Source organism: Mustela erminea, chromosome 7 (genome assembly GCF_009829155.1).
Source record: "Mustela erminea isolate mMusErm1 chromosome 7, mMusErm1.Pri, whole genome shotgun sequence".
Classification (NCBI taxonomy): Eukaryota; Metazoa; Chordata; class Mammalia; order Carnivora; family Mustelidae; genus Mustela; species Mustela erminea.
Window position 1 is genome coordinate 11,019,956 of NC_045620.1, and position 123,736 is coordinate 11,143,691.

Consider the following 123,736-nt stretch of genomic DNA (forward strand, 5'->3'; position numbering starts at 1 on the left):
CAGCCCTAAGGCAGGGACTGTTTACCAAACCCATTGTATGGAAGGAGAAATCGAGACCTTCATGATTGTCAGAGGAAGTCCGCTGGCTCCTGCCGCTCCCGGTGCCCCTTGGACCCCAGCCTCCCCCCGGGGCCCCGAGGTGCTGAGAGAGGCCAGCATGCTGGGTGACCTTGAGCAGTTTGCTCGTCCCTGAGCCTTGGTGCCCCAGCCTGGCCGCAGACTGTGACTGGGAGCTCTGAGTGGCCCCCGTCACCTCCCAGAGTTCAGCCCTAGGAGAGAAATGCCAAGCCCCTGGTCACCCCCAGCCCGGGACCAGATCCACTGGGCTGAGGCCCCTGACACTCCGGCTGACAAAAGAGAGAGTCCGACCCCAGCCTCCAGCCGGGGACAAATCTTGTGGGCTGTCGTGGGGGAAGGGGTCTCTGCACCCCCCGCCAAAGCTCTGCTCAGATAAATCACAGAGCGGGCACTGCCGACTGGGCACTTGGTTCCATGTGGCACCTGCTGGCCCAAGTTCCTGAAAACCCCACAGTGGGAGGTAGGGTCAGGGAGAAGAGCACCCCCCTGCCAGGTGTGGTCACAGTGGCCCCTGAGAGAGGTCCCAGTGAGAGGCTGCAAACGCTCCCCACAACCCCGCCCCCCACCATCCCTCCACCCCAGAATCCACTCGGCTCTTGGCCGCACCTCGCAGGGGATATAAGAGCATGTGGGTTGAAAGCCGTGATTTTGAACAGCAAGAGGCCCACGACCCAGGCCAGCAAATGGGCACACCCCCCCACCCTGCTCATGCTCCTGGGCACCAGAGTCACCCCAACCTTCACGCACCATCCCACTCTCCATCTTAATCCCCCCAACAAGAAGATGGATTTGCCAAAGCCAAACGCATGCATGATTGTCATCCAGCTGTATTTTTATGGGAAAATGTAGGACTTGGCTGAAAGCTCATCTACTTTGAGTGTGTCTGTGGGCGTGCGTGTGTGTGTGCGTGAAGACAGGGAGGAAACACTCCGACATTTAACACCCTTACTCCTGGCCTGCTGCCAGCCAGGGGCTGCCCCCTCCCTGGCACCCGTGGCCGCAGTCACAGCTCCTGGGAGCTGCCAGCCTCCGGTGGGCAGAACCCAGGGGCCGCTGCTGAAGACCCCTCGTGGGGCAGCCCCACAACAGGGGATGACCCAGCTCAGAATGTCCAGAGTGCAAGGTGGAGAGGCCCTGCCCCAGCCCGTGGGAACATGAGGGGTTTTTCTCTGCTTCCGTTAGCTCCCCAGATTTCCTGACGGGAAGTGACCTGCAGTGCCGCCAGAGGACAGAGCTGAGGTCACAGCCCGGAGCCCCACCTGCTGCGTGCCCCGGGCAAGAGTCCTTCCTCTCTGGTCCCCAGCAGCGGCCAGGGGGTGCACACGATGCCTCCGCCCACCCCTGCGACCCTGGGAGGGTTCGGTGGGATGATGCCTGCCGAAGGCCCAGCGTGTAGGAGGCCCTCGGTTCAGGAGAAGCAAGCTGATGTTTGTGTCACTAGGACAAATGACTGTGACAGTGTCCATGCCCAAGTGTCAACCATACCCAGGGCTGGGCCAGCAGGTCACACAGAATCAGTAAGGTTCCCCACCACCACCACCACCACAGCCTTTTGAGAGAGGCATGATGATCTCCCATTTGGCAGGTGAGGAAATTGAGGCACAGAAAGATTAGGCAAATTGCCTGATGTCACACAGCAAGTAAGTGGCAGGGGACGGATGAAGATCCTTGCTTCCCAGCCCAACCGCTGGCTCCCTCCCTGCCTCCAACACCAGAATAGGGTCAATTTCCAGCTGAGTTTTCCCCATTGTCTTCTCTAAAACTTGGTACGATAAGTCTTTGCCGGAATTCAGATGATTGCTAAAATGACAGATGCCCCCTTAGACTTGGCCACCATTTTCCTGCCAAGGGTCCCCCTTTAGCCCAGTTCCCAGAGAGGGCCCAAGACCGCTGGGGGCTCCTCAGCCCCTCCTGCCCTGAACCAACTTCAAAACCCTCCGTGTCTGCAGCCCTGCTTTGATTTCAGGCATTTTATGGGCATGAAATCCAAGCCTTGGTCCTCCTAAAGATATTGAGCTCCTTGGGAGTGGAGTGGCTTTGTGGGGCCACTGGACAGGCCACGGGCCAGGGACTGGGGCTCTGAAGGGGTCCAAGGCCGGGAAGGGCTAACTCCCTTTAGGATTTAGGGCTGGGTTCTGGGAGAGCAGGACGCCGGGCCCACTGTCTTAGTCAGCACCTACGGGCCGGGTGCCCCGCCAGCCCAGGACCAGCTTTGTCTCTGCACAAGTCATCTCACGTCCAGAGGCACAGCAGAAGGACCAAGGGTGGGCAGGTGGAGAAATTCCCTCCTGACAGCCTGGCTCTGGGCTCCACCTGCAGTTGAGGAGAGTGACTTGGGTGCACATTCTGAAGAGCGTCCGCATTTGAGAATAAGCACCTGCTGTAGCAAATCTGAAAGGCATCAGGAGGGGTGAGGCCCTCAGAAGTTGGGGGTCCACACGGGGTGTGTACGTGGGCTTCTGGGGACGGGGGGGAGAGGTGATGTCTACACGACCTGATTTCCTTGTCACCTCCGCAGCTCCCCATGCTCACGCCCTCTCTCGCTGGGCCGCCTCCAGCTCCCCAGCCCCACAGCCTGAGCGGGCACCCCAGGAAGTCACCAGGGACGAGGACAGTCACCTCACCACACACAGCTGGCCGGGAGCAACCACCCAAGCTGCTTTTGGAGAGTTCCTTCACCTGTTCGTCTGTGTGAGCAAACTTCGTGAGTGTCCGGAGGCAGCCGTAACCAGGTTCCCCAAACTTGGTGCCTTAAAACGAGAGAAACCCAGGTCAGCAGAGCCGTGCCTGCTCGGGGGCTCCAGGACAGAAGCCTTGCCTGTCCCAGCTCCTGGGGGTTCCCCGTGATCTCTTGGCTCATAGACACATCCCTCTGGTCTCTGCCCTCGTCTCTACATGACCTTCTGTGTGTCTGTGTGTCCTCCCCTGTCCTCGTTAGGACCTCGGTCACTGAGGTAGGGCCCATTCCCGATCCAGTAGGATCTTGTCTCAAGGTCCTTAAACTTACGACACCTGCAAAGACTGATTTCCAAAAAACCACATTCTGAGCTTCTGGAAGGACGTGTGTTTTGGTGCCTGCTGTGAGCTCTGGGCCCTAGGGACAAGCAGGTGGGAGAGACAGAGTGGGCTCTGCCCTCACAGAGTCCCAGTGCAGGAGTGCCCCGGAGGGACAGAAACCCAATCGCAGGAACGAGGCTGTGATGAGCTCCACCAAGAAACACTAGACTCAGGGACACACAGCAAGGGGCCGGACCATCAGCACCCCAGCTGCCTGGCTGCCTCCCCGAGTTCTGGGCAGCAGCCTCCCACAGGTTTCTTCTTGCCCACACCTCCTGGGGCCTCTGCTACAACTCATTTCCTCATGGAGGACTCTCTCTGGCTCCCCAGGCAGCCCCTGTGGGCTCCAAGGCCCCTTGAACTTCCTCCCAGCATCAGTAGGTGGTAGGGTTGTCTTTTTTTTACTTGAGATTTCTTTATTTATTTAGAAAAAGATTGCTTTCTGTTAAAAAAGAAAATTTAGCTAGAAGCAGCCATAGAAAAGTGCACTGGCTTTCTCCCTCCCTAAATCCGCGGTCCAGTATTTCTCTCTCCCGCAGGAAGGTACATTCGGTATAGTCACTGGTTCACAGTAGGTGCTCCATAAATGTCATAGTGCTAGGCCCTGAGGACAGGGAGATGGTTAAGTCACCACCCCTGGCCTCCAGGAAATCACTGAGATACAATCCCCATGCTGCCTGTCCAAGTGGGGCATACAGTTGGTGCTCTATTAATGTTGGAGTCCTCTCTGTCTTTCCTGCTGTCCCTGGTGAGAGAAGCTTTGGTGTAATGAGGGCAGGACCTGGGTGAGGTGGGCCTGGAGGACCAAGGGCACAGCTGCTGGAAGGGACTCAGGTGGGCTGCCAGGTGGAAGAAACACTAGCCTTGGCCTTGGGGGCCTGCACGTCCCTCTGGGCCTCCACCCCAGTGGCCAACTTTCAACATCCGTATCCTCTGTCCCGAGCTGCTGCCCAGACATCAAGACTTTGCAGGGTCCGCTGTCCTATCCATGAGCCTCTGCTGAGTCCCCCGGGGTGCCCGGGGGCCACTCTGCATCAGACCAGTCCTCCCACTCCTTCCCTCCTGGAGCTGGTCTTCTGGGTGGGGAGCCTGGCCGACAAGTCCATAAGACATCACAGCCTAGTGCCAGGGAGAAAGAAGGCGGAAAGGGTCAGGGAGGGGCAGATATTAAATAGGGAGGTCAGGGAGACCTCCCAGAGGAAGTGACACTTGACAGAGACGGGGGTGGGGGGCATGGAGGTTCCGCGGGAGGAGCTTGTCCCGGAGCCCAGAGATGGAGGGCAGGGATGCGATGGGGCACGAGCTGCAGGCCTCGTGGCCGCTGGGAGGACTCGGCTGTCCTCTGTATGAGGTGGGAGCCGTGGAAGATCTGCGCACGGGACAGACGGCACGGGACTCGGGATTCTTGGCCTGGCACTGTTGCCATTGGAGTTGGATGCTTGTCTGTCCCGGGGCCAGCCTGGACACTGGACGGGGTTTAGTGGTGACCTCCCCCACCAGATGCCGGTAGCATGCCCCTCTGCCTGGGTGACAACCCACAATGTCCCCAACCTTGCCATATGTCCCCCGGCGAAGGGATGCAAAACCTCCCTATTAGCCCGTAAGGGACAGAGGGGGAACCAGGCTGGAAGCGGGAGAAGGGGGTCGGGGAGGGGAGGGGACTGTGAGAGTCCCACCAGAGAGGCCGGTGGTGGGCGGCAGGGAGGGTTGGAGCCTTATTTTCTAGCTGTGATTTTTCTGTACTTCCTGAAGTTTCTGCAAAGGACATGCTTCTCTTGTGCAATCAGGAAGAAACAAAACCAAGAGAGGGGTGTTTTGGTGTGTTTTTTGGGAGAGACTCACAGGAAGCTATTTCTGCCTGCCCTTAAGAAGAGCTGACTCTCTGTGCCTCAGTTTCCTTGTGTGGGGCTGCACTGCTGGTGAGACCATAGAGGACCACGGCAGCGAGGACCAGTCAGCCATAGCTCTCAGAACACTGAATGCATTTACCCTCTAGCTCTCCTCCCAAGAGTTGAGCTTCCAGAACACACTCCCAAGCCCCCAAACACAGGTGCAAGGTTGGGGGGGATTCACCACGGCGTGGTCCCTGGGAATGACCGCAAGCCCAACCCCAGTGGAATACTACACGGCTGGGAAAAGGCCTGAGGCTGTGGGAAGCCTTGGACAGGCTGTTAAGTGCAAGCACCAGGCACCCGGCAGTGCCTATTGGAAAACTACTAGGAAAACGAAAATGAAATTAGAAAGGGAATGTGCATGGATCTGTTTGTGGGCTCTTGGGCAAGCACTAGAAGGTATCAGAAGACAGCTACAAGTAAAGGTCTTTGTTTGTCCGATGTGTTCTCCATTTATTGTTATTTGTTAATGCAAAGTAGTTCCGGCCACCAAAGAAAGCATGAAGAATGACAGCCCCACTCCCACCCCAAGAAAGGAAATACCACGGGGGAGAACAGAGCCATCCTCGTGACTCACCCCCCGCTAAGGGAACCACCATCCCACTCTGTAGTTTAGCCTTCCCACGAGTGCCTTCCCCTTGGCTGCTCCCTGAGCGCCCCTCAAGTTTTCCTGAGTTTTGCACTTTTTTACTCTGTGTGGGTTACCTCTCCCCTTAGGGATGCAGAAAAATGCATGGAAAAGAAGTGTTCTTGAACCGCCATCCCTCTGGATTCTTCCCGGAGCTTTGGTTTCCTGGGAAAGGGGGCTGCGCCCCTGGCCTGGGCTCCCCCCGGGTCCAAGGACAGCAGATTGGCCGGGCGGTGGCACGGACAGAGACCCTGGGCACAAAAGCCCGCATGCGGCTGGCCTGGCTTCTGCAGGCCTGGGGCTCTGAGCCAGCAGGCTGGAGACAGGCGGCCTCCCGGGCCTCCTCACAGCCGCTTTTGATAAAGCCCCTCTGTGCATGGGGTGGGGGGGCCCGGCCGGCTGGAGCCAGCCCACATCTGGAGGCCAGCACAGGCCCGGGGCAGCCGGCGCGGCTGACAGCGACGCCACCCTGAGCCGCACGCCCGGCCCTGGGTAAACACGCCTGCGCCCACCCAGCGGCTCACCTTTCGCCCACAAGGCTGCCTTTCTTCTCGGACCCGGGCCGAGGCCACCGCGAACATTCCTCCCTGTTCAGGGCAGAACAGGCTGCTGACCTCGAGGCTGGGCTGAAATCTGAATCCAGGCGCTAGGCGATGGGGCGGGAGGGGGAGGAGGGGCAAGGAAAAGCACCTACTACCTGCCAGGGGCCCAGCTCGCAGCAGGCCCCCTTCTGCCCCGGGAGTGGGGACTTGTGGTTAAGAGAGTGTGCTCTGGAGCTGGAAGGCCTAGGTTCGAAGGACAGCTCAGCTGTGTGATCCTGAGCAAGGCTCTCTACCTCTCTGAGCCTCATTTCCGCATCTGTAAAATGGGCGGAACAGGAGGCCCTCCTGCAGTGGCTTCTGTGAGTTCTAAAGTTACCGGAAGTTCATTGTTCCCAAGAGTGCCGGCCCGTAAAGTATGGCTGCTTGGTCACTCGCTCAACCAAGCCGCACAGAGAATGTCCTGGGCCGAGCATAGGTTAAGAGTGTGAGAGACGGGCGCTCAGTGGTTGGGATCTGGAGGTGTGATCACCAGGGGGTCATCCCCCCGAGCTTGTTCTGCAGCCTGCTCCCCTGGGACGAGGCTACTGCCCAGCCAGGGCTCCAGGCTGGTGTGGGGACACGGGGTCAGGCCAGGGCTCCTCCTCTTCTCTGGGGGATCTCAACCCAGAACCAACCAAGGCAACAGCCAGCCTGGGTCCTCGCCTCCTGTCCACGATGTGGGCTCTCGGGTCAGTGGGCAGGGCCGGGAGAAGCAGCCGGGTCTCCTGACTTGGGATGGGCGCCCTGTGACCCAGAGAAACAGCTCTAGCGTGCACCTACTTCTCCTCTTCCCGGCAGTGAGGCCCTTGCTGTGTCCCGCTGCCTCCGTGATGCCCTGTGTCCTCACTGACAGGGTCAGAAGGTGGAGACTGCATAGAGAGCTCCTGACCCTCCAGCCCCTCGTCTGCGGAGGGGTCAGAGCAGGGCTCCCTGCGGGGAGATTCCATGAGAGCGGCCGTGGGAAGGGCACAGTGCTTGGCACAAAGGGAGATGTCTGAGGGGAAGTCCAGGCAGCTTCCTGGAGGAGGCCACTGTGCTCTCAGAAGCAGGAATCAAAGGCCTATCAGGGAGAGGGGGAGGGGGACTGAGCAACATCTGCAGCCAGCACAAAGCCTGGCGGTTCACAGGAGCCACGTCCCTGACCCTTCCAACAATCTGCTGAAGTCTGAACTCCAGCCATCCCCATTCTACAGATGAAGAAACTAAGGCCCAGAGAACAAAAATAGTTTATTTGCTCAGGGAGTAATATTCAGAGCCAGAATTTGAACGTAGGAAGCAACATACCTCCCCATCTCCTTCCCACCCTCCTGCCCTCCCCTCCCCCCTTGGGTCTTTACCATGCCCCCACGGTATGCCGGTCTGCCGGATTCACAGAGACAAAGCAAACCCAGCGTCAACCTCAGGAGCCCCTCCCTCTGTCTACCGCCAACCTTGAACCATCCCTTGACCCTTCTGGACTTCAGTTTCTCTCCTCTGAGCAATGGGTTCAAGCTCTGCAGCCCCTTCCCGCCCTGCGTCCCTGACTCAGAGCAGCATGGATGGCGGCTGCCGAGGCCGGCTGCTTGGAGCCTCCCCGCCCCACCGAGACGGGGTGGGGGTCCTCCACCTGCTGCCACCCCCCCCAGCCCAGTCCCCCGTGAACCTGCTCGCCAGGCTGGAGCCAGCCACCATCTGGAGCAACGGGCTGTTTATGGAGCCAGGCGGCGGCGGCCCTGGCCCTGACCCGGCCAATCTGGAAGTGATTAGCAGCCCGGGCTGGGGAGCATTTGGAGTTCTCATCAGTCGGTCGGGACCCCCCCAGCCCCCACACCCCGCGCCACCCGGAGCCGAGGCTGCTCTGGGGGTCTCCAAGGAGCCCCTTTTCTTGCAGGGCACTCCAGCTCGGACCTGCTCCAAGGCCTAGAGCTCTGAAAACCAGCAGCGTCGAGACTGGGCCACACACAGGCCAGGATGCGGGGGCGGGCTGGGGAGGGTGGGGGTGGGGGGATCTGGGGCCTTCCCGAAGGAAACCTCTTGCAGGATTGCTTTCTGGTGTTTGGTTTTGAATATACATCCAAGCACACAGGGGAAACGTGCGCGCGCACACACACACACACACACACACACACACACACACCCCAGCACAGAGGGTAGAAAGGTGTGGAGTGAAAAGTCCGGGTCCCTAACCCCCTCCTCCCAGGTCTCTACTCCCTCTAACCAGAGAATTCAATGTGGCCAGTGTCTTGGGTCTCCTGCAATGGTGCAAATGTTTGCACACACACCATCTACTTACTCTTCTTGCCTTTTTGTACAAGTAGCAGCCCACTTTACGTTCTGTCCTGCCCCTTCCTTTTCTCTCCCTTGGATTTATCCATATTTCTAACATGACTGCTGCTAATCATCATGTTAATAATAATGGCACCAAAGGTTTCTGTACCTCTGACCTCCTATGACCCAGGCACAATTCCAAATGCTTCACGTGGATTAATTAATCAGCCATAAGGCTGAAATGATCTTATTAAGAGGCTCTGTTCTTCTCATCGTCCCTATTTTGTAAATGGGGAAACGGAGGCACAGAGCAGCAAGGCACCTGCCTAGTACCACAGCAGTGATGGAAGAGCTAGGATTTAGGCCCAGGCTGTCAGGCTCCCAGGTCTATGCTCCAAACCTCTGTACCATTTTGCCTCTCCCAGGGCTCCAGAATATTCTGTCTGGATGGATCCTGGTGCATTTGATGAGGCCTTGGGTGATGCATCCTTGGGTTGTTTCCATCTTGGGCTGGTGGGACGTCATGCTTATGGGGTTGGGGGTTGGGGGTTGGGGTCCTTTCCCCAAAAGGCCTGGCCAGTCACGGGGGTTAGCATCGGAGGCCCAAGGGCCATTATCCAACCGTCCTCGTGGTAGAGGTGTGCTGACGCCTGATCCAGTCCCCTGGGAGGACAGGGGAAGCCTCATCAGCCGCCTGTTTCCAGACCTGTTTCTAGGGAAACTCGGATCCGGGCCAGCACATCTGAGCCTGCCTGCCTCCTCTCCTCTGATGGGTGGACAGAACTCCGGCCTCCCTCATCTTCCCACCTCCAGCCTCCGCTCTCCAGGCCAGGCCCCATGCTGCAGCCAGAGCAAAACTTGCGAAGCCTACATCCAGCCAGCCCCCTCCCAGATCACCACCCACTTCTCAGGATAAGGTCCCACCCCCGCCCCCCTCCCCTCCATCCAGGCCAAGCCACAGACAGGTCCCCAAATCGCCAGGCCCCCCTCACCCTCTGCACAGTCCGTCCATCGGGAACAGCCTCTGTACCCTTCATCTGGCTAACTTCTCACCCTTCTGGTCTGAGCTCACCACCTTCCCCACACCTCCAGACCAGGTTAAGCAGGAGCCTCCCCCTGGTTCTCCCTGCCCAGCCCCAGCGAATCTTAGCTTGGGTCACGCTCTTGTCCAGTGGCTATGTCCCCTGACAGAATGTCACCTCCAGGAAGATGAAGATTTTTGCCTGTTTGATTCATTTCTGAATCCCCAAATCCTAAAGCATAGTCTGGAGCACAACAGGTGCACACACACACACACACACACACACACAATTGTTGTATGCATGCATGCCGAAATGAATGCATGAATGACCAAGTTAGGGGAAAGCCTGGATCAGCTGGCATCATGGCTGCCCCAAGGGCAGTGGGCTCCAGCACTAGCCCCAGGGGGAGGAGGAGGAGAGGGGGTACAGTAGGGAAAGGAGGAAATAAAGAGTTTACAAAGCACCTACTGTGCATCAGGCACTTTCTCGTGCCAATGAGAAGACCCATTCTACAGATGAGGAAACTGAGTCCCCTTCATTCACTCCACAAACCAATCCTGGGAGTCTCCAGACTTTGGGCTGGGAGCTGGGGTGACAGAGAGAACAAGGCAGGCTTGCACCCTGGATTTTCCAGGCGGATGGGGGAGGCGGACCCCACAGGGAGTGGAGCAGAATGAACCAGAATGAGAGCCTCCGCACCCCACACCACCAGCGCAGCCAGCGGCGGGCACCCCCACAAGAGAGCTTGTTTAAAGGGTACATTCTTGTCTGCATCCCCCCCGTCCTGGGTGTTCCGCCACAAGAATGAGTTCCGATGTGCCAGGCTCTCATCTGATCACTTGACACGGAGGAGCGGGTTGGATTCTCACGGGACCTCTGAGGGCGGCGTGTGGTTGCTCCCATCACAGGGAGGAGCAACCCCAGGCCCAGAGAGGATAAGTGCCTTGCCCAGGGACACGCCGAGCAAACCCAGGAAAGTAATATGATGAAATCACACACAAGGTCAGGCACGCCAAATTCAGGATGAAGTCAGCTCTGGAAGGGGGGCAGGGCACGCACAGGGTCTTCCGTGGTTTCTGCCACGTTTTCTTTCTCGGAGCGGGAACGCAACACTCAGGTATGTTGACAATGGTCCATGCAGCTGCATTACGCAGAGTGACTAAGAGTGGACATCCGGCGGGCTTTGCCCCGGCTCTGCGTGACTCGGGCCTGAAGCGGGCTCAGCGTGGGGGCTCCGCCCACCTAGTCCCCGCCCCCGCCTACCCCCCACCTAGTCCCCGCCTCCGCCTCCCCCCCCACCCCGCCCCCGACAACCAGCCCTCCCGGCTCTCAGTGACGCAGCTGTGGTGGCATTTGGCAACCCTGGCTGCCCACAGTTACGACAGCCCCGCATCTGCCAGCTGGGGGCGGGGAACCCGGGACCTGCCCCTGCCTCTGCCTCTTGCCGCCTCCTCCCAGGAGCCCCCTCCCAGGAGCCCAGACACCCTGTCTGCAGCCCTTCCCGCTCTCCCTTTCCCCGTAGCGCTTTCCACCACCAACATCACAATTGCTTGCAGCCACCAGAAAGTCAGGGTCCCCAGGGCAGGAATTGTGTCTGTGTTGGTCATGCTCTGTCCCCAAACCAGTCTGCAATCAGAGCCCGGTAAGCATTTGCTGAATAAACGAATGAAAAGCTGGATAAGTAAACTGCAACCCCTCCCTATCTTCTTTCTTCCTTCTCTTCCTTCTTTCCGCAGAGAGTGATTAACCCCTGCTGTGGGCCAGGTGCTGTGCTGGGTGCAGGCGCACACTGCGCGGGGCACGGGCAGAGCTCCCCCGTGCTTGGGAAGCTCGTGTTCTAGAGAAGACGATGCTCGTCAGCAATGCAGTCATCGCTCCAACGAAATGCAGAAGTGCAGCTGTGGACGAGGAGGAGACAGGTTCCCGGCAAGGTGCACCTGCAGCGGCGGGGGAGGGGCGTCTGGGGCGGGGGAGTGTCTCCCTGGCGCGGGGCCCCTGCAGGGGCTGGTTCACGTGTGGATGGCGCACCTACTCGTTGCCAGGTAAAGCCGGGAGAGCATGGGAGTGGGCAGGGAAGGGTTATAGGAGAGGAAAGCCTTGGGCCCCTGAGCAAGAGTGTAAGGGCCTGACCTCGACCTCCCAGCCTGGAAGGGTCCCTGAGGAAGTGGCGCCTGAGCAGCATGGGCCAGGCCAGCGGCTGAGGAAGAACATTCCTTCGGGGCACCAGCTGGTGCGGAGGCAGGAAGGCTGCCCCACCCCGGGGAGACTGGCTGGCTGGCGGTTCTGCCTGGGAAGGCCTCTCTCTGGCCTCACTTTCTCCTTTGTGCAAAGGGACTGGGGCCCCCCACCCCTTCAGGAATGCTGGAAGGTTCTCTGGGAGACTTTTAGGAGCAGGGCAAGACCATTGATTTAAATCCTGCAGGGTGGGTTGCTTTTTCTGTCCTCCGTCCTCCCCACTGGGCCCAGCACAGCCCGCGCACAGTAGGAGCACAGGCAGTGTCCGGGGATTTAATGAGCCGGCAGGTCTCAGTTTCTCCATCTGTGTGATGGGGATGACCCTGGTGTGACCATGGGTTGGGACCGAACTGCTCTCCACACATTAGTGTTGACTCCTCACCCCACCTTCCCTTGGTCGGACAGGCCTCTGGGGAAGACCCCGAGTCCTGGAGAACGACCCTCTCTGCGGCTGGGGCAGAAGGACGAGGACGGAGGACCAAACAGTCCTCTAGCTCCAGACTTTGAGGCGGGACCCTGAGGTGCCCACCAGGAAGTGACAAGCGGCCTCCTGTACAATGGAAGGAAACTGAGGTACGAGAACACAATGGTGCAGTCACCTCTGACGCTTACCCAGCACGCACTCGGAGCCAGGCGCCGTGCGAAGGCCTCAGCCCTGCATCGTGCCCTTTGGTCCTCTCAACGCCGTCACGGCAGGAAGTGAATACCATCGCCGCCACCTGACATGTGGGGGGCAAGTCGGACCCCACCACCGGGGAACAGGGCACCTGGGACGAGAAGGCAGGTCTGGCTCCAGAAGCCAGACTCATAAGCTTGGCACTTCCTGCAGGGAAGTGGGGGTGGCGGTGGGAGGGAAGGGGTGAGGGACGCTGGTTGAGACAAAGATAAGCCCTTATCTGGGGGACAGAGAGCTGTGGAATAAATACTTGTGAGAATGAGGGGTACCTGGGTCGCCTGGCTGGCTCGGTCGGTAGAGCACGCGACTCTTGACCCTGGAGTTGTAGGTTCCAGCCCCATGTTGGGCAAAAAGATTACTTAAATAAATAAATAAAATCTTTAAAAAAAAAAAAAAAAAAGGAATGTAGGGTCTCCCCGGTCAGTTCTCCCTACCTTAGACTGCCCAGGGCAGCTTGGAGAAGTCCCCGTCTCCAGCCTGTCCCAGCAATCACAGGATTCAGCTTCATTCATTCAGTCTGTCAGTCTGTCGGTCTGTCAGTCAGCCAGTCAACAGGAAACAGAAGAGAGGAAGAAAGGAGACCAAACATATCCACGTAAATAAAAAACGGGTTGAGGGACGCCTGGGTGGCTCAGTTGGTTAAGCAGCTGCCTTCGGCTCAGGTCATGATCCCAGCGTCCTGGGATCGAGTCCCACATCGGGCTCCTTGCTCTGCAGGGAGCCTGCTTCTCCCTCTGACTCTGCCTTCCACTCTGTCTGCCTGTGCTCGCTCTCGCTCACTCTCTCTGACAAATAAATAAAATCTTTAAAAAAAAAAAAAAAAAAAACGGGTTGAGTGGCTCTATTAGAAAACATAGACTGTTACATTGGATCAGAAATTAAAATTCATTCATTTATTTATGGGACAAATATCTGTTAAATGTCTAAAGTATTTTAGGTCCTATTTTAGATTCTAATGATAGAACTTAAAAATAAAATCTCTGTTAAAGAAGGGGAAATAGGGGCGCCTGGGTGGCTCAGAGAGTTAGGCCTCTGCCTTCGGCTCAGGTCGTGATCTCAGGGTCTTGGGATTGAGCCCTGCATTGGGCTCTCTGCTCGACAGGGAACCTGTTTCTCCCTCTCTCTCTCTCTCTGTGTCAAATGAATAAATAAAATCTTTAAAAAAAAAAAAAAGGGAAAATATGGGGGCGCCTGGGTGGCTCAGTGGGTTAAAGCCTCTGCCTTCGGCTCGGGTCATGATCTTGGGGTACTGGGATAGAGTTCCGTGTCATCAGGCTCTCTGCTCAGCAGGGAGCCTGCTTCCCTTCCTCTCTCTCTGCCTGCCTCTCTGCCTACTTGTGATCTCTGTCAGTAAGATGAATAAATTAAAAAATCTTAAAAATAAAAAAATTTAAAAAAAAGGGAAATATGGGGAAAAGAGAATTCAGGGAGAGAGACCTGTAGGTGCAAAGGCCCTGAGGCTGGAGTGAGCTGGGAGAACAGAGGAGCAAAAGGGGCCAGGTTGGAGAACAGCGCTAGTGAGCTAGCGTGGTTGGGGTGTGGCAGGAAAGGCCAGCAGGGCCAAGTACCCGAAAGCGTAAGAAAGGGCAGTGGCTGCGGTCAGCTCACCAGCACCAGGGAGGGGGAGAGGCAGAAGGGCTGGGATCCTGTTTACATAGAGCAGAAGGTCAGTGACCAGCCACACTAGCCGGACTCCTGACCCTCTCCAGCCATGGAGCCAAGAAGGCCCAGCACAGCCTCTCCTCTGGGAAGACCTAGCACGAACTGAAGGTCTACTGGGTGCCAGGCCCTGTCATTAGGAGTTTACATGCTGAATTAGCTCAAAAGTCCTGCCGCCAGGTTAGTTTTCTCCCATTTTGCAGAAGAGAAAACTGAGCCTCAGAGAGGAAGGGTAACCTGCCTGAGGCCACACAGTGAGTGGCGGGGCCAGGATTTGAACTCAGGGTGTCCGACACTATCACATGCCTTCCTGACATTGCACAGCCACTTCTTAGGAAATGGTAGGGGGGAGCCCTCCGCTGGCTGTGTCCTTGTATGGGTCCCCTGACCTCTACTGCCTCAGCTCCCCATCTGAGAAACCGAATCAGGTCAGTGTCAGGACCTTGATGACTCCCTCCCTTGGGGAAGTGTCGTTCCCAAAGCGCTGAGCTGGCATTCCCCATTCTACCCTTGCAATGACTCCACTTGACAGAAGAGGCAACTGAGGCTCAGAAGGGGGAAGTGATTCTCCAAGGTCATGATCTTGTGCTCTCTGAGAGCCCGGACTTTGGCCGAGTCTACTCATTGGATGGTAAGAAAGGGACACTCGGGGTGTCTGGGTGGCTCAGTTGGTTGAGTGTCTGCCTTCAGCTCAGGTCATGATCCCAGGGTCCTGGGATCAAGTCCCACATCAGCCTCCTTGCTCAGTGGGGAGTCTGCATAAAATCTTAAAAAAGAAGAAGGAGACTCCCAAGGATGCAGGTACTTTGGGGCGGGGTGGGGGGACAGGGGCAAGGACAGACAATGAGGGAGAAAGACCTGGAAGCCAGGACATTAGCCTCCAGCCTCTGCCCCCCAACTGCATGCTGGCGGAAGGTGGGGGCTTGGCCCCTCAGTCCGGGTTATTGCCTGAGAGCGAGGAGGGGCCATGGGAAGTCTCCCCACAGCTTCTCACTCAGGTCTTGCCCAAGTTCTGCCCAAACCAATACGAAATTCCAGGCGGTGCCCCCACCCCACTGGGGCCATGGGAAGGCTCTTCAGCACCAGACCAGCCTCGGTGGGAATCTAGGCCCTATAGGGGCCTGCATGGCCTTGGACAAGACCCTCCCCCTCTGTAGTCAGAGTCTCTGCCATCTCCTGACCATGTGACCTCAGGGAGGTAGCTGAAGCCCAGCTCCCTCTCCTGTAAAATGGGGGGACAGTGCACACTGTGCCTGCTCCCTCAACAGAAGCATTATTACCCTAGGCAGGGGCATGACGGGGAAGGCTGGCCTTCAGAGAGATCCCCGGGCGGCACTCTGGGAAGGATGTCCTGGCTTCCTTGGACTCAGGACCAGTCCAGGTACCTCTCTGCACCTCGCTTTCCCACTCTCTAAGAGCTGGGACACTGGGAGCTGGACATTGCAGGGATAGAATGACAGAAAGGATCACGGGGTAAGCAGCCGTCAAGGACGAGTAAGGAAGATTCAGGACAGGTGCGGCAAAGACTCGGGGTCTGCAGAATGTGGCCTCCTTCTGCTTCACTTTTCTTTCCTAGTGATGAAGGGCAGGCCAGAAGAGGTCAGCTGGGACCAGTGGACAGGACTGGGCCCCATCTCTTGAGGGCTTGCGGAGCACTAACAGGGAACAGGGAGAAACAGGCCTAGGGCAGGGGTGAAGGTGAGTGTCCTCTCTCCCTGGTCCTTCCAGGCAGAGAGCAGGTGCTTTCAGGTGCCAAGCCTACGAGTAATCCTCACTCCTCCCCAGAGCCTGGCTCCAGACCCCAGCCCAGAGCCTTCTCAGCAAGCTGAGACTCCATGGATTTACTAGAGACTGGTAGCTCCGAGAGGCACAGCAGCTTGCCTGAGGTCACACAGCACAGTTGCCACTACTTTTTCAGCCTCCCCCCACTTCCCTGCCGGGAGACCATGGGAGACCCAAGTATGAATTGGGAAAGAAGCCACCTGCCCATTCTATGCTGGGGTCGGGAGAGCCCCGGACCCTATAGAGACTTGGGGGAACTAAAGTACCAGGGAGGGTCCTCTGGCTTTGAGGCATCAAGTGTGCAATGGGCCTCTCTGTTTGGGCCTGCTCGCCTCCCAGTGCAGACAGGTCCTGGAACAGAGCCTGGAAATGAGCTCAAGCTCCCTCATGCCATCTTACCACAGACACTAAATTGCTTCTCAGAGTGCGGTTTCTTCGTTGGAAAGTATAATAGAAGACGTGGTAAAGTTGAGAGATGCTGAATGTAAAGCCAGGGTCCAGAACACAGCCCAGCAAACCAGGCTTGTTGTTTGGAATAGATTAGTTTTTTAATCCCTCTCAGCCTCAGTTTCCTCATCTGTGAAATGGGTGTACCGGTCCCCTCCTCTACGGACAATCCCACTCAGGATTCCAAGAAGAGCCCCTAGAAAGCACTTCCTATGTGCCTGGCTTTTTTCTTCCACTTCTATTCCAACACCCATTACAGTGCCTGGCACATAGTAGGTGCTCAATGCGCCTTAGCTGCCAATACTGCTGTTACCACGGCCCTGTCTTTCCCACTCCCCAGCTGTCTGAGATCTTGGGCAACTCATGCCTTGCTGGATTTCACTTTCCTCCTTCGTATATTGACATAACAATAGACCGTACTTCCCGGAGCTGGGTGAACACTCATTCAAGCATTCCACAAATACTTATTAAGCACCTACTGTTTTAGGAACCCCCGGGGGTGGGTGGGGTGCAGCTAGGAACAAAACAGAAAAAAACAAAAAACAAAAAAAAACAATAACAGCCCAGCCCTTAGGAAGCTGATAATTGTGGGGGAGACAGACAGGGTCCGTCTGTATTTTATACAGCGCATGTTAAGACCCGAAAAAAGCAGTCCTAGTCCTGTCCGCGGGAGGAGGAGTATAGAGCACTTTTATGCGGTGTGGCCCCTGCTGAGAGTGTGCTGGGGAGGGCTGCGCAGGGCAGAGGGAGGCCATGTTGGCCGTCTGGTCCTGGAGCCCCCCCACCCCAGGGCCCTGAGGCCTGGGAAGGGCTGCTTCCCCCCAGGGCCTTGGACTTTAGGCTTTGGGCCAGACCAACCTCCACCTGGCCTGGAAATCCTCACCTCCAGGGCATCTCCTTGCCCAGACCTGTGCAGAAAAGCCGCCGAGGTGCCTGGACTGGGACTTTCTGCTCGCCGGACCTCTGTCAGTCCCGCTGCCTGCGGATACCGAATTATCATTAGATAAGCAATCAACTCTAATTACAAATTATAAATTAGGTAATATAACTCCACAGCAGATACCGTCATGAGCCCCATTTGAGGGCCGAGGACAATCTGGTGGGATGGGGTGGGGGTCACTGTTTGCGGTCACCCAGTGGCGGCACTGGGATTGGAACTCCCAGACCTGCGGTTCCAGAAGCTAAACTCTTGTCAAAGCTGGAGGATGAAAGGACCTGTCCAGAGGTTCCACTAAGCCCCCTTGTGAGGTAGGTGGGGAAAAGGGGGCTTGGGCAGGCTCAGGGAGCTGCCACCAGCCCCACAGAGACCCCAGAGCGAGTCCGAGAGGCCCCTTCCCACGAGCTGGGGGCTCTGGGCCCTGCAGGAAGTGGCCAGGGCTCGGACAGGCAGCTTTGATCTGCTTTACGAGCCGTGGCTGTTTATGGAGGCCCAGGCCCCCGGCCCCTGCCACCCGGGACTGGGTCTCGTCACCGGCACTCGCGATATTAGCCGTCCCGGGAGAGTCTGCTGCCCCAGGGGCTTGGCCCCATTTCCTCCAGCCTGGCCCTTGCCCTGCCCCCTGGCCTCAGCCCCTGGGAACAGGGCAGGAGGGTCCCCCCAGGCCAGACGCCCTTATGGAGGGGCCTCCTTGCAGCTCCTCTGTAAATGCAGAGCCAGCTCGGCCCCAGGGGAAGGAGGAAGGAGGTCTGCCTGGCGGTGGCAGCTGCTGGGAGCCCACTCCCCAACTCTTCCCGGCTGCTGCGGCCCCGCCTCCAGGTCGCTCTGTGTCACCTCCGCAAAGATGTCTCCCTGACCTCCTGCCCTTGTCCCCCTCTAGCACCTTTGTTTAATTCTTCATCGCCTGTACCACTGTCTGGAATTTTCGGGCTCACTCTTTTTCCCATGGGTTGTCTGCCTTCTTCCTGCAACAGGAGCCTTGCTGGTCCCCAGGGCCTGGCATGATTCTGGCACATAGTAGGTGCCCAGCAAATGTTTCTTGAGAGAAACAATGAAATGGAAAATGATATAATCTTTGTCGGGGGGGATCTGTTAGTAGCTGAGCCCCCAAAACATTTCTCAGAGAACCCCCGCCAAGCCCCATGCCTCACATGTGCCTGGAAAATTCACAGAAGGGAGTTGCAGCCCCAATTTGTGGATAAGGAAACAGGTTCAGAGAAATGAAGTGATTGCCCAGTGTCCCCAGCCTGAAGGGGTAGGACTGGAATTCCACCCCAGGAGGGTCCCTCCACCCCCCTCACCCAGGGCCCGGCTCAGGCCTGTGATGGGTCCTGACAAGCAGCAGCCGGGGACAGGTGTCTGACCAGCCAGGCCGGTTCCAGGGCATGTTTGGGGGGTACTCCCTGCCCTACCCCTCCCTCCTGCCGGGTAATGCTGTGGGATGACAGTGGACACCTGCTCCCACACCTGCCCCTGCCTCCTCACCCTCATTCAGGCCCTGAGGGGCCCCCGCCACCCACAAGGCCACAATAGACAGTTTGTCCTCAGAGACCCCCAGGATGCCTACTCCCCACCCCCTCGGCTCCCTGCCTGTGCTCTATGACCTGGGGCAGGTGCACCCTGCTTGGGCTTGGCGGGGGAGGGGGGCAGCAGCAGGCCGGGGTCTTCATCCTTCTTCATAGACACCATTGGCTGTGGCCTCCCTACTCACCCCAGGCAGCTGGGGAACCTCCGGCCCGGGGGCTGGGGGAGGGGAGCATGGGGGCACCTGCTGAGGGTGGACTGGTTCCGGTTTTTACAGAATTTACTAGGCTTCCCAGCAACCCTGGAAGCTGTTGCTGTGGTCATCCCCTAATGTAGCTGAAGTGATAGAGACCTGGGGACAGAGAGGGCAAGGCACTTGCCTAGGTCACACAGCAGGCAGAACCAGTACCTGAGTGTTTTTTCCTATTCCTTCAACTTATCCCTCTTTGGGCCATCAATGTCACTATAGCCTTTGCAGAAAACCTACTGTGTGCCAGGCCTTTAATCAGGCCCGAATTCACTGAAAACACATATTTAGCAGGTAGGGATTTACTGAGCAGATCACTTCATTGTCAAAACGACTCACGAGGTCATTTCTCAGTGTGCCCCTTGCACAGATGAGGAAACCGGCTCAGAGAGAAGTGACTTGTCTGAGGACTCTGAGATAGGTCAGGACATTTGTAATTTACTCAGTGAAGATTTACTGAGCACCTACTATGTGCCAGGCAGAAGCAGATGAGCAGGAATCAAACAGACACACTCAGCTTTTATGACCTTCATAGCCCCGGGTAGAGACAGACACAGAAACATTCAAGAAGTGATATGCACCAAGCTTTGCAGACAGGTCTGAATCTGGGTTGTCACTTGCTAGCTGTGTGACCTCTGGCAAATCACTTAACCTCTCTGTGCCTATTTCCTCATGTATAAAATGGGAGGTAAAAACGACACTACCTCACAGGGTTCTTAGCATAGGGAAATTGTTCTCTAAAGGTATTCTTTTCTGTTCTTTCATTCTACAAAAACTTATCAAGTGCCTGCTATGTACCAGACTCTAACCTGGGAGCTATGGACACAGAGAGACCAAGATGATATAGTCATTGCTCTTGTGGGGGGTCTGGGTGGAGCTCAAACCTCCTGCCTCCCAGGCCAGCAGCCACAGAACTGCTTCTAGCCCCACCCTCTCCTCCAGGAAGCCTTCCGTAATGACCCTGCCCTTTGGGAACTCTGGGCCTCTGTAGGCTGACTGGACTGACACTGACTCCCTCCATCCGGGCGCCCAGAGCCACTCCCCTGAGCTGGCGCCCATCTCTGGATGGAGGCGGAAACTTAGGCATTGGCAGGATGTTTTATCCATTAAGATCCCGGCAGACGCCAGGAGATGGGCGGAATGGAGGTGGGGTGAGAAATGACTTTTGCAGGCAGGACAGAGCCTTCTCTCTCTCTGTCCAGGTCTAGCTCTTCCCCAGAGTCCGAGGTCTCTACTTCGTGGGTCCTCCCCCAGCCCAGGTCACAGGAAAATTGAATGCAAGGAGTCCTGGGACTTCTCTAGGGATAGAGCAAGCATCCAGCTTCTGGCCGCAGCCAGAAGGCTGAGGCCACAAACTGGGGACCCTTGGACCCAGCCACACCCACAGAAGAACAGAGGAGTCATTTTGGCCCCCACAGCGTTTAAAGCAACTGGAATTCCTTGCTGACAGTTTTCCATCAAAATCCAGACTTCCCATGTTCCCAGGGCAATGGGCCCCCTTTCCTATATGACAGTGAATCCCTGCCCACCACAGTCCCCACCAAACCCTATAGCCCGGTGTCTGCTCACTGAAGTACGTGCCTGGCATCTGTAGGCAAGTAGAGTCATCCATCTGCCCCACGAGGGAAAGAAGACCAAGTGTGACATTTCAGGCAGTGGTCAGGGGAGGAAGGGTTTGCGCTCCCCAAAGCAGTCCCTGGAGGCACCAGAATTTGCAACCCCTGCTGGGAAAGAACAGCCCTCTGATCTTTCCAGGCACTGCTGAGCTCAGGGCCTTTCTCTAGCCAGGGCCCCCACGTGTGAGTGTGTGCAGAGCCTGGGGCTTCTTCTAAGTGGGTTTGTGAGCTCAGTTTGCACATTTTAGAGAGGGGTGTGTGTCTGTGGGCACCGAAAACTTGGTGGCTTCAAATCTTGGCTCTTTCATTTCCTGGCTGGGTGGTCCTGGGCAAGGGCCTACCCTCTCTGGGCCCCATTTTCTTATCTGTCAAATGAACCTAGGGCTGGTGCCAGAGAGGAGGAAGAGGGCTTTACTCTTTGATGTAAAGCCAAGTGCGTGACATGTCCCAAAGGGCAAGGAGACCAAGGACCAGAGAGGTGGAGCCTATGGCCCGGAGCCCCTGGCCAGGAAGCACGGAAGGAAGATTTGAACCCTGGGCTCCCGGCTCCTGGGGCCATGTGCTGACTCCCCCAACACACAGAGAATGTGGCTCCTAGTACAATTCTCACTAGTCTCATTTCATCGTTGCTATCAAGTGTGAGGGGTACTCATCACTCACCTCTGCCCCCCAGATCTGTCTTCTGCAACGGAAGCCATCGCCACCGGTCTGGGTGTGTCTGCAGGAAGAGTCCTCCCCTGCCCTCACACCCAGGGGACCACATCACAATCAGAGGAACACAGACACTCCTACGACATTCACACGCGCATACACACCCCCAAGCACACAGCAGACACACACAACACTCTCAACACACACAATAACACTCAGCGCACGTCTCCAGGCCCCTGACACAAACACCAGACCTAGGACACACATTGATGTACACATATGCAATCACGTGAAATCTCAGACACACAACACACACACACACACACACACATACTCACGGCACACACCCACAGGCCCTGACAAACACGGAAGCACACACAGCTCCAAATCAGACACAGAGCACACACGCACAGACGGACACAGAGAGACACGAACACCGCACACAGACACACGTTCCACGCGGAGCTGCTGGTTGAAGCTGCTCCAGCTGGCTTGCGCCGCGACACCGTGACCTTGAACGATGACCAGCCTGCCCTTCTGAGATCACTCACATCCCTTCCTGCTCCCAGCTCTGCCAGCCGTGGCTATTCAGGCTGGGCTTGCGATTTATCAAAAAAAAAAAAAAAAAAAAAAAAATCGTTTCCTACCTAACAACAGCATAAACCTGTCCCCTAAGTCCCTTAGCTCCATGCACAGTGAGTGGCCCCAGGTACCTCCAGTGGGCGGGGCCTGAACAAACCACCCAGGAATAAAACCTGGCTCTGCCCATCCTGCCGCTTACTTCCCTGTGCCTCAGCTTTCCCATCTGTGAAATGGAGGCAGTCACAGATGTAAGAATCAGTGAGCTGCCCTAGTACAGCTCGGTCCTCATCATTCTAGGAGCAGGTGTTAATTCCCTCCCCAGAAGCAGCTGGCATTCCCAGTTTGCTAGCCAGGTTTCTGGGATCCTCCATCTGGGCTTCCCCTGTTGGACTTCCAGCTCCCCGGGGACAGCGACCGTGTCTGCCTCCTCGTTGTGGCAGCTGAGTAGATGCTGGTGGAATGAATGAATCCATGAATGAAAGAAGGAAGGAAAGAAGGAACCGGTCCTTGGCCTTGCTACAGCTGGCCTCGGTCCAGAGGGCAGAGGGAAGACTTGTACAAGATCAGGTCCTAAACGGGCAAGGCTTGGATCAAAATGCCTGCAGATTCATTTCAGGTGGTGAGGTTTGCTGCTCTACGCGGTGCAAAGGCAAAGACATTCTTGGAAATCCTTCAATTGCTCACAGTGCTCTGAAGACTTGTTCCCCACCCCGTGTCTTCTACTGTCCCCTTGGTATCTGCTCCAGCACTCCCTGGCCTCCTGGTTGTCCTTTGAACACATCAGGCACAGTCCTGCCTCAGGGCCTTTGCACTTGCTGTTCCCTCTGCCTGGAATGCCCTTCCTGACCCTCAGATAACTGCTTGACTCTGTTTCCCCATCTGTGCCATGGGCAACATAACATTTGTGTTGAGGAGGAACGAGCTAGTCCTGAAAAGACTCCGGAAAGGGGACAGGCTGTCAGTGTATATTGCTAGTGTTGGAACTGGGTGTTATTTCCTTTCCCAGAGGGAATAACTCCTGCTTCCTGTCTCTGCTCAAATGTCACGTTCTCCATGAGGCTACTCCTGATCCCACTCCACCCCATGGCTGAAAGTAGCCCACCCCACCCCACACAGTTCTAGTCTATGGTCTGTCTTCTGCCCACTGCTCTCCACAGCTCTCATGGCCTCCTGACATTCTTCTTTTATTTGTTGCTAGTCTCCCTGTGAACTCCTGAAAGCAGGAGTCTTGCTTTAGACAATGTTGTAACTTCAGCACCTAGAACGCTGCCTGGCACATAGTAGGTTCTCAATAAATATCTGCTGAATGCATCCATAAAGAAACACAAGAGCATAGAAAGGAGTGGAAAGCTCTAGAACAGACCAGAACACACGATAGAACAGGAACAAATCCATGGAATGGACATGATATGCCATGGCAACCCAACATGGCCCAGCGAAGCCGGGACAAGCCTCAAGGCCTCAGTGGAACCTGGTGGAAGCCCCAGGTTCCCTCCTGGCAGAACCCCCACCTAAAACTATGACCCAGGTCCCAATGGACCCCATTGGCAGGTGTCTAAGGGCTGCATCTGGACTGGGGGGAGGGGGTGTCTTTCTATGCCACCTCCCTCCAGCTACCCTCGTCCGTGGGCTTTTCCACCCACTTGGTCTCTGTTCCTGTCCAGCCGGACAGGTCAGGGGTGGTTTCTGGTCTGGGCGCTGGGGCACTGGCTCCTGTCTGGGGTGATTCCTGCTGAGTCACTGGCTGAGGCTCTGAACAGGATCCCATGGGCCTAACCGTGCTGGGGGTGGGGGACCATGGCCAGAGGGATGAGACACTAAGTCTATGTGAAGGGTGGGTGCTGGGCTGGTCACAGCCTGCTTCTCCCCCTCACAGCTGGCTTCTGCTTCACCGCTCCCCACTGCGTGGCCCCCTCCCAGGCCTGACCAAGGCCCTGGCTAGCCTGCTGGTTATGAAAGAGAAGAAAAGAAGTCTTCCCCTCCACCTAGAAGCCCTCCATGGGGGAAGGCTAGCTAGTGAGAAGTTGTTCCCTACCCGACACAGATTCAGGCCTGAACTTGGAAGCCTTCATTCACTTGATGGTGGGGTGCTGGCCCAAAGATTGGGCCTCTTGTCAGGGTAGAGGTGAGGTAAGGGGGTCCTGCCTATCTGCCTAGAGAATTGAGGTCCTGACTCCAATATGAGATTATTTTGGCACCTTTCTCCCTAACCCTCACCACAGTCCATAACTAAGATAGGGCAACCCCCCCCACCAAATCTATCTAGAATCTGACCATATCTCACCATCTCCATTGTCCCTCTACTCAGGACCCTCCTCAGGGGCTCCCACCTGTGGAACAAAAGCCAAATCTTTATTGTGGTCTGCTTGATCAGCCCACCCCCTCCCCTCAATGACCTTATCCTACCTCATCTACTCTGCTCCAGCTACACTGGTTTCTTTGCTCTTCCTTGATTATGCCAACCATATTCCTGCCTCAGGACCTTTGCACTTGCTATTCCCTTTACCTGAAACTCTTTCCCTAAATATTCACATGCCCCCACTCCCACCCTTACTGCCTTCAAATCTTTGCTTGGCATCACTTCCTGAGAGACATCTTCCTTCAACTCTTGCCCAACATGAAGACCACTCTCTCTGGCCTTCTGGTTCTCCCAGCTATGCTTAATTCTTCCCTCCTCACCCTTACCATCACACGTTGTATGAAGTATTCATTGGTGCTTGTCTATCTCCCTTGGTATAATGACAGCTCCACAAGGGCACGGAGATTGTCTGCTCTGTTCACTCTTTTATCCCATGTGCCCAGAGCAAGGTCTGGTCCACAACAGGTGCTCAATATACTTTGGGGAGATAAATGAATAAGTGGTTGAGCCGAGAACTTGGGAAGGGGAGTAGAAAGAGCACATTTTAAAGCCCAGGTGTTTAGGGAGAGCCTCTCTGAGGAGGTGATATTTAAGCTGAAGCCTGAGGTTGAAAAGCGTGAATCCCTCCAAGTGTGCATGTTCGAGGCAGAAAAGATGGCAAGTGCAAAGGCCCTGAGGCTGGAACCTAATCAACAAAGTCAAGAAATAGAGACAGTCATGAAGCTGAGTGTAGTATGTGTGTATACCGGGGGTGGAGTGCCATTCGGCAAGTTTGGGTGTTGATGTTGCTGCCTATAACCAGCGGGCGCAAGAGTCCCATTCTGACAACCCAAGACTCCTTTAGTATCTGTCTCGTTCCTGCCTGATTGGTTTTCTGTCTGATCCTCCCAACAGCGCCACAACTGGGATCTCAGCTCTCCACCCACTGCCCCGCCACAACTGGGATCTCAGCTCTCCACCCACTGCCCCCCCTTCCTCCACCCACCTCCCCCCTTTCCCGCCGGGTGCTGCTGGCAGAACGGGAAACTGTGACTCAGGAGTCTGGAAGACAAGGGGCCTCCCTCCCCCTTCCCTCCCTCCACATCCGGGCAGGCAGGCGTCTGGGCGGGTGGCCGGGCAGGAGCCAGGCTTGGCTGACACCAAGGACCCTCCCACCTGACGTTCAGCTGGGATCAGGCCAAAGGTGTCCTCCCCTGGGCAGGGCGCACACTCCACGTGGACTCCTGCTGGCAGCAGGGGTGGGACCACGCAACCCGGCCGACCGCTAGTAGTGATTATCCCCACTCTCTCGGGGAGGAAACTGAGGTCCAGAGAAGCTGTTACACCTGCCCGGGTCACACGGCAGACCTGGCACCGTGCGGATATGGTGACAGCCATGGCAGTGCCCGCTTGGCAAGTCCAAGGCTGCCGGCAGGCTGGGTGGAGCCGAGCCTTCAGCAGTGGAGACAGACCGCGGGCTTCCCCAGGCCCCTCCCGGCAGGGCTGCTGACCCGGCTTCGGATGGCAATGTCCCCCAACCTCAGAGCAGGGGTCTCCCTTCTCTTACTAACCCACCAACCCACCCACCCTCACCAAGAAACAACTGGACCAAGAGTCCAGGAAGGAAAACAAATGGGGTGCCTTGACCCCCTCCCCATTTCCTCCATCAGCAACCTCCTGCCCATCAGGCAGTGACCTCAGCCAGACAAGGTCACGTAATTTTGCAGAACACGAAACAACATTTTCCTGGCCTCCTCTGAGAAAGCCTCCTGGTGGTTCAGGGTATGGGCTCTGACTGGATCCTGACTGTCTGGGTTCCAACCCCAGCTCAGCCACTGCTCAGCTGTTCAATCTTGGCGCAAGTGTTTTTAACCTCTCTGGGCCTCAGTTTCTCCATCTGTAGAGTGGGGCTTATAATACTTTGCAGGGTTGTTTGGCATCTTGAACGAACCAGTGCACACAGCAAGTGGTCAGCAAGTGTTCCCACGGTTCTCCACATTTGCAAGCCTGAGTCCCTGCCGAGTGGAGCAAAGCGGCTTGGGCGCCCCACCCCATGCCCACACTGAAAGCTCATCTGCGAAACTCCTCAGTCACCCCGTCCCTCCCGCTGGAGTCACATGTCCAAGTTCGATTTCTATTCTCTGACGTCCACTTAACAAGCCATAGTTATTATTCTTTCTGGCCTAAAATACAGTGTGGTTTGGGGAAATTAATGGACCCAGGCTATTTTCCCTTCTGATGAGGTGGCATCCCTAGCATTTCTGGGAAACGAGGCACTGTGTTTCCATCCGAAACCTCCAGGGTCACTGTGGACATGAGACTTTGAGGTGGATGCCACTTCCAGCCTTGGCTGCCCCCGGCCTGTGCCAACCCCTGCCCCCAGCCCGACTGGAGAGGAAATTCTGGGAGTCCCCGACTCCCTGCTGTCCCCCTAGCACCCCCTAAACCAAGAGCATGAGATCTCACAGCTGGAAAACACCCTCCCCTCGTGTCAGAAAAAACCATAATGATAACAGCAGAAGCCGACTATTCATTTCACCCTTACAAACACCATTTGAGCGAGTTTCTCTCCTTAGCACCGTTTAAGGGGGAGACAAGCAGGAGAGGTGAATCAGTTTGCCTGAAGTCACACAAGCAGGAAAGAGCAAGGGAGATTGAAACCCAAGTGAGTCTGGCGGAGAAACGCTGCATTTTACCTTTTTCCTCAGCTTCCTCTGTACAGATATGGAAGACCCCCTTGTTCTCATGCTCCCTCCCTCTCCCATTTCAGCTTTGGTCTCAAGGGCATTTGGAATCCAACAAACCCAACTTCGTTAATTCTCACCAGTGTGACCTTGGCTCACGAATTCTACTTTCTGAGCCTCAGTTTCCTTATCTGCAGAATGGGTGGGGGGAGGGCGATGCAAAGCCTTCTTCATGAGTTGGTGGGGAGAATTTGCAAAGGTCGTGGACACTGGAAAATGTGCTTAGCTGGCATTTCCTCAATAAATTAAACATAGAATGATCACATGACCCAGCCACCCCACTCCCAGGTGTACACCCCAATGCACTAAAAACAGATGTTCAGACAAAAACTCACACAGAATCGTTCATAGTAGCACCATTCACAGTAGACACAGTGGAAACAAACGTCCATCAGCTGATGAATGAATTAAAAAATGTGGTATATCCATACAATAGACTATTATTCAGCAATAAAAAGGAACAGAGCTCAGACGCATGTTGCAACATGGTTGGGCTTGTGAAAGAAGCCAGACACAAAAAGCCACACACTTGTGATTCCATGAACGTGAAATTCCCAAAGGAGGCAAATCCGTAGAGATAGAAAGTAGGTTAGTGGTTTCCAGAGGCTACAGGGAGGGGGGAATGGGGAGTGACTGTTTAATGGGTACAGAGTTTCCTTTCGGAGTGATGGGAATGTTCTGGAACTGGATAGTTGTGGTTGCACAACACTGTGAGTGTACTCAATGCCACTGAATTGCACACTTCAAAACGGTCCGTTTTCTGTGTACTTTGCCATAATTTTGAAAAAGTGCTTAGCACAGTGCTTGGCGGACAGCAAGCATCCAGTGAAAGTCAGCCATGATTATTAACATTATTTCAGGAGAATCTCGTTGGACTCAGGGCTTGGGTTCCAGCGTTGGCGCGTGAGACCAAAACCGAGTCAAAGCCACAATCCGCAAAACACAGGACCTATTTTCCCTGCTGTCTGTCGAGGGCACCCATGCTTGGGTCCCTGTGGCCACATTTTCCATGCCACGTGGCGGTCAGTAGGTGACTCTGGGTCCCTCTGCCCAGCTGACATTGCAATTATGGGAAAAGAAAGACAATACATCCCATACGCCCAATACACAGAGACTGTGATACCACGTAGCAATGAGTGTTAGGAAGGCCGAAAAGGGACGAATTCAGCCAGGGTCGCCAGGGAAGCTTCCTTGGAGGAGGTGACTCACAGAACCGAGAGAATCTCCAGCTGTGGAGGCTTCACACGCAGCCCCCTCAGCCCCACCAGGCTCTCCCTGATTCACGGAATTCCAGCAACACCTTCTCTTATTGTCCAGCTTGCTTTGTGCCCAGGGCCTTTGCACTTGTTGACCACTTTACCTGGAGCACTTTCCCCATATCTGCCCCAGACAAGCTGCTTATCAGCTGACTTCTCATAGGTCGCTTCATCCGGGAAGCCTTCCTGGACTGCCCTGTCCTCAGGGGCCCCTGAAATCACAATTCATCACCACCCCCTGCTTTATTTCCATCTTAGTACTTTTCCCACTTGAAATGATCTTCTTTACATACCCATTGTCTATCTCCCCTATGAAACCAGCAGCTCCACGAGAGCAAGGCTTTTTGTCTGCCTTGTTTTCTGGTGTATCCCCCCCGTGCCCCCTGCCTGGCAACCAGCAGGTGCTCCAGAAATATCTGTGGGAGTAAAGCACAATAAATGAACGATGAGGGGCGCCTGAGTGGCTCAGTGGGTCAAAGCCTCTGCTTTCGGCTCAGGTCATGATCCCAAGGTCCTGGGATTGAGCCCCGCATCGGGCTCTCTGCTCGGGAGGGAGTCTGCTTCCCTTCCTCTCTCTCTGCCTGCCTCTCTGCCTACTTGTGATCTCAATCTCTCAAATAAATAAAATCTTAAAAAAAAAAAAAATGAACGATGAATGTGTGAGAGAATGAGTGAATGAATGCGTCTTTGCAGCGGGGTTGGGGCTCAGCCGAGAAAAGCCAAGAATTCCCCAAGGGCACACAGAGGGGAAGAGGGCTCAGTCCAGGGACCCCTCTCCGTCCAAGCCACACCCAAGTTATCTGTGAGGGGCTCGTCAATGAGGGGCTGCGGCCAAGCTCTTCCTGGTGACCCCAGGCCCGTCTGTTTCCCTCCCTGTGGACATCCCTTCTGCTCACACATCTTGGGGGTCCTGTGCCCCCAGCTCTGTGGCCCACATCCTGCTTATGACAGCCTCCGGCACTGGGCGACCCACGGGGACTTCCCCGACAGGTGACGGCTAGGGCAGGGAGAAGGCGTGAGGCAGCTGCCAGGCCAACCCAGTGTTCCCAAAACTGCCATCTGGAAATTGAGTAGAGGGTGAGCGTGTCCATGTCATCGCGGCTCTGCCAGAGGCTCTCTCCTAAGCATGGGAGGCCCCGCCCAGCCCTCTGTCAGAACACCCAGCCCGAGTGACCCTGGGCAGGTGGACACATCTCTCTGAGCCTCTGTTTCCTTGTAGGTGAATGTGGGTGATCATTCTCACCTCACAGGACTGCGCGAGAGAGAACCGGGGCAGTGCGAACAAGATGCCCCCCACGGGGCCCGCCATAGGATATATGACACTAACAGAGTTTTTTAAAGATTTACTTATTTATTTGACACAGAGGGAAAAATCACAAGTAGGCAGAGAGACAGACAGGGGGGGGGGGGCGGGAAGCAGGCTCCCTGCTGAGCCGGGAGCCTGATGTGGGGCTCGATCCCAGGACCCCGGGATCATGACCTGAGCCAAAGGCAGACACCTAACCAGCTGAGCCACCCAAGCACCCTACACTAACAGATACTACATAGGATACCCTTATACTAAAAAAATTGTTACTTGTCTCAAATTCAAATTTAAGTGGGCACTCTGGGTCTGTCATTGTTCTGGATCTTGCTTTTGTGCTTGCTAAATCTGTTCTTTATGGTTGAACGTACAGTTCAAAATTTCCTGCCTCTGAGAACATTCTTGCTCCTGTCTCAGGCTCAGGAGGGGGAAGCCAAGGCTTGCAGAGGGAAGTGACTCACCCAAGGTCTGCTGCAGGCCTGCTGCCTCTGAGGCCAGGCCTGCTGCCTCTGAGGCCAGGCCAGGCTCATCCTCACTCCCAGGAAGCTCCTGTTCTCCATACAATAAATCCCACCCCAGCTGGACCCGGGGGACCCCTCCGGGTCTCAGAACAGCCCGCCGCTCTAGGACAGCTGCTCGTGCGTGGTGCCAGTGAGGAAACAGGCTCCGAAAGGTGATGTGAGTAACCCAAGCTGACAGGGGCACTTCCTGGACGCTGCTTCTCATCCTGGGGCAGAGTCTGAGGCCCAAGGGCTACAGCTGGCAGAGCTCCAGGCTTGGCTCTAACTGGTGAGTCCCACGGCCTCAGGCCCGCTCCCCCGCCTCCCCCCAGCCATCGCTGGACAAGAACCTGATGAGGAATTACTCAGCCCCAGCCTAATTTCATGAAAGAAGTTCCTCCCCCTGGCAGCCTTCCCACGATCTCCAGCCCCACGGCCGGGAACTGCCTCCCCTGAGGCCTGCTCACCTCCTGGCAGCGCCAGCAGATGTGGAAACCCGGGCTGGGCTCTGAGCTGGCAGACAGTGGGTGGTGGGCGGGGCTTGTGCCAGACACGCCCCGCCCAGGCGCCGGCTCTGCACCTCGTTCTGTCATTCAACAGCCATCCACAGAGGTCTGTTCCCGGGCTGGGCCGCAGGCCCCTCTCTTGTGTTGGTTGCAGGGAAGAGCGGGTCAGATGGGGAGTTTTTAAAAAGCCCAACCCACAGCTAGGCACTTCTCCTTCTCCTCTGAGCACCTGCTGTGTGCTTAGCCCCAGGCAGAGCCCTTTCTGTCTTAAGAGAGAGACAGGATCACCCAGGAAACCAGAATGAAGAGACAAGGCAGTCGATCGAACTGGCTAACAACCATGGCATGTGTGCTGTAGTTCTAGAAGTCGCTCGTGTCGTGCTCATAATGACCCAGCGCGGCTTGGCTGTGATAATCTCTGTCACCCAGAGTGGGGAGAGAGGACCGAGGCTGGGTCATGAGGATTAGCACTGGCCTTCGTACTGCCCACATTTAGGGAGAATGAGCAATGACAGATACACACCAGAAGCATACACCGGGCACTGGGGACACGATAGTGAAGAAAATAGAGCTAAAATTCTATACGGTCCTGGGGAAAGCCAGATGCCTGGGGAGAGGTCCCAGCTCCGCCACCTACCAGCTGTGTGGCCTGGGGGCAAGTAACTTGACCACTCTGAGCCCCAGTTTTATTTTCTGAAAAGTAATAACAGTTTCCGCCTCATGGAAGCCTGAGAATTTAACACATTCCTCCACATCAAGTGCCCAGCACAGAGCCTGGTATACACTCACAGCTCAACACTACTGAGGATTCCTCTTCTCAGCTGAGTAAACCAAGGCTCGGAGAAGTTATGACACCCGCCGCTCATGAAAAACTAGTCAAGGTGGAACCTGACTCCAGCCAAAGGACAGAGAGGTCCGCTTCTTCAGGAAGCCCTCCTCGGTCCGCACCAGCTCAGAGGGGTCCAGCCCTGCAACCCCTGTCCTGCTCCTGGCACAGCCTTTAATGTCAGTCTTCAAGGCCCCACGAGGACACCCTCACACAGTGTCCCGCAGATCACCTGCATCCATTCTGCCCTCAGTGTTGCCTCCATGGGCCCCGCCCCCAGTGGGCAAACATGCTCGCTTCCATGCAGGGCCCAGGGGTCTGCATTTTGGTTAAGTGTTGCTGACGGCTGCGGCGCCTGGGGCCTCGTGCAGCTCCCTAGGCCTGGAGCAGGGCTGAGACGGAGGTCACCAAGGCACAGGTAAGAGCACGGCCAGGTGGGAGGTGGGCTGTAGAAAGCAGTGTTTTATCTCTGGGGAGGAAGAGGGAGGCTGAAGCGAAGGAAGGAAGGAAAGAAAGAAGGGAGGGAGGGAGAGAGGACAAAAGAAAGAGAGAAAAAAGGAAAAGAATTCTCATCTGGCCCACGCTTGCCCAAACCAAGTTCGGGGCCAGACCACAGGGCTCTCATTTCGCCCCTGGTTTTTCTGCCAGAGGCAGGAAGCACTCTCCCCAGGGATGGTTCAAACACTCGGCTGGGTGAGACTTCAGGCAGGGGGAGGGGCTGACACCAAAGGGCTCTGTGGAGTCTATGGGGTCAGGGCGCAGCCGCTGGCGCCAGTCCGCCTGGGTTCAAATCCCCACTCTGCCCCTTCCCGGCTGTGCGACCCTGGATTTGGTCTCAGTTTCTCACCCACAAAGCAGGAACCAGCACGGTGCCAGGCAGGGCTGCATCGGCATTTAGAGGTCACCGCCAGGACTCGCTTTCTGTCCATTTTTGCTGGTTCCTCTCAGTCAGTCTCCCCTCACTCACCGAGGCAAGATGAAAGGCACACTCCAGGCTGCTGCCCAACCAGCCACCCCAACAGAAAGCAGGGGCTTCCTTCCTTATGACTCCAGCTAAAATCCCAGGCCAACTTCTCATTGGCTGAGAAGATGCGGCGCTCTAATTGGTCAGTGCTGGGTCACATGCTCTCCCCCCAACCCCTAGAATGGAGTTAGCTCTACCCAGACCCCCTGGACTAAGGATCAGAGGAGAGGAGTGGGTGCTGGTGAGGAACCAACCCTTGAGGATGCTTGGAGGGGTGAACAGACTGGGGCAAGACTCCCTAGAGATGACCACACTCCCCTCCCCCACCCTACCCCTCTCCCATCTCAACCTCCAGGAGAGGAAAAGTACCAGGATGATTTATACGACATTGCAATAAGAACATTCAATTCCTCACCTGTCTCCCTGTCTCACCCCCGACCCCACCCCCACATCTCCTGGGGCCCTGAGAGGTCCAGGGACTTGCCCAGGGCCACACAGCAGGGAGAGGCAGCCAAGCTCTGGACCTCGCTGGCGCTACGTGAGTCCATTCAGGCTGGAGGCAGGGCTGGTTCCTCCTGCCAGTGGGGCCTGGGCAAGGGTGGAGGGAGCCAGGCGTCCAGAGAAGGTGGTCAGAGGAGGTGGCTCTACGGACAGGAGGCCTGGGTCTGGACCCAACTCTGCCCCTTAAATCCATGTGACCCCAGGAAGGAGTGAGTGTTTTTCGCTCACTAGGTCTCATCTGCAAAATGGCCCTAAGCCTGGGAGCTACGCATGGGGTTGTCAAGGAGCTCCCAGAAGCTTCCGTGAGCTCACAATGAGCACTTAAGGAGAAGCTGTGCCACACGGCTCAGGGCCCCACGCCTGGCCAGCGTGGCCAGGGGCTGACTGTGGCAGTGAACACTCTGCCCAGACTAACCCAGTCTCCTCAGAGACCATGGGGAGGGAGGTAAGGGCTGTTGTTACTCCCTTAGCTTTACAGAGGAGAAAGAGAAGCCCAGAGAGACCTGCCTTGCCAGAGGTCACACAGAGAGGGGGGTGGGGATCAGAACCCAGGCCAGTCGGGTTCCAGAACCCACCTCGTAGCCACTCTCCTGCATCTCGCACGTGGGCAAGGCTAGCCGTGGGGACTTACTGCTGTCCTCACGGTTGGGATCTGCCCAGCTTTCTGGAGTTAGGGTTCTGCCCTAAGTTGGGAAGTAGGGTAGGCCCGAACTTCCCAGAATGTCATCCCAAATGGCCACCCTGTTATGACCCTGCTGGAGAAACTGAGGCACAGAGGGTGTGTGCAGTGCTCTAGGGTGCCCAGCCCGGGGGTTAGCTATGGCTTCTCAGGGCAGCGTCCTCGCCCAGCTGGCATCTCCGGGACCAGCCCCCAACACACAACGTGCACACACACCCACACACACACACACGCATACACACGCTCCCCCGTGGGGCAGGGGCTGCTCTCCCTGCACGTCCCCCCCACCCCACGGCTCCGTGCTGGCTGCGGGACATTTGTTACTGTGTCAGCTCCAGCCCCCGCCCTGATGGGGGGCCAGCAGGCAGGGGGCTTCCTGGCGGCTGTGGGAGGGAGGAATGCGCCCCCACCCCCAGCCCCATATGGCCTCCATCCCGGCCCATCTGCTTCCCATTGCCTGACGCGGCCACTGCGGGGCCGACGGAGCCCGCCCGCAGGGGTGTGAAGTTTATGTGGCCAGGCCCGGAGCCGGCGGTGACAGGGCCACACACGCTCACACAGACACACATCGGACACACACCCCACCCCGCCGCGCCAGTCCTGATGTGTGTGCATACACGGCCACCCTTCCGTCTGCCCCCAAATCCACCCACGTTCTCACACCCACACCAGCACCAAAGACTCCCGACCTGAACACAGACTGCATCAGAATACACCCCCCACCAAACCTTGACACACACACACACACACACACTCAACAGTCCCTTCCCAGAATGGACCCCCCACACACAAATAAACTCACTCACAAATACACACACAGACTCACGCATCCAATCACACCAGACTCCTCCAGCGGCTTGCAAACAGCCACATCTTCCTGAAACGTGCCCCCCACAAACACACACACACACACACACACACACACACACACACACCCCTGCCACCCCACCCAGATGACACAAACTCAAAACGGTAACTTACACGCAGTCCCAGATCCAAGAGAGGCTGCCAGGTCCAGAATAGAGCTCCCCTGTCTCAGAGCCTCGTTCCCACCCCCGCAACCTACCCCGTCTCCCTCAGCCCCCAAGGACATCGGACACTTGCTGTCCTGCCCCCTTCCCTCCTAAAGGCCAACAGCAAAAGGCCAAGGAGCCCCAGGGACCGGCAGTCACTGCTGAATCTGGACTCAGACCCACAGGATTCTGCATCCAGAGCCGCCCTTAGAACACCTGAGGGGGTCCCTCCTGACTTGCCTGGGCTCTGGGACATCTAGACTATGCTGGAGAGACCTTGTCACTCACCACCGGGGCCCCACAGGGCAATCCAGAAACCCATGAACTTGGACTGGGGAAGAAAGGTACATCTTGATTTTCACTAACCTCCAGCTGAAATCTGGCATTTCCTTTCCCTGCGGGCAGACAAGGGAAATGAACCGCGCCAGCAGTAGTTGGACTGGGACTTCATCAGTCAGAAGTCACGGGCACTTCCATGAACGTTTATAGCCTCGCAGAAATAGAGTCCATTCTTTTCCCGACTTCAAAATTACTATAGTTATTAGTTAGGCCCGATGCCAGGTCTTGCCATTAAATGCATTAACGAAGAAACGCAGCCGTCCCTGTAGCAAGCATTTCGCTATTAAATATCTAAATAAACCTAGCTCGATAGAACTGGTTTTCTTTTCATTCTAAACACTTTATAAATTTAAATCTAGATTTATAAACATGAAAGGGGGTCCACAGCACAAAAGCAAATTAGACGCCTTGAACAAAACCCATACTATATTATTTCACATTTTTCCTATTATGATACCTTTTATAGGACACAATGAGGTTCGCTCACTTGCCCAGGATCACACAGCTCCAAGTGGCTGGGCTCCTATTTGAACCCTGGAAGGTTGGCTCACCCTTGAGCTCTACACTAGCCTGTCTGTGGAAACCTTAGACTCCTGCCCCACCCCTAGGAAGGGAATCCCAGGGCCTAGGAGGCCCCACCATACGCACCTCCCAGCAGGGCAACCCAAGGCAGATCCACCCGACTGCCCCAGCCAGGAGGGAGCCAAGCGAGCTGCGTTTACAACGTGTGAGGTGTGAGATTTCTCACCAGTGGCCATGACAGAGCAGGCTCCCAGCTCCCAGGCCCGACTGCCCTGCTGGGGCTGCTTCCCACTGGGGGGCCCCCGGAGGAAGGAACAGCCAGTGGGCCCTAGAGCTCTCTGTCCCCTGCCCCGCTATTGACCTGATCTTCTGTCTGCTTGTCTGTAGCTCAGGAAACTGTCCCCTACAAGCCAGAAACAGAACCAGCAGAAACAAAGAGGAGGCTTTCTTTGTCCTCCATTGCCTGGCTCTGCCCGGTCATTCACTCATCCCTCGGTCATTTATTGGGCACCTACTGTGTGCCAGGCTGGGTGCAGAGGCTACAGCTGTGAACAAAGTCCCCATCCTCATCAAGCTCAAGGGCAAGTGGAGAATGCAGATGAAAAACATGAACAAAAAAAAGTATATAAATATAATGAAAAGAAAGAAATCAGGGCCAGGGCAAAGAGAAAGGCCCAGGCTGGGAGTGTGTTTAGACAGCCGTCTGCGAGGGCCTCTCTGAGCAGCTGACCTTTGAGGAGAGGCCTGGAAGAAGTCAGGGAAAGAGGGGGTGGTGACACCAGGGGGAAGACCTGGGGCGGAGGGAGGAGCCAGCGTGGGCTGCTGTCTGGCTGCCTTCAGCCTTGCTTTCTGCCTTCTTTGAGTCAGTCTGAAGTTGGGCCTCCACGAACCCTCTCCCAAGTTCCCCACCCCTGGTCACCAGCCTCCCCTTGTTCTGTATATCTTCCTTTCCTCCCTCCCTCTCTCTCTTTCCAGCCCAAGAACGCAGGGGGTGAACTATATCCGCTCCTGCACACACTCGCTCTCCTCTTTCCAGGGGATCCCTCGGTCACCCCCACTGGGGCAAGCCCAGGAGTCCAGAGGCTGGCGGTCCTGCGCCCCGCTCTCCCCCAGCACACGGCTCGGTGCCTGGCCCAGGCCCACTTCACAGATGAGAAAACAGGTCCTGAGACACGCTGGCTGACTCGGGACTCCCACGGCAGCGCTGGGGCTGGCCACTCGGCTCGGTCCCTCTCCGGGTCTTGATCCATAACCTTGACCTCGTGGCCTTGTCTTCAGGGACTGTCAGGATTTCAAGTCTGACTCAGGCCTCACCACAGGCGGTGGGGACCGGCCCGGAAATCCGACCGGCCTGGCCGCCCTCTCCTGAGTATCTGGGCCTCGACCTTGCGGCTGATGAACTCGTCATGTGAACAGTCTCCATACGCGCCTAGCTTTGTCCCGGGCTTCCCACGTGCCGGCCAGCACCTCGCGCAGGTCAGCGCATTCGATCCTCCCCTCCCGCAGTCGGGGCGGGGTTGGGGGGCGGGGGTCGGGCCCATTTCACCAAGGGGTCAGCGAGGCTTCAGGAGAGAGCCTGGGGCGCGCAGGGATGGGCCCAGCCGCTGGCGCCCCCCTCCCTGCCGTCCCCCCCCCTCACCTCCCCACCTGCCAACCTCGGGGCGGCGCGAGGTCCCGCGGGCAGGGGGCCGGGGTGGGGGGGTGCCGAGAAGGCGCGGGGCGGGGTGGGGGCGTCCGCGGAGCCGGCTCACGTTTCCGGTCGGGCCGCAGGCCCCCGCCGCCCCCTGGTCGCTGCCGCCGCCGCCGGCGGCCCCCTCATTAAGGCGCCTTGCCTTCCACCTCCGAATTTTCCACGCAGGGTTAGCCTGGCGACGCGCTGTCTGCGGGCCCCATAAAGGCCGCCGTGTGCTGCATTCGTCTCGCTGGGGGCCGGCGGGGAGGGGGCCGCGGCCTGGAGGGGCGCCCGCCTGCGAGGCCGCGGGCGGGGCGGCCGGGCGCGCTGGGGCAGAAGGGGCCCCTCCCGGGACTGGACGCGCCCCAGAGGTCCACCTTCATAAACATGCATTTGAAATAACAGCCGCACCATCGGCCGGCGTCCAGCCCTCCTGGAAGGGTCCAGCCCTCCTGGAAGGTGCGGGGAGAGCCGCCGAGGCCAAGAGACCCTTCCAGCAAACTCCTGGGGGAAAGGCTCCTCCGAAACCCACACCCGCTTGGTGACGGCAAACCAGGCTGGGCAGTTAAAATAACTGTCCCGCGGTCGCACAGGGAGGGGGTGGCATCACTCTGAGGCATGTGGGCGGAGCTCCCGCTTCTCTGGCACCTACTAGGTGCAGGGCACTGGCCTAGACATGGTGATGGGGCGGCCCACAGACTTCCCTGCCCTCCTGTGGCTGGCGGTCCAGCGGGGGAGCCAGACACAGGCAAATAAACACCTAAGGGAAAGTGTCAGGTGGTGGTGAGTGCTGTGGAGGGAAAGAAAGCAGGAAAGGGGGGTGAGGAGTGAAAGTGGGGAGGGGGGCAATGATGTGGTCATAGGGTGGTCAGAAAAGGTCTCTTTGAAGGTTGGAGTCATGTGGGCATCTAAAGGAAGGGTGTTCCAGGGGCAGCATCTGACTCTTGGTTTCAGCTCAGGTCATGGTCTTGGGTTTAAGACCCCTGGAGATTCCCGCCCAGGGGTCTGCTTGAAATTCTCTCTCCCCACCCCCCGCCCCTCCCTCTTCTCTGTCTCTCTAAAATAAATAAATAAATCCTAAATAAGTAAATAAATAAATAAATAAAGGAAGGGTGTTCCAGGTGACAGAAACAGCCTGTGCAAAGGCCCTGAGGCAGGAGCCTGCTTAGTCAGCATTTGTTAATCACTTACTAGAGTTCTCTCTTGGATTATTTTTCCCCATTCATTTCCTCCACTCTGTCAGTCTAGAAATCTGTACAATTTCCCCCCCTCCAGCTGAGGACATTGAGGCTCAGAGAGGTTAAGAGACCTACTGAGGTCCCTCAGCAGGTGGTAGTCAAGCTGGGATTTGAACCAATCAATCCCTTGCACTCATAATGATGGGGTCCATTGATGGGACATGGGCAAGGCCAGGTCCAATTCCCTGTCTTTTAGCACAGGGACTGGCCAGGGCAGCAGGGGAGGGACAAAGGGAAGAAATTCAGGTCAGTGCCCACCCTGCACCAAGTAGTGGTGGGATTCCTCACGGTGGCCCATTTCTATGTGAAGATGCTCACAGCAAAAGTCATACCAAGTCCGCTCAGAGGACGGCCACGTGTGCACCGCCGGCAGGGGGTGCTTACAGCTTCTGTGACCTGGGAGGGAATACAGAGGACAAAAGGACAAAACACCCGGTAAGGGAACCTGTCTGTGTATCTCTGGGTTTGTTTCGAAGACACTCTCCCACATGTCGCTTACACACATGGCAGCCAGAGAGGAGTAGGGTGTCCTGGGAGCTGGGGGCTTCTTGGGCACGGCTCACCTGAGGACACTGGGGTCCCGTCTGGCTCCTCTATGCAGGGCCCCCCCAGCCCTGACTCCCCCCTGCCCCCACCCCCCCGCCAGCCTCGTGCAGCTTCTTGCTCTCTGCTCCAAGCATCTCAGAACCCAGAGGAGCTGCAGGGACCTCCGTCTATGTCACGTTGTCCTCCAAGGTGCCACCAGATTTGTCACACTGTCCCCTCTACCACGCAGCCTCACATTTCCCTGTCCACACCAGACCCAACAGAGGACAGCAGCTGAGTCCCTTTGCCCTGGACAGCTTCCCCCGGGCATTCTTCAGCGTCCCAGCGCCCCCAGCCCTGTACCTGTGGCTGTCCCCCTCCCACTGTGTCACCCAGCTGCTCTCCCACTGTGCCCACCTCTCTTGTGACAGTCAGCCTCTCACCCACAGGAAACCTCTCCTAACCCACAGACCTCCCCAGCTTCCTCCCCAGGGTCTCCCATGTCCTCACCGGTAGTGCTCCTCCAACCTCCCCGGCGCCCAGCGGCTCCCCGTGCTCCCAGTTTTCTCGGTGTCACACCACCTCTTGCCTGCCAATGTTGCTCAGGGTTTAAACCATCTTTCCCTCCTCTTCTGGTTTCCCGCTGTCTCCCACTGCCCCTCTTCTGCGCCGGCCCCTCGCCCTGCCTCGACCTCCCTCTGCCATCATCCACTGCTGCTTTGGTTCTCCCTCTGCTGAGGCCAGGCTTCCCTCTGCGCCTTCCCAGGAAGCACACGAAGGGCCTGGGCTCTCGCTGTGTGCCCCTCTCTCTGTCCCCCTTCCCCTGCCTCCCTCCGGTCTGCCTTGTCCGCATCTCCTCTCGCGTCCTCCCTGCTGGTATCCCCTCTCCCTGAGCACCTCTCTGTTATTCTTTGGGTCCCCCATCCCCAGTACTTTCCATTTTCTTATTCTCTTCCCCCTCCAGATCCTGATCCAGACCCAGACCCAAATACATCCTTATTGTCTGCATTTAATATTCTTCCTGGTCCCGCACGCACCTGTCTTTGACCTTTGTCCAGCCTTGCCCTGACAGCATCCCTGCACCTGGCTCCTTTCGCCAGGGTTGTGGCCCACCTGAGAGCCAGTCGTCCCCTCTGTTTCAGCGCTGCAGGGTCTTCCCCACTCTGTGCTGAGAGCCTTACGGATCCTACCCCTTCTGCTCTCTGTCCCTGGATTTGTCCACACAAACTATCAGCGCCGCCCCCGCATGTCCCCCCACGTGAGGTCAGACACAGACCTCAGCAGGTCTCTTAACCTCTCTGAGCCTCAGTGTCCTCAGCCATACCCACCTGCTCTGTGAGCTCTGCAGGACCCTGTCTACCCCCCGCATTGACCCTCCCCCTGCCCCCTACCTTTCCATCCCCTCTTCAGCCCTGTGTCTCACCAGCCACCCGTCCTACCCTGTGTATAAATTTTGCTAACATCCTCAGGGGTAAATCTGTTTTCTGGACATGGACCAGGAGATGAATATGGGAGAAAAGGGGAGGTAAGATTCCATCAGACAGTTTGAAATGATCAGTCCAGGGGTGCCTGGGTGGCTCAGTGGTTAAAGCCTCTGCCTTCGGCTCAAGTCATGATCCCAGGGTCCTGGGATCGAGCCCCACATTGGGCTCTCTGCTCTGCAGGGAGCCTGCTTCCTCCTCTCTCTCTCTCTGCCTGCCTCTCTGCCTACTTGTGATCTCTGTCTGTCAAATAAATAAATAAAATCTTAAAAACAAAACAAAACAAAAAAAGAAATGATCAGTCTGTTTTTTTTAAGATTGTATTTATCTGACAGAGCAAGAGAGGGAGACAGCACAAGCAGGGGGAGCAGCAGAGGGAGAGGGAGAAGCAGACTTCCTGCTGACAAGGAGCCCAAGGCCCGTCTTGAGCCCAGGACCCTGAGATCATGACCTGAGCAGAAGGCAGACACTTAACTGTCTGAGCCCCCCAGGCGCCCTAATAGCTAAAACCTTTTTTAGAAAAAAGTATGTACCTAAGACTCCCTCGTGATGTCCATTGTTCTGAAGTTTGATTCGTGTGGACAAAAAACATGTGGGTTCCTCATTTTCTCCAAATCTTCCTTCACTTTCTGAATAGACCTAAGTAAGACTTTTTTCCTAAAAGTCTCAGGGACCTAGAGGAAATTAAATAACTGAAAAATATTACATTCTTAAAGGTTATATTCTTAATATGAATTTTATTATTTGTTATGAAAGCTAGCAAACCACATAATGATACAAGTATTAGAATTAATTCTACTGCTCTGCTACTCATTATCATTTAATTATTTGGAAACATTTGCTCCAGAAAATAAACTCTTGAGTTTCATCCAGAGTTATTGCTTTTATATTAAACATCGATTTGTTTTCTTAGATTTTATTTATTTGAACCTTCTTGTTTTTATACACTTGGCCACGTTCACAATAATTAAAATAGGACCATATTTGACTCCTTTATAATAAATTTATGTTTATATTTTAAGTGGCTGTTGGGATTTCAACCAGGAGCCACAAGAAGATATTCGACTAGTCAGCTGTCAACCAGGATTTTGCCTGTATTTGATGATGACTTTAAAAAAACATTTTTTTTTAAGATTTTATTTGTTTTTTTTTGAGAGAGAGGAAGATCACATGCATAAAGGTAGGGGCAGAGGGAGAAGGGGAATCTCAGCACAGAGACCAATGTGGGGCTTGAGCTCACCACCCCGAGATCATGACCCAAACTGAAATCAAGAGCCAGATGCTTAACTGACTGAGCCCCCCCAGGCGCCCCTTGATACGGGCTTTTAGAAGCAACCAGTAATATGAAAACAGGCTTGGTTCATGTCCCTGTCCCTGACCTATCCCCAACGGTGACCTACCATGGTCACTATCACCAATGAGATGAAATATGTTCCCATATTCGCAGGTCCGGCCAAGAGCAGGAAGGACAAAAATAAATAAAATAATTCTTAAATTCTTAAAATATTTTTTGTCCTTACTTTACCAGATAGACACAGGTATAGCTCTCAGGGTTCTTGTTTCCATTTGGGTTATTTTAAGCAGGACTCGGTGGCACCTAACTTTGATCATCAGTCCCTCCTTTCATTAGTATTTTGGGTCCTGGGTGTCACCGCCCCCTGTGCCCCCAGACAGCTGTTGGGGAGACATGGTGTTTCCCTTGCGTGGTATCACAGGCCAGACTCGGGTGTGGGGGCCTGGAGGAGGCAGGTGAAGTCATGAAGGACCCCAGTTCCTCCTCTGCCGAATGTGGTCATTAGCTCTGGTCGCGGAGAGCCGCTAAGAGGAGGAAGTAAGCTGATCCATGGGAGGGGACGGTGACACTGGTGCAGGGGCTGTCATCCCCCATCTGTTCAGACACAGACCTGCTTTCCCAGGCCCTCCAGCCGCAACCTCCCAAAAATCTGATATCCCATTAAACTGGTTCGATTTTTAGCTGGAAAAAACAAAAAGACAATAATACTTGGTTTTGCAGCCTTTACTCTGTGCTGAGCACTTCATGTACATTGTGTATTCACCCCCCTCATCGGCCACTCTGCGGATGGGGAGACGTGGTGGAAGGTCCTGGCCCGGGGTCCTGCGGCCAGGGAGCAGCAGAGCTGAGCTTTGAACCTGACGCTTGCCCTGGAAACCACGGTGGTGAAAACGAGAGCAACGCTTCCTGCGCATGGTAAGTGATGACTCTCGCTCGGGCCCAGGAGGGGCTCCTTAGCAGTCCCCATTAGAGGGAAGAGAAAGTGAGGCCACGCCGTCAAGGCCAGGGGTGGAATTTCTCCATCGCTAGACTCTCTAATGACCCTCTCTCCACGCCCCCTGCTGCAGCCCCCTGAGTTGGGACAGGCAAGGTCTGTGGCCCAAAGTGAAGATTAGAAGAAACACGAAGCTCTCATAAACATCACTAAGACCATTGATTTTCCCAATGAAAAGTGGGCAAAGGATATGATCAGAAAAGAAATCCCCACAGACTAGGGAGAAAGTATCTGCAAAACGCATATCTGACTAAAAAAAAAAAAAATTGTATCCAGAATATACGAAGAACTCCTCCCCTCCAAAAAAAAAGACATCAATTAAGAAATGGACAAAAGATTTAAATATTTTGGGTATTCACTAAAATGCATGGATTGTAAATCAGCACGTGGAAAGGTGTTCGGTATTGTTAGTCATTAGGAAAATGCCAGTTAAAACCACAATGAGAGAGGCACCTGAGTGGCTCAGTGGGTTAAAGCCTCTGCTTTCGGCTCAGGTCATGATCCCAGAGTCCTGGGATCGAGCCCTATGTCGGGCTCTCCACTCAGCGGGGAACCTGCTTCCCTTCCTCTCTCTCTGCCTGCCTCTGCCTACTTGTGACCTCTGTCTGTCAAATAAATAAAATCTTAAAAAAAAAAAAACACACACACACAATGAGATACCACTAAACACCCAATAGGACCGGCCACACCAAGTGTGGGCAAGAGAGAAATGTGGAAGACCTAGAGCTCTCATGTGTGCATTGCTGGCCCGAGAGCGAAATGGTGCAGCCACTTTGGAAAATGGTTTGATGGTTTCTCAAAAAGTGAAGCATTTTCTTCTCACACAGTCCAGCAGCTGGATTCCTGCACACTGACCCGGAGGAACGGAGACCCATGTCCACACAAAGACTCGCCCATGGATGCTTATAGCGGTTCTATTTGTCATCTTCCCAAACACGGAACAATCCAAACGTCCATCCAAAGGGCAGTGGTCTATCCCCGCACTGGCACCATAGGACGCAGCAGGAACAGGAACGGCTGTTGATCCATTGCCGAACCTCCGTCATTACGCTGAGTGAAAGAAGCCAGACCGAAAAAAAGTGGACAGACCACACGATTCCATTTCTATAATTTCGGAAAAGGCAAACTAATCGGTAGTGACAGAAAGCAGATCCCTGGCTGCCTGGGGATGGGGGGAGTGGGAAGGAGGTAGGGAGGGAAGTCAAAGAGGAGGCGTAAGGAGACTTTTGGGGGTGACGGATATGTTCACGGTCATAACCGTGCTAATTCCACTCGTGGGATATGTGCCAAAACTTGTCAGATGTTGACCTTTATATATGGACTTTATTGTATTCTGCCTTGAGGAAGCAGTTAAACACAGACACACGCACAGTGTGATACCACTTCTCACCTACTAGAAAGCCTAGAATAAAAACAAAAACAAAACCTGGGAATACCAAGTGCTGACAGAGATGTGGAGCAACGGGAACTCTCTCATACACTTCCTGGGGGGGTGGGGGAGGGGCACAGCGTTGGGGGGGTGGGGCGTGGCACAGAGCTCCGGAAATCAGCTTGGCAGGATTTTCTTTTTATCAGGTCAGACGCATGCTTACACTACAACCCAACAATCCCATCTTAGGTATTTCTCCCAAAAGAAATGAGAATTTATGCTCACATAAAAATCTTCACGTGAATGCTGATAGCAGCTTTATTCATAATTGTAAAAAAAAAAAAGGAAACAATGTTCATCCACTGCTGAATAAATAAACATACCGTGAAATAGGTAAACAGTGAAGTACTTCATTAGCCCTAAAAAGGAACACATTCCCTTTTTTTTTTTTTTTTAAGATTTTTATTTATTTATTTGACAGAGAGAGATCACAAGGAGGCAGAGAGGCAGGCAGAGAAAGAGGGGGAAGCAGGCTCCCCACTGAGCAGAGAACCTGATGTTCTGGGGCTCGATCCCAGGACCCTGAGATCTGACTTGAGCCAAAGGCTGAGGCTTTAACCCACTGAGCCACCCAGGTGCCCCAAGAAACACTTTTCTGATATGCTCCGCCAGGCAGATGAACCCCGCAGATGAAAAAAGTTGGCTTCTGGGGGACTGGAATGTTCTGTTTCTTATTTCCTGATCTGGACGCTGGTCCTCCAGGTGAATTCATTTTGTAAAAAGACATTGAGCTGAACTCTTCAGGTACATGCATCTGTTGGATTGTTATACTTTCCTTAACACTTAAAATAATAACAATCGCAAGAGTTCGGAAAGAAAAGTGTGACAAGCCAGTCTTCCTCCTGCCCTCGGACCCCAGCCTCCAGGCTCTTCCGCAGAGGATGCCAGACCCAGATGCTGGCATGTGTCTGTATTCACTCCTGAGATGTTCTAGAAAGGCCTCTACAGAGAGGAATTCTTCCCTGCCCCTTGGGTCCTGACTTTTTATTTTTATTTTTTCTAAAAAGCCTTTTTGAGGACAAAAGATTGGATGAGGACTATGCAGCCAGGCAGGGGTAAACTCGAATCCCTGCTCTGCCCTTATCACCTGGGGGTCACCTTGGGGAAACCACCTCCCTCTGGGAGTTGAGTCTCCTCCTCTGCAAAATGGGGACGTGAGAGTAAGAGGGTACGCATTTCCTGGAGGACTGGCTGTGATGATGAGCTTCATTCCTGGGCCCTGGAACCGGTCACTCCACCTCAGTCAAGACCCCAGAGAGCCTCTGCCCTCCCACAGGCCTGGGAGAAGAGGGGGAGAGTGAGTGAGAGAACTCAGCCCTCCCTCCCTCCAGACTCCTCTGTGGCTCCCTAGTACTGTATTCTCCAGCAAGGCCATCCACAGCCTTCTTGAACTAATTCAGCAGCCACTCCCTGAGAGCCTGCTTTGTGCCAGGAGCAGCAGGCAGCAGGTCATGAGCATCTCAGAGCTCACAGGTGGGGAAGGTGGTGGGCCAGCGAGGGAGTGGGGGAGGGCTCGGCAGGGTCTGGGGTCTGTCGTTCAGTTACTGTGAGGCATCGGAGACCAGGACTCGGGCAACGTGGAGGCTGCGAAGGGACCGGTGGACATGGCTGGGAGAGGGTTGGGCGAGAAGAGAATTCTAGAGAAATCCATTTCACCATTTCCCTCCCTGTCTCCTCTCCAGAAGGCCCGATTTTGTCAACGGGCACCACTACCCACTGTCCTCCCCTTTCAGAGCTCAAGCCCACAGCTGGCTGTGCTAGAATCACCGCCCGCCCCCCGCCACCGCCCCCCACACCCCTGGCACAGGCACACGGACGTCTCCCGCCCCTTCTTCCTCCTGACTCTCCAGCGGAAGCCACCGCCTGCAGGTGCCTCCTCTCTTGTCTCCCACTTCCTTTCGGTCCCCTCAGTCTATTTCCCACACACAGAAGAGTCACTCCTCTGTGTAAAATCCCCTGGCAGCTTCCCATGCCTAAGAATAAGATCCGAACACCTGGCCCCTCAGTGCCGTGTAGGCAGGCCGCTGTCAGCCTCTCCCACCCCAACCCCTTCCTCTCTCCCCTCCAGCCACACTGACCTCTGCTTGAACACACCAAGTACATTCTCACCTCAGGGCCTTTGCACTTGCCATTCCCTCTGCCTGTAGTCTCCTCCTCCTGCTCAATTCTCTCTGCCAGGCTAACTCCTCCTCCTTCACCAGCTTTGGGAAGGCTCACCAAATACCCCCCCACATCCCAGACAGAGCTGGCACCCTGCAGTCTTGCCAGGCAACATCACCCCCTCCCTGGACTATCTGAGAACAGGGACTTGCTGTGTACTCGCTGCTGCCTTGCTGGTGCCTGGAACAGGGCCTGGCAGGCAGGAGGGGCTGGGTGCACGCGCGCTGAGTGCAGGAAGCACTGAGCTCCCATGGCAGGGTCTCCCGGCGGGGAGTCTCCTGACCTTCTGCAGACCTGCCCTTGGCCCAGAGCAGAGCCCCACGTGGGAGAGTGAGGACACCGCGGCTTCTCCTTCCCCGTGGGAAGTGGTCCTGCTCGCAGAAGTCACCCTGACCCTGGGGCAGGGAAGACCCCGTTCCAATCCTGGTGTCTAAGAGTTACCGCATGGGCCCCAAATCGCTCTCCTTTTATTTCTCAAGAGAAAGAAAAACATCCCAGTTGGTACATTCCATGTGGCAGTCTCCTGTGGGTCGGTCCCATCTTGAGAAGACTGTCACACACGCTCACCTGCTAAAACGGCTAAAATACACAATAACCCCCCCATGCCAACAAAGTGTGCAAGGGGGCAGGGCCGCGTCAACACTTGCCAACTGCTGGGGGTTGGGGCGGGCGCGCAGGCGCGTGTGCAGAAGTGTGCCCGGCAGCCCAACTCCCAAATCCATTGCCCGCCGTGTGGATGGATGAAACCCGGCGAGTCGGCCAGTGGCAAGTAATGGGCCACGGAAAGAACGGAGCGCGGCCACGCTACGTGGAGGGACCCCAAACACACGACGCCGAGAGAAAGCCGCCCCAGAGGGGCACACAGGCCATGTGGGCTCACTAATAGGATTCCATGTGTGTCTGAAGCATCCAGAAGGGGCCAGTCCTTACAAACAGAAAGCAGGAGAGTGGTCGCCAGGGGCCGTGGGGAGGAGAGGGGGAGTGGCTGCTCCTGGGCATGGGGGTTCTTGATGCGTGATGAAACGCTCTGGAAGACGCGGTGGGGTGGTTGCTCAATCCTGCGCACTTGCTAGAAACTGCTGAATTGTGCCCTTTAAGGGAAAGAAGCATATGGTACGTGAATTGTAGTTCAATCAAGGCATTAAAAAAATCCAAAGCCATCCCAAAGAAATCCCGTGGCCTCCCAGCTGTGTGTTCTTGGGCAGGTCCCATGAGCTGCCTGAATTCTGTCTGTCTCTCTCCTGCTCAGGACCGACCCACCCCTGCGCAGACAGCCCTGCACAGTAAATACTCGGGCTTTCAGGGAGTGATGGCCTCTGGGGGCTGGACAATGCTGCCCAGAGACACGGAGGCTGAGGACAAAGCTCACAGCGGTGCCCACAAGGGGCCTCGAACGGCTCCCAGATGTCACCCCACAGCCCTCGGGAAAAAAACACGGTGACTGTCTTCACCCTGGGATGTTGCCACCTCTTGAACGTCCTTCTTCAGTGTGTGTGTGTGTGTGTGTGTGTGTGTGTTGTTTCTGTTTAGAAAGAAAACCACATGCACGTTCTAGAAAACTCAGAGATCTCTCAAGAAGGGAATTAAAACCCCAGCATCCGTGCCGTCCAGACAGAAGTCCCGTGGACCCCACAGGGCACACATTTCCCTCTCCGAGAAGGCAACAGGGCATGAAATGGGAGGTAAAACTTGACAGAAATGCGATCGTACTATCTATTCAGGCTGCCCTACAAGTTGCTACCTGTACTTGTCAGCGCGTGTGGTACCTTTCAAGTCCCCATGGGAGTATCTGGTTTCTCCCTTAAAGGATTGATTGATTGATTGATTGATTGTAAGTCAAGAGAGGCGCTTTGGAAGAAGCAACAATAGTGGAAGTACAAGTGAAAATTCTATCGAATGAAATATCCTCCTCCTCACTAGCACCTGAACCTACACCCAAAGAAAATCCCTATGAGCAGTGGGTATATTTCTTCCAGATCCTTCTTTTTTCTTTTCTTCTCTTTCCTGCCCTTCTTTCCTTCCTGCCACAAGCCCAGGAATGTCAGGATCTCCGAGAGCGACCACTAGCTAGGAGGGGCAAGGAAGGACTAGAACAGCCACACCTGGGGGTGCCCAGAGTGTGTCCAAGGCCCACGGCGCACAGGGAAATCGGACCAGGTGGGTGGTCCCACCCTCATGGAGCTCCTAGTCTGGAAGCCTCTCTCCTGGTCTGCAGGGGGCACGCACCCCACCCCAGTACCGCTAGGGATGGAGCTCTCTTTTCCCTGTCCACCCCTCTCCCATATCGCAACACACTTTGGGCTGCCTACTGGCTGGAGAAGGGTGTGTGGGGTTTTTTTTTTAGAAGACTGGGAACAAAATGGGCCCCTCTGTGCCAGAGCTGCTGGGCAGGCCAAGATAAAGACTCAGACTCTGTTCTACTGCAATTTAAGAAGTTGTAATTACACCGACCCCAAAGGTAGAAGGAGCAAAATGACAACAATAAAAAAAGAAGTCAAAGTTCGACTCCTAGCTCTGCCACTTATTTGCTCTGTGACCCCGAGCCAGTTACTTAACCTCTCTGTGCCTTGGTTTTCTCTTTCTTGAGTCGGCTGTGTAAGTTTAATGAGTCAATCCATGTGAGGTGCTCGGCATGGTGCCCAGCACATAGAAAGCGCCCCATGAGTGTGGTGGCCATTCTGTATTTCTTAGGGGCACACATGTGTTCATTCACCATTCTGCGAAATTTTTACCAAGTGTGCACCTTCTGCACAAGAGACACGAGGCGACAGCGATTGGACAGTGAGCAGAACAGACAATGTTTCCACTTGCAGGGAGCAGACATTCTGGTGGGCAAGATGGTCAACACAGAAACTGTGAACAGTGAAAATATGGCTTGTCGGATGGTGACAAGTGCTTTGGAGAAAAACATCTCAACAGGGAAGACACTGGGTGCAAACCAGAGAGGGAGGGTTGGAGGAGCCAGTGTATGGCTCTCTGAGGGAGGAGAGGAGGAGAGTGCAAAGGCCCTGAGGTGACAGAGGGCCCAGCAGAGTGGAGGGAGTGAGGGCATGGGGGAGGGGCTGAGGCAGAGGTGCCAGGGCCAGACGGAGTCAGCACCTGTGGGCCATGGGGAGGACTCTGGCTTTTCCTGTCGCTGAGACTGGAGCATGTGCACATGTAAATATGTGTATTTTTTAATTTAGACAGATACAAACTGAACTTTTTGCACAGTAAAGGCACTGGGAAAAGGTGTGCTAATCACATGTCAAATGAGCCTCAGATCTAACCATTCCTCTTTCTTTTAAATTAAAGAATAAACTCCTGGGGCGCCTGGGGGGCTCAGTGGGTTAAAGCCTCTGCCTTCGGCTCGGGTCATGGTCTCGGGGTCCTGGGATCGAGCCCCACATGGGACTCTCTGCTCTGCGGGGAGCCTGCTTCCTCCTCTCTCTCTGCCTGCCTCTCTGCCTGCTTGTGATCTCTGTCTGTCAAATGAATAAATGAAATATTTAAAAAAAAAAAAAAAAGAATAAACTCCTATAACATGTGACATTAACAATCGGAAAAGCAAAGAGGAGCAGGAAGGACCCGGCTTCCCGCCTGCCAGAGTATCCCCATCCCAGCTCAAGGATCACCCATAAGTAACCGCTGGGTCCCTAATGGGGCCCAGATGTGCCCGAAGTGGCCTGGGCCCAGCCCTGCCTGCCTGGACACTGCATGGCCATTGGTTTATTTCCTGGACTTATTTTATAAAGAAGAGCCCAGGGGAGGATCGAATGGCCCCACCAGCCCCTGCTAGTTCCCACCCGATCTCTGGCAACCCAGCAGCTCGGAGCTGCGGCCCAGACACAGGGGGCAAGCTCTGCCCTACAGGAGAAAGCCAACCAGTAAAAACAGAAGAGCTAGAAAATCACCACTCGGCAGGCACCACAGTAGTAATTGATTTAGGTGAAAATCGCCAGTGAGGGCTAAGAGCCGTGGGTGGAAGTTTGAAGAGTAACAGGATATTCACATGGTCTCGGAATGTCTCTCCACAAGATACAGATTAAGTACAAAAGGGGAAAAAGAGGAACTTGATCCTGGCAGACAGCTCCTTAACCAAGTGGCCCAAGCTGATGTCACCATTAATGGGGCAGGCGGACCTCATGGGCCTCGGGATACCTTGCACTGAGAAAGCCACAACGCCAGGTCTGTGGTTCTGCCGAGAGCGCACTGCCCAAGTGAAACCACTAGGAAGCGTCAGGAAAGTCTAAGTTGGGGGACATTCTAGCAGAGTTGCACAGCGGAAGCGTGCTGGGCCCATAAATTGGGGGACATTCTACAGAACACCTGGCCTGAACACTTGAGGAGCTTCGAAATCATGGAAGACCAAGAAAAGACCATTTATCCCAGAATAAAGGAGAATAAGGAGACAGGACAGGGGGGGTGTGACCCTGGATCTCACTCCACCCCCAACGGGCTGTGGGGGGACGTCCCTGGGACGGTGGCAGAAACTTGATGATGTCTGTGCCTTAGACAATAGTGTAGCACCGAAGCTCGATTTCCTGATTTCCGCCATTGGAGTATGCTTGTAGGAGAGAATGTTCTTGTCCTTAAAAATCCATGCTTAAATGTGTACCAGTTCAGGGGACATCATGTCTGCAACTTACTCTCAAATGATTCCGAAGTAAATAGTGTGTCAGTACGTGTAACTGTGCACAGAGAGAAGACACAAGCAGGAGAAATGTTCGATATTTTCCAGAATCCTTATGAAAGATCCCTGTTTGTTGTGCTTTTTTCCCAACTTTTCTGTCAGGTTAAATTATTTTAAAGTAAACATGTTTTAAAAATCTAAAACACTGGGCCTCGCCATCGAGCACACGATGCTTGATCTCCAGGATGTGAGTTCGAGCACCACACTGGGTATAGTATGAGTAGTGTAGAGATTTCTTTTTTGAAAAAAGAAGTCGTTAAAATAATAATTTTTAAAAAATCTAAAAAAACCGTCTTCCTGCTTCTTCTCCTTTGTCTCGGCAGCCCCATGCCTCCTCCTGTGACTCCCTAGAGAAATGCTTTAATATTTTATTGTAAATCCTTCCAGGGCTTCCATATGTAAATACAGACAGGAATGAAGAACATGGTTATTTCCACCCCTTCTTCTTCCCGCAAAAAGGAGCATGTACTGCAGGTGATTTTTTTCGCTTAGCAGTGTGGCTAAGTGGGGACTGTTCCATATCAGGACATAGGGACCCTCTGATTCCTTTGATCCCTATCCCTACCTCAGCCCCTGGGAGCCAACATCCCTTTTTAATAGCCCTAAAGCCCATAAGCACTCAGGAGTGCACCCCGGGCACTGTGCCTCTTGAATGAGCCTTTGGTCCCATAGCCTCCATCACCCTGAATCAGCCCAACATCTTTTCTGCTGGAGCCTCAGGGCTCCCAGTGTTTCTCGCCTCCCCTAACTCCACTAAGTGGGCTCTCCTCCAGGAGCCAGGGGAGCCCGCATACCAGTTGATCAGGCTTCATCATTCCCCTGCTTTGGTGCCCCTGACTGCTAGAGGCTGGACTAAAATCCCGACTCCTCACGCCGCACACTCACTCTGCAGGATGTGGGAGCCTCACTGGTCCCACACTGTCCCCCTAGCTCCACCCGTCCTGGTCTTTCTCTGCAGAGAGCAAGCTCGTTCCAGCCTCAAGCCTTTTCATTCCGTGTTCCCTCCACGCTTGAACTTTCTCCTCCTTCAGGTTTCCACTGGGAAGTCAGTGCAGCACAGGCTCTGGCTTATCAAGAGAGTCTGCCCCGTGGATCCCTCTAATTCTATCTGAGCGTCTAGACTCAGTTTAGTTAGTCACTTGTTTGTTTGCTATCTCCCTCGCTAGAACCTAAGCTCCGTGTGCACGGAGGACTGCCTGCTCACGGCTGCGCCCGGGGGCCTAGAACAGGGCCTGGCACACATGATGCTCATCACGACTGAGTGAAGGCCCCTTTCCAGGCTCTGGGGAGGAAGGCAGGGCCCTCATGGCCCCCATTTTGTAGAGGCAGAAACTGAGGTCCCAGGGGGAAGAGCCTTGTTCTAGGCCCTGACAGGGGCACAACCCAGGCATCCCTAACTCCCAGGAGGATCAGAGCCTGGTACACCCCATTTTAGATGCTGGGGAGGGGTCTCCACGAAGCCTGCCCCTCCCCCCGCCCCAGGAGTGTGTGAAGTCATTTATCCCCTCACCAGTTGCTGTCAGCACTTAGTGTGGGTGCCTGTACGTGACAGCCCACGGATGGCGGACACAGTAGGCCTTCAGCAAATTGGTGCCCAACCCCCATCGCCCCCCCCCCCAACCGCAACTCCCTAACTTCCCTTCAGGGAGGCCAGCTACAATTTGGCGATTGTTAGAGAACTTTTTTTTTCTTTTGGGAGGAAAGCTGCAAGTCATTAAGGGCTGCTCCCGGCCTGCGGGTCACCATTTCCTGTTTAGAAGAAAGAATCATCTCTCCTTTGGAACATGAAGCTCCCCCCACCCCCGGCTTGACTGTGGGGCTCGGGAGCTCTGGGACGCCTGCAACGGCCTGCTCAGCTCCCCGCAGGAAACTGGCACCTTCAGCACCTTTTGTGCTCAAAAAGGACACTCATTTTCTCCTGGCCCCAGGAGGGCCCCAGAGGTGAGGTCACCGTGACAGCCAGCCAGGAGTGAATTATCCCAGCCCAGGACACAAGCCGACCGTCTTCCCGTCCTGTCCTCCAGCAGGAAGCTGAATGACCCCTACCCTTTGGCCTGGCTTCTCACCCTCTCGGCTCCGGCCAGCCAATTTCCTTGCATCAAAGGCCATTTGGTACCCAGCGGCCAGACAGAGGTGTGGGTCCGACAGGGAGGCCAGAGTGGGGCCCAGAGCGGGGCCCAGAGCTCTTGGAAACAGGAAGGACATCCTCTGTCCGCTTCTTGCTCACTGTAACCCACTCCCGCATCTCGGAGGAGCAGTCAGCCCATCCCCGCACGACCTGCAGTGCTGGGGCAAGGCCCAGCAGCCTGTCCAGTTGACAAGACCCAGGGAGCTGGCTTCTCACCCTGTAGGCCTGGTCAGCCTCAAAATGGAAGGATGAGAGAATAAATCCAGGTCACGACGTAAGGAGTGCAAGGAACCTACCCACAGCCCCCTGCTGCTCACTGGCCTGCAGGTGTTTCCCATGCTCCGCATCAGACAGGACACCCAGGCTCAGAGGAAACCCATTTGTACAAATAAGGTCCCTGACAGTTGAAGTCAGTGGTCCAAAGCCACGTCATGTTTAAGAGGACAGGATTTAAGCCCATCAGGAATGGTCTGAGCTCCATGAATCCCTGCCCCCTCCTCCCTTCCTGAAGGCCCGTAAAACACTCACCCTTCTATAAAATGAAGTAGACTTTAATACATAAATTAACCACTTTATTGAATATCAATAAACTGTACATATAACTATACAAAATGTTTCCTTAGTACAAAATGTTGCTTGCAATATAAATACCAGTGTACCTTTAAAAATGTAAACATCTTCCTCCCGGGGCCACCTGTCAGACCCCAAAAATAGTTCTGGGAGACACATCGGTCGGGCTGAAGCACCCCACTCAGGCCCCCAACAAGTGACAGCAATTACTCACAGTCCCTTTTGGGACTGTTGTTGAACTGCCCATGAGACAGGTGCCACGGTGACAAACAGGAGACTGAGATAGCTGCCCGGCCCGGGGCAACCTGGGGTCTAGACACGTCCTTGTGTGACTGCCCACAGGCCCCCAGGCTGAACCTGGGGGTGGATTACTGCACAGTTAGTCACACCTCCTGGAAGGGTGGCCTGAGGGTTCTAGGTCAGGGAGGAATGGGTTCCCCTGAGTGGGGGGTAATTTCCTATCAGTCTTTCTTTTTGTCCTGGAGCTCAAAGCAGCTGTATCCAAACACCTTTGGATACACAAACCCACACAGAGAGGCCGACTCCAGAACAGTCGGCTGTAAACCCCCCTCCCTATCAGCCGTCCATAGACATGTCCACGGCAAGGCCTCCCTCAGAGCCCACTGGCACCTGGGGCAGAGAGAACTGGAACATGGTCCTCAGAGCCCTGCGGGGCCAAGAGAGCCAAACAGGGGAGCTCAGAAGAGAATTCCGTGGCAGTGAGAAGTATGGGGGCACCTTCTTTCTGGAGTTGAGAGGCTGCGATGCAGGGGGTGGTCTAGAGGCGCAGGAGGCGCCCTGAGGGTCAGCGGGGGCCCCCCGAGCAGCCTGACTCCTGGTGCTTGTGCAGCAGGGACATGCGGGAGAAGGTTCGGGAGCATGTCTTGCACTGATACTTCTTGACATCTGAGTGGGTCTGCAGGTGGGCCCGAAGGTTGGAGCGGTCGGCGAAGGCACGGCTGCAGTGGGAGCAGGAAAAGGGCTTCTCGCCTGGGGACAGAAACAGGACTTGAGTGCTAAAACCACTTGGGCTAACAGCGGACATTTATTTACTGAAATCCCTGCCCGCCCACCCACCTACCTGGGCCTTTAGAGGCCGTATCACCCCACCCCTGAAGGAATCCCATGACCCAGAAACACCAGGCCATTATCTAGTGTCCAAAGGCTTGGATATGATTGGGAGCTCTGCCACTTCCCACCATGTGACCTAGAACAAGTCATCCGGCCTCTCTGAGCCTCCAGTTGCTCATCTGTAAAATGGAGCTGTTCATCCCCGCCCCTGTAAGGGCTGGTAATCCAGAGGTGGTAAGTAAAGCACTTACCCAGGCAAGCCAGCTGAGACCATGATGGCAACTGCGTTTACTGAACACTTACTTTGTGCCAGAGACAGCAAGGAGCACCGTATGCTCATCTCCCTTAATCCTACCCTTGTCCTCAGTTTAGAGTCCGTGAAACCGAGGCACGGAGAAGCCAAGTAGCATATGCAGGGCCACCCAGCAAGAACCAAGCAGCCTGACTCCACAGCCTCTGATTTTAATCACTATACAGATGGCCTCTCAGTTAAGGGGGCTACAGTGGGTATTCCTCATGATCACTCCTGGATTTACTTCAGCTGGGGACAAAGCTGGGGTCAGCCTTAAAGGCTCCATGGCACACCCCTGCCCCCAACAGGTTCAGCTCCTTCTCTGAGCTGCTTCCCCATCACAATGCTGACCACGTTTGGTATTGTCAAGTCTTGTCTGTCCCGCAATCAGACAGAGTCCCGAGAGCAGAGGCCTCCCCTGAATTCATTCCAAGGGCTTGGGGCCTGGGACCCCCAAGAGGCTACAGAAACCTTTTACCTTCTACCTTGTTTAAAACTCCTTCCCACCTGTGGCCCTTACACCACCTGCCTGGCCAAGGTTATGCTGAAAAAGAGTTATGCACGCAGAGCTAGGTACACAGTAAGCGCTCAGTAAGTGCTTATACAATAGCTAAGTCTTTTTTTAAAGGCTCCGAAGAGCCCGACCCTTCAATCACCACCAGAAAATGCTATTCACCAACTTTTCCTAATTCTTGCCACAACTAAGATGATAAGAGTTCACAGTACAAAAACACTGACAGTGCTGTATTTCGTTTTTTCTTCCTCGGGGGTGCATTTCCTAAATAAAAAATCTTAATAATAACTCATTAAACAACTACTTATCGAACTTCCATTCTGCGCCAGGCAATAATGCTGAGCATTCTTTACTAAAAAATAGCATTCTACCCTCCCACTCCCAGCATTATATGCCCCTAGGCCATGGCCCATTTGTTAAATCCCAGGGTTGGAATTCAAGAGAAGGGAATGAATGAATCCCATCAACCTTCTGGCTGCCTGGGGCACTGTGCTGGGCACTGGGAGGGGTCCAGAAGTCAGATGTCTGAGGCTCACTATGGAGCCATCCATTCAAGGGCTCTGTCTCCTAGGGCAGAAATACAAGGGAACAGGCCACACCACAGAAGGGGGGAATTTAGCAGGAGACCAGGGAAGGGATGTCTGAGTTAACTGACTTGTCATTATTGAGCACCCTCTGCATACTAGGCCTGAAGGGTCTGAGGACTGCACCATAAGGTCCAAGTGAAGCTCTTCATCCTTCACATGCTCCCTTGTGAACTAAGGGCTGACTGTACACAGATATGGGTAAGGGCAACCCCAGGGCACAGAAAGCCACTTCCCTCTCACCTCCCTGGCAGAGATGAAGAAGCCCTGGCTCAGTCTTATGAGCTGTGACTTGGAAAAAGTTTGATTTCCTTCTTTGCCTCAGTTTCCTATCTGTAAGGTGGGCGTTAGGACATCACTTCCCTCCTAAGGCTGTTGATTTACCACATTAACCCAGGTGAAGGAAGCCATGGGCGATGCCCCCCCCCCCCATAGAGCAAGTGCTCGGTGAAGTTACCTTTACGTCATGTATGATTAGACATGAACGTGAACAAAGGAGGAAGGAGGCCTTATAGGATATGATGGGGTGGAGGTCTGTGTGTGCAAGCAGCAGGCACAGACCTGCACCCCTTGCAGATCCCCCACCCCCGCAGACGTCTTTATGGCGATCCTGGCGAGTGTGAAATCGGCACCAAGCCGGCGGGGACAAAGGCCGCCGAGGGGGGCACTGTACATGTGATACTCCTCGGATTAAAGGGGCCTGACACGCTGTGGGCCAGCAGCTGCGGCCGGAACAGGTGCTGGGCACCACTGGCCCATGCACCTGCTCCACCCCCCCAGCCCCCACCCACTGGGCCCACCATTAAGGCACACAATGGGAGTCAATGATGGTGATGGTGCATTTCAACAGGCTTTTTGTGTCCCAGCCGTGCCTTTACATGAAAATGTCCTGATGGGTGGGGAGAGAAGCTGGGGGGCTCAGGGGAGTACCACCCCAAGGGTTCTGACTCCTCCAAATAGAGCCCTCTTCAGCTGGGCAATCGCCCAAGACAGGCCAGGCAGTTGGACCCTTCTATCGGGTCCCTTTAAAATCAGGGCTATGTGTGCACAAAGAGAAATGAGGAGCCATGGTCTGCCAGCTGGGGAGGATGCCAGGGACACTCTGTAGGAGTAGTAACGATACCAGTAACGCCTGCAAAACGCCGGGCCTAACAAACCGCCCCACTGACCCTCACAGAGCAGAGGTCAGCCACTGGGCCAGGAAATGCCAGAACTGAGGTCTTCCAACCCAGTCAGCTTGACCCCAAAGCTGACAGCTATGACCCTTGAACCTTCTACAAAGTCACTCCCCAAAGAGCAGCCCCAAATATGGTGGCCTCCACCTTTCAAGTTCTGAAAAGACACAGTGGCTACCTCTTCCACATTTCCAGAAAGTTAGAGGACAGAAGAGACTCCATCTCCCATTTATTATGGTTTTGAAACATTAAGACCTAACTGTTTCCTGCTGCCAAAGGTATTCCCAGGTCTGGGTAACAGGACTGAGTTTATCTACTCTGTGGTGGGGGTAGGGAGAGCAGATCTGAGAACTATGATAACAAATTATTATGAAGTGACTGAAGAGCCACTGAATCTTGATGGCTAAACCTACAAAATGCTGTCAGAATCCACCGTATAGGATTATGCTATCATAATCCTGAGGCTCAGACATTACATCGCTTGTCCAAGGTCACACAGCATGGAAGCAGAGCAAATATCAAAACCATTTCTGTACACTTATCATGTATCAGGTGGTGGCCCAGGTGCTTTCTTTCATTTAACTGGCGCAGACACCCCACAAGATGTTCTTATGCTCATTTTACAAACGTGTAAAGTGAGGCTCAGAGAGGTGAAACATTGACTCAAGGTTTGAAGTTCTGGAAGGACTCAGAGGCAGGTGGGGGGTCTCACAACATCCTGCCTGGCTGGGCTGGGGGAGGGTGGAGTGAGGTGGGCCCCTTCACACCTGGCCTGGCAGCAAGGTGTTGGTTGCACCTCTCCCATATCCAACTCCAACCCATTTGGTGGAGAAACGGCGACTGCAGAGACAAAGTTATCTACTTCTCCCATCTGCTTAGCTGAGGAACGAATGAATGTTCCTGCCAAACATTTCAGGGAGCCAAGCCCCTGAACGAACGAGCCAGAAGTCAGGAGACTGGAGCCCCAGTTTCCACATTCGCAAAAATCACAGTAAGCCCAGGAGCCCCCCTCCTCCCCCAGCGCTGGCAGAGAAGGCAGTGGGGACTTCGAGGAGAAAGGCGGCGGCCCACGGGGACACTCACCGGTGTGGGTCCGGACGTGGCCCTGCAGCAGCCAGGGCCTGGAGAAGGCCTTCCCGCAGGTGCCACAGACGCAGGGCAGCGTGTGGCTGCGGATGTGCATCTTGAGGGCACCCAGGCTGAGGTATTCCTTGTTGCAGTACTTGCAGTTGAAGGCCTTGCGAGTCTGGGAGTCCTTGGCCACGGAGAGCCCGGCCAGCTGCGTGGGCAACTGGCCCAAGCCTGGGAAGGCAACATAGCCCTCCGCCTCCAAGGAAGAGGCTGAGGTGGAAGAGAAGGACGAAGGAGCCGGTGAGGGGGGGCTGGGGGGCTGGGAGCCTTTCCCACTGTCCTCGTCCGACAGGGAGGTCAGCTCCACGGCCTTGGGGACCTCCTGGGGCAGAAGGGAGGCCCAGCCGATGGGCTGGGCTTGGGGTGCCAGGAGAGAGTCCCAGATGAGCGTGGGCAGAGAGGCCGTGGGGTTGAGGACCTCGGGAGGTGGGATGGCCGCCAGCAGGTGGGCCTGGTCGTAGGGCTGCTGGAAGGTAAACTCTGAAGGGAGACGGAGAAAAGGGCAGGGTCAGGCATTCGGTCGCGCAGTCAGTCAACAAACAGAGGTCTGCTGCGGGCGGGGGCCGCGGGGCGGCACTCAGTACTTACTGGAGGGACGAAGGGATCTCGACCAGGGCGGCCCGTCCTGCCCGCCCGGAGCCCCTCCTCACCCGGGGCCGCCCGGCTCGCCCGCCTCGGCCTCCGAATCTTACACGAAGGGCGCCGCCGTTCACCCCGACTCGGGGGCGCTCCCCCTGTGCCCCCCATCTCCCGGCCCGCGGGCCAGCGCCGGCGCCTCCCCTCCCCAGGCGCGTGCCCCCGCCCCACCTCCGGCCGCGCTCCCCCTCGCTTCCCCGCCGTCGGGGCCGGGCCGCCGCGCAGTCTCCTCACCCCAGACCCCCGCCCTCGGAAAGCCCTCCCCAAACCGCCCGCATCCACCTGCCCCGGGCTCCTCACGCTCCTGCGCCCACTGCCCCGCGCCAGCTCCTTGGGCTCTGTTCCGGGCCCCGGACTTGGCCCCCGAGGCCCCCTCCCCCAAGGGGACCCCCACGCGGCCTTTGCGGGTCTCCCCGAAGCCCCCGGAGTCCCTCACCTCGTCCACTCACCTGGAGAAGAGTCGTGCAGCTCGCTGTAGTTGGGCCTCCGGCGGGAGCAGGCGGACTTCCTGACGAGAAAAGAGCGCGGCATGGTGACCGAAGCAGCCGGGGTTGCCGGGTCGCGCAGGGGTCGCGAAGCACTCCACCCGCGAGGCCGTGCCGCTGCGCTGTGAGTGGAGACGCGCCGCCAACTCCTTTAAGTACGCCAGCCTCGGGATGGGGCGGGGCACGATGAGGCCACGCCCCTTTGTCACCTCCGCGCCAATCGAGGCGCGCCTTCTCCAGAGGCCACGCCCCGAGCAGGTGCGCCGGGGGCTGGCGGGGCTAGCGCCGCGTGGCGCTGGGGGCCGGGCGGGGGCCGCTAAGGAATCCCGGTGCGGGCGCTGCGCTGATCGCCCCGCAGCGGAGTGCGGGCGGGCGGGCGCCGGGAGCTCCAGGCTAGGCGGGGCCCCTTTCGGGACCCCGCGCCCCCGCCAGCTCAGCGCGGCACGGTCGTCCGCCTCTGGCGCCCCCTGGCGCCGCGCACTGCGGGTCTGGGCACCTGACGTTCCGAAACCGCCTCCGCCTCGGGCTGGGGAGGGGGGCGGAAATTTCCTCGGTCAGGCTGGCGCCTCACAAAGAGCGTGGGATTGACGAGGGACGATACACATTTCGGGGGAGGATGCGAGGAAATGAACACCTTCACGTGGCTGCTGGCAGTGTGAAATGCCACAGCCTTTTTGCAAAGCAATCTGGCATCATCTAGCAAAAGGCATCCATTCCTTCACTTAGCCAATGTTTACTGAGCACCCGCTACGTGCCAGTCACTATTCCCGGAGCTGGGGACACATCCCTGAACAAAATACTCGGGGTCTCTACCGAAGGGCAGCTCGCCGTTTGGTGGGGGAGAGAGACGGAGTAAACAGGGGATAATTAAGCAAAGGGAAGTGTGCTTTGATGCGCGGGGAGGCCACAGGGCGCTGTGACAGTCAAGAAGATCACCTGACAGGGGGTCCGGGGCAACTTCCCAGAGGAAGTGAAGAAATACCGAGGGGAAAGGCCCGAGGTTAGAATCAGTAACTACTTCAGAGTCATTGAGAGCAGCTCCCAGGGATGGGGGTGGGGTGGGCAGGCTGGAGAGGTCAGGTCTGCTGGGCCTCCAGGGCCTAGAGTTTGAACTTTGCCCCAAGGACAGTGGGAGCCAAGACAGGATTTTCAGCTGAGGAGGGACCTGTTAGAGTTTGGTTGAGAAAGATCACTCTGGGCAGGTGGGAGAAGGAAGCAGGGAAGGGAGGGGCCAAGGTGGGTCTTCTCACCTGTCCGGGGGTCATAAATCCTGTGTCTAAGGTACCTAATGCCAGGATGGGAGGGAGGGGGACAGACTGATCAAATGTGGGGTGGGCCCAGGGAGGAACACCTGGAGCCTCACTCTCAGCTCTGCTGGGAGCCCACCCACTCACTCCAGACAGGGCCATGCCAGGCCTGGGGTAAGAGGGCCCGGAAATAAATCCACAGGTCCCCACCCCTCACCCCCACCCCAGCTTGAGTCCATCTGTGAAGCAAGAACTATGAAAACCCGTAAGTCCCCCTACTCACCACGTAGAATGAGGGAAGGGACAACTGTCCGTTTGGTCCACGAACTTATGTTCTAATTGGTGAGTCGAAGGTAAGGTGGGGGAGGCGGGCCATATGCAGTCACTAGGAAGAACACACCTCCCTTCTGTGTCTATTTCATTTCAAAATGTCCTAATTCTCCGCGGAGCCAGAGGGAGGAGTAAGGCCACGTCTCTCTGCTCAAACCCTCCCCTGTTCTTGTCTCACCCAGAGTAAAAGCCAAAGTCCTCACCACAGCCCTCCGCCCAGCCAATCTGACCTATGCTGACCTTGTCTTGAGCCACTCTCCCTACTCCCCAGGCACAATGATCTCCCTCCACACTTCTTTGTGCTCCTCCACATCCCCAGCGCTTTCCTATCACAGGCCCTTGGCACCTGCTGGCCACCACTGCCCCCCCATTTTTCTCCCCCAGATCTTCACCTGGCTGGCTTCTTTTCAGTGTTTCATCATTTTCACCAAATGCCTCATTAGTAATGAGAGAAATGCAAATTAGACCACAGCGAGATACCATTTCACACCCATCGAAAGAAAAAAAAGTTAAAATTTGGTCAAAGTCAAGTGTTGATTAGGGTGTGAGGGCACCAGGACTTTTGTCCCATCCTGAGAGTGTCAATGGGCACAACCACTTTGAAAAAGTTTGGCATCCGCTAGTAACAGGTGACTCTCCTCCCAGCATTCTAGTCCTAGGCCAATTGAGTCACAGGGGTTCTCAGACCCAGCGGCAGATTAGATTCTCCTAGGGAACACCCAAACCCGGGCCCCACCTCCACAGACATCCTGATTTAATTAGTCTGGGTAGGGGTGGGGGCGGCCTCCGGTATTAGCATTTTTTTTAAAACTCTCCAGGTGATTCTAGTGAGCCACCAAAGCTGAGAAGTGCTGCCCAGCCCTAAACTCAGAAGAAACAAGAGAATATTCGCCAAACCCTTGTTCCTAATAGCGAAAATCTAGAAACGACCCAAATGTTTATCAACAGTATCATGGATTTACAATGTATGGTACAATCCCATAAAGTCAGAGTAAATCCTATCTCCTATCTCCTGGAGATGCCGAGAGGCAGCGTCCAGGAGCCCCTAGCTCCCAGACATCAGGGCCTGGGCCTCCGGCTTTCCATTTTCCTCGGCCTCGGTTGGTCAGGCACCTGCGCCGGGTGGGAGTACAAAGCTGGGGGAGGACCCTGCGCCCTTCCCTCCTTTCTGACCGAATTGCCCCCGCCCTCGTTCCCCTCCCTCCTGGAAGCGGCGCAGACCAGGTGGGCGGGGTGGGGGCTTCACAGGAGGCCCCCGGCCGGACAGACCCGCTCTCCGACCAGGCTGCGTAAGCGGGGAGGGGAAAGGTGACACTCTAGATGCAGTGGTGTCAGGTCCTCCCGGAAGTGGCCTCTGCGGCGGAGCCACCGCGGACCCCGCCGCGCCGGGAGACTGCTCCCCGCTCTCCGCCCCACGCCCGGGGGCGCGGTCCTCCCGCGCCCTCTGCTGGCGGAGGCTGTCCCTGAGCCCGCTCCTGGGCCGCCTGGCGCGGGGCTGGCACGCACGCCCCTAAGGGAGTGAAAACTGGGACACCTGCCCCGGAGAACAGTTTGGGACTATCTCATGTGACCCGGAATGGCCTCTGAGAGGAAGATAAAGGTGAACAGAAGCCTGCATTTTCCACAGGTGTCCATCCCCCACTAAAAGTAAAAACAATAGGGGCGCCTGGGTGGGCTCAGTGGGTTAGGTGGGTCAGTGGGTTAAATGTCTGCCTTTGGCTCAGGCCATGATCGGGGGGTCCTAGGACAGAGCCCCACGATGACGATGAGGGGAAGCCAGGCTCAGCAGGGAGCTGGCTTCTCCCTCTGCCTCTGCCCTCCACCTCCCCCATCGCCGCCCCATTCATGCTTGCTCTCTCTTGCACGCTCTCAAATAAATAAAACCTCAAGAAAAGTTAAAAAAATAAAAACAATAACTAAAAACGTGACAACCATCCAAAGCAGAAAATCTCTTCATCCCAGATATCCTCCCCAACGGCAACTATTTTTACCAGTCTTTTAGGACCTTCCAGAGATGGTCTTTATAGAAACAAGGTATGTACATATTAATATATATTATTTATATGTATGTTATATATATATGTACGTGTCTTATGTACCACCAATGGGAACCCACATGCTAGCCTACACTCTGCTTTTTCCTCCCAAGTAACAATATTCAGTGTCTTGAAGATTATTCTGTATCATTACACGCAGCTTCCTTAATCTTTTGCAGGACTATATACTCTTCCACTGTATGAATTATACCACAACTACATTATTTATCTAACAGGAAGACTCCTGCTGATCCTTTCCGTTAGATTACAGTTTTTTGGTACTATAAACAAAGTGGCAATTTCAGTGAATAAATGTCTTGTACACACACACATCTTTGCACTCTGGGTCAAAGTTATGTTATATAAAATGTTGATACATTTGTCCAGATGTCCAAATGTCCAAAAGGTTAAAATATTATACTTCCACCAGCAGGGTGGTGAGGATCCCTTCTTAAAACCTGGCTCAGGGAGGGTATTGTCTGACTTTTCTATCATTGCCCATCTGATAAGGGGACGTGAGACCTCCTAGTCACAATGCACATTTCACATGGATGGGGTGGAGGGTTTTTTTCATCGTCCAAAGCCATTTCTGTTTCTTCATGTTCTGAACTTTCCCTTCACGTCCTTTGGTCACAGAGCTGATGAATTTCTTAGTTGCTGAGAGCTCTTTGTATGTTAGGCCAACTGGCTCCTGTTGATTAGATCATTAATCAGTGAGCAAATCAATCAAAGAGTTAATCTCAACCAGGAAGAAGACATTGTCTACAGAAAGTTCAAGGAATGAGTCAAGGCTCAGCCTCCACCCTTATCCTTCTTTGATTTAAAAAACAAAACCTCTTGAGTGTCTCGCACTTGCCTGAAAGCAATGATTCAGCCTTGGGCCTGACCCCATAGGCCCTTCGAAGGAGTCAAAATCACCATCCCCAGATATAAATGGCTTTCAAGGGAGTTTGGGGGTCCAAGTCTATGGGGTGTAGCCCAGAGTTGGGGACTCCCAAGAAAAGATGGGCAAACCCTTTTCATTCCAATCTGCTGAGCGCTTGCTGTGTTCCCGGTCTGTTCAGGAGACTCACTCTACATGGGCACCTCTCTAGCATCCCAAGGTGGAATTCGATGCTCCCACACTCAGGCCAAGGCCCACCTAGAGACCAGTTAGTACATTACAGTGCAGTCATATTACACACCTGTCAAAAAGGAGAAAGCTCTACATGTAATGGATTCAAGGTACAGGTACAGAACACGTGGACAATTTGCATATACAGGGAGAAATACATCGGTATTTCTTAAGACACAGAAACCACCTCTGGAGGGAGACACTAAAAACTGGTGATAACGGTTGTCTCTGAGGAGGGGATCTGGGTGGCTGCCAGGCAGCGGTGGGAGGGAGAAGCTTTACAACGTGCCCCATACCGTGTCTGAATTTTTTTTTATCATCTTCATATATTAGCTTTATTAAATTTAAGGGTCAGCGGAAGTTACCCATCATAGAAGACTTGTTAAGTACCTAACAGTCCAATCAATAAAATATTTTATAGCTGTTAAAATGTCAAAGCCTATCTGTGTACCTAAACCCTCCATGGCTGCCATCTCTCTAATAGAGAAAGCCACAATTTTCACTACACCAGGAGGCTCTGCAGGGTCTGGCTTTTGTGGCCCCTCGGAGCCAATGAGGCACCCGCCACAATACACCAGGTTTGCTCCCGCTTCAGCGACTTTGCATGTGATGCTCCCTTTTCCCTGGAATGTTCTCCTCCCAAGATGGCGTCCAGGCTCACCCCCTCATCTCCTCAGCGAAGCCTTCTCTGGCACCATGTCATCCCCCACCGCTCTTCCCTCCAGTCTCAGACTCCTCATCCCCCATCCTGGTGTGACTTTCCTGCCCTGCACTCACCACTACCGGACAGAGTGGATGTTTGACTTTTTCTGCTGATTGCCCTTTAGACCAAAGGTTGGCAAATACAGACCGTGGGCCAAATCCGAACTGAGGCTTGTCTTGGTATGGTGAGAGGAAGGCACACAAACACTGGCGGCGGGGGGCGGGGGCAGGCAGAGAGGGAGGAGACTCCCCGCTGAGCAGGGAGCCCAACCCAGGGCTTGATCCCAGGACCCTAAGACCATGACCTGAGCCAAAGGCAGATGCTTAACCCACTGAGGCACCCAGGCGCCCCTAAATATTACTTTAAAAAAAAAAACTTTATTTAGGTAATCTCTACCCCCAACATGGGGCTCAAACTCACGACCCTGAGAGATCAAAAGTTGCATGCTCTACTGAGTGGCCAGATGCCCCTAAATATTACATTTTGTCAATAGAAAAATGTGTAGAAATGTGTTTTCTGTTCTTACAGAGAGAATGTCCTCACTATTGAGGCCCCCAAAACCTAAATATTCACTCTCCGCCCTCCATGGCTCCACCTGGGCAGGAAGGGGTCACTCACTATTGTGACCTCCAACCCGCACCTGCTTTACAGTAGGTGCCTAATAAATATTCGCTGAATGGATGAATGAACCCCAAGACCGTAAGTGAAAAGAATTCAGGGGAACAGTGTCTTTTGTGCAGTACATAAGATAATACCCACCATGTAGGCCCCGACCATCTGTGAAAGTTGACCCCAAATCTGGTCATGTCTTAGGGGGGACATGGACAGCGGTGGGTGGGCTGCTTTGCCTCCCAGCCTTTTCTGAAGGGTATGAATGTTTTATTTCAGATACACGAGTCACAATTTCAAATACACTACTTTTTCATGGCAGGCGGGGGGGGGGGGGGGGGGAGCCCAACCACCAGACTGCCTGAGACAGGGTTTCATCCGTCCAGCGGGGATAAAAAGAAGGGGAAGTTCTGGAACAGTCCTGGGTAACCAGGAAGAGGTGAGCACCCTGGTGAAAAGGCAGTTGTCGGAGGCCCTGAGGGTGGCAGGTGTCTGAGTGTGGGCTGAGGGAGACACTCCAGAGCCAGGCCTCTCCACACCGGCCGCGGGCCACACTGCACCCTTTCCCACTCATCTCCCCGCAGTCTCACCAGCAGGGGCACGCGCACACGCAGGGGCACTCGCACACGCACGCGCGCCCACACTGAGCACACAGGCAATCTTTCAAACTACTATCTCTCCAACTATCGCGCACACTAATTTGGCCTTGGCAGCCTCGCCCCTCGGACTGCACTGCTATCACCCTCTTATCTCCACCTTCCTGGCAGAAGGCTGAACCCGTCTCCAGGAAAAGCCCCGGGAGCCTCCGCTCTGCCCCACCCGCACCCACCTTTCACACCTGTAGAGCCCTGGGCCTCTGTGGACCTCTCGGGTGGGAGATACTGCCAAGCAGGGGAAAGTGAGTGCAAAGGATTTCGTCAGGTCAGAGTCCACTCTTAGGTTCAGACTCAAAACCCAAACCCTGCTCCTGGCCCCCCACCTCCACTCTGCCCCTTGCTCACCCAGCCCTGCTGGTTGTCTTTCTGATCCTCTCTCTTCACACAGGTTCTTTCCCATAGCAGGACCTTTGCTCTTACTGCTCGTCCGCCCCAAACGCCCTCCCCAGTTCTTCCCAGAGCTGGCCTCAGTTCAAGCATCACCTCAGAGACGCTAATGTCATCTCACTCTCCCTCCTCTGTCACACGGGGCCCATCTGGTTCCCACAGCAAGCCCTGAGCGGTAGGCAAGATCATTAGCCCCATTTTAGAGAGAAGGAAACTGAGGCCCGGAGGTGAGATACCCCCAAGTCAAAGCGAGTGAGCCGCAGAAGGTACCTGGCCTAGGAGGCGAGGCTATTGTGATAACCCAGCTGGACACAAACAAGGTCTCTGTGCCGGTGGAGCTCCCAGGTGAGGGAGGAAGACAGGAAGAGGCAACTCACCAGCCCCAAGGGACGCAGGGTGAGTCAGAGGAGTGAGATCCAAACCGACTCCAGGCTGAGGTCACAAGGATGGGCAGGTGAGAGGGGAAGGGAAGTGAGAGGGATGTTCACGCAGCAGTGACCAGCGACCACCCTGATTAAGCAGCCCAGGGGCAGATGAATGTTCCAGGATGTGAGAACAGTTCAGGAAGGCAGAGTCCCAGGACCCTGCCAGTACTTTTTAAAACCAAAAATATTTAAGTGGAGTTTAGGGTATTGTGATTTTTAAAAATATTTGTTTAGTATATGAATACTTTTTAAGACATAGACACAAATCATTGCAGGGCACAAAGCTGGGGGGCCTGCCTAGCTCTGCCACCCAGGGTTGTGAGACCCTAGACAAGTCCCTTCCCCTCAACCACAACAGCCACCCAGGTCAGGAGCTAAACCTCCAAACCCACCTCAGAAACCCTCTGTGCACACGTGTATACACACACACACACACAACATCTATCCTGACTTCACCTAGCTGCTCTCACTGATCTTGGAGACAGGGTCTCCAGATAAAATACAGATGCCCAATTCAATTAGCATTTCAGATAAGCAACAAATACACTTTTAGTATAAGACTGAATGGGACAGACTTATTCTTTTTTTGGGATTGTTTTATTTTTTCAGTGTTCCAAGATTCATTGTTTATGCACCAACAGAATTTTTTTTTTTTTTAAGATTTTATTTATTTGAGAGAGAGAGAGATCACAAGTAGGCAGAGAGGCAGGCAGAGAGAGAGAGAGGGAAGCAGGCTCCCCGCTAAGCAGAGATCCCGACGCGGGGCTCGATCTCAGGACTCTGAGATCATGACCCAAGCCAAAGGCAGAGGCTTTAACCCACTGAGCCACCCAGGCGCCCCCCAATAGAATTATCTGAAATTCAGAATTAACTGGGCTTCCTGTATTTTCATTTGCTAAATCTGGCAGCCCTACTTGGAGACCGGCTTTGAGGAACACAGCACAATCTCGAACCAGCCCCGTCATGTGCAATTAGGCTGCTTCTCAGGAACAATGGACCCACGAAAATCCCTGCATCGAGGACTCTGACCTTACCTACAGCTGTATCTGTAGGGTGTGTTCGGAAAAGTGACTCAGTCACTTCTCTGGCTGGATTCCTGTGGCCAGGCCACTGGGGCCTCTACGCCTCACACAGGCTCCCTGTCTCCTCAGGAATGCGCTTTTCCCCCAGACTCTGCCTGCCTGTGTCTCCCTATTTTATGTCTATCTCAACCTCGCTCTATTTGACCCAGCCGCTCTGCATTATAAAACACTCAGAGAAGGTTGGAACATCTGGGTGGCTCAGTGGGTTAAAGATCCTGCCTTCAGCTCAGGTCCTAGGATCGAGCCCCACATTGGGCTCTCTGCTTGGCAGGGAGCCTGGTTCTTCCTCTCTGCCTACTTGTGATCTCTGTCAAATAAATAAATAAATAACCTTAAAAAAAAATAAAACACTCAGAGAAGGAGGCAAAAATGTATTTGCAAGGATGCTCACTCTGGCACAGTCTAGAAAAGGCAAGGTGAAAACCACCTAAATGGACAAGGAGTAAGAAAGCATGGCCCACCGTCACCAGGAGCACCTTGCAGCTGTTAAAGTAACAAGACACTGCCATGGGAAGATGTGGGTGCATACACCTTGGAGTGAAAACACATTACAGACAGCAAGTAGAACATTCGCCCATTTTAAGTTTCAGACAGAAACACGATGACTCAAAGACATGTAAGTATTCCACTACTGACTGGATGGGTTGTCTGGCTGTCTGTGAGGCCAGGTTTTGAATGGTTTGAATGGTTCTGACTTTCTTCTTTATATTTTTCTGCCCTATGTGTCTTCTGTTATTTTAACAGTAAGCATTGATTTTTAATACTGCATATTTGCTTTACGATTTTCAACACGGTGCCTATTTCCTGTCCTATCTACATATTTATACACAGGCACCAGTTTTTGAGTGATGAGCTACCCGTGTCGTCTAAGAATAGAGACATCATGTCCTTTACTTGTAAATTCCTCTATGCATACCTTTTAAGAACAAGGATATCCCCCTTATTTAACTACTTAATTATCAAAATTGGGAAATCTAACATCAATAAAATACCATTCCTTTTATTCCACAGTCCATATTCCAATGTCAAGAGTTGGCCCATAATGTTCTTTACGGTAACCCCCACCTATCAAAGCTCCAATCAAAATCACGCAGCATGGGGCGCCTGGGTGGCTCAGTGGGTCAGGCCGCTGCCTTCGGCTCGGGTCATGATCTCAGGATCCTGGGATCGAGCCCCGCATCGGGCTCTCTGCTCTGCGGGGAGCCTAGCCTGCTTCCCTCTCTCTCTCTCTGCCTGCCTCTCCATCTACTTGTGATTTCTCTCTGTCAAATAGATAAATAAAATCTTAAAAAAAAAAAAAATCACGCAGCATGGCAACTAGCTGTCAGACCTCTGTAGGCTCCTGGAATCTGACCTTGACAAGAGAAGTCCTGCCTGTTTTGTAGAAGGTCCCTCAATTTGGATGAGTTGCCTGATGATTTCTTTTTTTTTTTTTTAAAGATTTTATTTATTTGACAGATAGAGATCACAAGTAGGCAGAGAGGCAGGCAGAGAGAGAGAGAGGAGGAAGCAGGCTCCCCGCTGAGCAGAGAGCCCAATGTGGGGCTCGATCCCAGGACCCTGGGATCATGACTGGAGTCGAAGGCAGAGGCTTTAACCTGCTGAGCCACCCAGCCACCCCATGCCTGATGATTTCTTACAATTAACCTCAGGTTAAAAGTTTTTCTGCAGGGAACCTCAGAAGTGGTTCTGTGTCCTCAGTGCCTTCCACAAGGGACCCACAGTTTGTCCCATTACCAATGAGACTACCTTTAATCACTCGGTCAAGCTGTCTGCTAGGTTTCTCCACTACAAAGTCACTAACTTCTCCTTTGTAGATAATTTGTGGTAAGATCGTTTGAGACCAAACAGTTTAGATGATTTTATTTTTTTTCATAAAGATTTTATTTATTTGACAGAGACAGCAAGAGAGGGAACACAAGCAGGGGGAGTGGGAGACGGAGAAGCAGGCTTCCTGCTGAGCAGGGAACCCGATGGGGGGGTCAATCTGAGGACCCCGGGATCATGACCTGAGCTGAAGGCAGATGGTTAACAACTGAGAGACCCAGGTGCCCCTAGATGATTTTTAGATATCGATAAAGTAGGTATAGGTATCACTGAAGTCTTATGACCTCTAGGGACTAAGCTCCTCCACCTGATTCTAAACATCACCTGAGTCACTGCCCCACCCAAGCAAGAAGTTTGTGGTAACACAAGCCTGCCTTACATTATGTAGGGATTTCCTAAATTAGCCTAAGGATGCGTTTTACCTGAGGTTCTTTCTAAAAGATACAGACTCCCAGGCCCCACCCACCGCCTACCAATCAGAATCTCCAAGGGAAAGGCCTGAGAATCTGTTTTATACCAAGTGACTCCCAGGTAATTCATGTCTTCAGGCCAAGTTTGGGAAACACCCCACTTCATAAGAGCATTTAGTCATCAAACAGTTGCAGCTGCTGCTCAGGAAACACCAGGCACTGGGTGGTCTCAGGAATGGATTAAAAACAGCAGTGACAGGGGTAGCTCATTTATTAGGCATTAAGCACTTACTTTGTTCCGGGCCTGTACTATAGCTTTATGTGATTAAACTAGGTTCCCAGAACTCTATGAGGAAGACATAACCCCATTTTACTGATGATAAGGAAACCAGAGGTTAGAATAATCTGTCCAAGGTCGCAGAGCTAGCAGCACGGGTGCTGTGCATTGTGCCTGAGACCACACGTCTGATCGTACCTCCGTGCTACAACCTGCACCGCTGGATCCCTGCTTGAGCAAATTACTCATCCTCTGGGGCCTCCACTCCCTCCTGTGGGTAATGAGAATGCTATCAGGGTCTCTCCAGAAGGGATGGTCAGGATTCAATGAGATGGACTTTTCCGGAGTAACTTGAGTGCCTGGCTTTGATTCAAACCTTTCAGGTAGTTGAGAATTAAATCAAAATTATTTGAGGGTAAGCACCGTGTCAGAAACCAGAGATGAGAAGGGTTATCACCATCGTTATTCCTGTAGTCACAGCGCCCCAGTGAGCCCCGGATGGGACGTCCGCACACACTAAGGAAGGTCAGGTGATAAGGAGATTAATACAGGCAAGAAAGCATCCAGGGACAGGAGGGCCCGGGCAGATCAGGTTTCCACCAGGCAGCAGCCATCATATCTCGCCAGCCTGCCTGAGTCTCGCCCACTCTGCCCAGCAAGGCTCTGCTCCTGCGCTTCCAGTTTGAGGGCCAGCCTCCCTGTGGACCACGGACCCGGTCCCTGGCACTAGGAGACACGGCCCCCTTCAGGCTCTCCCCTACTGCCGCATAGGGCCCTACTTCTGGGCGACAGAAAGGAAGTACTCCTCTAAAAGAGCTCCCTTTTAGCTCCATTTCAATGCTAGGAATATTTATTGAAGGTACTTGGGGCCAAGTATGCAGGACAGAAGCACACAAAAATGGGCACAGTCCTTGCCCTCAAGAGCTTAAATTCTTAATATGAGAGCACAAATAACTGCTCAAATAATAATTTAATGAGAAGGTATGCGTTGCCTAGCACATAGTAGATGTTCAGAACATTTACTGTGCTAATATACATTGAATAGGTTTTACAGACTTAACCAATAAAAATACACACCATCCAGGAAACCTGGGTGGTTCCCTTGGTTGAACATCTGCTCTTGGCTAAGGTCATGATCTCAGGATCCTGGGATGGAGCCCCACGTCTAGCTCTTTGCTCAGTAGAAAGTCTGCTTCTCACTCTCCCTCTGCGCCCTCCCTCCCTCTCTCAAATAAATAAGATCTTAAAAATTGAAAACACGGGCGCCTGGGTGGCTCAGAGGGTTAAGCCTCTGCCTTCGGCTCAGGTCATGATCTCAGGGTCCTGGGATCGAGTCCCGCATCGGGCTCTCTGCTCAGCAGGGAGCCTGCTTCCTCCTCTCTCTCTGCCTGCCTCTCTGCCTGCTTGTGATCTCTGTCAAATAAATAAATAAAATCTTTAAAAAAAAAAAAAAATTGAAAACACAACGCCCAGTTAAATGTGAATTCCAAACAAACAACAAATAACTTCCCAGAATGAATATTCCTGGCTTTCATCTCCTGACTTGATCAGATTGTACTTCGTGAATATGCAATATATATACTAAAAAGTTATTTGTTGTTCCCTTGAAATTAACATGTACCTGGGAGTCCTGTATTTTACCCACATATTGAGCAACAGGGTCACAGAGGTAAATAAGACAAGAATCTTAACCTCAGGAACTTATGACATAGTAGGGGTATTTATACAAGAGCTTAATACATATCCTCATTAGCACCAGTAGTTTCTGTAGGAACATGAGACATGAAATTCTGATCGACACATCAAAACTGCAACTGGGAGCAAAGGCAGTAGGGGAAGTGATGGGAGGAGAGGGTGCAGCAGCACTGAGTATTCCAGAGGGATGGTGGGAGACACGACAGACACACCTGAGGTGCAGAAAAGCTTATAAATGATCAGAGCCCAGTGAGTGAGCCTGTCGGGAGCTGAAGCTGGAGAGGCAGACGGGGGTGCAGAGCACGGGGGGCCTGGAGGTCATGTTCAGGTGTTGGGACTGGATGTGAGGGTAGCTGAAGCCTTTGAAGGGTTTTAAAGCTATGATCCTTCTGGCCATTTGAGGCAAGATGCACTGAATGTTGGCTAGAGAACACTGGAGAGGCCAGAAGGAAAGCTGTGGCAATAATTCAGGTGAGATCATGGTGGGTGTTTAGATGCTAGTGGCAGTGGGCTCATGAGAAAACACAAGTGCATTCATTCTCTGGGAGTAAACTCAGCACAATTTTGTGGGGGGACTAAGGAGTTAAAGATGATACTCAGGCTAACTCTGGAGCCACTGGAGGGATGGTGTCCTCACCTCCTGTAAGGTGGTGGGAGGAGGAGGACCTAGAGCAGGGCGTGATAGTAAGAGGGCAGAGGAGCAGTCAGTCTGGGCCATGCAGAACTGAAGATGCCCTTCAGTCACGCGGTGGAGAGCCCCACGCGGAAGCTGGCTCTGTGGGCCTGGAGCTCGAGAGAGCTGCCTGCCCTAGAGCTATGTATGGGTCTGCGTCCATCAGCACGCAGACAGCAAGGAAAGCCAAGGGAAGAGTGGTTAATGGGGGAGGGAGTTTGCCCGGGGACAGGGTGTGAGGTGAGATGGAGTCTGGGGCAGAGTCTGAAAAATTCCAATAGCTAAGAGGTGGGAACCTAGAGGTGCCAACTGCCAAGGAAAAGGAACACAGCAAAGAAACAGGAAGAGAAACCGGATGGTGTCCCAACAGAAAAGCCAGCAGACGCAAATGCTTCTAAAAGGAGGGAGGGGTCAAGGGCACTAAACAGGCTGAAGATGTTCACGGAAGACTAACGTGTCTGCTGGAGTTAGTGACAGGCCCTCTCTTTGGTGAGGGGCAGGGTGCGAAGCATACGTGGGAGCAGTTCAGAGATAAAATTGGGAAGTAAGAGAAACTGAAGCAGTGGGTGAGGACAACCAGTTCAAGATGTCTGGGTATGAAGGGGGAGAGATATGGGCCCCTAGTTAGATGGTAGAGGAAACCCAGTCATGTTCAAATGCTGTTTGGGAGAAAAGCCCGTAGTAGGAGATACTCAAGTCACAGAAGAGTGAAGGAGAACGCCCAGGTGGAGAATGGAGAAAGGTCTAGATGATGCTGGAAGCCCATGCATTCTGCCTTCTAGTTCCTTTATAAAGAAAGAATATTTACTATTTACTAAATCGCTACCATCTATTAATCCCTTACCTCGAACACTTAATCCGTTTATAATTCTACATTGGATTAATGCGTGAATCCCCAGTGCCTAGCACAGTGCTACGTGCACATTCCACATATGTGTGAGTATGAGGAAATCCTCCCTGTCCAATAGGAAATTTAAGAAAAATATTTTTGGCCAAATTGAACATGAGAGCTTTCACCACTGCAAATGAAACACTCAAATGCCTGATTCTTCCTTACTTATGTATCTACACCACATGCAGAGACAGTTTGTCTAGTCATACATTTTAAGGACTCCGCTGATCCACACCCATCTCTGCACCGAAACAGGGAATGTCCTGACTAGTATTTTATTCAACAACACGCTGGGCACATTGTGGCATTGCTTGACAGCTGGCACGTTCTCGGAGAGAACCTGGAAGTCTTAGCCCCAGGCCAAAGCACCCACGCCCCAAATATCCCTGATTCCCCCACAACTGCCACTGGGGGAGTTTCCCCTCCAATTCATAAAGATACCTCTGCCCACCAAATCGTCTAGGCCCCAAACCGTGGAGTTGGTCTTGACCCCTCACTTGCTTTCACACCTCCCTTCTACAAACACCTTCAGACAACCTCACCACTGCTCTGTCAGCCACCTTCCTCATCTCCCTGCACTCCTGTGGCCACCACCTCCCCAGTCTTTGCTTCTACATTCCCTGGTATGGTCCCTTCTCCACATGCAGCCAGCAGATTCCTCTTTAAACCCAAGCTGGGTCTTGTCACTCATTACCAGCAACACTCCCATCTCAGCTACAGAAAAGCCCCAGACCTGCCCTCCACAGCCCCTTGCTGACACGCTGCCTCACAACGGCTCCCTTGCTGCAGTGGCCCAGTGTCACACACCGACCAGCTCCCACCTTAGAGCCTCTGAACTGACTCCCTCAGGAACGCTCTTCCCCCACCTGGTCAACAGGCTTGTCCCTTATCTCATTCAGATCTCAGTTCAAACGTCACTTTCCTGACCTGTCTTGGATGACAAGGGATTTCAAAGGACAGCCACGGTGTGTAATGTCAACCTGGAGGAAAGACAGGCACAAATGGTGACTTCCTGATGTGCAACCAGAGCGCAGGACTTTACTGGAACTTAACCAAAGGTGGTGGAAGTATGAAGGCGGGGTAAGAGGACGCATGGATCACTGGCTTGAGTACTTACCGGTACCCTCCGCAGCGAGAGGGAATGACGCGGGAGAGGCATGGAGGGAGGAAACTGGAGATGCTGAGCTCAGTTTCGGCCACAGTAAATCTAAGATTCCTACGGGACTGCGATTGGAAGGGCTACGCCCAAGGAGGCAGTTCTGGTAGCCAAGGGTCACAGAAGTACAGACTAGGCCGCAGGCGCCGCGCCAGGCTTGTGCTGCTTCTTGAATCCCTGTATCCTCAAGAGGCAGCTATTCCTGGAAATGACAACTAGATAAAAGCAATACTTCTACGTCTGTTTTAAATACACGTAATGAAAAGTAAGTAGAGGGGCGCCTGGGTGGCTCAGTGGTTTGGGCTGCTGCCTTCGGCTCGGGTCATGATCTCCTGGTCATGATCTCAGGGTCCTGGGATCGAGCCCCGCATCGGGCTCTCTGCTCCGCAGGGAGCCTGCTTCTCTCTTTCTCTCTCTCTCTGCCTGCCTCTCTGCCTACTTGTGATCTCTGTCTGTCAAATAAATAAATAAAATCTTTAAAAATAAATAAATAAATAAATAGAATTTAAAAAAAAAAGAAAAGTAAGTAGAGGGGCGCCTGGGTGGCTCAGTGGGTTAAGCCACTGCCTTTGGCTCAGGTCATGATCCCAGAGTCCTGGGATCGAGTCCCGCATCGGGCTCTCTGCTCAGCGGGGAGCCTGCTTCCTCCTCTCTCTCTCTGCCTGCCTCTCTGCTTACTTGTGATCTCTCTCTGTCAAAAAAAAAAAATAAATTCTTAAAAAAAAAAGAAAAGTAAGTAGACACCTGAATTGATCATTTGTAATAATAAAAGTTCTAACGTCCAATTTGGCCAAAAAAACCTTTATAATTTCCTTCCTGACAAAAATGATTGACTTTCTATATTCAGGCATATAAGCCACTGACTAAGCACCTTTATGTGCCAGCACAGTGCTGGGCACACATTCATTAGTTGTGTAATTATAAACTGTAGGGATGAAGAAATGGTAGCAATTTAATATAAAGTAAATACAAAGACACTAGAAGCCAGAAACTTATTCCCATTTCATGGTAGGGAAACAGGTTCAGAAAGAGAAAGTATTTACCCGAAGTCCCACAGCCAGAGGCAGAACGGAAAACTTGAGCATGCCATGACCTCAGATATTAATGCACGAGACCCTTTACTACACCTCAGGGCTGCTGCCAAGTCATCAGAATGGAGCCAAAGCCACATGTCTAAATAAAGCCTTGCTTCAAGGAGCACGGTCATTTCTCACCTCATCGGCGCTCCCAGCCATGAGACGGGAGGGTTGTGTTTAATTTCCAAAGACGACAAACTTGGTGAGGCCCAGCCGGTGAAGTGCTGGAGCTAAAATCGGAGCCAGATGGGACTTGCGACGGACAAGCACTTCCCCTCAGAGCAACAATCTTCCAGAGCCTCCTCGGGCCCAGACTTCAGCAAAAGGTGGTTAATGAAAGCAGGAATTATAGCTTGCCAATTGGATAAATTAGGAAATTTATTTATATTTCACCATTTAAAAGCCAGAACATTAACAAATTTCACTTTCTGGAAAGTCATCTTATTAGAAATACATGAAGTGCACTTAATACAAGGAAATCAGTTTCTTGGTACCACCAGTGAAATGGACACACTCTCATCCATTCCCTCAAATGACAGCTTTGTCAAATTTCCCTCCAAACTTAGACCTCTCACTTCAGGGAGGTCAGAGTGAACTTTTTCCAGAAATGACAGTGAAGACACAGACCTTAACATTTGAGCCCTCCCAAACAATATCACTTTAGAAAACATTTCTTTGCTCCCAAAGGGCCCTGTCTTTGCTGGGAACAAGGCATTTGCAGCCCCTACTGGCAGAGGGAGAGGCCCACCACAGCAGTACACACAGGCCCAAAGCACATGGTCACTTGCAACCTCAGCTACTGATCAGAATAACTTTCCGTGCTCAGCGTAGAGAGGTCTGACACAAAAAAGTGAACCTAAAGCCACAGGCCTTTTGGTCAATCAAAGGTTCTGTTCCTACAGATTAGACAGCTCGTAGCCTGTATTTATTAATATTCGTGAAACATGGTGAACTTCACGTTTCTTGAGCTATTAACAAAGCAAGCTTCCATTAGACAGTTTCCATCAACAAGTGCTCAGAGGAGACGTGTTTGGCTTCTGAACAGTGTGTCTTGTCAAAAAGAGACAGCAGACTGGGATACTAGATTTCCTATAACCTCTGCTTTAGAAGGCAGGTTTTCACACACTGATTTACACGCAGAAACCAGTTTCATAAGGAAGCCAGTTGTGATAGAAAAGCAATACTCAGTTTAATCTAAGTTACCAAATAAAAGATAAAATAACTATAATATCCACTGGAGCCCCTAAACGTCTTCCTTCTTATTCATCTGAGGACTCCTTCTCATGCTTCGAGGACAAAAATGTAAGCAGGCTCCCAAAGAGAGAGGTAAACATGACTCAGTCATTTGAAAACACAGCATTAGTCTGAAAATAAGAACCAAAAAGCTACGGCCCTCACACTGCTCTTAGTTGACCCTCCTCCCCGCTTATGGATAACTGGAGTTTAACTTTCCTAACCTAGAAATACTTATTGTCACTAAAAATGTATGGTTACACCTTATCCTAAAAAGGCACCATGCAGGCATTTAAGACTGAACCAGTTAATTCTAAGGGTGTGCAGGAGTGGTGGGAAAATATCACTAATCAAAACTTCCAGCATCAGATCATGCTAAACCCAGAACATTCACCCTAATAGGCCTTCTGAAACGCTTCCCAAGAGGTAAAACTCCAGCTTTTGGCAACGAACAAGAATTCCCAGAGGACAGAAGGAGCTCTGTCGGCCACTGGACATACACACACCTCGGGGACAAGGAGAGGAGATGCTGGTCTCATTTGTGCTATTCATGACCCAGGGAAGGTCCTGGCTGGCTCAGAGGACCTGGGAGACGAACTCTAGATGGGAGGAACACGTGTGAAACAAGGACAGGTGGAGAAGCTGGATTCTCCTCCGGAAGAGGAAGCAGAAGCTCCAGGAAGAAGCTGAGGAGCAGTCAGAGACCGGACATGTGACAGAATGAACAGGAGGGGAGACCCCAAAGGAAAGGACGGCTCTGACCTGGAGACCTCTTTTCCTGTCAGAAGGGACCCTATGCTAACACCAGAGCTCACAGGTCCGTTGTACATTTAAGGTGTATGAGTCACATGTTCCACGCCTCACACACAATGGAAGCTCTGGAACAGGAGACGGCCAGCGGAGACTGCTCACTGATCGATGATGGAACGCTGCAACACCTGATTCATCATGTCCTCTTCGTCAACATCGTAATCCTGTGGGCCAAACACAGACACGCGGCTTCAGCACTGGTTACAGCTGCAAAGACTCACGTTCAGTAGGAGAAGCGATGCAGCCCGGGGACGTTGGGCTCTAGACGTGACCGACCCAGGACCGAGCCCGGCTACAGGGTGCAATGGTGGCCACAAAACTGCGGGCAAACTGCTCTCTTGATCTCTCTGTGCCTCTGCTGCCCCAGCCTGATGAAAATCCTGATGGCTTCCTCAGACAGGGACTATGAGGACCAGAGGGCACACATATGGAGTGGGGCACAGGCCAAGTACTCAAAGGGGAGTACTGGAGTCAAACTTGCTTTTTTGATTCAATGAGGCCAAATTATCTACTTGGGTAGAACTTAGGAACCTTATTCCTCTTCACAGCACTCACAAAAAGGACAGTTATTTTGAAGTCTGAACCTCAGACACTCTCTTAGACTGAGAATAAATATTTTGTGACAACTTAAGAAAGAGACACGCTTTCATTCTCAGGTTCTGAAATACAGCCGTTAAGACTGAATACTACTCTAAGACCTCACGACATTTATCTGTAAACAAACTGGCCATTTACTTTGAAAAACAGGTGGCCAAATTCACCCATTACTATTATGCCAAGACAACAGTGGGTCCCTTCAAAGCCGCTTAGCTCTTGGGAAAGGATACAAGCTGGATGAACACCTTTGGTGAGTGGATGTGTTTTGTTTGACCTCAAACCCTTTAAAAAAAATATGTGATACTTCCTACGACATTCTGCCTTCCCAGCTTGCTGGGGCAGGTGGAGGAGACAGGCAGTACTAACCCTCTACCTCTATACGCTAACGATCAGCTAGACCAGACGGGCTGGATACCGAACAGCGTGTGAATCCTCACGAGGACCACTGCCATTATGGGCCTGGTCCCCCTGAGCATCTGACCTTTGGGATCCTAAGCCAGGTTCCCTAACAGGTGAAAAACTACACATATCAAAAAGAAGCAGGAAACATTTTTGGGGAAAAACCCAGGGAGCAAGCTTTCACTATGTGTCACCGCAGATGACTGGCCAGTTCACCTTCTTCAACACCACACAACAAAGGCCCTGGCCACTCACCGGGTTCACGGGTACAGACCACACGGCTGCTGTCCCAGGGAGCCCATCACACCCGTGACAAAACCCAACAATGGGACCCACAGTTCTCCAGGTAAGAGAAGGGAGATCCTTGCGCTGGTCCCCCAGGGGAAGGATCAGGGCCTGGGCTCCAAACTCACCACGAAAGTGTCGTAAGAAAACTGGTGCCGGCGCTGGATGTGCTCTATGAAGTTGGCGCTGCGGTAGTTGGGGTCCCCCCAGGGCATTGAGGCACATATCGGGCAAACCTTTCAACAAAGAAGCACAGTCAGGAACCTGACATTTGAGCTCAGCCCTCTGTGGCCTGTATCTGGCCTCCTTTCCTCCAGGACAGCTTTCCTGACACATGGGGTTAGGGCCTGGCCACTCCTTCGTATGCATGTTTGTATCCCAGAGAACAGTCAGCCTCCTCCTCGGGTCATATGACAGCTGAGAGTGCATAAAGGCTTTAGGCACGACACCACCCTTTTCTGAACCCCTACTGTGACCAGGCCATGTGTCAGCCCAGCCACGGCCTAGACTCTGGCCCTCTGACCCAGCAGACAAAATGATCCAAAAGCACAAAGAAAACCCAGGAAACGACAAACCGTATCTTGAGAAGTAAAATACAGCCTTCTGTGCTATTTTTACGAAGTCAAAGCTTAGAAGAGAGGGTTGAGGCTGAAAAGCCCTCATGTAAGAAGTCAATGTGGGCTTTGAAAACAGGGAGGTATCTGTTAGGACAAAGAGAACATGAAAGGGTGCTCTGGCAGACAGGCAGCGGCACAGAGAGGCCAGGGGGCAGCAGGATAGGACAACAGCCAGGTGATCAGTCTGCTTAGAACACAAAATTCAGATACGCACGGAGAGGAGCTGGGCCTGGGGAAGCAGCAGGTCTAAGTGGTCGGCTTAGAAATGGAACCCCACTGTTTACAAGGAAGACGGGGTGACAAAAGGGGCTGGCAAGAGATCAGTCCGAAATAGTGGAAGACTCCTTTGTGGAAGGAGTTGGGCTGGAAGCTGCAGCTATGGGGCTAGAAGGTGGGTCAGGTCCAGAAACTAAGCAAGAGATGGCTTCCAATGGGAAGGGCTGAAACATTAACAGGTAAGGAGTCTATAGATGGAAAGGAGACAGAACAGAGGGCCAACAGCTGGTGGAAAGAGAGGCTTCAACAGAGATAAAAGAACCAGAGGGATTTCAGAAAGCCGAAAGAGGGGGAAGAGAAAAGTAAGTTGCAATACCAGAAACCACAAAGTACTCTAGCACTATCAAGTTTATGAGTGCACTTAACCCTTAACCAAATTAACCCAGATCTAAGGCAATATTTTATAAACACAGGCAAAGATGTGTTAAAAATTTATGTCTGGGGGCACCTGGGTGGCTCAGTGTAGTTAAGCCTTTGCCTTTGGCTCAGGTCATGATCCCAGGGTCCTGGGACTGAGTCCCGCATCGGGCTCTCTGCTCAGCTGGGAGCCTGCTTCCACCTCTCTCTCTGCCTGCCTCTGCCCACTTGTGATCTATGCCAGTCAAATAAATAAATAAAATCTTAAAAAAAAAAAAAATGTATGCCTGCACTGTAAAACAGTGTGCAACAGAACTTCCAACCTACAGAAAAGCAGGTAATACTTTGATGACCCATCCCTTATCCCCAACACCTAGATTTTAGTTTGGCACACTTATTTGACAAAAAATGAGGTATTTGAAAGAAAGACGCGCTATCGCACCCGGGTTCCAGTACTGGCTCTGCAGCTAACCAGCTCTACAACACAGTCAAGCCACTTGGCTTGGACAGCACACAAACTTCTTCGTTTATTCCCTTCTAAAAACTACGGGGCAGGATGGTGGTAGGAAATGAATTCCAGTCTCTACACTTTACTTCACATCCGTTATCATTCTTATAATTACCAAAATAGTTAAGATTGTCTGGCAAACTTTAACAGAAAATGTGCAAAGGGGACAGGTGGGTAGTGTTTGTGTGTCTCTTCACACTTGCTTTTGAGTGATCAGTCATTAAGAATCACAACTAAAGGGGCGCCTGGGTGGCTCAGTGGGTTAAAGCCTCTGCCTTCGGCTCAGCTCATGATCTCAGGGTCCTGGGATCAAGCCCACATTGGGCTCTGTGTTCAGCAGGGAGCCTGCTTCCTCCTCTCTCTTTGCCTGCCTCTCTGCCTACTTGTGACCTGTCAAATAAATACAATCTTTAAAAAAAAAAAAAAAAGAATCACAACTAAAACATTTTTTTTTTTAAAGTATTGTTTCACCTTTTTTTTTTTTAAAGATTTTATTTATTCATTTGACAAATGAAGATCACAAATAGGCAGAGAGGCAGGCAGAGAGAGAGAGGAGGAAGTAGGCTCCCCGCCGAGCAGAAAGCCTGACTCGGGGCTCGATCCCAGGACCTGGGATCATGACCTGAGCTGAAGGTAGAGGCTTTAACCCCCTGAGCCACCCAGGCACTCCACAACTAAAACATCTTTTTTTTTTTTTTTTTAAAGATTTTATTTATTTATTTGACAGAGAGAGATCACAAGTAGGCAGAGAGGCAGGCAGAGAGAGAGAGAGAGGAGGAAGCAGACTCCCCGCCGAGCAGAGAGCCCGATGCGGGACTCGATCCCAGGACCCTGAGATCATGACCTGAGCCGAAGGCAGCGGCTTAACCCACTGAGCCACCCAGGCACCCCACAACTAAAACATCTTGAAGGAAGAGCTGAAACCCTGGCTTCAGGTATTTTTCACAGAACATAACTCTTATCTTGCCTACTGTGGGCAAAGAATGCGCACTGCGAAGCTACTCTGGCATCACAGAGAAACAGCAGGTTCGACGCCCATTTCAGGTTGCCATCTGCCTACAGAAATTTCCAAAGTCATCTATGTAATAAAGATATAAATGTCAGAAAGACAAATATTAGCATCAAGTGGTGAGGCTGTTTATTTTTGAGAACAATCAATTCTCTGTGCGTGATCTCTCATGAGAGGCTGGCAGGTCACCATAGTGTGGAGTTTCAGTTTTAGATCAGGTTTACCTCTATTAAATAAAAATGGCAAATGGCAACATAATGCATTTACTATATCCAAACAGAATAAAATGCAAGAATGTAAAGAAATACTGGGAACTAATGCTATCGAAGGGAGCCGGAAAACTAGGGGGAACGGGCTAGAGAGACACTTTTTACCATGAATGGACTACACACAAAGAAAATGTATTTTAAAAATTGTGAAGATGAGGTGGTGATGTCTGGTGGCTCAGCCAGTCAAGTGTCTGTCTGCATTTGGCTCAGGTCATGATCCCAGGGTCCTGGGATCAAGCCCTCTCCCTCTCCCTCTGCAGCTCCCCCTGCTTGTGCATCCACTCTGTGTCAAATAAATAAATAAAATCTTAAGAAGAAAAAAAAATGCAAAGAGGTGACAGAAAGCAAGGACTCAATTAAGTCAGCTGGGACCACAGAGAACATGACTCAGCAGGGGTGGAGGCTGAATCTGGAGGGGAGAAAAAAACGGGTTCAAAGAGCAGCAGCTGGAAAACAACAAGCTTGAGGGAAAAGATCAACTGAACATTATCTAGAGAGAGAACAGATCTAGTATTCCTCTCACCAAGGAGCCAAGGAAGATGGGCATGTCTGCAGGAAAACAAGTCAGGCGTGGGTAGATAGCGAAGCTGAGGTAAGACAAGACACAGGGCAGGGTAAGCTGCAGGAGCAGGGTACTCTTACTTTGGGCTGGGCCCTCTGCTCAGTCCTCTGTGTGAGCCTGAGGACCCCGGCAGAGCCAGGCTTAGAAAGGAGCCTTTTCCTCAACACAAAAAGGAATGTTGAGGACAAAGAATAAGGGTTGCAAATTCAAGTGCTCACAGGGACCAGACTAGTAAGGCACATGAGCAAGGAGGACAGATGTAAGCCCAGCCCATCTAGAGGGGCAGCAAATACTCTAGGCCAGTTGGCTCTTGCCAGAACCTCCAGTTTCTCAAGTGCAGAGTATCAAGACAGAGAATCTTCTGGTTTTTAAAGGTTAAAAGGGAAGGTAAAATGTGTATAGTCCAGACATATCCCACAGACTGCCAGTCTGTGACCTCAGGGGTAGATCAGAGAGTTCCTGAGACAGAAGGAGGAAGAGAGAAGAAAGGAATTCGCACCTGATACTCTGAACTCAGTTAAAAGCAGGATTCAGTGTTACCTGGAAAAGATGAGGACGGTTCATGCCAGGAACTTAATGCAAACAGAGTCCCCAGAACAGTTACCAGAGAGCATGTGTGCCTAGCAGCAACAGGGCCTGGCTGAAAATGACTTACAATGACCGAGCCTGCCAGGTTCCCTAGTGAGAAGTGTTGGGAAAAGCAGACAAGAGGGAATTTATCTGTCAAATCTGTCACAGCACAACAGTAAGAACTCAGGGAGCCCCATGTAAAAAGTGGCTGTACTAACTGGAATGTGACCTGGTAAGACTAGAGAAGACCTAATGTATTCTCAAAAAGGTCAGGTGTATCTTAAAATTTGCAAAAAAAACAAAAAAACAAAAAGAATGCCACCAGGCCTAATCCTATTCACAAAAGCTCATGCACATTCTAAAGTCCATGCATCACCTTTTAAGGCAAGGGAGCTGAAGTGTGACCAAAGAACTAAGTATACAGTTCAGGAGAACAGTCTGAGATAAATGGAAAACTGAAAAAAACTATGGAGGAGGCTGTATCAAAACCTAGCTTGAACCACCTCAGTGGTTCAGTGGGTTGAACCTCTACCTTCGACTCAGGTCATGATCTTAGGGTCCTGGGATCGAACCCTGCCTGGGGCTCTATGCTCAGAAGGGATCCTGCTTTCCCCACCCCTGCCCACCCCTCTGCCTACTTGTGATTTCTCTGTCAAATAAATAAATAAAATCTTAAAAAAAAAAAAAAGACCTAGTCTGTCAATGACATTAAGAGGCAAGGGGGCACCTGGCTGGCTCAGTCAGTGGAGTGCGTGACTCAATCTCGGGATTGTGAGTTCAAGATCCACATTGGGCACAGAGCTTACTTGGGGGGAAAAAAGAGGAAGGGGTAATCCTGCTGACATGGACCACATCCAAACATTAAAACAAAACAGAACTACATGCCAGTCTGCGATCAGTCACAAGACTGATAAGCACTTTCCTAACAATTTCATACACATTCTGTTTCTCCACAACTACAAACTACTCTCAAACGGAAAATGGTAGCTTTCCAGAGGACAAACCTCACAGACACCAAGGGATCCAAGGTAACATTACCAACCACAGGGCCAACAGACACCATGTGACCCCTGATGTGGCACCCGGAGGACACATGGCTTATGGAATGATGAGAAATCAAACACAAATTGAAGGACATCTTACAAAACAACTGGCTTGTCCTCTTTAAAAATGTCAAGGTAATGCAAGGCAAAGAAAAGCTGAGCACTAGAGTCATGACAGCTACACGAAGCACAAAGATCCAGGATTTGGGGGCAGAATAATACTGCTATGAAGGATATTACAATTATTAAAATTTCAGGGTATTCCTTTTTTTTTTTTTTAAAGTAATCTCTATGGCCAACATGGGGCTTGAACTCACAACCCTGAGAACAGGGGTCACCGAGACTGAGCCAGCCAGGGGCCTCTACAACTATTAATATTTAAACATGAATTCGCTATTAAATTGTGTCAATGTTACATTTCCTGAGTGTGACAAACACAAAAATGTGATTTTGTAAGAAAATGTTATTGTTCTTAGGAGATAACACGCTGAAGTGAGTAGGACCAAAAAGTCATGGTTATCTTTAACTTATTACTTAATGGTTAGCAAAATATATGTACGTACAGAGTATCATTAAGCAAACAGGGTAAAATGTTATTAATCCGTGAATCTAGGTGAAGGGCACACAGGCGTTCACTGTACTAATCCTGTCCATTTTTCTGTAAGTTTGACTTTTTTTCATAAAAAGGAAAACAACAAAACCTAGTTCCTCTTACCACAGATTTGGTATCCGTGCTATGGGATAACTTGCAGTGTTCCACTAGTCCTTCTTGATCAAAGTTCTTCTCAGGACAGTAAGGGCAAGGAAATGTGTAACGGTTTGGGACATTCCTGGAAGATGAAAGGCAGGAAAAAAAAAACTTCTCTGTGAGTACTTTTCCACACTTTATCCACTGTACCCTCCAAAAAAGGAGTAACATTCAGTGTGTTTTGACAGGGATTCTGACAATTACTTCAGAATCAGGTCAAGTGTTGAAAGTAACAGCAGAGCTAATAAATGAAGTGAGCATCGGAGCCCTCCACACCCCACCCCCAAAACAAAAACTGACATCAGGTGTAGCCAGGTTAGCAATTATACCTCCACTTTCCCAAACTCCTACAACTAAACCCTTGAACATGCCAAGTGTCCACTGTCCTCATAGCAACAGCTAACCTCTGCCTAAGGGAGTGTTTTGAGTCATTTACCTTGGCTGAAGGGAGGCATCCTTGGTGGTGGCCTTCACACCTTCCATGATGTAATTCTGGTATTTGGAACAGGTAGCCACATGGGCCCGGATCTTGGATAGTAAAAACTTGGACAGGAAGAATCAGAGCCCATAAGTTAGTCAGGGCCAACAGAGTCCCAAAGCAAGATCAAGATGAAAACCAGACCTGTACCACCTTGGCAAACAATCTCACCAGACTCCTGGCTATGCTGACAGGGGCTGAAGGCACATTTGTTGCAGGGTATTCATTAATACCAAGGCTGATGTCTGACTTGCCCAACCCAGGACAACTGCCTCCACTCAAAGTAACTCTTCTAGAAGTTTGCTTTTTTTCAAGGTATGCTCTCTGCTCACATACTGCAAACCCAGGGAAGATTTCAGTTTTCCACATAGTGTTTAAACTAGTCTCCTCACAGCAAGCCAAGAACCACTTTCATTATGCGCAGCAGTAAAAGTAATCATTTAAGTAAAAGAGATAAAGACCAGCAATTTTAGTTAAAGTACAGAATGCCAGATACTGATAAATGATCTTAAAAAAAAAAAAACAAACCCAAAATCTGAGTTTTATTTCTCTTATAAAATCTAGTCTTTGCAAGATGGAAAGAGAAAGAAAACCTAGAGGAGAATGCTTCATCACAGGTGTTCTAAAAGGAAAGAAAAAGCAGAAGGAATGAAGAGGAGAGATAAAGGGAAGATAAACATTTCTGGAGGTTTAGGACACCTGGAAATGCAATACAATCACTAATCTTTAAAAATGGAGAAAAATCAAAAGTATACAGAAAAAAAAACAAAAAACCCATCATGTATGCATAAAGTAACGGGTAATTTCGTTTTAATATCCTGAGTTTCAAAATTAAAGGAAACGACAAGAAAAAAAGCAAGCTTTGTTATGTGAGCTCTGGCTTACCGTAATGCTCCTGTCTTACCTCCAGCTAAAGAACTTGACTTCAGACCACCAACCAAAGAGCTCCCAATTAAAAGGGATGGGAAACAGTCCTATTCAGAATGATAACCACTTTGTACCTATAGTGCTAAATCACTCTGAAAGGAAGTAAATAAGGAATATCCATTCACGGCCATCCATACTATTGTGGTTAAAGAAATGAATCTGGCATGTCTAGCAAGTGAAGTTTCATTAAGTGAAAAAATTTCTTAAAAAGTGAGAAAAAGGACAAAGGGTGTTAGAGAGGACAAGGGAGTTGGGGTAAATTGGAAGGGGAGGTGAATCATGAGAGACTAAGTGGCGGGGGGCTGGGAGGCTGAGGTACCAGGTGGTGGATATTAGTGAGGGCACGAATTGCATGGAGCACTCTGGGTGTGGTGAAAAAATAATGAATACTGTTTTTCTGAAAATAAATCAATTTAATAATAAATAAATAAATAAATAAAAAGTGAGAAAAAGTTCTAGAATTATATAGTATGCTCCTATTTTGTGAAACTCCTACACAGGTGTTTGTAAAAACCTTACGTGTTATTTGTCAAAGCGCAGAAAATGTTTTGCCCTTCTGAATTAAATCACTTTTCAAGAGGTAATCTCTGGAGTAAGGAGCAAACCTACATTATTCTTTGTTTGTACAGTCCAAAATAAACAAAATCATGATTTCAAAACCTATAAGGCTATATCTCTTAGGAAATAAAACAGTAGTATTTCTCCTTTATATAGATGGTGAAATACATACATTTGATTCTAATACGATTATACAAAAGAGCATGGATGCATTTCAAATGTTAAGTATTGCTCTTACAATCACGTAATTTCATAATGACCTTTATGTCATGATCTCTCCCTATCAAGTACTAAAAAACTTCAAGTATCTTTTATGTCCATAATGATACAGATTGTAACATCTCCCCTTAAACTCACGACAGCAGGTAGCTTTTCTGAGATGCTGATTTCATTTTATATTTTAAAAAATTAAGAAATAGCATCCTAAAAAAAAAAAAAAAAGAAAGAAAGAAATCGCATCCTACCATTATACCCATAATGCTTTGGGGAAGTGGCTCTTTTATAGGGGAAGAAACTGGGATAAGTCACTCCTATGGTTTTCAAAGCTACAATATATAATACACTAAACGAACTCTTAAAAAAACAAAGTAAAACCAATATGGTCACTAAAATAAAACAGCACAGCCATTGCCACTGATAACCAGCATGCACGCGTGCTGTTAGTCACCTAGTCAAGCTCTAACTTCAGAAACAACGTGGCAACAGCTCTGCGTTTTACCCCCTCTCGTCACAAAAAGACACTGACTCTTCCATTTTACTTCCACATACATTTTTACGGCAGCCATGGCAAGAAGTCTCTGTGCTCTCAATCTGCCGCTCGAGCTCCGTAGCTCGGACGCCAGGGGCCAGAGCGCTGCGACACACCCCACAGACAGGCTTCTTCGGCTTCAGACATTCCTGCAGGCATGCAGAGCAAAAGCTAGAACAAGACACACAGAGAACCAGCGTCATGCATTATGGAGACAAGACAACAAAAATGGATCAACTTTTTAAAAGACATCAATGAATAATGGATTATAAAAACATATTGCTCCCTCTTTCTGATTCAGATACTAAGTCCTCCCAGGCCAGAAAGGGGTAGGGGAAGTGTCCTGCCAAAAACACACAGGTCCACCAACAGAAACAAACACAAACTGTCAAAGACACACAGTGAAAGGTGTTGTGGCACAGTCTTCATAGCACTGGCCACTGAGGGATCTTGGTGGGGTTTCCTGAACCTCAGCTTCTCCTCTATGAAATGGGGATGGTGATAGCCACCTCTGGGATTTCTGGGATGGAATACATGCAGCAGAGCCTCAGTCCAGGGTCAAGCACCACAAACAGGAGGCGCTATCCTTAGAGGTGAAGGCAAAACTCTATGAGAAGACAAAGACAAGACCACCTCGCTGTGACCCAAGAAGGACAGCGCTGGTATGTCTTCAGAGGCAGCGTTCACGAAAGAGCTTTAAAAGAGCTCGGCTGGCAGAGGTAAATAAGAATATTCCAGGCACTTAGACTTAAAAATTCATGAGGCACGTAAGGAAATAAAAGTCTAACCCCTTTCCTCAAAAACAGTAGGAACCCAGATGTTTAAAGATATCAACAATGCCAAGTCCAAGTTTTAGAAAAATAGCTGAGGTTATCATGGATGAGAGTTGTTGGTTTTCCTTTTTTTTTTTTTTAATTAGGTGAGAAAAGACAGGAGCCGTGAAGTAGAAACCAAGCAGATGGCTAAGGCAAGGAATTCTAATGGCCTAAGGCCACAGAGAATTAACTCAGGAAATGATTCAGAGTGGAGTCAGTAGGACTTGGGAACTCACTGAATTTGGAGAAGGAAAGTCAAAGAAGGCCAAGTTTCTATCCTGAACTATTCAGGGAGTGATGCTGAGCGGTGGTACACAGTGAGAGAGGATAACGCGGCATGAAAACAGCCTGGCTACATAACCAACAGGTTTAAGATAAGATAACAAAACCCACCAGGAAGAACTCAGGGAAGCTAACCTGCGCACTGACAAATTTTTACTCTTTCTAAGGATTTTCTTCCTTTTTGTCATAAAACTAGATGTTAACACTGCCACACAAAACAAACCAGTCTGGGACAGGATGAGTCTAGTGATTCACCACTGAGAGCACAGTGGAGAAGTAAACAAAATCCGTGTCTTGATGCTTATATTCCAAAGTGGAGAAAGACACAAATGTTCATTCTGACAGCGATTAAAGACAGGAAGGAAATCAAATGAGCAGAGATCAGCCGAGGTGGATGATACTGAGCTTCTTTAAGGAGGCGATATTTGAGCTAAGACCTAAAACTAGGAGGAGACAGTCAGTCACCCAGACCTGGACACAAAGAGTTCCACAAAGAGACTATATATGAAGTACAAAGGGAGTTCTAAAAAGCAGAAAGGGGCGCCTGGGTGGCTCAGTGGGTTGGGCCGCTGCCTTCGGCTCAGGTCATGATCTCAGGGTCCTGGGATCGAGTCCCGCATCGGGCTCTCTGCTCGGCAGGGAGCCTGCTTCCCTCTCTCTCTCTCTCTCTGCCTGCCTCTCCATCTACTTGTGATTTCTCTCTGTCAAATAAATAAATAAAATCTTTAAAAAAAAAAAATAAATAAAAAATAAAAAAAAAATAAAAAGCAGAAAGGACCATGATGGGTAGACCACCAGGAGAGGGCAAGTGGTTAGGTTGGAGAGGCAGAACGGGCCTTGCAGGCACCATTTATTGTAACTCTTCTCAAAGGCAGATCACAAGAGGAACCCAAGACAGCAGAGGTCCCAGAGAAACCAAGCCCAGCTGGTAGAAAAAAGCAGCTTCATGCCTTTAAGCACACACCAGGCTACAGCTCGCTGACCAAACGTTCACAGCCACTTTGTGCCTGAGTCATGCCCACCATGCAAGCCTGCTTTTAAACAGTCCCTGAGTCTTGGGCTTGCTTTTGGTTTCTCTTTCCTTTTTCACAGGTCTTGATCTAGTTCAGCCTTCTCTTGGGCTTCCAGCCACCTGCCCGTCTCCAGCTATATTCCACTTAATTGGAGGGACATAGTCATTCAGGGCCTGAAATAAAGTTTTATAAAAACTCAATGCCCCACCCAGCAAAAGCTATAATGATGCTGGTTTCCAAGCATGAAAGTTAGCAAAAATCTGCCAATAACTAGGCTGAGCAAAAAAGCACTTGGCTGGAACTAAAGGGGACTTGTACTGCCCTCCAGAGGTGCACCCATCTGTCTTTCATCAGGACGAACTGATGAACACATGGAACCAGAATGGTGAGTACCGAAAAGAGCCAAGAAACCCAGTACTGCCCCTTGACCTCTGACCTAGGAAAGGTTCATGTGGCTCAAGGAAATCTCAACTTCTGCTGCTCTTCCATCGGTAAACTGTGCCGGGTCAAGCCTCTTTATAAATATTAATTGTGAATGAAATCCAGTGAATTAATCCAAAATCAGGTAAGAGTAGTGAGGGCTGAACCAAGGAAAAGATGACTCAATGAGAACACTATCTAGCCTCCACCACCAATTTCTTATGTCATCCATCCCTTCATTACCTGATCACTCCCAAACACACCAGTCTGATCCCTATAATACCCTCCCACTGCATACTGAATTTTCACAATAGTTTTAACACTTGTTAGCCTAATTTATCATCAATTCACTGGATTGTAAACTTTGAGGGCAGAATCACCTTGTTTCTTACTATGCCCCAAGAACCTGGCACATGGTGGGCATACAAATATTTTAGTATGTTGAATGTAAAACTGGAAGATGGAAACTCAGACACTGTGCCAGGCACTGGGGATACAGAAAGGGGCAACACAGATACGGTCACTGCCCTCATGATCCCTAAGTTTGGCTCTCCACAAGGAAGAAGGGGAGGAAGGAAGTGCCGGGAGTGAAGCAAGGAAGTAATTTAAAAAGGAATGATGATAAGGGAAGTTAAACTGGGACGTGAAGTCCCGAAAGGATTTGGGGTAGCTGACAGGGGAAGTGCAGATGGGGCAGGAAGCGTTCCAGGCTAACTGAACCACAAGTGGGAACAGCCTAAAGCTAGAAAGAACTTAGAGTACCTGAAGAAGCAAAAAGCAGTCAGTATGGCTGGGGAGCCCTTACCAGGTGCCCAATTATTTTCTGGGCTGGCAAGGAAACACCTGCGGTTCATCTGGGAAGAGTCAGACAATGGTGAGTCTGCCCTACGTGAGCCTCAGTCCCCTCACCTGCAAAATGGCTGTCAACCCCCTTCCCCTGCAGTATTGCTGGAGGAGTAAAAATACCTGTGGCCCAGCAGAAGCCTGTTGTGTCTACTCTCCAACAAAGATGTTCTAAAACCATTGCCAAGATAATGCCCAAGATAAGCACTGCGGGAGGCCACTGAGGAAAAGCCAACACTCAGCAGCAAGAAGTAGCCACATCTTCTACAGTTCTTTCAGCTTAGGTGTTTTTATGTCTGATGGAGCAAGGCTAAGATTCAAATCCTGCAACCTCAAGGCACGTAGCCCAGCCCAAAGTCTGTACTGGTCACTTTCACACCCCTCTCCTGTAGCGTCACAACCAATGCATCAGCAACATGCAGGCCCTGGAGGCTCAATTTCAAACAAAATGCAGCAAAGCCCGTACACAGGTAGGAATACTAAAAAGAGCTATCTGCAACTCCCAACCCCTTTCACAGTTAATGGCAGACCGGTGAAATCTATTATCAAGACTTCCCTTTTGTTCTTTTAGTCTAGTTCAGCGTTTTTCCAACTTCAGTGCACATTCGAATTACTTGGTAGAGCTGGATACACGACGCCATACGCGTACCATACTTAGGAGCAATGCACAGATTATTCAAGAGAAACCGTGGCTGTCCACGGTCCAAAGTCCGACTTTATTTTAAGTAAACTCTACGCCCAACGTGGGGCTCGAACTGACGACCCCAAGATCACAAGTCACACGCTCTACCGAATGAGCCGGCCGGGAGCGCCGGCCAGGAGCCCCACCAAAGGCCCACCTCAGACCCTACCTAATCCCCAGCAGGGTGCGACTCCACTATCACGGGTAAGGAGCCTGACAAGCCTGGAACACAGCAGGCGCTCAACAAACCGCAGAATACTTGGAAGTGAGAAGAGCGCCCCGCCGACTTCCGCCGACTTCCACCGACCTTCAGGAGCCCCGGAGGGCCCGGGGAAAAGAACCCTCTAGCCCGGTCCTAGCGCTTCCGCCCCAGACACCCCGCCGCACCCCTCCTAATCAGGCTGCCCCGCGACCGGACCCCGGCTCGCCCCTTACACGTGACCGCAGGGCACTTGCACCGGCTTCTCGTACACCTCTAAACACACGGGACACGTAAAGCGGCCCAGCGGGTCGGCCTCCGCTGCGGGCCCAGCCAGCTGCGCACCACCCTCACGGTCCTGCTGTTGCGCCGCCATCTTCCTGCCGCGCCGAGCGGCGCAACGGCGGCCGAGAAGGAGGAGCCCAGGGGGGCGGGGCGAGGTACCGGGCTAGCGCGCGCGCTTGGGGCGGGGCTTGCGGCCAGCCGGGGCGGGGCAAAGGCGGGACCCTGGGCGGTGAGGGGCGCTCGGGGCGTGGCTTGTGGAAAGGGCGCGTGGATGGGATGGGACTTGTGAGTGGGCCACGCCTCCTGTCCCAGTCTCCTCTCCTCCTCCCTCGCCTCCCCGGACTGACCGGAGGAGGGCGAAGCCGCGGGAAATCTGGAAAACACGGTAGTCAGATCCAGACACCTGCAGAACTGGAGCAGGCTCTGTGTTTCAGCCACTGTTTCCTCAATTTAAATCATTACATTTACTTAATATTTCATCCCAAATCGACTTGCCTTTGGTTTAAACTTAGGCAAATATATTTCGTTAAAAAAATTGGGGTTTTTTAGGCAAACAAATTTTAAAGGGAGATATATCACTCCCTGAGCTACGAATAGAAAATAATCATTTATTTCTAAGAGCAATGTAAAAATGCAGTGGAAACAAGACAGCATTATTAATTCATGCCGGTTACTCTTGACACTGAAAAGGGAGATCAGCCGTTAGGAGAGGTGTTGAAGTCAGGCTATGGGCACGAAGCCCCAGTAACCAGTAAGGAAAGCAGAAGTGGGAGTCACCATGCTTTACTGCTGTGTTCACTCGCCTCCTGGCCATGGGGCCCAACTACAGCTCTGTAGAGACTGGGAAGCTGATAGTCCAAACTTCAGTCTCACAAGAAGGCCCCCAGCCTGGAGCGCAGATGTTTTGAATGCCAACTGTCTCCACTTGGTACTGCACCAACTAGGCTCTTGTGGACAGCACATTTAAGGAAAGATACATCTTGTTCAAAGGCAGGCTCTGCTAACAACTCTAACCAGGTTTTCCTGACCAGGAAAATCAATGATCAATTAAGCTTCCATCCTGAAAGGCCCCAGAGGCCTCACAATATGGAGTCCACACAGGACAAATAAATCCTGTTTGTTAACCAGGTTAATTGAATGCAGGAGGATTGTATTTAGCTATCCAAGCGGGCATCTTTTCACCAATAAATAACTTGGCATGCATATGCAGCGGCCCAAGGGGTTTACATTCTACTGTTTCTTTTTCCCATCCCTGTGGCAGGCACTCCTGCGTCTGATCTCTTCCCAACCAAATATGCCCCATCTCCCCTCCGAGGATGAGGTTTCTCTGGCAGGGGCAGAGGTGTGCCATATGTATTCATAAGACTTTGTGTTAGCCTTGTAGCTGCTGCCAGACCCTGGGGTAGGGGCAGGGGAGTCCCAGACCCAGGCTTCAGTTGGATTGCCCCCAGTTTGGTCTCTTGAAATGAACTTACCACGACCTTATACACTTACAGAGTCAAAAGGATAGGATTGAACTTTTTTATGTTTATTGGTCTCAGCATTTTACATAAATAAATCCTCATTGCAACCTATGACTTTGGCTCTATTATCCCCATTTTACAGCTATGCACATTGAAGCACAAAAAGATTAAATTACCTTTTGACGCTAATAGAAAATGATAGGATTTGGACACATGCAGTCTGGCTTTGGCACCTTTGCACTTAAGAGTACCTGTGTGTCTGGGGCACCTGGGTGGCTCAGTGGGTTAAGCCACTGCCTTCGGCTCAGGTCATGATCTCAGGGTCCTGGGATCGAGTCCCGCATCGGGCGCTCTGCTCAGCTGGGAGCCTGCTTCCCTCTCTTTCTCTCTGCCTGCCTCTCCATCTACTTGTGATCTCTGTCAAATGAATAAATAAAATCTTTAAGAAAAAAAAAAAAAAGCCTCTGCCTTCGGCTCAGGTCAGATCCCAGGGTCCTGGGATTGAGCCCTGCATTGGACTCTCTGCTCAGCAGGGAGCCTGCTTCCCTCCCCTCCTCTTTCTGCCTGCCTTTCTGCCTACTTGTGATCTCTGTCAAATAAATAAAATCTTAAAAAAAAAAAAAAAAAGAAGAGTACCTGTGTCTCAGTTCACCTAAACCAGTTGTGGGAGCCAACCCCCCAAGGTTCTGATGCAACAGGTCAGTGGAGGTAGAGGGTAGGGCCAAGGATTTGCATTTCTAACAGTTTGTGGGTTTTGTTTTTTTTAAGATTTTATTTATTTATTTGACAGAGATCACAAGGAGGCAGAGAGGCAGGCAGAGAGAGAGAGAGGGAAGCAGGCTCCCCACCGAGCAGAGAGCCCAACAATCCCAGGACACCAAGATCATGACCCGAGCCAAAGGCAGAGGCTTCAACCCACTGAGCCACCCAGGTGCCCCTCTAACAGTATTCTAGGGGAGGCCAATGCTGCTGCACCAGGAGCCATACTTTGAGAACCACTAGCCTTCTCTACCCTCCACCCCCTGATGCCCCCACCCCCGTCAGTGCCCGACCAGCCTGAATGTACTCCACCCTTTCCTGTTTTTTCTAGGCATTCCCAATGAGAATGTCCCCATGATCTTCTCAGCTTGCAAATACACCGCCAGTCCTCATCACCACACCAGATACTCAGCCGCAATCAACCTCATAATGTGTGTTAAATGAATGAAACTTTCCCTTCTCAATGTCCTTAAGGAAACTATTTCCCACAACAGTCTCTCCCTGTCCTTTAGCTTTGGTCAGCCTCTCTCGGACTGCCCACATCATCTCAGATCTGCTGTGAGCCTGGAGTAGGGAATTGGTCAGGCTCAACGTTTTTGCAGACTTGATTTTTCTGCCAATGTAGACTCATACATTCAGGCAACAGGGAGTCCCTGAGGGCTTCCTGTGTGCCAGATCCTCGGCAAGGTTCAGAGGAGAAATACGGGATCTCAAATAGGCAGTGACAGATGGTTTAAAATGTTATTCAACGGAGGCGCCTGGGTGGCTCAGTTGTTAAGCGTCTGCCTTTGGCTCAGGTCATGATCCCAGGATCCCTGGTCAGGCGCCGCATCAGGCTCCATGCTCAGTGGGAAGCCTGCTTCTCCCTCTTCCTGCTTGTGTTCCCCTATCCTGCTGTGTCTCTCTCTGTCAAATAAATAAATTCTTAAAGGCGCCTGGGTGGCTCAGTGGGTTAAGCCTCTGCCTTCAGCACAGGTCATGATCTCAGGGTCCTGGGATCGAGCCCCACATCCCTGCTCAGCGGGGAGCCTGCCTCCCCTTCTCTCTCTCTGCCTACTTGTAATCTCTCTCTCTGTCAAATAAATAAATAAAATCCTTAAATAAATAAATAAAGTCTTTAAAAAAAAGGATCCTAAAGAAAATTGCAGGGAGATCTCCCTGCCCTTGTGCCAACAGTCACACTGGTGCCAACACTCCTCACCTACAGAAACTGAGATAATCCATGTGTGTTGTTTAGGCCACTAAATTTGTGGCCATTTATTCCGCACCAACAGACAATACAATCTCCTGAGTGGGCAATTTGCCTATAACTGTCTACATTACAAGAGCATATACTCTTATTTTTTCTATTTTCAGAGCTTTATCCCTAGGGCCTGCACCATCCAATATTGTGGCTATTTAAATGCAAATACATTTAAAGACAAAACTAAAGAGTCAGTTCCTCTGTCTCACTAGCCCTATTTCCAGAGCTCAAGAGCCACACGTAGCTAGCAGATACGTATGCACTGGACATAGCAGACACAGAACATCCCCACCACCACAGAAAGTTCTGCTACTACAGAGCTGCTCACAGGTGTAGCACACAAGCAATTTTGAGCTTTAAATACTTAAAAGCTGGGGCGCCTGGGTGGCTCAGTTGGGTAAGTGGCCAGCTCTTGGTTTCATCTCAGGTCATGATCTCAGGGTCCTGAGATCAAGCCCCATGTCCGACTCCATGCTCAGCAGCGAGCCTGCTCTAGCATTCTCTCTCTCCTTCTGCCCCTCTCCCCACTCTCTCTTTCTGAAATAATTAAATCTTTTAAAAATACATACATATAGGGGGGCACCTGGGTGGCTCAGTGGGTTAAGCCTCTGCCTTCAGCTCAGGTCATGATCTCAGGGTCCTGGGATGGAGCCCGGCATCGGGCTCTCTGCTAGGCGGGGAGCCTGCTTCCCCCCCTCTCTCTCTGCTTGCCTCTCTGCTACTTGTGATCTCTGTCTGTCAAATAAAAAAATAAAATCTTAAAAAAAAAAATACATGCAGGGATGCCTGGGTGGCTCAGTTGGTTAAGCAGCAGCCTTCGGCTCAGGTCATGATCCCAGCGTCCTGGGATCGGGTCCCACATCGAGCTCCTTGCTCGGCAGGGAGTCTGCTTCTCCCTCTGACTCTGTCGGCCTGTCTGCCTGTGCTCACTCACTCTCTCTCTCTCTCTGACAAATAAATAAAAAATCTTAAAAAAAGATACATACATACATACATACTTAAAAGCTATTTCAGGCCTACCTCTTAGAACTGTACCAAATTTTTGGACACCTTGTAAATTCCATATACAAATGCTTTATCAGATCTATGTACTGCAAATATTTCTTCCCAGTCTGTGGCTTGCCTATTCATTTTCTTAGCTGTGCCTTTTTCTTAATGCCACATCATAAAACTTATTATGGAAGATTTTAAACACATATGAAAGTAAAGCGAATAGAATGATGTATTTATATATACCTGTCGCCCAGCTTTGTTAGTTACATATCATGATGAGTTTTATGTGTTCTATACCCTCGTCAAATCCTCCCTTCACCCACCACCTGCCCTATTTTGAAGCAAACTTTATCATCTTTCAATGAGCAGAAAATTCTCATTCCTGTAAGGTCTAACCTATCTCCCCCCCCTTTTATTGTTAGGGCTTTATATGCTAAAAAAATCTTTATCTACCCAAGGTTGCAAAGATATTCTCCAACATGTTCATTTAGAAGTTTTGTAGTATTAGATTTTATGTTTAAAGCTATGATCTGTCTTTAGTTAATTTTTGTGTGCAGTGTGAGGAGTGGATCCAATATTAGCTTTTTCTGATGGCTATCCTGTTATTCCAACACCGTTCACTGGAAAGTCCACTCTGTGACCCCAAATTTCACTAAAAAAAAAATTTAGGTAAAATTCACAAATTTTACCCAAAAGATATGTAAACACATGTCCATAAAGAGATTTGTATAAGAATGTTCATTGTATCTTGTACAAGAATGTTCAAATAGACTTAACCTGGAAACACCGCAAAGTAAAACAACATGTGAATGGGTAAATTGTGGCATCTTCATACGAAAGACTACTACTCAGCAATAAAAAGGAACAAACTACTAATACATTATATTTATAATATGGATGAATCCCAAAAACAATATGCTGAATGAAAGTATTTACATATTATCATAATTACTTTACACATGATCATACTTACATGAAGTTCCAGACAAAACTAATCATGGTGAAAGAAAGAACAGTGATTGTCTCTGGGTATGGACTTAAATGGAAAGGACATTGAGGGAACTTTCTGGGGCTTTGGAAATATTCCATATTTTATTTTATTTATTTGTTTATTTAGTAAGGTCCATGTCCAGCGTGGATCCCAATGCGGGGCTGGAACTCATGACTCTGAGATCAAGACATTAATACCTTTTTTGTTAGCACACAAAATTTTTAATGTCAATAAGAAATCAGAAAAAGGGGTCTGAGTGGCTTAGTTGGTTAAGCGTCTGCCTTCAGCTCATGTCATGATCCCAGAGTCCTGGGATCGAATTCCACCCCGGGCTCCCTGCTCAGCAGAGAGCCTGCTTCTTCCTCTGCCTTCTGTTCTCCCTGCTTGTGCGCTCTCTCTCTCTTATTCTCATTCTATCTCAAATAAATAAACTAAACCTTTAAAAAAAATAATAAATCACAAGGAACCTGGTTGGCTCAGTGGGTTAAAGCCTCTGCCTTCGGCTCGGGTCATGATCCCAGGGTCCTCGGATTGAGCCCCACATTGAGCTCTCTGCTCAGCAGGGAGCCTGCTTCCTCCTCTCTCTCTGCCTTCTTCTGTCTACTTGTGATCTCTGTCTGTCAAATAAATAAATTGATAAAAATCTTAAAAATAAATCACAAAAGTATTATTTTATATTTAGACCATTCTTTTTCTAAGTTCTTATTTTGAACTAATTTTTAGACTTACAGAAAAGTTGCAAAAATAAAGAACTCCCAGAGACCCCTTCAGCATTTTTATCACATTTGCTTTATTGTTCCATTTCTCTCTATTATACAGACACACATACAGCTGGCTAGATATTATACATGCATATGTTCTTTTTCTCGAGACATTTGAGAATAAGTTGTAGACGTGATGTCCTTATCCTTCTATCAGAGTGTATTTCCTAAGAATAAAGACATTATCTTTCAAAACCATAGTACAAATATCAAAAGGAAGGTAACAATGATACAACACTATTATCTAATCTGTAGACCTTCTTCATATTTTACCAATTGTCTCAATAATCTTTATTTAAATAAAAACAAGTGTTGTTGTTGTTTTTAAGGGTACCCTCACCCCAGCTCAAGGTTCCATCTGGGATAGCACATTAGATTGCCAAGGTTCTTTAAATTCTGTTAATCTGGAACAGCTCATCTCTCACTTTATCTTTTTTTTTTTTTTTTAAGTCATCTTTTTACTTTTTTTTTTTTTTTTGGTCATCTTTTTACCTTACATGGCGGTTGAACTCATGACTCCAAGATCAAGAGTCATATGCTCTACTGACTGAGCCAGCCAGGCTCCCTTTATCTTTCAAGACCTTAATATTTTGAAGATATCGTAGGCCTCACTTTTTAATCTTTGTTTGTGTGTCCCATTTCACTGATAAGGAAACCAAGGCCCAGAGAGGTTATACAGCTTGTCCAAAGCCACACAGCTAGAAAGTGGCAGAGCTGGGATCTCAACTCAGGCCTTTTGGTTTCAGACTGCTTTGCCTTCCTGCTTTGGGGTATTGTAGCTATGGAACAAAGACAACTTATTTGTGGTTTTCCCTGGCCTGTTCAAGGGAAGGACAAAGACGGTTGATTTTAGCAAACAGTCCTTTAAGACATAACACCTTAAGGAACTAGAATAGTAAGTACCAGGAGCTCATAAAGTCTGAGTTACCGCTCTCAGGAGCAATTTACAATCACCCTGATGGAGTGCTGGCTGCGTCTTCCACATCCAGCCCCATGAGCTGTGTCTCCATGGAGCTGTGCTGGACAAGAAGGACCTCCCAATAAACAGCCTTAAGTCAGTTGAGTTACTTTTGGATCTGTGGCTGGTTCCCAAGACAGATGCAGAGACATTGAAGCGATTGGCAAGTTGGGTTTATAGTTCAAGGAAAAGAAGGAAGAAAGCCTTTCTTACTGATTGTGAAGAATCCGGACATGCCAGCTTTCATTTCTAGACATGCTTTCGTTGGGGTTACAAAATTCTCCCAGTCCTTCCTCTACCAGTGGATACCAGAATGAATTCTGAGCCTTTTTTTTTTTTTAAATAATTTTGAGCTTTGAGAAGCAGATGGAATTCTTAGCCCCTAGCAAATTCATGCTGCACAGCAATGACCTTAATCGTGGACAACATTAGTTGCAGGCTTGCTACCTTCCAGGCACTGGAACTTCCCAGGGTGAAGTTCTTCCCATGCATTATCCCACTTACTAAAAAAGGCTTGATAATAGATAATGCTTAATGAGCATTTACTATGTCAAGTGTTTATATGGACTATCTCATAACCTGTACGGAAGTAAGTATTGTTTTTATATTTCTCATTTCAAAGGTGAAGAAACTAAAGCACAGAGAAGTTAGGTCATTTTGTCTAAAGTCATACACAGGAAGGAGCAAAGTCAAATCCAGGCTTTCTGGTTCCAGAGTCCAGGCTTGTGGAGGGGCTAAGAGATTGAGTGGCTTGTCCAACTCATGGGGCCATGATATGCAGTACCAGGAATTTGAACCCAGGTGTACCAGCTGCAGAATCACTTCTGTTCCAATGTGCCGTGTTTCTTGGGGCTTTACGTGCTGATTTCTTATGCACCATACCCTATCCACCAAGCACCAGACACCTGGGCTGGAGAGCAAGGCCTATAATCACGATCTGTCCCGCTCACAGACCTTCACTGTTTCCTAGGTGCTTCCAGGGGTCAATCCAGACTCTTGGCCTGACTTTCAAGGTCCTCAGAGGTTGGGTTGATCTCCCATCACCCCATTCTCAGCTCACTTTGTGCATTCATCTCTCTAATCAGCTGAACTACTTGTTGCTTCTCATCCATCCTTAGTGTGGGAGTCAGACCTGGTACCCGGGGCTACATATAGCTCTTGGACATGTTCCTCTGGCCAACACAGTACTTCATGTTATTATGTTTAGTATCAGTATGGGGTCATGCTTTCTTCCCCTACCAAGGATTATAATTCATTACTATCATTACTTATTTTGATGTTCAAATTGTTCCAGATTTGGGCAATAGAAGAAACCCCTCCAATCTGACTTTTGTGTCCTTTCAATATGTCACATGATTCTTTTGGCATATCCTTACTTTCTGGCTCAGTAAGATGGTCCAGGCTCATGTTGGCATTTCCCTGTCCCAACACTGAGATTCAGTCATTTCTCCAAGAAGCCTTTTTTTTTTTTTTTTTTAAAGTAGAGAATGGTATTTAGAAAGCAAGATCTGGGTACTAGGTGCTTATTGTTAGAGGGGTGTCATTTTTTGTGGGCTCTCTCAGCAGACAGAACTATGAAGTGTGTTTACACATGGTGTTTATAATTGAGGAATTTCACTTAAAAATCTGGACTTCCCTCCTCTTTAGAAATCTGAGTATCTGATCACAGTCAGGAGGGAAACTGGCAATAATTGGTTGGAGCATGGTAGAGGATCAATAACATCAGTGTTCTCACTAAAGCATGTATTGAATGCCTTCTGTGAGCCAGCCACTATGTTAGATAACATTACTACTAATATCTAGTAATATATGAGACTGTAGTACTCTAGTACCCAGTTTTGCTTACCTTATATGGTTGTAGGCAGTAGAGTATTAATTTCTGGTCCTTGCTTTTGATTGCTTTCTTCCCTCTCTAGCTGCAAGGAAAGCTGGACATCCTAATACATCCAACTCACTCAAAGCCCAACTCAAATGCCACCTCCTCCTTGAAGCCGCCCCCAGTTTGCCCTATTGGTGGTCACATCTCCATTCTATAAGCTTTATACCCTTCTCCTAACATTTACCACCTTCTATCCTGGATTACAGATTTCTTACTCCATCTACTCTTATTAATATTCTTTCTTTTTTTAAGATTTTATTTATTTGACACAGACAGAGAGCAATCACAAGTAGGCAGAGAGGCGGGGAGGGGGGAGCAGGATCCCTGCTGAGCAGGGAGCCCGATGTGGGGCTTGATCCCAGGACCCTGAGATCATGACCTGAGCTGAAGGCAGAGGCTTAACCCACTGAGCCACCCAGGTGCCCCTAATCTTCTCTTTCTGATAAGGAGACTATATACTCCTTGAGGGCAGGGGCTGTGTCCCTCTTGCCCATAGTATGTTCCTTAAATATTAACATTAAACCTGGCATTCAGTGACAATTTCCACCAGAAACAAATACTTTTGAACCTCCTATTTCATGTGGGGTAGTGTGTATATGGCAGATAGCGCTGATATAATTGTAAGCAGAACCGGTACAGTTATGTCCTCACAGAGCTTACTGACTGTTAGGGAAGATATTAAAATCATATCATATGTATTTATAGGATGATTTAAAAAACAAATGATGGGGGCGCCTGGGTGGCTCAGTGGGTTAAAGCCTCTGCCTTCAGCTCAGCTCATGATCTCAGGGTCCTGGGATCGAGCCCCACATCAGGCTCTCTGCTCAGTGAGGAGCCTGATTCCCCCTCTCTCTCTGTCTGCTTCTCTGCCTACTTGTGATCTCCATCTGTCAAATAAATAAATAAAATCTTTTTAAAAAATTGTTTAAATGATGTATATTTGCACTATTGTCCCCTGTTGACTTTATACATATACACATACCTTTAGAAAATATATGGTATTGGTTGATGTTTTGTTTTCCATTTCAAGGGGTGTCTTTTTTTTTTTTTTTCAGCCCACAGTATGTCTTGCAGAGTTGAATAGGTTTACATCATCTTTTTTAAGTGATATGTGGTAGTCATGAGTATGGATATTTCATTTCCCTATTGTTGGACATTTAGAATGCTTTCGGTTTTCGCTTTTGCACTACAAACAAGGATGCAACAGGTCTCTCCGTGTAGTTACGCTTGTTTATCTGGTAGATTCCAAGACATCAAATTGTTGGGTCATAGGGTTACTTCTCTTTTTCATTTTTTTTGTTCTGAACACATCTGATCATTGGAATTCATGCATTATTTTTGTGATGAAAAAGTAAAAAATAGAAAGAAGTAGGTAGATTTTTTGTGTTGTTGGCTCTTAGGAAGTAGAGGTGCCTAATCACTGTCACATGACTGTTATATAATCTGCTAATCATTATGTAATGAAATCTGAAAAGGATGCTTCTGTAATTCCACATCCCCAAGCAGAGAAATCTCAGGCCTTCAACCCTGTCTAAAAGATGAGAAACACAGCTCTCTACAGAGACTTTGGGCCCACTCTGATAGAAAACATCACCGCATATCAATGACTAGTGTTTCTTACTAGTAAAGCCTCCTTAAAAATCTATTTCCCTTTTGGCTGCCACAGAACCACAGATCGGTAAGGGGCTTCTTAATAGTCTCATGCAGTCTTGTAACAGTTTTGAGTCATAGCAAAGCCAGCAAGTTCTGTGGCTTTTCTCAGCTGAAATTCCTATAAACACCATCAATTTACAAATGATTCAATGAGGAGCTTAAACCTGAGCTGATAAAGGATGAAATACACAAAGACCTTGAATGATGCTCTGAGAGCAACAGATACAGTCATCACTGCTCTTTGAATAGCACGTTGCTGGTTCTCCACATCCTTCCCTGTGTATTGTATCACTGACTCCTCTGAGACAAGATCCGCTGAGGGTAGCTGGGGACACTAAGGTTAAGAGAGAATAGTGCAATCAAGGAGGGTCTGTTGGGCACATCCTGATCAGACATGTGAAGAACTCAGGGGAAACACAGATGAGACAGATGAGTAAGGAGTTCCAGGTCTTGGGGGGATGTCAGGCTTAAAATGAACGAATGAATGGATATACGTATACATACACGTATACATATATGTATATGTATAGAAAGGAAGAGGTGAGGGAAAGAACACTTACACTGAGAAAACAGCATATAGAGGCACAGAGGCCAGAAAGGTAGAAGAGCAAGATGGAGGAAGAGAACAAGGCATGAAATGGGCTCTGAGTCTCTCTCTTTTTTTTTTTTTTAAATTAAAGATCTTATTTAGAGAGAGAGAGAGCAAGAGCTGGCAGAGGGAGAGGGAGAGAGAGAATCCCAAACAGACTCGCGGTTGAGCACAGAGTCCCATGCAGGGCTCCAGTTCACGACTCAGATCAGGACCTGAGGTGAATTCAAGAATCCTGTGGTTAACTGAGTGAACCACCCAAGTGCCCCACTCTGAGTCTTCAATAAATGTCTGGGGTAAGTTAGAGACAGAGAGAGAGAGAGAATGATGATCCAATCGCAAATATTTTGGACAAAGTCTTGGGTATGAGTTAGGCACTTTGCAAGCAGTAAGGATTCAGTGAGTGGTGAACCACAAAAGCTGAGACCTTGGTGAGCTCACGGTTTGGTGGAAGTAGAGACAAATCCATGAAGTGAAGTGACAAGCCACCATGACTGATGCCAGTGTAGACCACGCAGGTACCTCCAGAAGTCTGGTGAAAAGTTACAAAGCAAGGAGGCGACACCTTGGCTTGGACTTCCTCAACGCTGGCTTCCATTTAGGGAAGTTTAGGGCAGAGAGAGGTCAGTTTTCTTTGACTTAACCAGGTTTTAAAAACAAAACATTTAGAGCTTTACTATATGCTAATTATGGTAATAAGCATTTTCCATGTGTTAAATCACTTAACTCTCACATGGATCCCCGCAGGCGGTATTGTTAGTATTCCATTTTACAAGTGAAAAAGCTGAGGCTGAGAGAGGTTAGGTAACTCGCCGAAATTCACGCGGCTAGTAAGTGGCAAAGGCAAAGCTGGGAGCCCCGTTCTTTTCTTCTTTTTTTTTTTTTTAATTTATTTGACAGACAGAGATCACAAGCAGGCAGAGAGCAGGCGGAGAGCAGGCGGGTGGTGGGGGGTTTGGGGGGGCAGCGGGGGAAGAGCAGGCTCCCCGCTGAGCAGAGCGCCAGATGTGGGGCTCGATCCCAGGACCCTGGGATCATGACCTGAGCCAAAGGCGGAGGGTTTAACCCACTGAACCACCCAGGCGCCCCAATGGGAGCCCCGTTCTTAAAGAAGGCCGGTAACATCAACAGTCCTCTCCAGGCTAGATTTCATTTCGCATGATGCTGGGGATCTCACTTTCTCTCTTTAAGCCTCGGCACCCGCGTCTGTAAAATGGGGCGAGGGCCCCAACTGTTAGCTCCCGCTCAGGCGCTGTTGGGAGCGCCACTCGCGGATCACCTGGACAAGCGACCCGTCCGGGAGGCGGAGGCCGGGATCACTCAGTCTGCGCTCACAGCCCCAGCCTCCGCCGCCCGGCTCCAGACCGGTTCCCATGACAACCCGGCCAGCCACCAGCCTGAGGCTGGCCTGCGTCACGTCCGGCCCGTTTGTTTCCGGGTCTAGCCCCAGTCGCGGCGGCGGCCCTCCAAGCCCCAGAGCCGGACTCTGCTACTCCTCTGCTCATTCTCCTGCCTCCCGCTTCTTCCTCCGCCGCCCACAACCGTCGGCCTCTCCCCGGCGCAACGCGCAGCTGCGACCCAGCCTCTCTTTGGACCCGCCTCCGAAGGACGTCACTTCCTGGACGAGTGTTTCCAGGTCACCGCTTGTCCCGGGGTACTGGCCTCGGTACCCTGCAGCCGGCCGGAGCGACGAGAGCCCAGGCGGGCCCGGCTCCGGCGGCGGCCGCGGCTCCCTCTGGATTTCCTCGACCCGGGCGTCCTCGGCGACAGTGCCGGGGTGAGTGCGGGGCGGCCGCGGGCGGAAACGGCGTCCGGCGTTTCCCAGGGCAGAGGGGGCGCCTGAGTCGGCGGGGCTTGGCCGACCCGGGGGTGGGGTCCACTCGCAGCCGGCGGGGGCGACGGGCGGCCCCGCCTTTTCGGCCTCCCGAGAGCCCAGCTTGTCCTCAGGATCCTCACTCCGCCGAGGGTTGCCTCGTAGACTCCTGGGACCGGCCATGGGTGGCTCAGGGCAGCTCAGCAGGAACACCCCCTCTTCGGGGACTAACCAAGCGGGAGGCCACCCTGACTCCACCGGGAGGCAGTTGCCGCGCAGTGGTCCCCAGCCTAGTCTCTGGCAGCAGATCTGGGTTTGTACTCACTGTGTGACCTTGGACAAGTCATTTCATCTTCCGAGCTTCATTTGCCTAATTGGTTAAATGGAAGTGATCGTGCCTAAGGCTGTGGTGGAGATCAAAGTGATGCTTGTGAAGCACGGTCTCTGACATACAGCAGGCATCCTGTAAATGATAGCTGCTGTTAATTCATTCATGCACCCAGAAGAGGCCAGAGTTTGGGACTGGGGTGTTTTTCACAACCGGTATGGCCCTCAGAGGCCGTAGGAATGACCAGGTTGGGAATAGCAGCCGCTAGCTTCTGCCCCTGGGGGAGGCGAAACTACTTCCTTTAGAGCCCCTCTGTGGGGCAGCTGCCAGTAAGGAAGCCCGTTTTCAGCACCACTGGGGTTATATTCAGAGGTTTGCAAGGCCTCTGAATTTCTCTGGAATCTGATTGGGGTCTGGAGACCCTCTGATGTTTCACAACCAGTGCAGCATGCTTTAGATGTATGTGTCTCAGAAGCTTCAGAATTGGAATTGAGTGCACAGGAGTGACGGGTTAGGAGGTGGAGGGGTTGAATTGCTTGCTCTCCTCTCGGTGCTCTCTGCAGGCTGAGGGAACTCAGAGCTGGCTGAAGCTAGACCAGAGATCTGTAAACCTGTGGACTGGGGCAATGCTGGGACCAAAATAGCTTTTGGCTGTGCAGGGAGGGGGCGCCTTCAAATGCTGCTTGGGGAGCGTTCTGCTTGAATGGGCCTGTTGAGGTAAAGCCAAGCTAATGCTTTGCTACCCCGAGATCATTTCAGTTCCTTTCAGTGAGGTTTTAAACAGATACAGCTTTCCTTTGAGATGCTTAAAAAATAATCTTTAGAAAGATAAAAATCCTTAAAAAGCCACCACCTCTCTGACTGTATATGTAATATTTCTCTTCATCGACTTGTTTTTCAAAGGGAGCCCAGATTGTGGGTGCAGGAAGTGCTGACCAGGCCTGTTGGCTTTGGGCACCCGCCTGACACTGTTAGGGATGTTCACAGTGCCATTCTCCCCCCCCACCCCACCAGACTGGCACGTCATGGTGTTCCAGTCCTTGGGTTGCTTGGAGAAATTAACGGCTTCTGTCATTGCGCTGTCTAGTCTCCTGTAACCACGCTGTTTTTGCAGAGAGTGTGTTTTTTTGTTGTTCTCGCAGAGTGCTGGGAATAAATTGCTGGCTCTATGCTCAGAAAATACACCAGCTATGACCAGCTACAATGCAGCCTGTTTTCTCAGAGAATGTATTCAGAAGGGATGATGTCAGCTGCCTCACCACTGGCCGGTTTCTGGCCAGCCTCTTCCCTTGGCCCTTGAGCTTACATCATAAAGAGATTTGTGGCTCTTCCAGCCCCGTTTTGTGTGGGAAGATGTGAATTTTGCTACTATAGGAATTTTTAGAACTTAACTCTGCTCGTCCTGCCATAGGATGTTCTAACTTAGCCTAGCCCTTTCAAGTAGAGCTGTCCAGCAGGTGCCGCAGGGCGGCTTTGCCTAGAAGCGGCCTAGCTCAGAGCTTGAGTCAAGGATTTGGCATTGGACTTAGGTTTGGGCCTCAGATCCACTTCTGCCTTGGGCCTCAGGGCCTACCAGATTCAAACTCCAGCTCTGACCCTTGGAAGCTCCACTGCGCAGGTGGTTTCATGGCCGAACCTTGGTTTCCTTCGAACGTTATGTGGGTTAAGTGGGATGATGCAGTTAAAGCCGAAGGCCCTGTGCTTAGCTCATAGTAGGACCTCAGTGATTATTCGTTCCCTTCTCTTTCCTTACTTATCTCAGCATTCATTTCCTTTCACTTGTTTCCTCACCTGCCTATGTTGGTTCAGGATTCATCATAGATTGGTTTCCTTTCCTTGACTTTAGGGTTTGGAACACCAGTTGGGCTATTCAGATCCCTTTTCCTTGTTTATTGTGTGCTAGCAACAAACAAGGGTGTGGACTGTGGTGTGATTACAGAGCAGCAGACACTGAGCTTGAGGGTGGCTGACTTTGTTTAAAAAAAAAAAATCCGCCTCTATAGGCTCAAAGCTGACTTCCTTGGAGAAAAACCACAGCAGTATTTAGGAGTCTTGATGTCCCTCTGTTTAAATTCTTATCAGATGAACCAAAAAATAGTCCCTGGGGCCAGAGACAGGACGGAAGTTTCTCTCAGATGAATAAAAAATGGTAAATACATATGCGTTTTTTTTTTCTTTCTTTTTTCTTTTCTTTTTCTTGCTTTTTTAAAGATTTTACTTATTTATTTGAGAGAGAGAGCATGAGAGGGGGAAAAGGTCAGAGGGAAAAGCAGACTCCCTGTGGAGCTGGACTCCAGGATCATGACCTGAGCCGAAGACAGTGGCTTAACCAACTGAGCCACCCAGGTGCCCCCATATGCGTTTTTAATAAGGACAGTGATGTCTTTTCTTGGGTTGCAATACCTTTGATAATAAGCTCTTTCAATTAGAATTGAGGGCGAGGCTGTGGCTTCCCAACTGCTGCCCCCTACCCACCCCATATCTTCCCACTGCACCCATCCTAGAGCCTGGCACAGGATAGGTGCTGCATAAATACTTGTTGAACTGGGAAATCATAGGGTATGTATGGGAAGGAACACAGTGCCTCAGAGGGCAGGCTTGGAATCTTGGGTTCCCTTACCCTGGCTCCTTACAGCATGTCATGTCGTGGAGCCTCTCTGTTCCTTCTCTCTCCAGCTGATCTCTCAGGAGATCAGTGAGAAACCGAAGGAGTGGCATCTTGAATCGATCATTCATTTTGCCTGTTTGATCAGACACCTACTGTGTGCCAGGCTGTGTGTTAGGCACCATGGTGAACAAAACAGATGTGGTCCTTGCCTTTGCCTTTGCGGAGCTTACTGGGTAAGGGGGGGGTACAAAGAGAAAGGAAGTTAGTAAATGAATAAATAAAGTTGGTAATTTCAGATGGTGATTATCCCACGATAATGGGATCCCAAGGGACCGGGAAGCAGGGAGTTACTGCGCTGGGGTTGCCAGTGAGGTACCTGTGGGGTGACATTTGAACTAATGCCTGAGTAACGAGAGTAAGCTGGCTATGGGAAAGATCAGAGGAAGAACGTGCAAAAGGAACAACATGCAAAAGGAACAACATGGGCAAAGGTCCTGAGACAGGAATGAGCTTGGTGGGTTTGAGGAACAGACAGAAAGGTCCCTGTGGGTAGAACTTAGAGGGAAAGGGAAGGCAGCTGTGAGAGGGCGCAGGAGTAGACCATGTGAAGCCTTTTACCTTGGTCAGGAGGTAGAATTTTATCCTAATGGACTTATGTTTGCCTCCTGTGCTTCTTACGTGTATTTGTCCCTGAAGCATTGGGCTCCCTTGGCAGGGCGGTGGGTGGGAGAAGGTGGCCTCTCTGTCCCCAGTTCTCCCGCACAGCTCACCCTCACCTCATAGTTTGATCTTCCAAGAGTCTTCCCAAAGGAGAAGGCAGGCGAGCGGCTTGAGATGTGGATGACTTTATGGGCCTCATGGTTGCTGCCAGTTTTGTAGGCCATTAGCACTTTCTGAGCTGAGGCCAGATCTCCCGACAGCCTGCACAGGGCTGTCCCCTCCCCTCAGCTTCCTTCTCAGTCCCGCGCTGTCTCCACAGCCAGCAAGAGCCTCCTGCACTTAGATAGGTGCTTATGAAGCACAGACCCCTGGCTCTGTGCTTGGGTTCCCTTAACGAGGAATTTAGTTAGGATCCCTGTGCCTGTAGCTAGTGGTCAGAACGGACGAGGCTGGAAATGCACATCGCCTCCTGGGTGGACATGTTCGCCCGCTCTGATCTTAGCTTCTTGAGAATGTGCGCTGTTGTGGCAGGGGGGCCGGCCCGTCCAGAGAGCAGCAGTAGCCGCTCGTGTGTGTCAAGGGCTTGTCCCGAGCCAGTCCTCTGTGAAGAGCTTTATATACTCATGGCACATGACCTTCCACCAAATATGGACTGTAGGTACTATTACCAACCCCTATTTTCAGAGGGGAAAACTGAGGCCCACAGAGGCTGAGTAATTTGCCCAGAGAAGCAGACCCAAGAGTCACACCCAGGCAGTCTGGCTTTGGGATCTGTTGGTGACGCCTGTGCCGCGCTGCCCACTGCACCCACCCAGCCCTGGCAGCGCCCTCTGTGAACCCAGATTTGCTCCCGGCCTTCTGGCACCAACCCCGTTGCTTGCTCTGTGCATGTTCTACTCACCAGCAGCCAAGCAGACAGCGAGAGTATATAAATCTGGTGTAGCCCGGCTCAGAATGTTCTGTCCTCTCCCAGTGGGACTATAAACCTCTCTAAAGGTGTAGGGGGGGGGGCGCCTGGACGGCTCAGCCGTTAAGTGTCTGCCTTTGGCTCAGGTCATGACCCCAGGGTCCTGGGATCGATCCCCACATCGGGCTCCCTGGTCTGTGGGAAGCCTGCTTTTCCCTCTCCCACTCCCCCTGCTTGTGTTGCCTCTTTCGCTGTGTCTCTCTCTGTCAAAAATTAAATACAATCTTTAAAATAAATAAATAAAAGAAGGTATGGGGGAATGCAGGCTGTCAAAGGCAGGTGAGGCGACCCCTGGTAGGACAGCCCTCTCCCCCTTCCTTCGAGCTCTTCAGGCGCTTCCCGTGCATCTTTGAGTCAAATGTACTGTCGGGGCGTGGGCTCCTGTCCTGATGGTGCCTGCAGCCTCATCTCTGGGCACCCCCTTCCCTTGCCCTCTCTGCTTCAGCTGCACTGGCCTGCCTTCTGCTCAAAGGCCAAGCTCCTTCCTGCCTCAGGAAAGCAGGGCGTGGCGGTCAAGGGCGAGACTTCAGAGCCAGGCGCTAGGGCTCAGCTCTGCCTCTTCGTGGTTCCAGATCTTTGGGCACTTTCTTAATATTTCTTTGTCTTAATTTTCACATCTCTTAAATGGGGATCCTGCCTCCTAGGGTCATTTAAGACAATGAAATGCGTTTGTGTGCCTAAGTGCCTGGCGCACAGTAGGCGCCGACTGTGTTCCTCGGGGCCTTCCTCCCTGGCGGTGCTGCTGCTGTTACGGTCTCCACCCACCTCTCTGCCCAGCGAACCCCTCATTCTTCAGGTCTGACTACCACTGCCCGGGCTGGGGGTGGGGGCCTTTCTAAAACTCCTCCTCCTCCCTGCAAACCCAGGTTCGAGCTGTACTCTTCATTCATGAGTTCAGCAAAGTCAGGGACCTGTTCGTTTCCACGACAACTTGGCATATAGTCCGTGTTCGGTAAATGTGGTGAATGAATGAGCAGAAAGGGGCCCAGGGCTGGTGATGCCTGGGGTAGCTCAGGCCAGTTCTGCCTCTCATTTTGTCTCAGCAGCCACGCTTGGGCACGTGGACCATTTCGAGGAATGACGTGCTTCTTGCTCTTCCCCTTCCAGAGCGCGCCCCTAGAGCGGGTGGGCACCATGTCAGTGCTTTTAGCCATGGCCCTGCCTCGAACCCAGAAACCATGGAGGAGATAAGGTAGCCCCTCCCCGTCTCTGGATCAGATGGGGAAGCCCAGTTCAATGGATACGAAATATAAGGATGACTTATTTCGGAAGTACGTGCAGTTCCATGAGGGCAGAGTGGACACTACCCCCAGCAAGCAGCGGCCTGGCAGTGATGAGTACCTTCGAGTGGCAGCCTCGGCCCTGCTCAGCCTACACAAGGTGGATCCCTTCTATCGATTCCGGCTGATCCAGTTCTATGAGGTGGTGGAGAGCTCCCTGCGCTCGCTCAGCTCTTCCAGCCTGCGGGCTTTGCACTGCGCCTTCAGTGTGCTGGAAACGGTGGGCGTCAACCTCTTCCTCTACCCGTGGAAGAAGGAATTCAGAAGCATCAAGGTAAGGTCTAGGGAAGGGCCAACCGCACTGTTCTGCCTTCTTCCCCTCCCAGACCCACTTGAGAGGGCTTGTGCCAATTACTGCCTCCTCTGCCCACAGACTCTCCTGTCTTCCCCACTGCCTTTGCCATAACAACTGGAAATACTCCCCCTTACCCACTCCACCCCCCGCTGGGGGAGGCTCCCTACTTGCTGTCTGACCAGTGTCATCTCTTTACTGGGTCCCTGCCCCTGGCAGCTCCCACGTGAAGCTGTGAGGTTGGAAAGGTAGGCAGCACCTTGTGATACAGGGCCTTGAAGCCCAGGGCATAGGGCTTAAATTGACCCTAAGCAGGCTGGGAATCAGGGCAGGCCAGGGTCAGGTTTCCATTTGCAAAGCATCCTTCTGGCTGTTGGATAGGAAATAGACTAGTGGGGGCGGCGAGAACAGTTAGGAGGCTGCCGTGGAAGTTGGGGTACCCTGAGAGCCGATTTGGACTGGGTGGTAACAGACAGGAGGCTGGAGGATGGATTTAAGAGAGAAAGAGAACTCGGAATCATTCCGAAGCCAGGTGATGGCTCAGGAGAGCTTCCACAAAGCCAGACTATTCTTCAGAACTTGCAGACATGCCCAAAAGGAATATTCTATTCACTCACTGGGCGTTCTGCCTCTACTCTCATACCTTCTCTTTAGGCCTGTTTGCCCTGTTTCCTCCTCATCTGGAGCAGAGCCGCTGAGCCCCGTATGGGAAGCCGGCAGCTTTGTACCCTCCGCTCGAGGCAGGAGTACCATGCGGTCTCCTGCGCCCGATGCGCTGAGCCAGCCTCTGCCTGCTGCAGTGATCGGTTGCCGAGATCCTTCCTCCCCGCTACTCCCCCTATGCTTCCAGAGGCTCTGCCCTGGGTGTGCCGGGCTCTGGAACCGGCTCTGCATGTGTCTCAGAGAGCAAACAGTGCCTCTGTTTTTCTGTCCCCTTCTCCTTAGACCTACACGGGCCCCTTCGTTTATTATGTCAAGTCGTCGTTACTGGAAGAGGACATCCGAGCCATCCTGCATTACATGGGCTACGTGCCTGAGTTAGGGACTGCGTACAGACTCAAGGAGCTTGTGGAGACCCTCCAGGTGAAGATGGTCTCCTTTGAGCTCTTTCTGGCCAAGGTGGAGTGTGAGCAGATGCTGGAAATCCACTCACAAGTCAAGGACAAGGGCTACTCCGAGCTGGACGTGGTGAACGAGCGCAAAAGCAGCACGGAGGATGTGCGGGGCTGCTCGGAGGCCCTGCGGCGGCGGGCTGAGGGCCGGGAGCACCTGACGGCCTCCATGGCCCGCGTGGCGCTGCAGAAGTCAGCCAGCGAGCGGGCGGCCAAGGACTACTACAAGCCGAGGGTGACCAAGCCCTCGAGGTCGGTAGATGCCTACGACAGCTACTGGGAGAGCCGGAAGCCACCCCTGAAGGCCTCGCTGAGCCTGCGGAAGGAGCCCACGGCGCCAGACGTGGGGGACGACCTCAAGGATGAGATCATTCGCCCGTCTGCTTCGCTGCTGACCATGTCCAGCTCCCCCCATGGAAGCCCAGATGACCTGCCGTCCGCCTCCCCCAGCAACGGCCTCGGCCTGCTGCGTGGCACATACTTCTCCGCTCAGGACGACGTGGATCTGTACACAGACTCGGAGCCCAGGGCCGCATACCGGAGGCAGGACGCCCTGCGGCCGGACGTGTGGCTGGTCCGAAACGATGCCCACCCCGTCTACCACAAGCGCTCACCCCCCGCCAAAGAGTCCTCCCTGTCCAAGTGCCAAAACTGTGGGCTGTCCTGCAACTCCTCCCTCTGCCAGCGCTGCGACAGCCTGCTCGCGGGTCCCCCAGCCTCCAAGCCCGGCGCCTTCTCTGGCAAGCCCTCCGCCCACGACAGCCTGGCCCATGGGTCGTCTCTGCGGGAGAAGTACGCTGGCCAGACGCAGGGCCTTGAGCGGCTGCCACACCTCCACCCAAAACCCAAGACCCCCACCACAGCCACCTCCCGCTGTGGCTTCTGCAACCGCCCGGGTGCCACCAACACCTGCACCCAGTGTTCGAAAGTCTCCTGCGACGGCTGTCTCAGCGCCTACCATTACGACCCCTGCTGCAAAAAGAATGAGCTGCACAAGTTCATGCCCAACAACCAGCTGAACTACAAGTCCACCCAGCTCTCCCATCTCGTGTACAGATAGACTGGACCTTGCACCCCCTGCTCCAAGGGCTACGCCACTGACTTTCCGGTTCCCCGTTCCGGGGAAGAAGTGTTAGTGTGTTGATCTCAGAATCAGAGACCTGCATCTGACCATGTAGGTGTCGGGGATCGTGGGCTTGGCTGCGCCATATGGGAGTTCACTGGGTGGCCCAGATATTTCATCTGGTGGCTGCTTTGTCGCCTGACAAGGGAGAGGGTGGCACTTCCGTTCAGATTCATTTTTGCTAATCTCTCCACTCCTGTTGCGTTGTTCGTTTTGTTTTCGGAGAGGATTTCTAACTCCGAGACCCTTGTCAACACCCACCCCCCCCAGACTCCACCCCCTCCCACCCCCCACCCCCCCACCCCCCCGCCAACCACCACCACCACTCCAAAGCCAACTTGGACTGGGAAGGGCCCTCCAGGTCACCTCCAAATGCCCACCTGGAGCGCCGAGCTAGAGGCCTGTTGGCTTGTGAAATGAGCCCTCCTGCCACACCGGGCCTCTTCCCATGGCTCATCCTTTGGCCTCCCCCTTCCCAAACACAAGGATCCCCACCTGGACTCCCCCCACCCCGCTGACTTCCTCCTGTCCAAGTCTCCAGGGTGGGCGGAGTCCAGCTGTCCCTGAATGGCATCCTGTTGCCACTGCAGCTCGGTGCGGCCCGTGTGTCCGAGCGCTTTGCTCCAGCACATCCAGGTGTGGCCTTCCATGGCAGGATGGACTGTTCCCCCTTTCTGTTGTTTGCACATGCCCCTCTCACTGTACTGTAAATAGATATTTTTGAGATTTATTTTTAAATAAATATTCAACTTGCCGTGTGTTTCAAAGTGGTTAAAATATGAATTATGTAGCTATTTATACAAACGGCCTGGGTTCTTCAGTCTTCCAAGGGAGGGTCTCGTGCTCTTCCGTGTTGTACCCTACACAAACCACAGCCCGAGGATAGAGCGGAGAGTGTGGGGGCAGAGACAGACGATGTCCCGGAGTCGGTGGAGAGCCACTGTCTTCCCTACAATAAATCTCTATATACCTACCTCCAGTGTACACTTAGGGGGCTAGCATGGGCTGGGTCGGGGGGGCGCGGTCTCTGCACCTGTGGACCGCAGTAACGTAGTGACCTTCAGGACCCTCGCCCTGCAGATCGACAGCCTGGTCTTTGTCTCTTGCTGCATGTGAACCTCGCACTCCAAACCTCTGGAGTCTTGTTTCAGAAGGAAAATCCTGTGGGATTCCCCCTCCCCTCCATCTCAGCCTTCTTCGCCTGTTTCCGGGACTCTGCGACATCAGTGATCTTTTTTGCACTAAAAGTGGGCCCGAGTCAGCGTGTGCCCATCACACGGACGTTTCCTGAGACACTCAGCCAAGCCTCAGCACTTCCAAACCTGAAGGCCCCTTAAACTCTGAGTGACTGACCCCTGGATCTTCCTTTTGGGGTGCAGAGCAGGAGTGGGGCAAGAATTTGAAAATAAAACCACTTCCTTGTGAACTACTATATTTTAGCCATAAGTGTTTGTGATGTACAGAATATTATAGGAATTTACATGCAGTGGGTTTTCTGGTAGTAGGAGGAGGTATTCAGCTCTTGAACAAATTTAAATCTGGCTGAATCCTGAGGTCACTGAATTTGCTGATGTTCTTCCAACTCGGTCGAGTGATTTTAAGGTTTTCCAAATCTTCTATGGCTCTTTTTTATATATCTGGTAGAGCACATGTAGATACTCAGTGTGTATATACAGCTGAATTTCAACCCCTTTATTACTAAGACCAGCCCGCTCCGGGGTCCTCATCTTTGCTGTTCTTCCTTTCCACATTTCAGAAGTGTCGATGCCTGTTTTACTCCTGAGAGCACTAGTTTGCTAGTTTTCCGTTCCCAGATCGCTCCAGCCTACGGGAACTCTACCAACCGTGATGCCAGGTCACTTGTGCCACCAGTGGGCAGAAGCAGGAGTGCCCACCTCATCCTGGGAGAGAAGGTTTGGCGCACATGTCATCACGGAGATGCTGTTGTGTTCACAGACTGGAACAGAAAACGCTCTGCCCCTGTTCTTGGTGTGTACCTTCTTGTATGAGGTTGCTGTGATTGAGCTGGATAAAATATATGCTAATTTAAAAAGGCAGATGTTTTACATTTGATTTCTACTAAGAATTGAAATGTTGAGAGATGATTTAAAAAATAATAAAGTGTCTTCCATTATTAAACCAGGCGTTTGGGGTTTTATGTCCCTCCCTCCCTGCTGCTGTTGAAGTTTGGGTTGCCTGGATTTTTTTGTTTGTTTTGCTCAAACCGCATTCTTCAATGACAGGACTCACATTTTCTCCTCCACAGAACTGAGACGTGACAATAGCCGGCATTCGGCATTCGTGAGCTCACACCGTGAGCCGGGTTATGCTGGGACTTTACGTGCATGATCCCATGTAACAGTGTTCAGCTTTCCTGTCTGCTAGGTCGTATTACGATCCCCGCCTGTAAGGTGTGCAGAAAATGAGGTGTGCAGAGCTCAGCGTGTTTCTTTCTTTCTTTCTTTCTTTTTTTTTTTTAAAGATTTTATTTATTTATTTGACAGACAGAGATCACAAATAGGCAGAGAGAGGAGGAAGCAGGCTCCCTGCTGAGCAGAGAGCCCAATGTGGGGCTTGATCCCAGGATCCTGGAATCATGACCCAAGCTGAAGGCAGAGGCTTTAACCCACTGAGCCACCCAGGCACCCCTCAGCTGTGTTAGGTCTGGGACCACAGACTCCAGGAGAAACGATTGTTGGTGGTAACACTGGAGGACATAATGACAAAAATTAATTACATCTTTAATTCTTTTGGTCCATTTGAATGCCGAGGAGGAAGTCCGTTCACTGCTAGCTTGTCTTGACCGAGGAGGAAGCAGGTATTGGGCATGGGCAGAATCTGAGCTGGATGTTCGGTTGCCTTCTGTTTGGAGCAGGCCATACTGCTTTCCATCTGCAGCCATGGTAGATCACTTCAAAAATCAGTTTAGGGGTTTTTTAAAAGGAAGGTTGACTTGAAAGCGAGATGTATGGCGAAAACCATGAGGGTGGTGTAAGAGCAGCCGTGGTTTGGGACATCCAGGCTCTCGGTAGCAGCAGAGTCTCTGCAGGACTGACCACGGCTGGGTTGGCCCCGACAGGGCCCCTCAGCTGTCGGGGAGAGAAGAAGCAGTTTTCTCCATTTCACGCATTTTGCACTGGCAAACAAATCATCCAGGCCTCGGGCCAGACCAAGGCCCGGGGAAGCGTTGGGGTTGGTGTTAGCTACAGCATAGGAAATGGCACTGCTGGGCACGGCGGCTTCCTGGAGACGCACGCCCGGCCCCGGGAGAGCAGAGGAAGCCAGACACTCACTCCTGCATCCAAAGCAGAGCGGTGACTTCAGAGCAGATCGCCTCATCCGGGGATGTAAGTGACAAGCATATTTAACATCATCAGGCCCACCAGCTGTCCGCTAGCTCTGCCGCCAGCTCCCAGCACCCATCTGTGACACCCCCCCACGCCTCACTACCAGTCTCAGAGGGATAAGGACGGCGGCAGATGGTCCAGACTGAACCCCGCTCTCCGCTCACCCTTTCTCCCTTGGTAATGCAAGCCCTTATTTTTTAGGCCCATGGCCATCCAGAACGAAGACTGCCTATCACAGCCTCTCCTGTAGCCGGGCATGGTTAAGCGCCCGTGTCTGGTCGCTGGGACCGAGAGGTGGTTTGTGTGGCTTCCTAGACGTGTCTTTCACAGGATCTTGTCCTTCTTCCCACCCTGCTCCTCCTTCCTGGCTGGAACGGCTGTGTTGGCTGGAGTGGAGCAGCCATGTGAGACTGAGGCAGAAGCCAAGCGGAGAAGAGGGCGGGGCAGCAGTTGGAAGGGGCCGGTCCCTGAGGCTCGGGAAGCCGCCACGGTTCCCAGCCTGCCCTGCCTACCTCCAGAGGTTTTATGTAAGAAAGGCATGAACTATTAACCTTGCTTAAACCACATTCCCTCCCCACCCCATTTTCTCACTGAAGAAACCTTTTTATTTACAAATTTCATGTACATTGAACCCAGATTCAACAACACAGCAGTTATCAAGTTGCAGCCGACCTGGTCTCCTTTCTTTTTTTTTTTTTTTTTAAGATTTTATTTATTTCTTTGACAGAGATCACAAGTAGGCAGAGAGACAGGCAGAGAGAGGAGGAAGCAGGCTCTTTGTGGAGCAGATAGCCCGATACGGGACTTGATCCCACGACCCTGAGATCATGACCTGAGCCGAAGGCAGAGGCTTTAACCCACTGAGCCACCCAGGCGCCCTTCTTTCTATCTGTCCATCCACTTCCCTCCTAAATTTCTTTGAAGCAAATTCCAGATACCTATTTCATTTGTGAATACTTCAGTGTGTGTATCTAAAAGACAAGGACTAGGGGCGCCTGGGTGGCTCAGTGGGTTAAAGCCTCTGCCTTCGGCTCAGGTCATGATCTCAGGGTCCTGGGATCGAGCCCCAAGTCGGGCTGGGCTCTCTGCTCCGTAAGGAGCCTGCTTCCCTGCCCCTCTCTCTCTGCCTGCTTCTCTGCCTACTTGTGACCTCTGTCTGTCAAATAAATAAATAAAATCTTCTTTAAAAAAATAAATAAAAAAATAAAAAACAAGGACTTTGATTTTTTTTTTTTAAGTTTTATTTATTTAAGTAATCTCGGCATCCAACGCAGGGCTTGAACTCACGACCCTTATCAAGAATCACCATGCTCTTCTGACTGAGCCTGACTCCCCAAGACAAGGACTTTCAGTGCACCGTATCGGTATGCAATCAGAGTTCTGAAATCCAGTTGTCCTAGAAATCCATGTTTTAGAAACCATATCAGGGCTCAAATAAGGTCTCCACATCGCAATGGTGGATAGATCTTTAAATCACGTTTACCCTGAAGGCTGTCCTTGTAGAGTGTAGGGACACCATCTTCCTCATTTTTTTTCTCCTTGAGATGTTTTTGTTAAGCTGGATTTCTAGTCCTTCCGAGCTTGCCCGAGCCTGCATTCTGCTGATTGCAGCCGCGCTGTTGTTTGACGCGTTCCTCTGTTTTCTCAGTCTCCGGAGTAGTGGCGCTTTATTTTTTCCCCCCATTCCTGTTTATTTGCAGCACGTTGTACAAAAGTAGAAAAATAAACATCTCATGAGTATGGATCAGGGCTGCATAAATAAGGGGTTGAGAGGAAATAACTTAAGGCAGGGGTGAGGCTTTGTGCCTAGGAAAGGTCCGGGTCCCAGGCGGGCTGAGCGTGGGGGCCTGGGTTCTTAGGCACACATGTCTCCGCTGGCAACACATTTCAGGTCCCATGTGAGGAGGCGGAGGAGGTTGAACGTGACGGAGGCCTCGAGGCAGCCCTGGGACTCCTTTGGGGCCTTCTGGAGCCGGTGCAGCCAGTGGTGGAGGAGGCCCCGGGCTCTGGGTCCTGCTGTGGGCAGAGCTGGGACACAAGCCTGGAGCTCCGAGTGCACGTGGCGCAGCAGGCGGAGGGGCTGGTCCAGGACGACCCCCAGGGACGAGTCAGCCATGGCCCCCAGGACCTTCAGCGTCAAGGCTAGCTCAGCCTCCAAGGCCACGGGGCGCTCCCAGACCTGCAGCACTCTCAGGTCCCTGGCCTGAGGGAAGAGGCAAGAGCTGCAGCTCCGGTTCTTCAGCGAGAGCGCATTTTCTAGGGCATCCTTGGCCTTCCTGATGGCTTTCAGCTCGCTCGGTGACAGAGACTGGAACCTGCTCATGAGGCAGCCCCTCCTGGTTGAGGTGGGTTTGGAAGTAGGGACAGAGCCCGCTCCAGTCAAGCCCAGCAGCAAGGTCACCAGCACCAGGACCCACGCTGTCGCCATGGCCAGATCCCCACTGCTTTCCCCGCTGCATGGCTCTGCTTTTAGCCAGGCTCCCTGGGCAGCCCCGGCTGATGTAGGTAAAGGGAAAAGGCAAGTGGAAATTGGAATCTCCACTTGCACGGGAAAGGCGCTCGTGGGCGGGGCCAGTCCTTTCCCAGGTGAGCACGTGGGTCTGGGTGAGGCCACCCAGGCGCAGAGACAGGGGAGCCCGCAGGTCCCTTCCCCGGACCTGGCCAGAAGGAAAGAGAAACTGAAATTCACTCACAGGAGAACACCTTGTTTCCGAGAAGTCCCTGTGGCTGGACAGCCTTCAGCTTCGGGCCAACCTTTGGGGGTCTTGGGGAACCCCTTACCGAGGCTGAGGCAGGTGGAGGGATGGGAAAGCGACTCGAGTGGGGTGGGGGCTGGGAGGCGTGGGTGAGGCCACCTTCACGGCCGAGGGGGCTTTGAGGTGCTGCTGGTTTGCTCTGCTTTTGCTTTTGTTTCCCGTGCTTTGGGCATCATGTCTAATAAATCTTTGCCAAATCCTATGTCAGGCATTTCCCCCTATGTTTTCTGCTAGGACTTTTATAGTTTTAGGTCTTACATTTAGGCCTTTAGTCCATTTTTGAGTTAAGTTTTATATACGTCTTAAGGGAAGGGTCTAACTTCACTTTCTTGGGTTCGGATATCCCGTTTCTCCACCACTGTCTGTTGAGGCTGTCTGAACCCTACTGTGTGTTCTGTTGAAGCCCATTTGGCCGCATACGTGAGGGTTTACGTCTGACTCTATTCTGTTCCACTGGTCTGTACATCTACCTTTATGCCAGTCCGATAGTATTTTGATGACTGTAGCTTTGTGTGTAACATGTTTTGAAATCGGGAAGTGTGAGGAGTCAAACATTGTCTTTTTAAAGATTGTTTCAACTATTCAGGGGCCTTTGAGGTCCAATATAAATGTTAGGACTTTTTTTTTTTTCTATTTCTATAAAATTGCCATTGGGATTTTGATAGGAATTGCATTGAATCGGCAGATTGCTTTGGGTTGAATGGACATTGTTACGATATTAAGTCTTCCAACCCATGAACACAGGATGTCTTTGCCTTTATTTGTGTCTTCTTTAATTTCTTCCAGTAATGTTTTCAGTGTACAAGTCTTTTGCTTCCTTGATTTATTTCCAAGTATTTTATTCTTGTTGATGCTATTGTGAGTGGAATTGTTTTCACAATTTCCTTTTCAAATTGCTCATTGTTTGTGTATGGATAAATGGTAGCTGATTTTTTATATGTTAATTTTGTATCCTGCAACTTGAATTCATTTATTAGTTCTTTGTTTTTAAAGATTTTATTTATTTATTTGACAGACAGAGATCACAAGTAGGCAGAGAGGCAGGCAGAGAGAGAGGAGGAAGCAGGCTCCCCACTGAGCAGAGAGCCTGAGGCGGAACTCGATCCCAGGACCTTGAGATCATGATCCGAGCCGAAGGCAGAGGCTTAACCCACTGAGCCACCCAGGCACCCACATTTATTAGTTCTAACAGAGTTTTGTGTGCGTGTGTGTGTGAAATCTTTAGAGTTTTCTACATATAAGATCATGTTATCTGAGAACAGATACAATTTTACTTCTTTCTTTCCAGTTTGGATGCCTTTTGTTTCCTTTTCTTGCCTAATTGCTCTGGCTGAGACTGCTAATACTGTGTTGAATTCAAGTAGCAAGAGTGGGCATCCTTGCTTTGTTCCTGATCCTGGAGGAGGAGCTTCCAGTCTCTCACCAGTGAGTATGATGTTTGCTGTGGCCCATATATTTTCATATGGGCCTTTATTATGTTGAGGTAATTTCTTTCTGTGCCCAGTATGTTGAGTGTCTTTATCATAAAAGTGTGCTGGGGCGCCTGGGTGGCTCAGTGGGTTAAGCCTCTGCCTTCGGCTCAGGTCATGATCTCAGGGTCCTGGGATGGAGCCCCACATCGGGTTCTCTACTCTCTACATCGGGCTCAGCGGGGAGCCGGCTCCCCCACTCCCCGCCTGCCTCTCTGCCTACTTGTGATCTCTCTGTCAAATAAAAAAATAAAATAAAATTTTAAAATTTAAAAGTGTGTTGAATTTTGTTAAACTTTTTTTTCTGCAAAAACCCTGTGGTTTTTGTCCTTCATTCTGTCCCTGTGGTACATCACATGGTAGTTGCCTTTTGAGGCTTGCTCAGACTTGGGTTTGATTTTTGGGGAATGAGAATAAGTCATAGATGTTTAGTTCCTTTGTCAGGAGGCACGTGACGTTGCATTCTCTGCCTTTGGGGTAGTTAACAGCCATTAGAACTGTTGTTTGGGGCTTCGATCGGTCATTTCATTGGAAGTGGCAAAATGCAGATATTCCAATTGTAGTATTCCCTTGCGACCAGAATACTTCTATAAAAAAAACTTCTTTGTGGTGGTATGACCTTCCACATGTGATAAAATTGTATAGAACTAAACACACACACCCACCCTGTTGCACAGTACATGTAAAACAGATACAGTTTGAACAAGGTCTGTGGCTTGTACCAATGTCAGTTTTCTGGTTGAGATACTGTTGTGTATTTGTGCAAGACTTTACTACTGGGTGCAGTATACATAGGACCTTTTTGCATTTTTTTTTCAACTTCCTATAAGTTTATAATTATTTTTTTTAAAAGAAAAAGAAACTTCCCTTAGCTACTAGTTGACTGTTAGTAGTTTGAGAGAAATGCTTAATTATTTGCCTTTATTTTATTACTATTTTTTAAAATAAGCTCTAGGCCCAGTGTGGGGCTTGAACTCACAACCCCAAGATCAAGAGTCACATGCTCTACCGACTGAGCCAGCCAGGTGCCCCCTTTGCCTTTATTTTCACTTAATGAGTTGATGCCTTAGCATCTCCCAATAGTGACTAATTTTTAAAAAAGTATCATTAACTCATTGATTTCAGCACATACATATATTTTTAAAAACTTCAGTATATTCTAAGTATTTTAGTTCTTTATATTATTATGTCTTTTTAGTGAACAGAGCTTATTCTTTAAAAAATATATATTTTATTTATTTATTTTCTTTTCTCTCTCTCTCTCTCTCTCTGTCTCTCTTGCATACAAGCAGGGGGAGCAGCAGGCAGAGGGAGAAGCAGGCTCCCCCCGAGCAGGGAGCCCAATGTGGGGGCCGCTCCCAGACTCTAGGATCATGACCTCAGCCAAAGGCAGAGGCTTTAACCCACTGAGCCACCCAGACGCCCCCATACTTACACTTTAAATTAAAATTCAGGACCACAGGATTTTTACTTGAACTCATCTTTTTCCCATGCTAAGAATCCTGGTTCTCAAGGACTCTAGGAAAGATTTTATTTTTGATTTTAATTTTGCCACCTATGACCAGACCTTATCTTGACTGAGAGGAGGGTGTCTTGGCCCCTTGGAGAGAGTCTTAGATACCCCCCTACGGATGGGGGCAGAACTGAGGCTCCTGTTTGCAAGTTTCCAGGTAGGATTAACTCCCGGTTGCCCATGACTCCGCTAGTCAATGGGACATCAGAGATATGGTTGAAGCCAGGGCAGGGGTCGTGCAGTTCCAGTGCATTTCTTTCCCTTCCCTGCCCCAGACGAGCCTCTGCTCCGGCGTTGATCTTTCTAGCCTTCCTTCGTGCTTCCACTGCACTTGTGTGCGTCCTAAAGCATCATCGTTTCACATGGTTTTGCGTGGTTTTATGGGCGCTCGTCACGTTGTACTCGCCCGCAGCTCGCTCTCCTCTCCTCTCTGGGCTCTGAGATTTAACTGCGCTGATGCGTTCATTCTAGTTGCATCCATCCGTCCGTCCTCTCCCTGCCCCACAGAGCACCTTCCAGGACTGTGCCACGGCTTATCCGCACTCCTGGTGAGAAACAGCTTGTTTTCAGTGAGGCACTACTGCAAATATTCTTACGAGTGTCTCCTGGTGCAAGAGTGTGTAAGAATTTTTCTAGGGCAGGAGGTGG

General features: G+C 51.6%; 4 protein-coding genes and 2 long non-coding RNA genes across 7 annotated transcripts; 3 read left to right on the top strand and 3 right to left on the bottom strand.

Annotated features, from left to right (window-relative positions):
- Nucleotides 1–10,841: 10,841 nt before the first annotated feature.
- On the top strand, nucleotides 10,842–13,021 carry LOC116594831. Its single transcript, XR_004287435.1, has 3 exons — nucleotides 10,842–11,147; nucleotides 11,242–11,547; nucleotides 12,146–13,021. It is a non-coding gene; the product is annotated as an uncharacterized LOC116594831 (long non-coding RNA).
- Nucleotides 13,022–36,648: 23,627 nt separating this feature from the next.
- LOC116596490 lies at nucleotides 36,649–44,191 on the top strand. The gene is made up of 3 exons (XR_004288137.1): nucleotides 36,649–36,828; nucleotides 42,283–42,477; nucleotides 43,384–44,191. It is a non-coding gene; the product is annotated as an uncharacterized LOC116596490 (long non-coding RNA).
- A 9,304-nt stretch (nucleotides 44,192–53,495) lies between these two features.
- Nucleotides 53,496–62,640, bottom strand: SNAI1 (snail family transcriptional repressor 1). The gene is made up of 3 exons (XM_032350373.1): nucleotides 59,368–62,640; nucleotides 58,235–58,762; nucleotides 53,496–54,505 (listed from the first exon to the last, which is right to left on the bottom strand). The coding sequence occupies exons 1-3, from the start codon at nucleotides 59,447–59,449 to the stop codon at nucleotides 54,321–54,323; spliced, it is 795 nt and encodes a 264-aa protein (XP_032206264.1). The 5' UTR covers nucleotides 59,450–62,640; the 3' UTR covers nucleotides 53,496–54,320.
- Nucleotides 62,641–76,357: 13,717 nt separating this feature from the next.
- On the bottom strand, nucleotides 76,358–92,668 carry RNF114 (ring finger protein 114). The gene is made up of 7 exons (XM_032350374.1): nucleotides 92,483–92,668; nucleotides 88,013–88,163; nucleotides 85,718–85,824; nucleotides 85,249–85,363; nucleotides 79,451–79,558; nucleotides 78,129–78,205; nucleotides 76,358–78,087 (listed from the first exon to the last, which is right to left on the bottom strand). The coding sequence occupies exons 1-6, from the start codon at nucleotides 92,620–92,622 to the stop codon at nucleotides 78,140–78,142; spliced, it is 687 nt and encodes a 228-aa protein (XP_032206265.1). The 5' UTR covers nucleotides 92,623–92,668; the 3' UTR covers nucleotides 76,358–78,087; nucleotides 78,129–78,139.
- Nucleotides 92,669–105,272: 12,604 nt separating this feature from the next.
- SPATA2 (spermatogenesis associated 2) lies at nucleotides 105,273–116,142 on the top strand. Of its 2 annotated transcripts, XR_004287436.1 has the most exons (4): nucleotides 105,273–105,597; nucleotides 111,304–111,750; nucleotides 112,714–114,054; nucleotides 115,760–116,142. XR_004287436.1 is itself a non-coding variant. In XM_032350375.1 (3 exons), the coding sequence occupies exons 2-3, from the start codon at nucleotides 111,415–111,417 to the stop codon at nucleotides 113,938–113,940; spliced, it is 1,563 nt and encodes a 520-aa protein (XP_032206266.1). In that variant the 5' UTR covers nucleotides 105,273–105,597; nucleotides 111,304–111,414; the 3' UTR covers nucleotides 113,941–116,142. The 2 variants fall into 2 exon arrangements, 1 of the variants encoding a protein (XP_032206266.1); XM_032350375.1 differs by having other exon boundaries at nucleotides 112,714–116,142.
- A 2,470-nt stretch (nucleotides 116,143–118,612) lies between these two features.
- Nucleotides 118,613–119,884, bottom strand: LOC116596423 (interferon lambda-1-like). Its single transcript, XM_032353720.1, has one exon. It carries the CDS (start codon nucleotides 119,776–119,778, stop codon nucleotides 119,206–119,208), a length of 573 nt encoding a protein of 190 aa, XP_032209611.1. The 5' UTR covers nucleotides 119,779–119,884; the 3' UTR covers nucleotides 118,613–119,205.
- Nucleotides 119,885–123,736: the final 3,852 nt, after the last annotated feature.

Coding starts and splice junctions, on each gene's coding strand:
- SNAI1 (XM_032350373.1), bottom strand. CDS start 59,449: ATGCCGCGCTCTTTTCTCGTCAGGAAGTCCGCCTGCTCCCGCCGGAGG. Junction 58,763..59,367: donor GCTGCACGACTCTTCTCCAG/GTGAGTGGACGA, acceptor GTCTCCCTTCAG/AGTTTACCTTCCAGCAGCCC. Junction 54,506..58,234: donor CCACGTCCGGACCCACACCG/GTGAGTGTCCCC, acceptor TTCTGTCCCCAG/GCGAGAAGCCCTTTTCCTGC.
- RNF114 (XM_032350374.1), bottom strand. CDS start 92,622: ATGGCGGCGCAACAGCAGGACCGTGAGGGTGGTGCGCAGCTGGCTGGG. Junction 85,364..85,717: donor GATGCCTCCCTTCAGCCAAG/GTAAATGACTCA, acceptor TTCATCTTCCAG/GAATGTCCCAAACCGTTACA. Junction 79,559..85,248: donor GCACGGATACCAAATCTGTG/GTAAGAGGAACT, acceptor CTTTGTTGAAAG/GTTTGCCCGATATGTGCCTC.
- SPATA2 (XM_032350375.1), top strand. CDS start 111,415: ATGGGGAAGCCCAGTTCAATGGATACGAAATATAAGGATGACTTATTT. Junction 111,751..112,713: donor AGGAATTCAGAAGCATCAAG/GTAAGGTCTAGG, acceptor CCTTCTCCTTAG/ACCTACACGGGCCCCTTCGT.
- LOC116596423 (XM_032353720.1), bottom strand. CDS start 119,778: ATGGCGACAGCGTGGGTCCTGGTGCTGGTGACCTTGCTGCTGGGCTTG.